This window comes from Cyprinodon tularosa, unplaced genomic scaffold (genome assembly GCF_016077235.1).
Source record: "Cyprinodon tularosa strain WSP-4 unplaced genomic scaffold, ASM1607723v1 ctg739, whole genome shotgun sequence".
In the NCBI taxonomy this organism is placed as follows: Eukaryota; Metazoa; Chordata; class Actinopteri; order Cyprinodontiformes; family Cyprinodontidae; genus Cyprinodon; species Cyprinodon tularosa.
The window spans coordinates 118,680-262,858 of record NW_024039495.1 but is presented as its reverse complement, the minus strand read 5'-3'; the positions used below and the strand labels follow the sequence as shown (position 1 = coordinate 262,858).

Here is a 144,179-nt window from a genome sequence, read left to right as displayed (position 1 = left end):
ACTACTGATACATTTTTGCGGTTGAGAAGTTTTCAGTGTTAATTGGAACCATGTGAGGGGGAAGACTGATGGGAGATGGACTAGAAGCTGAAGAGTCTCGTCCAAAAATTATAGCACATACAAGTGCAGTAATTAGTAAAAGTCTGATACCGGAGAAGTTTTACTTTATTTGGAACAAAAGCCTTGTTTGGTCATGATCTTGGCGCGGGTGGCTGGCTTAATTGCTCATTCCATTCACCTGTCTAACTCTGCCCAGTTGCTCATTACCACTTATCTGATCCACCTGTTTCCAGTTTCTATTTATGCTGCCTGTTTTCCAGCCACCAGTGCCAAATTATTCGAGCCTAGAGAGAGAAATATGTAGCGTACCCAGTATAATTGTTTTGACCACCTGATCCTGACCTGTTTTTGCCCTGGATTACTAAGTTTTGGGTTGCCCCTGCTTTGGTCTGTTTTTGCCTTTCTCCTGTCTTCTGGCTGCTTTTTGCCTGTTAGACGCCATGGGAACTTTCTCCTAACCCCGGCTTGGATTATCCCCTTGGTACTTCTGCATCTCTCTGATCCTCTGGTCTGGTCTCGTTACCTGATCTGGATTCTGCATCTGGACCCTCCTGCTCTTCAGCTTCTGCTGACTGCTCTGCTCTGCTCCTAGAACTCTTGGGCATGTTGTGAAGAAGTAATCTGATTGGCTCCCACTCCGTCCTCCGGGCATGAACTAAACTAAAATCCAACAAGCCAGTCCCAGCTGACGCCTCGCAAACCCAGAGCTTTTCAATTAAGAGACTTTCCTTTGAACTACCTGTTCTGTCTGCCTGAATTCTGAGTCCAATGTCCGAGCCTTGTCATGTTTATTGTACATTCCTCAAACAAATAAATAGTGTTCTTAGTTAGAGTAGAGTTCTTATTGTTATAGACAATGAAATGCTGCTGCTTTTAACATAAAGAATGAGTGATGACAGTTGAGGGAGTGTTTAATACTGTGTTAGTTTTTCAATTAAAAAAGTAATCTAATTAATTTTCACATATTGGTAAGCTGCTACTTTACTTGCAATCCAACACAGTGCATTACTATAACTCGATCAATCAAAGCAACTTTTTATAAGCGCTTCCTCTCTTTGCAGTGGGGAGAGATTTTTACTGCAGAGACGAGCAGAGAGCTGAAATAGAGCCAAAAGTGACACAGACTGGTGGCAGAACTTTTAATATAGCGGGTTCTCAGCTTCCTTGAACACAGACTGAGTGGAGAGACGATGGAGCAGAGTCACTGATTCACTGAGAGCGTTTCTAAAGAAAAGCGCTCCCTGAAATCAAAGGCTAAACATTTCTGTGATTTACTCATAACTTCTAGGAACAAAGACATCATTTGAACACTGACTGACAGCTGCTGCCTTTATCAACACTTGTTCTTTACTTTTTGGCTGTTATACTGACTGTACTTGCATGGTTCATGTTTTGTCTTTCACACAGAAATACAAACATAGAAAAAAGTATTACTGTTTTTTTATATATATTTCAGGAATAGTGGAACTCCTGTTTAATCCTGTTACAAAGCATTTTTAACACCTAGCTGGACCGCTTCGCAGTGCCAGCATGCTTCATGTCTGCCACCATCATTCTGATCCCAAAGAAGCTTCAGGTCACCTCACTCAATGATTACCGGCCTTTTGCACTGACTCCAATCATGATGAAATGCTTCCAAAGGCTGGTTAAAGAACACATCGTCTCCAGTCTGCCGCCAACATTCGACCAGTTCCAGTTTGCCTACCGACGGAACCGCTCCACTGAGGAAACCATCTCTGCTGCTCTCCACCTGAGCTCATGGCACACCTGGAGGAGAAGAACACCCATGTGTGGATACTGTTCCTGGACTTCAGTTCAGCTTTCAACACCATCATCCCACAGCATCTGGAACAGCTGGAATTCAATGCACCCCTCCGCAATTGGCTGCTAGACTTCGTCACAGACAGACCTCAGTCAGTCCGGGTTGGACAGAACACCTCTGATGTCATCAGTCTAAGCACAGGCTCCCCTCAGGGCTGCGTCCTGAGCCCCCTGCTGTTCACCCTGATCACACATGACTGTGTCCCAGGGTTCACCACCAATCATATTGTGAAGTTTGCAGACGACACCACGATGGTGGGCCTCATCAGTGACGACAACGTCCAGAACTACAGAGAGGAGGTGGAGCAGCTGGTTGGCTGGTGCAGATATAACAGCCTGATCCTAAACGTGGAGAAGACGAAAGAGATCATCTTGGACTTCAGCAAAAACCGTCCTAACCACGCTTCACTGGTCATCAACAGCTCAGCTGTAGAGGTGGTCAACAGCACTAAATTCCTGGGGGTGAACATCACAGACAACCTCAACTGGAGTGTAAACCTCACTGATCAAAAGGGCACAGAAGCGCATGTACTTCCTGCGGAGGATGAGGAGAGCCCACCTGCCCCCACCCATCCTCCCCACCTTCTACAGAAGCACCATAGAGAGCGTTCTGACCAGCTGGTTCTGCTGGAGGTTTCTTCCTGTTAAAGGGGAGTTTTTCCTCTTCACTGTCACTCCAACATGCTTAGTCTGAGGGATTGCATTTGAGTCAATGAGTCGATGCAATCAACTGGTTTTCCTTAGATAGAAAACTTTGAATCGATTTGATTGTATGATCTGGTGAACGGTAAAGCGCCTTTAGATGACATGTTTTGTGAATTGGCGCTATAGAAATCAACTGAATCAAATTGAATTAATGTAATATAATGAAAAAAAAAGTGTTGATGCAGGGTGTACTCCGCATTTTGCTCAAAGACTACTGGAAATAGGTACCAGCACCCCATGATGCTGACAGACAAATGCTAAAAGATGGACTGATAGACGGAGAAGAGAATATATTGTGCAAATGGCAGGACTAAAAAAAACAGTACAAATCAGTTTTAGTCTTAACAAAAGAAAACATGCAACAAAGAAGAAAATGAAAAGAATAAATAGAGTGATAAAAGGGAGAGAATGGCCCTCTCACTTTATAATGGAGAAAAAAAACAGAAAAGTCAAAATATTGCTTATTCCAAATGTTCTTTTAACAGGTTTGTAAATGAAGCAAAGTGGTTTGAGAATTTGACGTGAACCACACATCCACACGTGCACGCTGGCTGTTCCCCATCCAATTACATGTTAAACCCTCTTTGCTCTAAGGGCACACACACATGCACATCCTGAACATGCATAGTCTGTGCATGTCCTCTTCTCTCCCATGGGTCTCTGTTAAAATTGACCTTCTCTGCCTTTCATCACAGGAAAATATCACCTTCAAAGAATAATAAGGCCGCCAGACACATTAATTAGAGAGCCTCAATTTAGATACATGTCTGAGAGAGAAAAAAGTGCAGAGAAATGGAAGGTAATGCAAGGCAATGTATAAATATTCAATAAGAAAGCATATCTGCTGTTGTTCTTAATATGTTTCTCAGCAAAAGTCCCCCCTGGATGTGTGAGATCTTTGCTTTACTGTATCCTTGAGAGTTATCCTGTCTTTTGTTGAGTTATTTCAACAGCATTATATGCTAACCACCATCCAGCATGTCAAAAGAGATCCTGTGTTTTAGTCAGCTCAGGCTGTGGCTTCGTTGGTGTTCTGTGTCTCACCAAGTACCAGAAACTCTCACTCCTCAACAGATCTGCTGTCTATCTGCTGTTTTGCATTTAGGATAAAAACAATCTTTGGTCTGTCAACAGTCTCTAACCAGAACTCCACAAGTGGAAAATTTGTTGTTTCACCTGGTATAATTTCATCAAAAATCTTCTTTATAGAACCTCTGGTTAACTGATTATTAATTGTGATAATTATCAACAGATTCATCAATTTGCTAAATAATCGTTAGTTGCAGCCATAATCACATTAAACTTGAGGAATTGGGGAAAAAATAATGAACAAAAATTATAATCAGACTGACTCTATTTGTTTTCATTTGTTTTGAACATTCATCACACCTGATCTGACTTTGTAGAGCTAAAATGTGGGGAATCAGCTGATACCAGTCTGTTCTCTACATCCAGCCTGTTCCTCTTCTTGGTTTGGATCTTTTGATGGCGTCCCATATGTTTGATGGTCTAAAAACATATAAGAAAAACCTACTTTTTGGTTACATAAAGCTTGTTTAATTTTGTCAGTTTGGTCCTCGCAAAGTGGGCTGCTCAGTGACACAGTGGGTATCACTGCTACTTTTCAGCAAGAGGGTACGAGTTCAATCCCTGCTCTTTCTGTATGAAGTTTGCATGTTCTCCCTTAGCGTGTGATGGTTCTCTCTGGGTACTCCTGTTTCCTCCCACAGTCCAAAAACATGACTGTTAGGTTAATTGGCTTCTCTAAATTCTCTTCAGGTGTGAATGTGTGCATGACTGGTTGTTTGTCTCTGTCTGACAGAAAAATGGATGGATGGGTCCTCACAAAGCAAACAGATCCCAGCCCTATTTTATTTTATTACCTGAGAAATAAAATATTTTCATGTACCCCTTGCAATGCACTCGCGGACCACTAGGCGTACGAGTTCCCCCGGGTTGGGTATCATTGCTCTAGTGTAGGGATGTCAAACTGGTTCCAGAAAGGGCCATGAGGCTGCAGGTTTTCTTTCCAACCAAGCAGTAGCACACCAGACTCCAGTCATCTAATTAAGTGAGTTCAATCTGAACACAATGACTTGATGAGATGACTGGAGTCTGGTGTGCTATTGCTTGGTTGGAAAGAAAACCTGCAGCCACACGGCCCTTTCTGGAACCAGTTTGACACCCCTACTCTAGTGGATGAATAAGTAGTGGAATCAAGATTTCACAATGTATTCATGGTCACTAGACGAGCAGATATTACCCAGGATACTGGGCAAGATCTCTCCTCACAGAGCATCATTGGATTCGTTTTGGGTTTCAACAGAGAACAAAGGTGGCACTGGCAAGATGCAAGAAGTCGGAGTCACATGACAAACGGGGAGCAAAAAGTAGTGACAATTTGTCGGAACAATTATTTAATTGAGTTTACTATAAAGTCAACTATATATTCGTACTCTATATGGTGATCGAGATGAACATTTGGACACATAGATTGACTTGCTATAACTGGCTTGTCATAGATGAATAACGATAGTTCAGTGGGTGAAATGGACGTACAGAGAATTTCATACCCCATCAACACTAGCCTGGGTGCCATTCCGAACTTAGCCCCGCCCACAACGTTTGAGTTTGGGAAGTTCGGTCTGGCATTGCTTAATAGTAGCGCGAGTATGCTCGCACAATATCTGGCGGGCCAATGGACAGATGATCAACAGTAACGTAATCAACCACGTCACCAAAGCGCACTTGGGTGACAACAACAATGGCTGCTGCTGGAGAGTTGAGGTGAGTAGATTCTGCTATTAGGTCTGTTCTAGAAGATATCGACAGCAAATTAATTTTAAAAGAGGAACAGAGAAACGCGATCAAGGCTCATCTTCTTATTCTAGGCGTGCAACTGCACGCTTTGATTTTTGTTGACAACAACTATGCGTCGCTTAACATACGTTACGCACTCCGTTGCTCTTATTGGTTGTAGGTCTATCCAATTGAGTGCAGAGGCATTTTTTTTTCCTGGTTCGTTCAAAACACGCCCCATAATCACAGCTCTATGGAGCAGTATCAGACTCTGACTAGAATTGAGTAGGACTACGTCAGGCTACATCAACACCTCCTTTCTCTGCAAATCTCACAATTCTAAACTTCCGAATTCGAACGAAGCCCCGAGTTGACATAAACTCCGAGATGTTTCGTTATTTGCTTCTGGCCTGTACTTTTGTTACACCCTGAAATTTACATACAGCTTTAGTGTCGACTGCTGAGCAGAGAGCCATGAGCCGCCCGTCCTCGGCCGGAAAAAGTCCACTTCAGCAAGCATCTCCCAATGAAGTGTGGAATTATTGATGAAAAGTCCAATACCCAGTGTGAAAAAAAAAAAAAAATTGATTTCTTAAGGGAAAAGACAAACAGCTGGGATCACAGAATGATGTTAACTGAGACAGAAGCTGCCAAGTCATTCACATGTGGCTGCTAAGTGTGAGGAAATATCCTCATTAATATATTAATGAGGATATTTCAGTATACCAGTATACTGGTACTAGTATTATTCTTAACACTTACATTTCTTAAAGTCCTGACAGTTGAAGTTAAATAATATTATAAATAGAAAACTAGGCATTGCAGGACTGTCAGGCTCTATCAATTAGCTGCCATTTTCTTTCTCATGGTTTTGCAGTACTGCCAGCAGATGGCGCTACATCTGTTTGCTTATTGTTCCAAGCGCTGGAATTCTGTTCAGGCTCAAAGAGACCTTATATAAGCACCATCAGGAGGGATGCTTGGAGACTATTACGTTATTTGATGAATGTTAAATAATTTCTGGTATTTTTTTGTAAAGGTATATAAAGGTACTATGCACCTTTAAAAAAATAAAAACATGTAGTGTGAAAAATGTAACTGTAAAAGCTGTTTTTGATGTCTATTTTTGTTGCATTTATACCGATTATTAAAGGTATGATAGATTTATATCAACCGAATTATATCAACTTTTTTCTCCTAGGCTTTAATTTCTTCCTGGTTTATTCCTTTTGTCTAATTTCCAGGTGTGGAACAGAGTAGGTTAATGTATATTTCTTTCTTTTATGTATTATTCATCTAACTATAAATGCTGCATCCCCAGAGGGTTTCCTTTATCTTACCAGCATGAGTTGCTTTTTTTGCATATTTATCTTTTGTTTCATGCCATGGTGCACCTTCACCTTGTTTTCAGTGTAGAAGCCCAGTCATAGTCTCATCCCGTGACTGCTTGAATCAAATTAAAATCCTTGCAGAGTGGATATATTGTAAATACAGAAACCCCATATGTTTCTGATTAGATGTAATTTTTTTCTTTTTGTCAATAAAAAAAGGGTTTAGCGAGTAGATGGAGACTAATCATGTTATATAGACTTGATGTAGCTAAGATTTCCCTGCATGATGCACGTCTGCTTTTCTTTTTTACCCCCCTCTGCTTACTTTTGAGGTGTTAAGATAAATATGGCTTTATGTCTACCCGTGGGCAGAGGTATCCAAGGGAACCACAGAGTCACAAAATAAAGCCCCCTGGAAAGTCTAATTAGTTTGCAAAGATAATTTATGAATCTAAAATAATATTTTTGGTGATTCTAAGGGAAGGGGGAAGGTTTATTTCACACCTTTACTAGGGTTCCAACAAATATTCGCTACACTGAATAACCAGTTGCTGCTTTGAATCTGATTCTTAGGTGGTTCACCCCCAGAGTAACCATCACTGCGTGTGTCTGTGTGTGGATTCCAGGTAGGGGGTAGCATAATGGTTACTAAGGCAACAGAAAATTTCTTTTTTTCTTTGTATTTTTTTTCTCAAAAACAGAGAAGGGAGAATTCATAAACCCTGGATGACCCTCTTCAAACCAGGTGCAACATTTTTTCCATCTCTCTGCTACAGACACAAAAGCGTGAGCCGCACCCACGCTCAAAGTGTCCCTGCCACACACCCATGGGATCACGGATGTTCAGATACAAGATGTGGATCCAGTTATGTGCTTTTGGGTGTCCCCTGATGCCTCCCCACCGATGCCCTGTGTGGTGTGGACCTTTGTCTACCTCTATCAAAGAAATCTGCTGCCAGAAATCATCCTGCTCATGAATTTCATGTTTTTTTCTTCTGCTATGGTGCGGCAGGAGGGAAAGCATGCACCTCAGCTCATATCCATCCAAGGCTGAATTCCTCTTTTCCTGTGACCTGATGTGCTTCTTTTACCCTTTAGGTGCGAAATAACAAGTCAGACTGGTAAAGAGCCATGTGCCTTCAGATTTTATAAAGAAAAAAGGGATTTCTAAAGAAAGTAACAGTTTCACTTCTTTTGGTAGAATTGGAGAAAATTTTGTTAAATCATTGATTCAAGCAAAGAACAACATTTAAAGTAACAAAAAAAAAAAAAGAATCATACCGGTAATTATTCCAACATTATTTTTAATAGCTTTTTTCAAATATGTATTTTTACATTTTGTATTCATGTATTTTCATGTATTACGATTTTTTCAAATGATGTTTTTTTACATAAAGATTGAGTTTTAACAATTGCATTTGTTTTAAATTGAATATATCATTTTAATTGCAATACAATACAAGGTTGTTACAAACATCTATGCAGTAATGTCTCTTCACTTCACAGGAAAGCTCCAAATGTGAAGAGAACCTGATCACAGTAAAGCACAGTAAATCTGAAAACCTGAAAAAAAGAAAAGAAAATACAATAAATTAAATAAAATATACACAAATAAATGATTAAATCTGTATAAAATTGTAAAAGTAAAAGTAAAAGAAATTAAAATTTGAAAAGATTAAATCAGAGAAAACAGCAAAGTAACTCCAGAAACCTTTTTTTGTTGTAGTTTTTGTAATTTATGTGAACAATCCAGACATTTCTTTCTCCACTTTCTCCAGAGAAACCTAAAGTTTTGCATTTAAACAGTCTACAGTTTATCTACAGTCAGGTGCAGAACTAAGTAAGGGAGATGATCTACGATTTTTCAGAGGTTAAACCAACCTGTTAGTGGAAAACTAGGAGAATTTTCTAAATGAAACACTGAAGACAGAGCAGATTTGATTAAGCTTTTAGTTATAAATCAAAACACATATTTAAAATCAATGCTCCATAAATTAAAAATGTATGGTTCTGCATAATATTAGCATTAACTTGGCTGAGCAGCTATTATTAATTATTGCAATTATTGTGAAGACTACTAGACGACTGCAGAGACACAACTTTTCCTTCTCTGTCATTAAACTCCTAAACTAATTCTAAAAAGATCCCAAATTTCCTGGGAACTTAAATTATAGCATATTGATGTTAATGATTAAGTACTGTATTTTTTTGTTAATTTAGGGTTAATAAGTTAACAATATTATATTAGAATATGACTAGTGATGGAAATTCCACTGGAGAGCATCACTGCTGCCACCCTCTGGGTCAGAGGGGAACTATTTGTTCCAGAAGTGGCAAATTATGTCCACAGGAGAACAACCTGGTAGGGATTATTGGTGGAGCTAGAAGGCCCCTCCCCCCCACGGCCACCTTCTCTCTGCTCCTACCAGAGAGTTAAGTATGTTTTAGAATATTTATTTCCAGACTATGTCCGGTACTATCTATGTTTGGAACATGATGTACCTGCAGAGGAAAGTGAGGGGAGCTGACAAGGTCACAGAGGTCATATTATGCAGCAGGAGCAGAGCTCAGGCTGTAAACTTTGTGAACTGCTCCCATCAGGCAGCCGGGATCATAATATCAAAAAAGGAGCTTTTAATTGCTGTACAGCACGTGATGTAACCACAACCTGAATCTAAGCCCTGAAGAGCAGAATCAAAAGGCATTTTGATGCAGAAAATTAAATCTAAGTTCATTTCTTTAAATGAGTACATTTCCCTTGTTTTTTTTACCAGATAAGATTGTTTTAAATATAAGGGTAAGATTCATATTTTAAAAAGAAAAATGTTTATTTTCTTATTTCAGGGGAAAAAATGTCTTTGAAGTGCCAATAAATCCTCATTCTACTGGCAGATCATCTTTTAAATGTCAGGGAGGTTATTTTTTTTTCTATAGCAATATGCTCTTCGTAAAAGAAATTGTGGAATCTAAAGGTTTTTTTTTGTTCATGGAGCTGCAACCGGCCTCTTTTAGAGACTTTATGACACAAAAGTGGACTCCAGAATAAAAGTGAGTTTGACGGCCCTGATGCACAGCTTAGATGTTCAAATGTTGAGGTTAAGATAATCAGCTTGGCCTTGCAGGATTGAGGGGTTCTTCTTTATGTCCTGACAGGTTACGTCTGGACCGCTCACCAGAAAATAAAATAAAAAAATATTTTTTTAAATCACAGCACAGCATAGAAACAACCAGACTCTCATACCTGGAGCTATGCACGTTGTGTGTTTCCACCTTTTATCTATGTCAACTTCATCCAAGAAAAAATCTGTTTGGTTTTACTGCTGCAGATCAGATTTTTATAGCAAGTCATCATCTTTGCTTTTTGATTTTCATAAACTTTCATCACACATTTCAAGGTTAAATTTATGTTATTGCAAAAAAAAAAAAACACACACAGTAAGAGTTTGGCACAAGGCTCGCTCTTTGGATAATAATAAAGAATTTAGAGGCTTCGCTTTCCCAACATTATTTCTACTGCTTTGACATTTTTATTAATAACAAAAAAAGCAAACAAACAAAAGGACAGGGATTCCTCAGGCTGTGATTTGTGTGCGTGTGTCGCTCATGCCCAAACTGATTACCACGTCTGATGGAATTATCATATTTACAATGAGACCTTTGGATTACTGCGCTCAGCCATTGTGCTGCAGATACAGCTGCAGGAACACGGCGAGGATGCAGACCGTAAATGTCAGAGCAAATTTGATGGACAGGCAGGTAAAAGCTGAGATTGATTCCTGACACAATCAAACCAAAGGAGGGGGGATTGTGATCTGATGCATTCCTTTGTATTCTCCCTTTAATCTTCATATGGTAAAAGATCATGATTTTTTTTCTCTTTTACAAGCAACACTTAAAAATCAGTTGCTTGCATCCAATTAGGCCCTACACACGTTAACGAGACAGACGTGCTGAGTAGGAACCTGCAGTTTTAAGCATAAACCCAGAACTTTTTCAGTTGTCTCTTCAGCAGGAAGACTCTGGGAGTATTTAGCAGGCGGCGCTCCGGTTTGGACCTTTTCTTGGCTCCGTGCCTCATGAGTGTAATTTGGATGAGTGCAGCTCGCTTGCCTTTGGGCTCATTAACAACAATATAAACAGTAATTACTGTGATCGCCTAATTAATTCATTTAAAAATGCTGCACGGCATAAAAGGCGAGAGCAAATCACTTCTGGAGATAACGATTTTACGGAATCATTGTTGACACAATTAGCAATTTCATGTTCCAAAATATAGCTGGAATAATTAAAAACTGTTTTTTTGTCCTATTCTTCAAATGTGAATGTTTCTTATTCAGATGATTTTTGTGTTTCTTTTCTTTTCACTGCTGTCTGATCCTGGCTCTGTCAGCATGGAGGCTCTGCAGTCCTGATAAATGTAATCCTCCCCTCTGGACACGCTCTTTTGTTTTTAGGCCATTTCTACGCCCCCCCTCTGATCACAAGGCTTTCCCCTCATAATAAAACTCTCTGCCTCCATTCGGTGGCTTTTTGTTAGACTGGAGAATCATCATCCGGCCCCTCGATTGTCCCCCAACTCAGCCTGCATTATTGTCCGGTTAATTGTGATTAACGGTAATTAAGATTGAGCCGGACAGAAAGTGGATTTTCACTGTGGGACAAAAGGAGCACCGGATGATGAAATCCCCACTTCCCAATTCGTCCACGCCACGCCCTCCTCAGACAAAGATTGACTTGCAGAACATCATTTCAGTGAAAGCCAACAATGAGCAGCAGATCTGCCCTGTGATGATTCCTTCTGATTGTTTAAACATGATGATTAAAATGAACTCATTACCTGATATGGACTTTTTCTTTTCAGCCTTAGATTTTTTATTTTTTATTTTAATCTTTTAGAGTTAATAAAAACATAAGATCATACAGTGATAACTGCATTGATTTATTCAAAGAAAAAAAAGCTTGACAAAAAAAAACACAGCTCTATATGACCATAAATCAAGTATTTTTCTTATTTATTTCCAATAATTATGGAAATATTAGCATTAATATTTACCCTGAAGATGACTGACAGCATGAACTATAGCCGTGATTCCAAAGAATAATAATGCAACAGACTGGAAACCCCCTAAAAATACATACAATTACTTCTCTATACATATTTACATCTAAAGTCAAGTTATTGTATACATTTTTAAAATATTTTAAATGACATAAAATTCTTTATTTACTCATTGTATATGTATTTTAACTATTAAAAGGGACTTATAATTATTTAATTGTTTATATAACAATGTTCTGCTTTATTTAAATCATCTAATTAATTTAATTAATAAGTATTGAATCTACTTATTTTATAGTACAGTTCTTTATTATTTTTTTCCTCCATAAACCTCAAAGATCAAATCACAATGATTATAAAAACATCTTGGTACCCCCATCTGGTGTTTCGCGCCCCCCCCCCTACAGGGTCCAGATCCCTAGTTTGAGAATCCCTGAAGTCTAGGTTAATCATGATTCAATCTAAATCTAAATCTAAATCTAAAGGATTTCAGATGAATGGATGAGAAATAAAGTTCCTGCCAAGTATAAGGCCAGAAAAAATCCCAAAATTATTCCTTAATGTTCCATAAAACCACAGCGGGAGCCATTATCCACAAATTAAGGAAATAAGAAGCAGAAATTAACCTTCTCCAAAGGGAAGAACTGCAGACTACTCTCACCATGAATGGGAAAAATCTGCAAATATTGATTTCATCATATTTTTAAGCAAAACCTTATCAAATTTAGGCCAAAAAATAAAAATAAACTTTCAGTAATATTAAACTAAAACCTAACGTTATACAGAATTTTTATAAATGCAGTGGGCAGAGTGTGTGACAATGCTTTATGTTCAGGGTACGATCCTCTGACCCTTCAACACCCCCATTAGTAATCCTGCAAAATTTATTACCACTTGTGGCATTGCTTCCTGATGATTACCGCTCTGCTCATTAAAAAGCCCGAGCAGATCTATGGACCAATCTGGCTGATGTATGGGGAAACGGGGGAGGCACATCACTGTGGCAACGCACCGATTCATTGATCAAACTAACTGTTACTCTAAAAGATCTGGTTTGATAGCTGATATCTTTTATTTTTTTTCAAGTCATTTTAAAGAGTAGGAAATCTAGAAGTATGCTGACAAAATATTTCCCATGAAAATATATTTATTTACTAAGATTAAATGAGAAACAAAAGACAAATCTGGACAGAGAATGTGGCGGCCATTTTTGTTTCCATTGTTGGAAACATGTTGCAAGTTGAGCTTCAGTTTTTTTCTTCAGGGTTAAAATTTCTAATCCAACCAGACAATATAATATTTACTCTTTAAATCATTTGGTTCACTTCCTGTTAGCAGCATAATCAGGGCCGCAGCCGAAGACAAAACTTGTGTTAAAGTAAAAATGCTATGAATAGCTTGCGAGCTGCATTTAGACAACCTGAAACATTATTTTTTCATATGAAGGAATGTTGATATTTTTAAGTAACTTTTGATATTTAAAACTTTAGAAATTGTTAATAAAAACTACCATCTTGTTTCATGCTGCTATATTCTATATTGTTTTTTTTTTTCATAGCAACACTACAATATTTTACAATAATCATTCTGGCTGAATAAAAGACTTTTATTAAAACCAGTGAAAAACAGACAGAAGAATAGAAGATTTTTTTTTACAGTTTAGAAGAAATAAAAGACAAATCCAACATATTTTTTGTGTATTCCTTTTGGGTTATAAATTTCTGCCTGTTTCTAAAGTAAATTAATAATAATATGAATACTGTTGTAAAGTAATTTTATGTTTTTAAATTAGGCAGATTTTTAAATGTGAAACCAATGTAAAATGTTTTAAAATGATGATTTTGATGAAACTATTTGTTTTGGCTTGCAACTTCTTTAACAATTTTACACAATAAAACAAACGTTACATTTGCAAACAATCAAGTTTGAACAACCTTTTATGCATTACTATTTACAGTAATCCAACGTATAAAATATTAGAGAGAGGTTTTTAAACAAAAAAAAGCTGTAATAATAATTTTATTGTTGCCTCAGATTTGTGCTCTAAGCCCTTTAATTATTTGATGTTCTTTTAAATAAAAGTTTTAACTTGATGCCATTTTGTCACTAAATATTTTCAATATGAATATTCAGATTAACCTTTTTATTTGCTTAAATTTGCTTTATTTTACTGCACAGAATTTGTATATCTTATGTAACTTGAATAACTGGCTGATTTATTTGAATCTGCTCATTTTGTTTTCTATATAAAATACTTCAAATTTCTTTTGGTCTTTTTAATGATTTAATGCTGTATAAATGGAATACATTTTATTACATAAACTGAATGTGGTATACTGTAGCTTCCATATAAACAGCATATTAAAAAGTACCGAAAAAAGAAAAAAAAGTACTGATAAAGAAAAATGGAAAAATATATATCTACTGGCCATAAGTAAATAGTTTCAGGAAGGTAGTGGTGATATATTAAATATCACAGTTAACTTTATTAACTGTGATATTTAAATTTGCTTACATTTCATCTATGTGTGAAACTTCCTTTATAAATTCAAAGAGATCATATTCCTATTTAGGTATTTTGATGCTTGTTAACTCGGTATTAGGAGCCCAAGCTGTTTTCTGTAAAATAATGTTTATCTCTTCTCATGCAAGATAAAGTATCGATTCTCACAGTGGGAATCATTCATCTCTGTCAAACATTTCATAGCGGTATTTACAATAAAAGTAGAAATGCACTTCAAGCTCTAAGGGCAGGTTTACTGTTATTATTAAAAAAATGTGGGCTTCTTATCATCAAGAAATGAGTTCAAACTAATCTTTAAAAATACCAAGTGTGCACAATACACCACCCTTTTATTTGTTTATCTTTTTCTGAAAATAACCTCAGTGGAAATTTATAGCATTGAATATTATCAGATAAAGAAACAGACAGTTTATTATCTGCAGACCTGTTTGCTGTTTGAAAGATGCTACATAAAAAAGGATATAAAGAAGCAAAGATTTTCCTATAGAAAGATGAAATTCAAATAGTGAGTTCTCCTTTTGGTGAATAAATTTAGGAAGATAAATAGTAAAGTTTACACCATACTCTATCGCCACCTGGTGGTAATGGAAGGGCAGGAATCTTTATACAGTTTCAGAATAAAAAATAACAGCTTTTTTTTTTATGAAGGTCAGAATGTTTTGTGCATCTTTGTGTTTCGAAGAAACAGAGAATTTAAACTTCTTCTGATTCCAAAAACTGCCTCAAGTTATTAGGTTTTTTTTCAGGAAAAATGTTGCTTAGAGACACTGAAAATTGGTTTCTGTCAGCAACAAAAATCTCATCTGAGTTTGGTCAATATTAATGTTTTGGCATAAAATGAGAGCAAGGTTATCTTTGCATCGATGGGTCAAATCAGAGCTCCAGGAACTGAAGTGTTTTCTGAAAACCTCTAAGAAGCAGAGCTGCTGCATTCTTCTTTTTATATCCTCAGCATCATGTGGGTCTGCACTAGAAGATAGACAGGTTTCAGAAACAGGGTGGACTTTAAATCACTGAATCTGTTTTGGGGAATTTCACTTGATTTAATTGTTGCAAATTAGTTGTAATTCACACATAGGATCGCTGCTTTTCATGAATGTCTACAGTTTGTTATTGTTTGTTCATCCCTATTAAACCCATTGAATACACAAAATAAAGAAATTGGGCTACTTGCCCACTTGCAAAATAAGTCATTATTATATTGGACCCCTCTTGGACCGCCCTAATTGCGTGTGGCATATAGCCTACTCAACAAATTAAGAAATAAGAACAATCTAGCTGCAGATTTGTTTGCTACACCTGTGCAGGGGTGGAAAGTAACGAATGACATTTACTCACGTTACTGTAATTGAGTACTTTTTATGAGTAATTTGTAATTTTCTGAGTAGTTTTTGAAATATGTAATTTTTACTTTTACCTGAGTAAATTTTAATCTAAGTAGTTTTACTTCGCTACATTTAAAACCCCCTCACGTTACTGAGTAAAAATAAATAAATAAATAAATACTGATGGTGAAAAAATTAAATGCGGCCAGAAATTTAAACCACAGTGTCACGGAACCGACACTTAATCGCCATTAAAAAATAGAAGAAGACTTTTGACTTTTAACAGCATTTTATTTACACAATTCAAACATAATAAACAATTAAAGAAAATCAAGTGTCAGTTAAAAATCACTATTAAAGTAAAACAAGTGTCAGTTAAAATCATTAAATGAGGAGCTTGTTAATAACAGTGGCATCCTGTTGCGTTTTAGTTTGATTTCTGGTATCTTTTGGGCATTTAATTTTGTGTGCATTTTGAAAACTTTAAAATGTAGTTTAAATTTCTTTATTCCTATCATGGTGTCTGTTGGACAGTAGGATTGAAAATAGTTTGCACTTTATGGTACAGGTTGTGACTGTCCTTGTGCTGTGAGGAAGTATGTTCTTTAGCCCAGCTGATTTTTTGCAAGTGAGGATGTCCAATGAAATACGCCTTGAAATCGATTAAAACACCTTATGGTCAATTAGATTCATGACTCATCCTTTTTTGCATTAAATAACTCAAAGTAACTAAGTAACTTTTACTCAAATTACATTTTAAATGAAGTAATTTTGTACTTTTACATGAGTAAAATTTGAGATGGGTAATTTTACTTTTACTCTGAGTAGAATTTAGGCAAAGTAAAGATACTTTTACTCAATTACAATTTTTTAGTACTCTTTCCACCTCTGCACCTGTGTAATATGAAGCCCTCTTAGCATCTCTGGAGACCAGTGGAGCAGTTTAGGTGAACTCGTTCTCGTGTAGAAGGAACCAGTTAAAGTGTCTTTGAGTTTTGTGAAATGATGCATTCATCTGGTGTAGCCAATGCAAAATGGACCCACTATGGATATAAATGGCAGACAACAAGGTCAAGGTAAATGCGTTTTATCCCAGAGGGGTAATTGTTTTGTACAGATAGTGGTCACATAACAATTAAGAAGCCATATTACCAACCCTTACATGATTTACTGATCTGTCCATCCATCTTCAGTCATGGTCAAGGCTGGTTTTTCCTATAAACTACCAGAAAAAGGCAGCGTACACCAAGGAAAGATCCCCAGTTCATCACAGAAACACACATTCACACTCAAGGGCTGTTTAGAGACATAGATGAACATAACAACCATGTTTCTGTACTTTGGAAGTGAACTTAGGGCACCCAGAGAGAACCTGCAGAGGCATGGGGACATGCCACCTCCATGCATAATGACTCTAGCTTAGGAATCAAACACATGATCTTCTTGCTGCAGGGCTAAAGTCCTGCAAACTGCACCATTGTGGCGCCTAGGGTCCATCACCCTCCAGCCACACACTATCCGCCTCACAGCCCTGCTGCCAGTCAAACAGCCCATTAGCTAATTTCAAAACTTTACTGATACTAACTGCATCACAACTACCACAGTTCTATGTATGTAAGTACATAAGATCTCTTATGTGTTTCACATAAGAAAAATTATGATTATTGACTTTTGAAACCTCTCTGTTTTCTTGTTCATAATTTTTTTTCATGTGGAAACCTTACATAAATTCGCTCTAATTATCTACATTTATGCCAATAGAAGTTTCCTTTTTAAATATAATTTCTTTTAAGCTTCCGTCCATCGTGGACAACACCTCCCACCCCTCTGCATCAGACTGTAGAGGAGCTGAGCAGCTCCTTTAGTGAAAGACTTTTACACCCTGTTTGTAAAAAGGAGCGCTTCCGCATTTCATTCATCCCTGCTGCAACCAGACTCTACAATACAACACTACAAGCGCAATAACTCAGCAGTGTATAATGTGCAATTACCATTTGATACCCTGTGCAATAACCTGTTTCTCTATATTTAACACCCAGTGCAATAACTATATATAGATATAAACATCCATCTATATAAATACCCATGTTAACACCCTGTGCAATAACCCTGTATATTAATCCTACTATATATATATATGTATATAAAAAAAAAAAGCTGTCATATGTGGACGCACTGTATATACTGTATATTTCGCACATCTTTCTTCCTTTGGCACCTTCTTCTTCTTCTTCTTCTTTGACTATTTGAGCAAAGATAATGAGTACATTTCTCCACTATGAGATCAATTAGTCATTCAATTAAGAAAAGATACAGGTGCTGGTCATAAAATTAGAATATCATGAAAAAGTAGATTGATTTCAGTAATTCCATTTAAAAAGTGAAACTTGTATATTATATTCATACATTACATACAAACTCATATATTTCAGATGTTTATTTTGTTTAATTTTGATGATTACAAATGACAACAAATGAAAATCTCAAATTCATCATATCAGAAAATTTGAATATTACTGAAGACCAATAAAAACAATGGATTTATAGAAATGTTGGCCAACTGAAAAGTATGAACATGAAAAGTATGAGCATGTACAGCACTCAGTATTTAGTTGGGCCTCCTTTGGCCTGTATTACTGCAGCAATGCGGCGTGGCATGGAGTCGATCAGTCTGTGGCACTGCTCAGGTGTTATGATAGCCCAGGTTGCTCTAATAGTGGCTTTTAGCTCTTCTGAATTGTTGGGTCTGGTGTATTGCATCTTCTTCTTCACAATACCCCATAGATTTTCTATGGGGTTAAGGTCAGGAGAGTTTGCTGGCCAATTAAGAACAGGGATACCATGGTCCTTCAACCAGGTACTGGTAGCTTTGGCACTGTGTGCAGGTGCCAAGTCCTGTTGGAAAATGAAATCTGCATCTCCAAAAAGTTGGTCAGCTGCAGGAAGCATGAAGTGCTCTAAAACTTCCTGGTATGTGGCTGCGTTGACCCTGGACCTCAGAAAACACAATGGACCAACACCAGCAGATGACATGGCACCCCAAACCATCACTGACTGTGGAAACTTTACACTGGACTTCAAGCAACGTGGATGAAGTGCCTCTCTTCTTTTTCTCCAGACTCTGGGACCTTGATTTCCAAAGGAAATGCAAAATTTACTTTCATCAGAGAACATGACTTTGGACCACTCACCAGCAGTCCAGTCCTGTTTCTCTTTAGCCCAGGCAAGACGCTTCTGACGCTGTCTGTGGTTCAAGAGTGGCTTGACACAAGGAATGCGACAGCAGAAACCCATGTCTTTCATACGTCTGTGTGTGGTGGTTCTTGAAGCACTCACTCCAGCTGCAGTCCACTCTTTGTGAATCTCCCCCACATTTTTGAATGGGTTTTGTTTCACAATCCTCTCCAGGGTGCGGTTATCTCTCTTGCTTGTACACTTTTTTCGACCACATCTTTTCCTTCCCTTCGCCTCTCTATTAATGTGCTTGGACACTGAGCTCTGTGAACAGCCAGCCTCTTTAGCGATGACCTTTTGTGTCTTGCCCTCCTTGTGCAAGGTGTCGATGGTCGTCTTTTGGACAACTGTCAAGTCAGCAGTCTTCCCCATGATTGTGTAGCCTATAGAACTAGACTGAAAGACCATTTAAAGGCTTTTGCAGGTGGTTTGAGTTAATTAGCTGATTAGAGTGTGGCACCAGGGGCCATCAATTTTGAACCTTTTCACAATATTCTAATTTTCTGATATGATGAATTTGAGATTTTCATTTGTTGTCATTTGTAATCATCAAAATTAAACTAAATAAACATCTGAAATATATGAGTTTGTATGTAATGTATGAATATAATATACAAGTTTCACTTTTTAAATGGAATTACTGAAATCAATCTACTTTTTCATGATATTCTAATTTTATGACCAGCACCTGTACATTCTGTTATTTAGACTTAACTTCCTTAAATGTCCACTAGATGGGAGTAGAGTCTAACTATAGACAGAAACACCACAGCTAGTATGTGAGGAATGTGAGGAGGTCCCACTCTGGTGTTTTTCGGAATACCAGAGATGATACCTGGACTTTAATTCTGCTTAAAGCATAAAACAACTTAGAATCTGAAGAGAAACTTTCAGCTTTAGTTCCTGCTGATTTTATTCTTAGAAAAGAGGAAATGCTTCAAAAATACACAGCTGTCTGGACCAGATGAGGAATATTTGTTTTTCTAGAAAGTAGAGCATCTTTACCATGCGGAGGATCAGAGTTTAGCAGTCACAGTCAGTGGGAGAAGAGGAACCATTAGTTCACCTACAGGTAGGTCAGCTGTCTAAGCACAGCAGATAGCTGCCTTTATCCCCTTTATTAATGTCACCATGCAACAGAAGATATAAAATAAATAAAGGAGTTTTACTTCCTAAAATGCTGCTGGTCACATTTCATTCCCAGACTTTGTGTTTGTGCAGACTTTAAAGGTCCACAAAGTTAATAAACATCGTTTGTGACCGATCCTGGATGGTCCCTGGATGCTGCTGCACTGTAATAACTGACCCTACTGCTCTCATCAACAGGCCTTATTTACTCTCCATCAACATGAGGGCTGCTCAGTGGAACAGTGGGTAATAGCACTGTTACCTTGCAGCAAGAAGGTTCCAACTTCCATTCGCGGCCCGTTGTCTTTCTGCATGGAGTCTGCATGTTCTCCATGAGCATGCGTGGGTGTTCTCTGGGTACTCCTGCTTCCTCCCACAGTCCACAAACATGACTGTTAGGTTAATTGGCTTCTCTAAATTCTCCTTAGGCGTGAGTGTGTGAATGGTTATTTGTCTCAGTGATGCCCTGCGATGGACCTGTCCATGGTGGACCCGCCTCTCGCCCATAGACAGCTGGAGATAGGCACCAGCAGCCCTCGCTAACCCAGCAGGGATAAGCATGAAAGCAAATGGATAGATGGATTGGATGGATTTATCAACATTAACATTCTTCTTTGCATATTTTAACATTAACCCTGTTAAAATATGCAAAGAAGGAACCTGATCTGAAGGCCATAATTTGTGAAGTTAGGAGTTTACCATGATTCAGGCTGTGTGATTTGATCCCAATCTTTGATTACCTAATGTTTCCACAGCTTGATTGATTGTCTCGCTGTAGCCCATCTGCTTTAAGCTGAGTTCACTGATGCTGTTCTTCATATTTCTGCTGTAATAAATGGTTACTTAAACAGCTGTTATCTCCTTCATTAAAAACCATTCTGCTTATTGTAGAATGATCTCTCACGTAAACATCACATTTAGAAAGTATTTACTGACAGCCTATTCTCTTGTTAGCTTATGGAGATGCCTGCTGGTAAAGTTTGCTATTTTTTCTAATTTTTTTGCTCATAAAAGCTAAATTGATTAAATCACTGCAAATGTATTAGTTTTAGGTATAAATAATGATCTAATGATTATTCCTTGCTGGCCGGACTTTTCCTTTAAATTTCCCCTCACAGCTTTTTCTTCCTAATTCTCTGTAATTGGTTTACATTTCAGAACCTTCATGGCTTCAGTCATTACTTAGATGTTTTTCAGCTGATTTGCTGATCATATTGGCATCCAGCAGGCGTATCTAATAATTAATTTCACAGTATTTTGCAGACATTCATTAATGACCAGCTCTCTCGAGGTCTCGACACCCCGATCTGATGTTGGCTTAAACTTAAAATGCAGTCTCAGTCTGAACTTTGACTAGGCCGTTTCATTTTGCAGCACTGGCATCTTAGTTTCTGTTTCCCAGCAATGTGGAGCAGCTTTGCTGTTGTGTTTGGTATTGTCCATTTGTAGCCCAGTCTCAAGATGACCAGGTGCTGCATTCTCCCTGGGCAACAATGTTTTTAACTCTTGTTGTGAGAAGTTACTGCTGAGAAATTGCATCTAATCATGCTGCTGAGGATTGGACCATATTTTTCTTCTTTTGCCACATCTGTTCCAGGGAAATTTTCAAGAAGTCTTACAAATCTTTCAAATGGCAGATCTGGTTAATGGCAGATCTAAGGACATTGTTGATGTATTGGGTGGTTTTGAACTGGTGAACTGCTGATGCTGATGTGTTTATGATGATGGTAATTAGGGTTGTTTATGGTTTTAAATTGAAAGATACAGATTCCTTATTTTGATTCTGGTTCCTATCGATTCTCGATTCCAATTCTTTAAGAAGACGTTTTATAAAAGTCTCCATGTTATAAATAAGCTCGCTAACCAGATTTCTGTCTGCATGAAATAGTTTTAACTTCTCAAATAAATTAAATTCCTTGAGAAGCTAACTTTGTGTGATCCTTCATAATAGTTATAGTAATTTTCAACCAGTATATAAAAATCAAACCTTTGAACTTCAATATAAAAGTAATGAAATTTACATTTTCACATGGAACTTTATTGCTTAAAACCTATGGAGAGATATTTGTGCCATCGGTTTGAGCGCGCAGGAACCAATCCGAGCGCGCAGTGAGACAACACGCGCGCGCGCAAAACCGGTCTGGCGCGCGCTCAACTCTGAAAAACCCTCTCAACACACTGTTCTCGCGCTCAGTTTCATCTCTGCGCGTGCTCGAATCCGTCTCTGCTCGCGCTCGCTCCACCTGCTCTCTGTCCGCGCTCAACACCAGCTGTGCGCTCGGATGTTTCTCCGCTCGCTCGACTCTCTGCGCTCGCAACTTCAGCAATGTATGTAAATGAACCATACCATCAGCCAATCACACCCAGCTTCTTTTCATCCAATGAAAGCATTCCTTCCTTCTTCTTCTTCTTTTCTATCATGGCGGATCGCAAGCAACTTTAAGGTGTATACCGCCACCTACTGTTCATGAGTGTGTAGCAACATTGTTTTACATCTATTCAATTCTATTTTTTAATTTTGTATTCTGCAGATAACTAAATAATGCTTTCCTTAATCTATAAACATCCTTTATATTTCCTTTATTTCCCAAAAATCCTTTAAGACTCCATTCTTGGCCTGTCATTTCAACTACTCTTCTCAATTTTTCCCTTTCAGGTTCATGTTTTACAGTTCATTAATATGTAAGCATTCGTTCCAAATACTACATCCGGTTAAATGAAAAAAATAAAATAAAATAAATAAAAACACAATCAGGAAAAACAAACAACTCTTACAGTTTCCTAACCATTTGATGGACAGAAGATATTACTATAAAATATCTTGAATTATCTCAAATAAACTTCAGTAAAACAGTTATTAGATCATTGCCTCATCCATCTCTTTTACCTGCTATTGACATGGATTTAAATTTGATGTTTTAAAAGAAAAATAAGGAGGATATTTCAGGTTAGAGTATGGTTCAACAATATATAGATAAAAAATATTATGGATATGTTAATTTTTTTATGGATGCTTCAAAAATATTCCAATATTAGGAATGGTGTTTTGTTTTAGTTTCAGAATTTATTTTTAAATCGGGTAAAAGAATCAGTGATGGAATTCAGCCTACAAAGGAGAAATGTTTTGGATCATATTGGCCTTACAATGGATTGAAGAAATCGTTCCATTAAGAAGTTTAGTTTGCTCTGATTTTAGATCAGCGACCGTTATATTAATTTAAACGCAATTATTCAGACAGCAGACCTGATCTGAAATTTAACAATTATTATTTAGAAGACCTTTTACAGATGGACTCTAAATAAGAGGGTTATTCTTTATTATATATATTAAAAAGAATAATTTGATAAACAGGATTTTTCAGTTGGTGGCGGTAATTGTTGTTTGCCAACCTCCATAAAAAACAACAAAAAGAAGAAACACCCACCACAAAAGCTAAGAGTAAGGCCAATATGATCCAAAACATTATCTACAGTATATACTGTTGAACCATACTTGAACCTGAAATATCCTCCTTATTTTTCTTTTAAAACAGCAAATTTAAATCCATGTCAATAGCAGTAAAAGAGATGGATGAGGCAATGATCTAATAACTGTTTTACTGAAGTTTATTTGAGATAATTCAAGATAGTTTATAGTACTATCTTAGGAATGTTGACAAAATAACTGTAAGAGTTGTTTGATTTTCCTGATTGTGTTTTTATTTATTTATTTTATTTTATTTTTTTCATTTAACCGGATGTAGTATTTGGAACGAATGCTTACATATTAATGAACTGTAAAACATATGAACCTGAAAGGGGAAAATTGAGAAGAGTAGTTGAAATGACAGGCCAAGAATGGAGTCTTAAAGGATTATTGGGAAATAAAGGAAATATAAAGGATATTTATAGATTAAGGAAAGCATTATTTAGTTATCTTCAGAATGCAAAATTAAAAAATAGAATTTAATAGATGTAAAAAAATGTTGCTACACACTCATGAACAGTAGGTGGCGGTATGCACCTTAAAGTTGCTTGCGATCCGCCATGATAGAAAAGAAGAAGAAGAAGGAAGGAATGCTTTCATTGGATGAAAAGAAGCTGGGTGTGATTGGCTGATGGTATGGTTCATTTACATACATTGCTGAAGTTGCGAGCGCAGAGAGTCGAGCGAGCGGAGAAACAGCCGAGCGCACAGCTGGTGTTGAGCGCGGAGAGAGAGCAGGTGGAGCGAGCGCGAGCAGAGACGGATTCGAGCACGCGCAGAGATGAAACTGAGCGCGAGAACAGTGTGTTGAGAGGGTTTTTCAGAGTTGAGCGCGCGCCAGACCGGTTTTGCGCGCGCGCGTGTTGTCTCACTGCGCGCTCGGATTGGTTCCTGCGCGCTCAAACCGATGGCACAAATATCTCTCCATAAAAACCTCATTTCAACACACTGATGCTTTGGGTTATATATTTGTTAAAAGAGAGTTTTCCTCTCCACTGTCACTACTAACATGCTTAGTGTGATTGATTAAGGGATTGCCTTCGAGTCAATGAGTCGATGCAATTAACTGCTGTTCCTTAAATAGAAAACTTTGAATCAATTTGACTGTATGATCTGGTTGAACTGTAAAGGGCCTTGGGATTACATGTGATATGAATTGGTGCTATATTAATAAACTGAATTTAATTTAATTATTTTATATACATTATTTAGTCTGTATTGCGGTACTAAGCTAAGTGAGATGCAGGAAAAAGCAGCTCAGCAGGGAGGCATCCTGCTAGAGTTTAAACTCTCATTGTTGTTTATTGCTTTCGCAGTTCAGCTCAACTAGACATGGGAGTTGTATTGTTTTACTTTAGTGGACAGAGGAATGAGCTGTTTTCATTGTATGGAACAGATGTTTTATTGTATGAAACAGAATCTAAAACTGAAAATGATACATAAGTTGGTCAGGTTTGTATTACTGTGCTTTAAACTATATTCAGAAGTCTGAATAATATTGCTGGCATGCCATTCTTTGCATAATATAATCCCATATCCAGTGTTGTACAGGTAGGCATATTTACTGGTGGCCAGTTTACTAAATGCAGCGGATTAGCAGAACCTAGATACTTTCTCTTTGAGTTTAGAAAATATTAGTAGTTGGCCTCATTTTGTTAAGATGAGTGGAGGTTTGTAGAGGACCAACAAGCACAGAGATTGTTTCTGGCAAATTTAGAATAGAAAATCCCTTTATTGTTCCATAATGGGGAAGTTGTGGGGAAAGAAAAAAGATGTGGTAGGGGATCGACCCCAGAACCTTAGGGGTCATATTTTGTTGCAGTACCACTGCGTTATTAGAGCAGTAATGATGAGGGTGGTGGTAACAGAAGCATAAAACCGATATTCCAAACCAGGGAACACGGAACCAGAACAGAGGGTAGCACAGGATTTCAGGAGGGAACGACAAGAATCCAGCAACGAGTAAATGGAGAAGAGTATATATGGCAGAAAAAACAATGAATGGAGTAACTGATTGGGAGCAGGTGTGGACAGAAGTAACTAGAAGGGAGCAATGGGAAAGGAGTCTACAATAACAAGGGGATAAAACAGGGTTTAATATAGCTAGGAAATAACTTAAATTACGCTTAAGGTAAATGAACCTAATGACAAGGAAGCACAGAATTAATCACATAGTAAAAACTTGAACACAACCAAAAATCCAGATCACCAGATCATAACAGATTCTTCTGCCTCAGCTGTGGAAACTGCAGCTCGTCCTGAGTTACAACTGGCAACATTCATGGCTTTAATCTGAAAGCTTGCAATTACAAAAAAACAGGGCTGAAGCACTTCTTTAGAATAATTGTTATTAATCAATTTTTGAAATATCCGTCAACTAATTTAAACTCATAACTATTAACTAGAGTTTGTCATGGTTTGTTTCTGTTTACGTTTTTCTTTAAAGTTTTCATATGTTTTGTTTCCATTTTGTGTTATTCTAGTTGTTTTTGGTTGTATTGCAGGTCTTAGGTATTTCATGTTTACCTTCTGTTGCCCTCTTGTGTCAGTCTCCTTCCCCATCTCCCTTCTAGATTCTTCTGTCCACACCTGCTCCCAATCTGCTGATTGCCTAGTCTTTGTTCTGTCTCCCATTTATACTCCTCCTCTTCAGTTACTGTTTGCTGGTTCCTTGTGGTTTCTTGGCTCCTCATGTGTGTTTTCCCTGATGTCTCCTGGATTTTGGTTTTTCTGTATTTTGTTTTTGGATTTTTGCTTCTGTTGACACATTTTGGACATTAAATCAGCAAGAAACCACCTCAGATTCCGTCCTCGTCAAACTTCCACACAACCTGACAGAGTACCAGACTGCTTCCCTGAAATCCCATGTCTTCTGTGACCACCCCACTCCATTCCACTCCACTGCGCTCCAGACCGCCTGCGCAAAGGAAAACCCACAGCCTCCGCGGTTCCTCCCGTCTTGCTCTGCTCTGACTTACCTGGAGCTCAAGGAGAGCATGTGCGATATTATATTTATTAAACTCGTTGGGGCAAAACAGCCAGAAATTAACACTTAATTTAATATGACATAATTAAAACTCACCATCTGTATGAATCACATGTTTCTATCCAAACATTACTTCCAGGATGTGGAATCTGGGGGTTAAACACACAGTTTGCTGAAAGACAGATCCACTCACAGCAGCAATAGAGTTATAGCTACAAAAATACATCATGGAAAAATTATTAGACAACTCTTGTTTATAAAAAATAAGGGTTATGCAATCAAGTCAAGTCCAAACTCCTGAGACCCAGGAAACACATTATTTTTAAGTTTATAATGTAAAAAGAAAGTGATCTACTTAGGTAGTAAATAATAAATAAGTGGTTTGTTTTCACAACAAGAACCTATTGTTTTCCATTTCCTTTTCAAACCAACTGTGTTTTGACTCAATTATAGCTTAATTTAAGGTATATTAAATAATTTTTTTCAGATCAATATGCAACATTTATGCATTTATGGGCATCGTCATTTGGATAATGCTAAAGACAGTCTCAATATATATATAAAAAAATACATAATATCCCATTCCTTACTAAGGTTAAATAAAATGCTAATTTTGACACCCCTACCCCAATCATTTATTTTTATGATTAACTAAATTTGTTTGAATTGAATTAAAACTAATTGTAAATTATTTTGTTTGTTATTAAGGAAAGTGTGGAAACAAGTGTGGAAATGATGAGTATATGAATATATTTGTTTAATAAAAAGCGTACCTTTAGTTGTACCACACATAAAAAAGAAAAGGAGAATAAGAGAAAACAAGGCTGTTATAAGAAGTTTCAATAATGCGTTGCATTTAAATGTTCAACTACAGACACGCTGTGTTATGGCGACGTAAACAACACAATGATTTTTGATCATTTTCTTAAAAAAATTATGCAATTATTTATGTGCGTTTTGCTTCCATGTACTACAAAATAAGCTTAATTAGTAGTTAGGTGGCAAAAAATCATCAGAACAGAAGCAATTTGTTGTCTGAGTATCAATACCAATACCATAATACCCTAGTATCAATAATACCATATAGAATACTTGACTAAAATAATGTTGAATAATTGCTAGCTGCTGCCCTAACATGGATGCCAGTTCTGCATGGCTGTAATATATCTGGTATGTTGAATGGTATTTTTCTTCCCTTGATACTGGATTGGTGACTTAGATGCTCTGTCATCTAAAGGATGATGAAAACTGAGAGTCTGTAAAACAAATTAATGGGTAATTCAATTATTTATAACAATCAGTAGTATCAGAATTACATTTTTCTTCAGTCTGCAGTTGAGCCAGACTTTTATTACTCTTCAGAGTACAGTCATAAAAAAAGAATATGACCGCTGTTGGTTTCCTCAATTTCGTGTTGAATTCGTTAGCAGTTGTTTATTAACTGAGTCATTCAAATGTGACACATTGTGGTCTGATGTTTTTTTCCATGACTGTATATGAACAGAGCTTTTTGAATTATTTAATAACCTGATCTTATTATAAAATCTCCAAAACTTCACCCAGACTTGTCTGCCATGTTCGCTGATCTTTACGATATCGTTTTCTCTGTAAATGTTCTCTAAGAAATCATCAAAGAGCAGCTACATTAAAACTCGCAAGCAGCACAGGTGGACTGTTTTTAAGGAAATTACAATTTTTATCACAAATTGTAAGCCTCGCACACACCACTGTGAACTTTACATACGTGTGGGCTGGCCAGCATTAGAGACTCGTAGACTCACTCACTGGTAAATGATCATTTATTAGGGTATTCTGCGTCTGCTCCCCTCGTACCTCTGTGAATACATTCAACCAAGAGCGGCTGGACTGTATTCTCTACGTTCCCAAGATTCTTTGCTTCTGTCTGTACTTAGTGTCTGAACCTGGAAAGACAGCTTTTCAGTACTCTGCCCCCAGTACTCTGCCCCCACAGTATGGAACAATCTTCAGAAAGACTGGAAGTTAAAGGATTTGATTCCAATCGGACATTTCAAACAATTGCTCAAAGGTTTGGAAATTAGATCTATGGTTTGTAACTGTTTTATGAATTTCTAATTATAGATAGATGTAATTGTAAACTGTAATGTAATTTGTAATGTAATCTTCTGTCTTTGCCAGGACTCCCTTGAAAAAGAGATTGTTAATCTCAATGGGACTTTTCCTGGTTAAATAAAGGAATAATAATAAAAGGAAGTGATTTCTGAATGTAGTTGATTGCACCTGGTTTTTATTTCTGTTGGGAGCTGGAGAAATTCCACCTTTCTCCAGCAGAGTCCGCCGTGGATCCTCTGAGGGAGCCTCCTGCACAGCTGCAGCTCATCAAGACCATCAGAGGATCCACTACTTAAGCTGTCTTCAGACCTTGCCTGAACGCCGCAGTGTTGTTCCAGTTGGTCAGCGCTTAAGCCTAGATCCTCAGTGAAACTCTTTGACTTTGAATCCAGCCTGGATTCTAATTATTGTCTCTGTCTTCCAGGAAACCTGTGTCTCCTCTGTGAAAGCTCTGGAAGAGCTAACCTGCCGAGCCGACCCTCAGAGCCAAACCTGAAGAATCTCAGAGAACTTCCAAGTGGCTCTGGACCAAGGTCTGTTCATTATAGACGTGAGACGCTGAAGCAGCAAACGGACTCTGCTGATGAACTCCTCTCCAGACTCAACAGTGACTCTCCCAAGGCTAACCTCAAGAACCCTCAAGGTACAATCAGTGATCCTCTGGAAATCAAACCTCTGTTGGCAACGCTAACTGAACTGTCTCTCACGCAGACTCAGGTGAACCAGTATCCAGGCCCCGAACCAGAACCTGTACATTCTGTGTGCTTGTGCATAATAAACTTGTAAAACTTTCATCCCTGTGTCCGTTAGTGGTGTTCTGCATTCTTGGGTCGCTTTTAGTGAACCCATCATGACAATTTCACTGTATCAGAGGAGGGTGGGGTTCACTAGAAACTGTTTTGTTTTGGTCTGTACCATGAAGTCCCAATGAAATGCCCTGAAGTCTAAAACAAATAAATATAACTTTTATTGATCTTTAACCCATCCCCTTTGGGGAGCGGTTGGCTGCCACTGTGCAGTCCTCAAGGAGCAATTGTGGGAAAGGGTTTCGAACCCACAACCTAATTCCAAGTCCTATGCCCTAACTACTTGGCTGCCGCTCCATCAGCTTGGCCTCTATGCCAAACTGTAAAGGAATGCACTGCAACTATTCTATTAAATTGTGTCAGGGTTTGGTGTTGGTTTGGAGGACCCAAATGCAGAAGCAGGTAGGCAGAGGTGAATTTAGGTGGGTTTAATGATGTTCATAGGAACTGAGGCAGGAATCAAAAATCCAACAGAAAATAACAAACGCACCAGAACCAAGGAGACATCAGGGGAAAACCAAAACTCTAGGTGCCAGGGAGAGATGAGGAAAGCAGACAGACGTTAGACGAGGATCCAGCAAACAGGAACTGAAGAGGGAGGCTTTTAAAGGGGACAGAGACAAAGAGAGGGCTAACGAGAGGATTGAAAACAGGTGAGGGCAGAACAGAAAACAGAGCAAGGGAAAGAGGACACAAGGGGGCAGCAGAGGACAACAAATAGAAAACCAAGAAAACAGGAACTAACAAACCAAGACTGTGACAAATTGGAAACAATCGTTTTGAATCAAAAGCACATAGAGTTATATTAAAATTTATATCAAACCTTTTTCAACTTTTATAGTACAATCATAATGACTTAAACGAACAGTACAACATGTAACTTTTATCTGTAGAGAGTGTATATATATCAAGTGTACAGGCATCAGATTTTTAAAGGTAAGAATGTGATGCTGTTATGTCCATTTGAGAAAAAAATCTTTCAATTTTAAGGATTTAAAACAAAGGGATTTATATAAAACAATCTGAAACATGAAAAGCATACAAAATCCCTCCCTGATTTATACAGGTCTTCTGATTAAATTTAATGCAAGCAGCACTGCAACAGCTGACAGGAACTTTACGACACCATAAACACTATATTGCTATTTGCAGCTCTATGGTTTAGTCCTTTTAGAAAAATGCAGTTAACGATAGTCCTTACATCAGTAAAACAAAAGATGGGCAACAGGAAATCTAATAGTTACCCCTTTTCTTCCACAGGATTTAAGTTGAAAAGTATGTAGCCACGTTATTGCAAACATCATCAGCGAATGTGAGGAACCCTATTAAAGCAGATGGATAATGAGTTTGGAGCTGGGGATGCATCAGGGCTTTTATTGGTGGACATAAACCCAGTAGAGCAACATTCTATGTTGCAAAATGCAGACAAGGTCATATCCGAATGTAGAGATTGACCGATTCTCATGTTGCCCTGTAACCAAAGGGTTGTTGGTTCGAGCTCCGGCTTTCATTATCATTGTGTTCTTAGCACCTGTGTATGGCAACCTCATTTCTCTCAGGTTGTAATGCCGATATTGTTTATTTCTGCCTTTGTTTACATGCCAAAAATAACACCATAATAATAAATGTTATACAACAGTAATTTTAAACCCAAAATATATATTAACAAATTAAGCAAAACATTAACAATTAAAGCAACATTAACAATGAATAGCGAATGGTGGGAGAGGCAAAGGATGCGCCTCTTGTATTCTTAAGGCAAGGCTGTTGAACGCACTGAGAACAGAAACACATGAACATATTTAACCGATGCTCATACAGGAAAAAAAGAACAAAAAAGCTTATATCAACCCCAACTATTGGCCAGCTAATGAATCTGTCTACTCATAGTGAAACCTGACGGTGCACTGCAGCACGTTTATTTTGTACTTATATTTTTATGTATTATATATATATATATATATATATATATATATATATATATATATATTTTATATATATATATATATTTTATATATTTTGAACTGTTCTGCATGGTACAGTTCTGATGAGGCATCTTCTACTGTTTATGTTTAACCAATGAGGTAGCTGCTACTTCATGCACCCCAGTAGCTAATCCAGGGGCTCCTCTTTACTTTTATCTGCGCTGCTACTGTACAACTTCCCACTGACGAAAAGCTGTGATGGATAATAATGGAAGTATTGACAAAGTTGCATCAAATCTGCACTGGTTATTTCTTTTTTTCACATTTTAAAAGATCAGAAAGGATTCGGATTTAAAACCATATATAGAATGGATCAAATCAGAGCTTTGAAAAATTCCAATATTGGCTGAATCTGGGACAGATCTGAGCTTTGACCCTGACTGGGCTGATTTTCTCCCCTCAGAAACATTACATCTGGCTCACATTTGCCTGCAGAGGGACTGGAGGCCTGACCCACTGCTCTTCTCTACTGTCGCCTCTGTTTTTCACAATAAAAGCTCCTTAGCTTACCCTGTCAGTGCTATGATGCCTCAGAGGGGTACGAGCAGCTCTCATTTCCTATATTTGAAGAAACGGACATTGATTCAGAAAAATAACTGGCTGTATTATACTGCATAAGGCTGGTTGCAAAAGTCAGGAAAAGTAAACACGTACAGCCTCAAGCTGAATTAAATGAATAAATGTTTTCTGTTATTTTTTAGTACTGATCAGCAGAATTAACCATATAGCATAAATTAAAGGTTGGTAGAGAGGATCTTTTTCTAAAGCTAATTTTCCTAATCCCACATAGCCTCAGTGTGGGAAATGCTTCCAACATTTATCCTCCAGTTTTCCCAGGATTGTTTGCATTCTTCACTGAAACCAAGGATGCAGCCTTCTGCTCCCACAAAAATATTTGCTAGTCTAATTACAGGCACATTTTTCTATTATTTTGCATGTCAGCCTTGGTTGGCCTGCTTTCTTTTTAATATTTATACAATCGCAAGGAAAAATTCAGGAGGAACAAAATGAACGATGATTTAAACACAGGGCAATTTATTGAAGTTTCAAGAAAACCTTAAAACCTTATCCTACTTTTCTTTTCTACTCAAGTTATAAATGTAACAGGGGGAAGGATGGGAAGTTGGCTTCCAGCGGAGTTCATATTAGGGATTTATAGGAATTTATGACTTACAATATTATTGCTTACTATTATAGTTAAAATGTTTGCTGTAATATTTCCACATTTCCTCATTTCTGTCTTCCTTTCTGTCATCTTAATGTTTCCAACACTCTCTGTCACATTTAGCATTTTTATCGCATCTTATGTGAGCTTTGAGCATCTATTACACAGAGTTTTCATCCAACAGTCTGATTCCAAAAACCTCTTCAATGAACAGCCTGTTGGCCTATTTCTTTGTTTTGAAATGTTCCACCTACTCAGCATCAAGTAGTTACAGATTTAGCTACATTGAAGGTTTTTTTCTATACAGATCTCCTCCAGTCACACTGTTCTCATTTTGTTTTTTTTAATCATTGAATACAAAAAGCCGTTTTTAAAAGATTCAAACCAAGATGAAAAGCATGCTTCCCATCTGTTGCTAAAATAACTTTGATAAACCACCTTTTCTGGTCATACACACATGTCTGACTATTTCCTGCCCTGAATAATACTGACATTGCTGCAAAGAGCCTGACTGACAACATGAAGTTGTTTAAAAGGTCTCCAAAAACAACACATCTTACTGCCATCATTATAAATGCTGGAACAGTGGAAAAGTCATTGACATGCATCTTTGGGGAAAGTAGGTTTGAACAGGGAAAACATTTCATCTTAATGCTTTTGCTATACATATAATATATGCTGATTTTAATCAGGCAATTAGGGTCGAAACAGTGAATCAAATTAAATCAATTGAATATTTAAAAACTCAACTAATTTAGCAATAATTAGTGTACAGACTTTAATTTGCTGAAAGGAAAAACCAGCTTAGAACAGCAATTTAGCCAAAACTCTAAAAACAACTGTTAGCTATTCACTTAAGATGCCAAACCTTGTTTTTGAAATATTTTCTATCCAGAACCCCTGAAACTGCATTGAGCATTGAATTGTTTTTTTGTTTTGCTTATATTTTATGCAGGTCTTGTCCTGAATAGATTCGATTTTGATTCATACAGGTCTGAATCGATTAATTTTGATTCAATTGATCCGTTTTTACAAAAATGAAAGTGGTTCAAATGTTTTTCAAAATTCTCCTGTATTTTATTTTTACTGTCATATTAAGCACAAAGAGCAAACTTGTAAATCAGACAGTTTAAATTCCAGATGTACACAAAACTGTCTCAAAAGTGCAAACTTGTATAGAGCAAAGTACTTGAAGTTAACCTGAACTGCAACATTCCATCAATCCACTTCGCTCGAAAATATTTTCTCTTTTAATGGCCATACTAAACAGAAGGTCAACTGCCAAGTCAAATAATTGTGTATTTTTCATTGCTCAGTAATTTCTCACTAATTGTGAGATTCTTGTGAAGGAAAATGAGTTATTTGGCATGATCTGTGTTCAAGCAGCTCCTTTTTGCAGTGACCGTGTCACCAGCTGTTAGCAGGGGCGGATCTAGAAAAATATTTATGGGGTGGCAAGAGGGGGGCAGGAATTTTTTAGGGGTGGCAACATATGGCATTTGTTTACACTGAATTTAATCACAGTTATCACAGTTTGGTGAGAATAGTATGTACAGTACTAGTGTTTCATGTGAAACAGTTCATATTAATAATACCTCGTACAATGTGATCTCACTTAATAGGAGATAGAAGAATGATAACACTACTTCTAGAGGGGCATTATCACAGGAAAGGTATTAAGGTAAGACACAGGTGCTGAGTCGCAGATGTGTGAGATTGACTGTCAGAGAGGCAGCTTTGCAGCATTTGCTCAAGAAGAAACGATAGAAAGAAAAAGTTTCCCATCAGAGATCTATGGACTGAGCTGCACTAAAGTGAGCAGAACTACACAGTAGAAATAAATGGGTCAAGGCACCCGAACAAGGTACCCGACATCTATGTATTGTTTACTCTGAACACACATTTACCCCATTTGTTCCTCAGTAACTTGACATACAGCAGTTACGGCAACATGAAAGGGACATTTCATGCATGTAAATATGCTGTAGATAGAGCTGTATATGGAGGACCAACTCCGCCATATTTAAAAAAAAATACAGAAATAAATAAATGCTCAATAAATAAATAAGCATACAATTAATTGCCACCAAAAATACAATCAACAAATAAATGTAATTAGAAATTATATTATAATGGCAGGCAGAAATGTAAAAAGGGCAGGCAGAAAGAAATAGCGGCGAAGAAATAACTAGGGTAAAAAAATACAAAGGAAGAATAAAACAGACAAAAATATGATAACATGCACATAAATAAATAAATACTTAAAAATATAAGTAATTAAAAAATGCAGTTGAAGATAATAAATGACAAAAAAATAAATAAGGTAAATATTAAAAAGGCAAAGAAATAAAGAAGCCAATTAAAAGAGTTATATACCTTTATGACTAGCTGTATAATTTATTTTTTTTCTACTTACATTTATTTGTTGTTTGTATTTTTGGTGGCAATTAATTGTATGCTTATTTATTTATTAAGCATTTATTTATTTCTGTATTTATTTTTAAATATGGCAGAGTTGGTCCTCCATACTGCTGTATCAACAAATCAACAAAAAGGCGGGTTCTGTATGTTACATCAAAATCTCCACAAATCTGAAAAGAAGCAACATAAAAATACATTTTGCTTGTGAATAGGTTCATACAGGTCATTTCTGGATAATTTCATACTATATATATCAAAAAGAAACAACAGCACTGCTTCATATTAAGCAAGATTCACACCAGTATCACATTTTTAACTTTACTTTTAACTCTTTTGGTTTTATTAAAGGAAATATCAGATTTTCTCAGGTGCCAAAACAAAATGTAACAGCTCTGTAAAGGTTCACCAGAGAGCAGAACATAAAGCTAACATGACTATAACGGCTGAATGCGGTGATTTCCATGTTGCTCAGCAAAACGCTTCACATAATGTATTTAGATCCAATGCCTTTGTGCGTTTTGATTTGAGTACAACCAAACTTGATCGTCTCTTTTCTGTCATAGTTGACCGTAAATATGTCTTTCTGAGCTTGAAACGTCAGGCCTAACTAACATCATAGTTAGAGAAATAACGTTCTGCAACCTGATTTTTATCATCTCAAAATCAGCATTGCAGCTATGCTAGCAACATTGTGATTTCATTTCTCTATAGATAGTTAATCAGTTTTTACCTGTCTCATCCCGTGTCTCCTCTCCCCATCACCCCTGGCTCCCTCGCTTTACCCCATTCGGTTTTCAAAACAATCAGTCTCAGTCGCTCTCGCGTCATCTCGTGCTGCATTCACTGCAGTCCGACATTGGAAATTAGCGGTCGTAATTCTCAAATGATCCATAATTTATAAGCCTCGCCACCCCTACCGCCAACTGGGGTGGCAGCTGGGGTGGCAAGGCTGTCATTTAGGGTGGCATTTGCCACCCTATGCCACCCCAGTAGATCCACCTATGGCTGTTAGGATCTTTCACCAGATCTTTCACTCCCAGCAGGAGTTTTAGCTTTGTATCATCTGACTTCATCTTCAGCCCTTATTATTGGAAGTTTTAGTCCCTGATCCTTTACTGCTGGTAAATTTCCCTAGGAGAGACTCCAAGGAGCTAGATTTCTTGGGCTTCGTGAGAAGAGTATCCTCAGCTCCTTTATCAGCATCACAGTCATCATTATCTTGCTGTTGAATAGGACAGGGGAAAATAAGCTTGAACACAATTTAATTCTTAAATACAGTAAAGTAACATTCTTTCTAATCCAATCTTTTAACCATCAGTGAACACATTTTTATTAAATAAAACATAAAAAAAATACTTATATCACATGAGGCAGTGGCAGCCTCAGTCTGCAGCCTGGAGAACGTGTCATTTTTCTCTGCAGCAGACAGGAGTGGAAGTGCCTTAAAGCCAGGATCCAGTGCTGACGCAGCATACAAAGTGTCCTTCTGTCCATCACAACTTGCAAAAAAAAAACAACGTAAGAGTATGTGTAAGGGTAAATACATGACAAAATATGAGTCATTGACTGCTATAAAAAAAAATAAATACATAAAGAATACCTTGTTCCTTAAAGTCCCTTACTACAGCGCTTCATCCAGCCTTGTCTTCTATCGATGTGCGGTTCAGACTGATAGCTGGGCTGGACCGCATATATAGCAGAGGGAGCAGGTGAACAAGATCAATGACAATTAGAGAGCAGGGAGGGAATGGCAGGTGAATGAAGTGAGTAATCAGATCAGCTACCGGGGCTGTGATCATGACAGTAGTAAAGTTTGGCTGCAGCTTGGGATGTTTTGATGCTTGAAGCACACACTAGTTACTACCATTCTCCACACACTGGGGAAAATAAAGTAATTTAATTATTCTTTTATAAAATAAGAAATAATGAATACATTTTTATTTTTTTGTATTGGCCAAAATAATGCCGCACCAACAATGAGAATGTGGGACAGACCTTCTCTTGCCCATCTTCAGAATGCCTTCACCGGCTGGAGGTGAACAATACCTCCTTAACGACCAACCCTTAACAATCATAGACAGGTTTCAGGTATTACAGGAGACAATCCCCCCCCCCCCCTTAATGGCAATCCCCCCTTTAACGACCGACCCCTAGAATCATAGACAGGTTCAGATATTACAGGCTAACGATGGAACTAACGACCCATTCATCGGTTACCATTGCATGTTTCCAAGCGATACAAGGCGTTGTCTATATAAGACTCAAACTCACTGCGGATCCAGACATTTGAATTGAGAAAACTTCCTGGAGAGGTGGCCAAACGTCTTCAAATCTTGAAAACCAAGTTCAGTGGATATTTTTTGAATTTTTACGGAATGACTATGACCTGGATGACTGAGAACCTTCATCAGCGTTTGAATCTATTGCTCCACTTTGTTTTTCTTTTTTTGTTTTAAAGTTTTTTTCTGTCTTAAACAATGACTGACCATGTGAGATGTTTGTTTATCATGTGTTTATCTGTATTCATATTATGAGGATGTTGGATCCACAAGTGTTTTTGGAAGCAAACCTACATTTTCCTAATCACTCTGTGTATTGTACAAATGTGTCTCTTCTTTGGGTCCATATGGTTTAGGTCTGAAAGGTTTACAGTTACCCTCTGAGTCTTCTTTTATCACATTAACTTTGAGAATTTCTCTTAGATTTACCACTTCATTCTTTACTGTTCCCATCTGTTGCGCCCATCTGTTGGAATGCAACATTGCTCACTGGCTCTTCAAAATGTCAGCTCTCCTCACCAGCTGGCTATAATAACTCAAATCAGCATGTATAGAGTATGTCTGTCTCCTAGAGCTCAATATTTTCAGGAACTTTTGATGAAAATTTCTAGCCTGGCTTTCATTTTCCATGTATTAGAGATTGTAATGGTGTGTTGTTTATGTAATTCTTTGTTTAAAAAGTTAAGAGGTCCCACTACAGCTGTAATACATCCCCCAAAATGTAATTGTTAAAGTCCTAGGGAGGTCATATTTTAATGTCAAATCATTCTGGCTTAAACATGTATATAAATGTACTCTTTATCTGACTATATTGTCCCAAAACCTAAATCGAATTTTTTTGTTCATAGCATCTTCATTCATATGTAGCAGCTAATATACGCAACGTATATTAGCTGCGACATATCGGTGTGTGTAGGTACCGAGCAGTGCATGTGAGGATAAGAATCAATGGACTCTGTATTAGAGCGCTGTAAAAGGAAGAGTAAAGTTGGTGCAGAGAGGGGGAAAGACACAAAAAGAAAGACACTGGCTGGAGGAGGACGCTGCCAAATGCAGAAAAGTAACAGTTTCATTACAGCGGCAAAGATACTGCGTATTCCAACATTAGAAATTACAGTAGGACAGCGTATCCCAACCTTTTTTGACTTGTGTTCCCCTTTGGGAAATTTTTCGTACCATGAGTTCCACTCTCAGTCAAAAGTATTGATGTTAGTAGTAATAATAATAATAATAATAAATCCAATTTTGTACCGCACTTTTCATTAAGAAAAATCTCAAAGTGCTAGTAGTAGTAGTAGTAGTTAGTAAGGAATCAAAATAAATACAAAATAAAATCCTATTATAAACCTGTATTTATAAAAATTGAGCTTCCCTATAATCACATTTAAACTTGCTGAAATGGGAACAAAAATTATAGTCAGACTGACTTAATTTGTTTTGCTTGTTTTCATTAAGACACTTGAGCTGCTTTGATGAGCTCTGATAGCTCAGTGTGAAAACCAGCTGATCCCAGGCTGTTCTCTACATCCAGCCTGTACCTCTACTTGGTTTGATGTGTGTCAAAGCTGAAGTGGCTCAGGTTATCCTGAGCTATCTCTATAGTTATAGCTGCTATAGGTTTAGACTTTTGGAGGACATAGGGACCCCCATTTCATCATTCTGCTTCATTCTCTCTCTGTTCTCCTATTCTACAGAATCTGTTAGTTTAATCTCTAACGTTCTGCTCTCTCTGCTTTTCCTCAGAGTAGCTTTGCCTCGTCTGCTCCTGTTTGGCTGTGACTCCATCCTGGAAAGAAACATCAGCTGTGCTGCTTCCATCAACACCCTTGTTTATAGATGTTGGAGATCGGCCTGTTTTCCAGTGTGGTCCTGTTTCTCTGACCGTGACTGGCTGGATGTGCTCTCTTCGTCCTCTGGCATGGGAGCTGACTCAGAGCTTGTCTGCCTGGCTGTGTGTTTCCTGGACGGGGCCGCCTTTTACAGCTGCTTTTTGTGTCTCTGCTTCTGTCTCCTTGAACCCCAGTCGGCCGCGGCAGATGGCCGCTCACACTGAGCCTGGTTCTGCTGGAGGTTTCTTCCTGTTCAAATGGAGTTTTTCCTCTCCACTGTCGCTACAAGCATGCTTAGTGTGAGGGATTGTATTTGAGTCAATGAGTCGATGCAATCAACTGGTTTTCCTTAGATAATAAGCTTTGAGTCAATTTGACTGTATGATCTGGTTGAACTGTAAAGTGCCTTGAGATGACGTGTTGTGAATTTGGCGCTATATAAATAAACTGAATTGAATTGAATTGAAGGTGAACTCAAACATACAAGAAAAACTTACTTTTTGATTGATAAAAGATTGTTTATTTTTCAGTTGGGTCCTCAGAAAGCAAAACAGATCCCAGCCCTATTTTAATCTTACTGCCTAAGAAATCATGTCAGTCAGTCAGACTGACTCCTGGCCTGTCTCTGTACAATGGAAAAGATAAGGGTTTTGCATATTTTATTAATCATTCATTGACCTATTACCTGTTTTGTTAAATCTTCTAAAATAAGTTTGAAAATTGTGTTTAAAAAAAAACAAACAAACATTGTTTAGTTATTATTCAGTGCAGGTGGCATAATAATTAAGAAATAGTTTCGTGATAAGACTGACATTACTCCACCTCTGTGACATTGCTTACTCTCCAAGTGAGGTTACCACTGTCCCTCATCATTTGACTTGTATAAGGAAAAGCCAACTTCGGAAGTTGTGGGTATGATGTGGTTTTGACTTATGGTTTGTGCAACCTGCCCTCCGTAGGATTTCAAAGAATAAAATAGACTCAGAAATCACATCCAAGGAGATGTGTAAGAAGGTGTGATATATAATTAAATTTCTGTTATTCCAATAAAAAAAAAATTATGGTGCAGAAATCAGGAGAATAACAATAATTGAAGAAAGAACATCTTCATGATTTACATATGTTCTTGATGAAGGAAATGCATGTTACACATTGTTCATTAACTGATTTCAAGGTTATGTTGTTTTTCCTTCTTTTCAAACTAAATGCTGTCCCACATTCTTGTTGCTGGTGTGGCGTTATTTTGGCTAATACAAAAAATATTTTCTTTTTTCTAATTTTATAAAAGATAATCAAATACGTTTATTTTCCCCAGAGTGTGGAGAATGGTAGTAACTAGTGTGAACTTCTAGCATCCCTAGCTGCTACAGCATGCCCAAAATTTCTACACATACGTATGTTGACGTTTGCCATTATGTTTCAGCGTGTTTCAGCGTGCTCATAACTTATACAAAACTGACCCACAACTTATTCAACATATGCCAGTATTTTTGCCAGATTTTTCGTACATCAGGCATATGTTGTCAAAATCTTCAAGGTGGGACATCAGCTTTAAGTTGTGTTATCTGCAACCAGTGGCTCAATGTCCTTCTAATGTTCGGTCCGAAGCTACATTCATTTTGCACAGTAATGTTTTTCCAAAATGAGAGAGTTGGGGTCGGGACCCCAAGGTTGAAAATAGCTGGTCTAGACTCTATAGTGTTGGGAGCTGGAGAAATTCCACCTTTCTCCAGCAGAGTCCGCCGTGGATCCTCTGTGGGAGCCTCCTGTACAGCTGCAGCTCATCAAGATCATCAGAGGATCCACTACTTAAGCTGTCTTCAGACCTTGCCTCAACGCCGCAGTGTTGTTCCAGTTGGTCAGCGCTTAAGCCTAGATCCTCAGTGTTACTCTATGACTTTTGAATCCAGCTTGGATTCTAACCCTTGTCTCTGTCTTCCAGGAAACCTGTGCCTCCTCTGTGAAAGCTCAGGAAGAGCTAACCTGCCGAGCCGACCCTCAGAGCCAAACCTGAAGAATCACAGAGAACTTCCAAGCAGCTCTGGACTAGAGCTGGGAAACCCTAAACCAAGGTCTGTTCATATTAGACGTGAGACGCTGAAGCAGCAAACAGACTCTGCTGATGAACTCTTCTCCAGATCCAACAGAGACCCTCCCAAAGCTAACCTCAAGAACCCTCAAGGTACAATCAGTAAACTTCAGGAAATCAAACCTCTGTTGGCAACGCTTACTGAACTGTCTCTCACGCAGACTCCGGTGAACCAGTATCCAGGCCCCGAACCCGAACCAGTATATTCTGTGTGCTTATGCATCAATAAACTTGTTAAACTTTCATCCCTGTGTCCGTCAGTGGTGTTCTGCATTCTTGGGTCGCTTTTAGTGAACCCATCATGACAGAACACTGCGGCCAAACTCAAGGCCCAGCAGATCACCTCACCCGTCGACTGGAGGAGCAGGATGCTCAAATTCAAGGACAAACCCAAACGCTCCGTGAGTTATACCGCCTGGTTGACACTCATAACCACATGCTAAGGAGCTGTGCTAATTATCTGAACAGCGCTAATGCTGCACAACAACCATTTCCGGGTCCAGTTCCTCCTCCGAGGTCACCAGCAGTGACGTCATCAGAGTTCCGTCCTAGTCTCCCAGAAAGATTTTCTGGTAACAGAAAGATTGCAAAGGATTTTTATTTCAATGTCGATTGATTTTTCAGAACTCCCCTGGCAGCTTTTCCACGGATTACAAGAAAATAACTTTTATTCTCTCACAGTTAACAGGAAGAGCCTTGGAATGGGCTCAGGCAAAATTCGCCGCTGACGATAGCTTAAACTGCAATTACTCTGATTTCATCTCTGAATTTACCCAGGTATTCAACCAGGAAACTGACCAAACTATAGACTCCAGAGCTCTTTTCAACCTAAAACAGGGAAACTCTTCGGTGGCTGAATTTTCCATTAACTTCCGGGTTAAAGCGGCAGCTTCCGGATGGAACCAAAGCGCTCTAAAGGGAGCCTTTTTCATGGCATTAAATAAGCACATTAAGGATGAGCTTGCAACCCTCGACGAATCAGCTACCCTCGAAGATCTAATTCGCCTCTCCATTAGATTGGATAATAGAATTCGTGCCAGAAACAGTTCAAAGAAGCAGGGTACACTTTCTTCTGCCTCACATAACGTGACTGTTTGTTCTTCCTCTACAGAGCAGCTGCCCATTCAGAGGCCTAAGTCCCAGTCTCTACCGTTGCCTATTCAGGCCTCTCATTCGAGCAAAAGGGATGTCGAACCCATGCAGGTGGGACACACTAGGCTCACTCCAGAGGAGAGGCAAAGGCGTTTTCTAAGCAAACTATGTATCTACTGTGGTGAGAGAGGACACTTCATCGCTTCCTGCCCGGCTAAATCAAAAGCCTGGGCCCGCCAGAAGATCTGAGGAGTCTGGCGGGCCAGATAAACACTAAGAAATCTCCTCGATTGTTACTCCCTGCCACGTTGTTCTGTGCTAATCAAAACCTCTCTTTTTCTGCATTCATCGACTCAGGCTGTGAACGTGACCTAATCGATTCTAACCTCGTCCAGCAACTCCAAATTGAAACCATTCCTCTTACTCAGCCTCTCAGTGTATCCGCTATTGACGGAAAAAGACTCAATCAAGTTACCCATCAAACTCAGCCCCTCGAGCTACTTCTGTCAGGTAACCACCGAGAGACTATAACATTTTTTGTTTTTCCCTCTGCATGTTCCCCGCTGGTGCTCGGTTTCGAATGGTTGGAGAAGCATAATCCTCACATTAACTGGACTGAACGTCACCTGGAATCATGGTCCATCTCATGCCATGAAACATGCCTTCGTTCTGCTGCCCCCTTGGTGGGGTCTCCTAGAGGTGGGGGGGAGATGGACTCTCCTGACCTTTCTTCAGTTCCTTCTGAGTACCATGACCTAGCCCCTGTCTTCAGTAAGGTCAGTGCGACGTCCCTACCTCCACACAGACCATACGATTGCACCATTGAACTTTTACCTGGTGCTCCTCTACCCAGCAGCAGATTGTATAATATTTCCAAGCCTGAAAGAGAAACCATGGAAAAATACATCAACGAATCATTAGCTGCTGGAATAATCCGTCCATCTTCCTCTCCATTGGGCGCCGGGTTCTTCTTCGTGGGGAAGAAGGATGGTTCCCTGAAACCTTGTATTGATTATCGAGGTTTGAATCAGATTATAGTTAAGAACAAATACCCACTTCCTCTCCTTGCCTCTGCGTTTGAACCTGTACAGGGAGCTACGGTGTTTTCTAAACTGGATTTAAGAAACGCTTATCATCTCCTTAGGATCCGTGAAGGGGACGAATGGAAAACAGCCTTCAAAACACCCTTGGGCCAATTCGAATACCTAGTAATGCCTTTTGGTCTAAATAACGCTCCAGCCTGCTTCCAGGCCCTCGTAAATGATGTTCTCAGAGACTTTCTCAATGTATTTGTTTTCGTGTACATTGACGACATTCTCATTTACTCCAAGAACCTCGTTGAACACAAGAAACATGTCTGCCTTGTTTTGCAGAGACTGCTGGAGAACAAGCTGTTCGTGAAAGCCGAGAAGTGCGAATTTCATCAACCTTCAGTCACCTTTTTGGGGTTTGTGCTCGAGGGCGGCCAGGTAAAACCATCTGAGGACAAGATTAAGGCAGTATTAGACTGGCCAGTTCCAGAGAACCGCAAACAGCTACAAAGGTTTTTAGGTTTTGCTAACTTCTATCGTCGGTTTATCAGAAACTACAGCCAGACCGCCCTTCCATTAACTTCTCTGACCTCTGTCAAACGCATTTTTCAGTGGACTCCTGAGGCTCAAGCAGCATTTGATAAATTAAAATCCTTGTTTTCCAGAGCACCTGTGCTTATGCAACCTGACCCAGCGAAGCAGTTTATTCTTGAGGTGGATGCTTCAGATTCTGGTGTTGGAGCAGTCCTATCCCAGAGACTAGATTCAGATCAAAAGATACACCCTTGTGCTTTCTTCTCCCGTAGACTTTCTTCTGCAGAACAAAATTACGATGTGGGTGACCGAGAGCTTCTGGCCATTAAACTGGCGTTGGAAGAATGGAGACATTGGCTGGAAGGAGCTGAGCATCCGGTTCTTGTATGGACTGACCACAAGAACCTGGCTTACATCCAGTCAACCAAACAGGCTAATCCTCGCCAATCCAGGTGGTCAATTTTCTTCTCTCGGTTCAATCTCATCATCTCCTACAGACCCGGATCCAAAAATGTCAAGCCCGATTCTCTCTCTCGTCTCTACTCCGTCGATCATCCCGAGACACCTGAACCTGTTCTTCCGGCTTCCTGCACAGTGGGGGTGGTCAACTGGGAAATAACTGACCTCATCAACTCAGCCCTGGCCACTGAACCCGATCCAGGTAACAGTCCCACTAACCGAACCTATGTTCCATCTTCCGTCAGGTCCCGTCTCATCCATTGGATGCACGCCGCCAAGTTCACTGCTCATCCAGGAGTCAGCAGAACTGTAGCCCTCATCTCAAGACGCTTCTGGTGGCCCACTCTCCATAGGGACGTCAAGGAGTATGTGTTGGCTTGCCCCACATGTGCCCGTAACAAAGCCTCACACCAACCCCCTTCTGGCCTGCTCCAGCCGCTTCCTGTTCCCTCGCGTCCTTGGTCCCATATAGCCATTGATTTTGTCACCGGTCTCTGTCTCTCGAGGTATGTCCACCATATTCACCATTGTGACCGTTTCTCGAAGTCCTGCCATCTTATTCCCCTTAGAAAACTTCCCACGGCCTTCCAGACAGCCCAGCTCCTTATCAAGCATGTTTTCCGGCTACACGGCATTCCCCAAGAGATCCTCTCGGACAGAGGCCCTCAGTTCATTTCCCAGGTGTGGAAGATTTTCTGTTCTGCCCTCGGCTGCAAACCCTCTCTCACCTCTGGTTACCACCCCCAATCTAATGGTCAGACTGAGAGAATGAACCAGCAGTTGGAATCAACCCTTCGCTGCCTCCCGTGGACTGGAGCCAATTTCTCCCTTGGATAGAATACGCACACAACTCCCTCAGATCTGCATCCACCGGACAATCCCCGTTCCAGGTTAGTCTCGGCTATCAACCACCTCTTTTCCCCGCAGACGAGAGAGAGATTTCGGTCCAGTCCGTAAACCAACACATCCGCCGTTGCCTAAGAATCTGGAAAGAAACCATCGCCACCCTCAACCGGTCAACAGAGTCCAGTAAACGCTTCGCCGACGCCAGGAGACGCCCCGCCCCCGAGTACACTGAGGGCCAGGAGGTATGGCTGTCCACTCGAGACATTCCCCTCAAGGGGATGTCTCGAAAGCTCTCTCCTAGGTTCATCGGGCCCTACAAGATCACTCGAGTCATCAACCCCTCAGCCGTCCGTCTCCAACTACCTCAGTCCCTCCGAATCCACCCTACCTTCCACGTGTCCGAAGTCAAGCCTGTCTCTTCGAGCCCTCTGTGCCCACCGTCCGACTCCCCACCACCCGCCCTGGAGGTCGATGGTCATCCGGCCTTCACTGTCCGTCGCATTGTGGACTCCCGTCGACGAGGTCGCGGATGGCAGTACCTCGTCGACTGGGAGGGCTACGGACCGGAGGATCGCCAGTGGGTTCCGGGCTCGTACATCCTCGATCCTGCCCTTATCGAGGAGTACGAGCGTTCCTGCCCATCAACCTCTTCCGGACCGCCAAGGGGCGGTCGTTGAGGGGGGGGGGTACTGTTGGGAGCTGGAGAAATTCCACCTTTCTCCAGCAGAGGCCGCCGTGGATCCTCTGTGGGAGCCTCCTGCACAGCTGCAGCTCATCAAGATCATCAGAGGATCCACTACTTAAGCTGTCTTCAGACCTTGCCTCAACGCCGCAGTGTTGTTCCAGTTGGTCAGCGCTTAAGCCTAGATCCTCAGTGAAACTCTATGACTTTTGAATCCAGCTTGGATTCTAACCCTTGTCTCTGTCTTCCAGGAAACCTGTGCCTCCTCTGTGAAAGCTCAGGAAGAGCTAACCTGCCGAGCCGACCCTCAGAGCCAAACCTGAAGAATCACAGAGAACTTCCAAGCAGCTCTGGACTAGAGCTGGGAAACCCTAAACCAAGGTCTGTTCATATTAGACGTGAGACGCTGAAGCAGCAAACGGACTCTGCTGATGAACTCTTCTCCAGATCCAACAGAGACCCTCCCAAAGCTAACCTCAAGAACCCTCAAGGTACAATCAGTAAACTTCAGGAAATCAAACCTCTGTTGGCAACGCTAACTGAACTGTCTCTCACGCAGACTCCAGTGAACCAGTATCCAGGCCCCGAACCCGAACCAGTATATTCTGTGTGCTTATGCATCAATAAACTTGTTAAACTTTCATCCCTGTGTCCGTCAGTGGTGTTCTGCATTCTTGGGTCGCTTTTAGTGAACCCATCATGACGTATAGTAGCATGAAAACCAACAGGTTTGCCGTTGACATCATTTCTCTTTCCTGGGTTCCTCGCGCACAATGGTGGATTGACACTGCAGCGCGGTGAGAGAGGGACTCTAGCTTTTTGTTTTGACGGTCAACAACCCTGCAGACACAAAGGACCTCAGTTTTAAGACACTCAAACTGAGCAAGCTTTGTTTTGGGCTCAGACATTCTGTCAGCAGGAAAGCTGACCAACTATGGCAGGAGTGATCTGTGAGCGGCGCGCAGTTTGATCTAGTAACACTCCAAAATCAGTACAAGACTGGCCAAGGAGAAGTGTTGCAAGTAGAGTCCTGGACGAACACTGGAACCGCTGATAGGACCAAGGACGGCTGGTATTCAAAGACTGAAGAGAGCAGGTTTGACATAAAAGTAGAACTGGAGCTCACAACATGAAGGAACAATGTCTGAGTGATGAGCTGGTAGAAGGAATGTCTATATAAAACCAAACCTCTGTGGTCACCGACCATGACCTGACACATTAATTAAGCTGGCAGAAAATATATATGGTGGATTTGCTTTCAGTCATTTGTAAAAAGGAAAAATTAAAAACAAGTTAAATGTTCTCTCTTATTTTTTTTTTGTTATTCAGTACTTTCTGTTTGTATATCACATAAAATCCAGCTAAAATACATAAAAAATGAGGGGGGTATTTTGACTGAATAAGAAACAGTTAAAATAGCATACATATATATGCAAAAATTTATATTGTTGCTAATTTAAAATATACTAACCCCTTGACTTAAGCTGGTAAGTAAACAGTGATCCTTTCAATTCAATGTCTCTATCCGGATGTCCAGTCTTGCTAGAATGCAATAAAGGAGAGTGAAGATGAGACATTCTTGTAATTAAAGTTCTATAAGGGTGAATATAAGGAGCAGGACCCAAACCACAACAGCCAACATTTCTACATGTAGGAGTTCGCTGGAGCAAAAATGGAAAGAAAAGCGACACGTTTTAGCCTCAGACTGGTTTTCTGGAGCAGATAAGCGAATGAGCAGGCAAGCGCGTCTTGTCCAAACACCCACACCGCCTGGGCTGGTGTCCAGAGAGATGATAAAGACATTGTTACGTCTTTCTCAGTTTGCTTCTCACTGTATTATGCTGTTTAAGGGTGCATTTAAGGCTGAAAGCCGTAAAGATTCCTTCCCACCGACAATTTCTATATGGAAACCGGACCTTCGTCATCACTTTACAAGAGCAGAGTCAGATAGTTTTTCTAGAGGCCATGCATTGTTGATTTTGAAATTGACTCAAACAGGTTTGTTAACTGGCAATGACAGAGTTCACATCCCAATGGTCAGCCTTTATTCCCATCATTAATTGGAAATATCTCAGAGACTTAATGCATGAGTCAGACACTTTGACACATAAATATCGTGTCTGACAATGTTGATTATGAAACCTCCTGTCTAACAGCTGCATATGCTGGCAGAAGTGATTTGCTTTGTGGTCAGCAATTTGTTTTTCATTTTCATAAAGTCCGCCACTTCTATGTCTACTTTCCATATGTTCCACACAGCAACCTTAAATGATCAGTGACGGGACAGCATTTGTCGACCAAATAGGTTTACACATTGAAGAAATAGAAAGTAATCATCAGGGGCAAAGCTTCATAACAGTAGATTTCTATCAGTTTGGTCTTTGCTTGAAGACTTCAAACAATTGAATTGTATATTTCTTCTGCTGAACAGAGACTCTGTGCAGTTTCTTTATTTTTTAGACTTATTTATTTGAACAATTACTAAGTGATTACTCAGTTCATGTAACATAACTAATGGTGCTTCATATAATGCATTAATCATATACAGACAATGGAATATTTTTTTTAATATTTGCTCAGTCTCTTTTTAAATGATGTAATTTTGCAGCTCTTGCACCTGATTCCTCAGCTCTAGCTTACCTCCAATATGCACAGCACTTGTTGCCATGGTTCCAGTGAAAGCCTGTGGTTTCCCTGGTGTGACATTTTGTTCAAAGACAACATGGGATCTCCAAACTCTGTGCTTGTCAGTACTGTGATAAACCACCCAGTGCATTTATTTGCTTTATGTCTCTCTCTCTTCCCTAAGCTCAGACTGAAGCCATATGTCTCCACAGAGGATCATGCAGCTTCTTAAGAGGCTTTTAGTAACTTGTAAAACAACACGCTGTAATTTTTACAAAAACTGAAATGGATTAAATCATGAAGTGGTGGAAGGGCCACTGTGGATGGCTGGTTTTGTCTGACTTAAATGGCTTTGTGATGATGTAATGGCATTAAGTAGAAAGTCTGGAAAACAAAGCTGGCTTCCATCATGGATTTTTAGATCTAATTTTAGTTCATGTGTAGCACTCTCCTTTTTTCCTCTGTGTAATTTGTTGTGAAGCAAAACGTTGCGTTCCATATATGGTCATTAGATGGGCCAGTCCTGAAGCATTAATGTTTGTTTTAGTCATAAATGTTGTGTGAAATATGGTGAAGCATAGGACAGACAGTTGGTGGTGTCGACATAGTGTTTTTATTTGAGCTTCTGTTTTTTACTCACAGGCCCATGAATAGGTAGCTTACCTAAATCAGATCTTATAGGATCCATGGATTAAAGCAGTTTTTATAGTGTTTTTCTTCTACATGCTTGGTGGCTTTTTTGTAGATCAAGGATAGCAAGACTAGGAATATTTTTTTTTATTATTAGTAATCAAACAAATCTACCATTTCCTATCAGCTTGTGCAGTATTAGTACAAAGAACTCTTCAAAGGATGAAGTCTGACTTCATAGGCAACATAGGCACATAGTTTTCATGTGTGTATAGAGAATAGAACTACTCATATGAGGGTTCTTTTTTTTTTGTATAAGCCCTTTTCATCTAATTCTATCTTCAAATATATTGCAACCAAGATACGTTATCACCAATACATATAAAAATACTTACAATACCTCCAACAAGTATTCACAGCTCTTGCTTTTCCCACACTGTTATGTTCCAACCTCATTTATTATTAGTTTTCCTCTTTTGAGATCAATAAAGTTTTTTATTCTCTTTCATAAATATGTGTCATGATCTTGGCGCTGATGATTCGTTTTTTTTTTACTTTAATCGTTGCACCAAAATCATGACCGCTTGTTTCTGTTTTTTTCATATTTTGGCTGATATATACTGGATATCGGTTTCTACAGCTCCCAATATCGATATTGGCCTTCAAAATCCCATATCGGTCAGGTCTGAATTAAATTTATTATTTTTTCTTTTTGTTTATTGGGAATTTATCTAGGTATTTCAGTATTCATTTTAATCATATCAGAGTTGGTTCTCCATTTGTAGGAAGCTCTAAATGATTTAACCGCAAAGTTTACTGCTGCAAACAGTGAGACACTGATGATGATGTTCTCACACTGCTTTTAGATCACAACTAACTTCTTTTTCACTGTTCTGCCTTTTTTTTTTCTTCAATTTAGAGAGACTTGCTTCATCAGGGCCAAAACGTGCTGACGCAACCCGTATCACTGTGTACAATTTTTTTTACACCCCAAGTAATTCCTCATTGATAAATGCTCTGAACGAGTTCATCTGGTTCCTGATCATGTCAGGCTGTGGTCATGAAAGACCTTCTGTAGTGGTCAGTCTTGCACCAGACATGGAGAAGTCTTTGACTTCTGTTTGTGTTCAACATTTTTTTGAAGAGGATAAAACTCCCCTTTAACTGCAACAAACCTCCTCACAGGCTCCGTGTGAGCAGCCTTCTGCTGAGACTGGCTTAGGAGAGAAGCAGAGATAGAAACGGAACATAGAAGCACTGATCTCTAAATCAGACATGTAAATCCCTTACCTTTCTGTAAAATTTGCCATTTTGAAACACCCAAATTGGCCACCCACAAATTTTCCAGAGTCCGATGGGAATCCTATTGCAGAACTTTCTTTGATCGCCGTTGAGGTAATGCAATCAATTCAATCTGGTCTGCTTAAGTAGAGAAACATCTAAACTGCAGGGGTGTCAAACTGGTTCCAGAAAGGGCTGTGTGGCTGCAGGTTTTCTTTCCAACCAAGCAATAGCACACCAGACTCCATTCATCTCATCAAGGGAGTCCAATCAGAACATGATGACTCGATGAGATGACTGGAGTCCGGTATGCTATTGCTTGGTTTGAAAGAAAACCTGCAGCCACACGGCCCTTTCTGGAACCTGTTTGACACCTGTGATATAAAGCATGAAGGATAGTGGGCACTGAGCACCAGGGTTAACATACCCTAACTGTACTACATGCATAATAAATATTACATTTTTTTATTTCACATATAAACCTAGAAGAAAGGGTGCATAGACTTTCTTTAACTAGTTATCTCTCACACAATTGCTCTATTTCTATTTTAGTCAGTAAGATGTTAATGTTTCTTTGCATATTCATGATGTTTTTCTCTATTTTCATTTATATTTTAACATTTTAGTTAAATCTTTTTACTGTAGATCAAGTTCTGAGTTTTAATGGCACTGGGAATTCATGTAGACTCTGTGTAATGTGAATTATCAGGCAATTCAAAAGCCAGAGTTAAAATCAGTGCTAATTATTTAGATACCTTTTATTCAACAAACAGAGAGCACTATAGGTGTTGCAGTGACCAGAGTTCCCTCGCAAGTTTTATTATCATAATGCCAGTAAAAACAACCATACTATAATAGGTGTGAATAATAGTGTAGCTATTGTTAAATACTTAAAATAAAAAAACGAAAATGAGGGAAATTATGAAATTATGAGAATTAGTCTGAAGATGAAGAATTTCTGTGCCTTTGAAGTAGGGGTGGGCAATATGGCAAAAATATATCTAGCTAGTTATAGCTGGAATAATGAAACAATTGACACAATTATGACATTAACACTCGATTCTCGTAAGCTGCTTTAGCAACAATGTGTATCTTTAGCCACTAGGGGTGCTAGACTCCCCTGAAAGCAACTGTTAGAAGAGCAGCTAGCATTGTCATAAGCAGGACAAATGGACCCAGTATTCAAGGTGGGTCAGACAATGGCAAGTTTCAAAACGCTTAATGACAGAAATAATTAAAACAGAATGGGACGTCAGCTGCTGAGGATAAGCTCTTTCAATCCACTGGCCTCTGGGGACGGGAACATCAACCAGGGACTAGAACTAACGAAACAAACAGTAATAACTGATTTGAAAACATAACATGAAAAAACTAAGAATACACAAACTAAGATTACACAAATAAACAAAGAATACTAGAATAATGATCTGGCCCTGAGAGCTAGGGTGAACCGTAAATATACAGTATGTATATATATATATATATATAGCAGAGGGAGCAGGTGAACAAGATAAATGATCATTAGAGAGCAGGGAGGAAATGGCAGGTGAATGAAATGCATAATCAGATAAACTACCGGGGCTGCAATCATGATAACCATAGAGTGTTGACACATGACGAGATGTATACATTAACCTGTAAAATCATTTAATATCTATCAAAATAAGCTAAAGAGTTGTAGTCTTGCTTAGAGCTGCTTTACTGGGTTTTGTACTTTTTATTTTGCAATGTTAATCAGGGATAGAGATGTTGCAGAAAAAAAATAAAGCAGCAGAAAAGTGTAAGGTCTGCTGTTCGGAGCCTTGTGGTGGCTTCTTTGAATGTCGGATGCTGTGAATTGTCACTGCTCCATTGACCCTGGTCATTGTTTATTTAAGAGACTGCATTGAGTCAGATGATTTCAATATTTTCCCAGGCTTCCACATCCCTCTAAACATAAGCTTTTACACAGTCAGACATGCTCACAATACAGAAACAAATATGTCTTTGTGTATATGTCTGTTTATGTTTTCAAACATTAAAAGAGATAAATGGCTTGGCCATCCTTTGCTCTTTGACATATGTTCTCTCTTAGCCATAACTCCACACACAGGCATGTAAGAATCTTAGAGCAGCTTCTTCTTTTCCACAGGATGAAACAAGAGCAGACTGACTCTCACTATGATGTTAGCACAACCTCTGGAGTTTCTTTTGAGCTTTTTTAGGTGTATTTTTTTTTCAAGCTTTTATTTGTTATTACATTGTCACAAGTACAGAGCGCTGAAATTAACTCTTTGCATTTAACCCATCCCCTTGGGGAGCAGTGGGCTGCCATTGTGTGGCGCCATGAGAGCTGTGTGGGGTTAAGGGTCTTTTGCTCAAGGACTCAGAGTGGCAGTCTTGGAGTGGAGTTTGAACTCAGAACCTCCGGATTCCAAGCACAATGCCTTAACTCCTTAAAGGTATAGTCAACGTTTTGCCAGAAATCTATATAAGAAGCAGCTAAGTAGCCTTTAGATTGACTGAGCATGTGCGAGACCACCTTACCTGCTCTTCTGCCATTGCAGGACAGAATCTCCAAATTACACTCTGGCCCTTTTTCTGTCTTCTTAGGCCTTCTCACAAACTTGTTCACTTCTAACAAGTAATTTTCAAAGTACAGTATATGGTGAGAGAAGTGGAAATATATCAAATGGCTTAAAATACAACATACTAACATAAATGAGAGAATGTCACAAACGCATCTTTCCCACTGAAAACATCGTGTTAAGGAACATTTTTCAAACATGACTCGATCCGCTAACATTTTACTATCTTCCCACTGGCAAAAAAAAGCTGGGTGTAACCCTCGATGGCGAGCTCTGTGTCCTCTGTCCACCAAGTAAAGGGGCTTTACTCAGAGGAGCTCCAGTTTTATAAATACAGGTTTATAAAAGGATTTTATATTGTATTTACTTTAATTCCTTACTAACTTCCAGCAACATTCTTATGTTGTCCTTTTATTTGGGATGGAAAGCATAAATTATTAAAAATTAATTAATTTAATCAAAAGATGAAGTAAAACAGTCTTTATTTCAGTTAAGGGTACTCCTGATACGAAAAATTGCCCGAACGGGTCAAAAAAGGTTGGGAACCACTGATCTATAGGACCTACTCTAATTTCTATGGTTGGGATATACAGTATAACTTTACCACTGTAATTGCAAAAATACTAAAATAATAAAGATTTTCATAATAAGTAGTGCCAAGGTTAGAATTAAACATAGTCACATCATGTCATATCATACCTTAATGGCAAATCATCATACTGGGGAATAGTAATGAACCCCAACTTACAGTAAACCCAAGGTTGGAATACTTCTGTCTCCTTGAACCCCAGTCGACCTCAGCAGATGGCCGATCTGGTGAACTGTAAAGGGCCTTGAGATGACATGTGTTGTGAATTGGCGCTATAGAAATAAACTGAATTTGATTTAATTGAATACCCCAACTTTCATGTTTTAGCTGGGATACGTAACTGCAAGTCAGCAACAGACAGAAAAATTCAACAATCACTTAATAGAATAATGCTGCAGTGCAAATAAAGGCAGTATTAGAAAAGCCAGGGGTTGAATAAAACTGTTACTTTTCTGCATTTGGCTGCTTCCTCCTACAGCGCCTTTCTTTTTTTGTCTATCTCCCTCTCTGCAGAGTCTTTCCTCTTCCTTTTACCACGTTCGAAGACCGAATCCATTGCTTCTTATCCTCACTTGCACCACTCGGTACCTACAAACACCACAGCAGCCAGCTCTAGACACACATCACACACCCTTCCCTCCATACGCTGCTGTCTGTTTGGTTGATACGGACTGTTGGAGCGGGTGTTAATTGAAAAAAAACAGTCATCTTTTCCTCCACACATGCTACTGGCCTAAGTGGCCTGGCCTGTCTCTCTGATAGGTGCGCTGTCACTGCACCGGCAGACTTTAAAAAAATGTCTAAAAAGAGAATCCCAGGGCCATGCTTCAGGAGTACTCCCAGTTCTCCCTATGGCCACTCCAGATATGTTTGGAAGGCTTGAGTTTTCTCCAGAATTTAGCAGCATAGCAGAAAAAAAGGGAAAGGGGGTTCCTTTGTTCCACATGCCAAACATCAGGGGAGCTTCCCTCCTTCAATTTCTTCAGGCAGATTTTTCATTTGATACAATTAGATCCTTTTTTGTACAATTTAACTTAGTAAAAAGCACAAACACTTTAAATATACTCTATACTTGTTTATTTGATCAATTTTATTAACACTAGATTATGATACCAGTAGAAGACTGTAAACAGCAGTGCCAGAGCTGCAATGAGTTCATCGTAGGTGTGTGACTGATCTGATCGACAGATTCTATTAACAGAAATAGAGGGCCCCAAAATCCAACTTGCTTAAGCCCCCATGGAGGCATGGGCTGATTATACATCTGCCATATATAGACTATACTTAGATTGTCAAAAATATTGATACTCAGAAAAATGTCAAGGCTGTATCTGGATATAATACTCTTTGGCTATGGTATCAGTACTAAAAACAATGGATGTTAACATATTTTGCACTTTCTTTTGTCATCACATTCCCACAAGTACAGAGCTCTATGCCCTGACCACTAGGCCACACTCACCCTAGTTAATTGCACTCTGTTTTTAACTAGCATGTGTAATTCTGCTAAAATATGCATTTTCTATGTCTAGATTAGGGTAAAAAATATATCTTATGGAGTTGATTCAGTCTTTTTTTACCCAAATGGTAAACGGCATGGAGAATCGAACATTTTCATGGGGATCAAAATGGAGTTTGAAATATTAGTATCATCTCAACCCCAACCTATACCACACTGGAATTATTTTTCAAGCTCAAAAAAAGGTTGTATGTCCTAACAGAAAGGTCTAAAAAAACTAAAAGCAGCTGCTGTGATCTGCAGCTACATCTGTCCTTCAATGTAGTCTTAAACACACGGGGACAATGACTATTTCTGTGGGAACATTATTGATGCAGGTGTGGGAGTGTGTTTGTGAGCGTTTGCTGGCTCTATATTTGTACCTTTTTCCTTGCTTATGTGTGCATGGTGGGCAACACAGAGCAGGGGACCATAGAGTGACTCATAGGCGAGGCGATGATGCATCTCTTTCTGTTCCTAATTTTCAACCTGCTGCTCTCTGATAAGACTGAGACTGAGACTGTGGTCTCTGGTTAATCCTCTCGCTGCATCCAGCCACCTGTCACACAGCAATAAAGAAAAGAAAAAGCAGATCAGTCATCAGTCTTGTCCTTTGCTTTCTGTTTAAAGTTAGTGAATTAGTGGGGATCAAGGGCGTAGGTTTGATTTCAACTTTGGTAGGGACACTATTCTTCAGTTTCATTGGTCCTTTGCAAAAATATGCATGCTCTTTTTTATGCTTAATGTGAGCTTCAGGGCTCATTTTGTTTAAAGAGAACAGCAGCATTTCTTGCTACATTAATACAAATCTTATAAGCACTACATGCACTAGATGCTGTTTATCAATATTTAAAGCATCACTGGCTCTGATGAATGTGGAATTAGGACTTTTTCCACTTTGAAAAGGATTGCATTTAAATTTACATGCGACTAAGACTGTCTGTTTAACCAAATATAGTCTATAATATGTGGATTTATACTGTGTTTTCTTCTGAAGATAAAGAATTGTGCAGAGGTAAACAGAGGTAAACCCCACTCTTATTTTTTTTTATCTAAAATGCTCTCTCTGGATCATGCAAAATAATACATTCAAGGGACAGCAAATAAATGTATTGTATTTACATGTGCACTGGAACTAGAAGAGGAACTGACACTTAGCATTTAAAATATTAATATTAGAAGTTGTAGTACATCTGGGCTGTAGGTACTCTAGCTAATTTCATGTATTTTATCTATGGCTGAAACAATTAATCATATTAACAAATTATTTAAATAATCGTGAACTATGTAATTGATTAATCGTTAACTGGAATATAGGGCCACTAAAATGTGCCTTTAGCCGACAGAGCGACCCACTTAGAGCAGGAATTATACCAAGACTGTAAAAAATATGTAAACATTTTGCATTTAAGAAGTAAAAAAAAAAAGTTTTTGTCTGTCAATATTCTCCATCCAGAACTCCTCCAAAGGAAACTTTTAAACGTTTCTGTTTTACCTGGTTTCATTTCATAAAAGATCTTCTTTCAGGAGCCTTTGGCTATCTGATTAAAAGATAAAATAAAAGAAATCCTAACGTTGTTAACTTACATTTCTCAAGTTCCACAAATCAAAAAACTCTCTCCTGCTTCTTTACAGAACTCCAATCAGAAGCTTTTGCCTGTTTTAGCGTAGATAATAAGTTTTTTTAATTCGGACTAGTTTCGTAGCCCAATATTAATTTATTTTAGCGTCTTTTTTTTCCGTGCTCCAAGCACCGGCCCGCGCGCACATACAGACTAGAAAACATGCAATCAGAAAGAGAGAAGGCGGAACTTAAGGCAGAATAATCAGAGAGTTAAACCGCGCAGCACAGTTGATTCGCTGCTATTTGAAAGGGACAGGAAAGAGTAGGCAGATGCATCTACCAGGCAGAGAAGCTGCGAGAGGAAAAGAAGCGGCTGCTGTATAGTAAATTATAAACATGTTGTTCACATCCACTTACTGGTAAGGACAAACAGGTCCGTCCAAAATTTTGGTAGGGACATGTCCCTATGGTCCCTATGCAAACCTACGCCCATGGTGGGGATGGATGGGGTGTGGTTGAATAACTCTTAGAACAGTTTGCAGCTTATAAGACCTAACCTTTTTTTTTACATTTTTATATGTCTTTTCCAATATCCTCTTTCACCAAAGCCTAGCTTATTAACTATTTATGGGATACATCAAACTGTTATGTAAATGATAATCCTCAATTGACCCTGGATTCACTTAAAAGGCTGCATGTATCTGCATGTAATGTAATTTTTTAACATGGTTGCCAGGAGCTCGGTTGCATTATTTGTTTTTTCTTTCAGACTTAAAATTAAGTTTCTGTAACCAGATATCATAACATGAGCTCATTGTTAGGATGGCATGCTTTTTCTCTGGGAGAGTACAATAAACCTGTCAGTATATACAGCCAGATAAATGACATTGATTAATGTAAATTGCAGAAAGGGGTATGAAGAAGTAAAACTTATTTTCATAGCCCACTGGCCTATTAATTGCCCCTAAATTAACTTAAAGTAGTAAAAACTTTCCTGATAAACTTGTTTTTTATTCTCTATTCGCACACACAAAAAATAAATATATATACTGTATAAAAAATATATATACTGTATATATATATATATATATATAAAAGAAACTACTTACTAGTAGGAGTTACTATGCAGTTACTTTATATGCTCCAAAATACCAAAGAATTATGATAATGTTCCTTTAATCAGAACTTTGAATACAGCAAGAAGTTCAGTCATGAAATATAAGATGTTTCCTATGAATTTATTAAGTAATTAAAAGCCCTTTATATCTGAAAACATTTTATATTAATATGCACCATTTGCAATATACCTATGTGAATGGATTCTGTTTTTTGTTCATAATAAAATAAGGGTAAAATAAGGTAGATGTTTTAGGACTGACTGCAGATTGACTTTAACTAACTATAAAATAGGAATGAAGAAGAAAAATTAATTATGGCTCCTTAGCTGATCGGCATCAGGTATGCCTCTATCTCAGCTCCCTGCTCTGCCTACAGGAAAAATATCTCCTCGCAGCAGAGAGCACTTATAAAACGTTGCTTTGATTTTTTAAGTTGTTGTAGCGTAATGCTGCCAATATGCGAAAAGGAGTGTTAATTACCCTTTTAAAGGAAAAGTCTGGTCAGCAAGAAATGATCAATGGATCATTATCTATATCTAAAACTAATACATTTGCAGTGATTTAATGAATTTATCGTTAATCAGTAAAAAAAAAAAAATTAAATCATATATTTTTCATCACGATCACAGAGTCTGGGAGCGGTCATTTTTGCCCAAATATAGTAACGACTCGCTCCTGACATCTTCCGGCAGTGCGGTAAGCCTAGCGCCATTCTCCCCGCTTTACAAGCGAAATCAATGGGAACTACTAGACACATCTGCAATCAACAACAATTATTGAAGATTTCCAGAGGACTTCACCATTGGAATTCACCAGAGCTATAGTTAAACTGACAATGCACATGTGCCAGGCAGTTGGAAGTTGGAATAAATCGTGTAAAAGTAAAAAAAATAATAATTTTATTTCACCCTTCCAAAAAAACACGTAATATGTAGCCAACATTTGGAAGAAGAATGTTTTTAAAGATGACTAGGATAATAGCGCATTGTGACAAACACCAGATACAGCACTGGGACTTGATCAAAAGCCGATACCGCACCGTGACGTCACAAACCAGTAGGTGGCAGTAGTGTTCTTTAACAAACATGGATGCCTCCAGTAAAGCACATTCAAATGAAACTTAATCTTAATTAAAACACTTGTCATTTATTGAACAGTATAGAATAATTTCATATTTAAAGTACTTTCAGAAGGTTGAATTCTGAATGACAAACTAATGCAGTTTCTAACATTACGCCACACCACTACTTTCAACACAGCTGCAGTGCAAAACATCTCATCTTCGCTTTGAATCTGTGTCCTGAGGTGAAGCATCAACTCAGTGAAGATGGTACAGATCTATAGAGCAGAGTTAAATGGAAACAATTTACTTCCGCTGGTCTTTGTAACTGCTGCCAATAACTAAATTCAAATGGATTTTTTTTTTTGCAGTTAAGTGGGATATATATAAGTACTAATATCAAGCTAAAAGCCTTCTGGCCTTTCACTCTTCTGGCTATATTTTTGTGAGGTTACATCAGCGGAAGAGCGACTCATCTTTGCAATTTCTAATAGAAAGATTTTGTTAAAGAGGCTTTAGTTCCTTTGCTTAGAGCTGCTTTTTCTCATCATCCTGGCTAAGTCTATTCATAATAGTATCCAAAATTCAGTTCTTACCCCAAACTTCTGTCAACCTGGAGCGTCTGCTGTTTTAGCAAACAGTTTTTATTTAGAAGTCTGCATGCTGTTGAAACTTGCTACATTACACAATACCGTAGAGCTCCAAGATGCTGACGTCACTCGTGTTGGCATTCAGAGCGGTACGTTGGATTAGCCTGTTCAGCGAGGAGCATCAGCTCTCCCACCACATGCACTGCTGTTACATAACACACCAGGAGGAGATTTGTCTACTCATCCCAGAGATTTGTGAATTTAACCTCTTCCACTGATGAAAGCTGGGAGATCAGCTGAGTTCAACCTGCTGTTTGGGACGCTGCCTCCAGCTGTCGTAGGATAAAGCAGAGCGCAGTCACACCGTTCCCTTTTGGCTTGAGGCTGTGATATATTTGCAGCCATATGGTATGGGGAAGCTGAAGAAGTTCCTGGGCTATCAGCCAATTTCTCTGTGAATTTCTGGCTTCATCTCTTGTGTTTTACACAGAAGTGCCACAATTTTATTGTGCAACACCACTTTCTTATTTGCTTCTCTTTTTCTGTGTGATGACAGATTATCTGCTCCACCAGTTCCTCCTAAAGACGAAGAACTTTTCAGAATGTTAGAATTGAAGGAGAAGATTTTCCTGCTTTTTAAATAGGCTTCAATTAAGAATTTTCCAATTCTGAATTTATTCTCCTCTTATTCCTAAAGATTGATTCATATAATAGTAATAACTAATAATTTGTATAATTACACAGTTGTGTAATCCATGAAAATAATTGATTCTAAATCTTGAGAATCTGAGCTGAATCTATTCCTACAATTTCCTACCAGTCCTATATCCATGCAAATATATTAAGTTACACATGTCTTTGTCTTTGTATTTAGATTAGTGGTGGGATGCAATTAAAATGTTTAAACAAGTTTATTCATTAATCAATCGCAATTAATCATATTTTATTAATAAATAGTCAAAATAAACCACCCTTTCAATAATAAAAACTTTTTTCTGCTCAATTATCAAATAAAAATTTTTATGAGCACAGCAGAAAATATATTTATTGTTTTTAATCCAATGTTTTAGGTTATTTAACATGGGTGCATTTAATCTGCCTGAATTAGAAGATTAGTTGTATTTTTTAACCTTTTTTTTTCAAGTCTTTAAAATTCCACAAATGTATATAATATTTCCTAACAGATTATTTCATTTTAAGCACAGTTAAACATTGAATCTACATTCAATGGCCAGCATTAGGTCCAGGTAAAACTTGTTCAGCGTGATGTGACGGTTTTGGGATCAAAGCTCTCAGGTGTAGGTCTGTCGTTTACCAACATGCAGAAAACGGTGCTGTAATACTTTCTACGACCCAAAGTAAATTATGACTACAGATGTAAACAAATCCACTTTCGATTAATTATCAATTAATGGTTAATTAGATTTGAAATTGTTCCATCAGATTGGTTGATAATGTGAGCTTAGAAGGAAGTTCCTTATGTGTTGTAGTTTGTCCACTAGAGGGCGCTAACTCGTAAGTGGAGATAAAATCCTAACGTTAAGATCTAAACAGCGCCCAGTTGGCTATGCTTCATGGAGGAGCTGCTCAACTTCTCTCATGCGTTTGGAAGAGAAGTGGAGGACTTTATGCAAAACATTAATAACGTGATAGAAAAGACATGCTAGCAACATGAACAGTGATGTACTTATGTATGTTAATGCACTTCATGGAGGCAAGTTTTAACATTCCCCTGAGAGCAACCGACCACTAGTTTAAAGACACTGCTAACAGCACAAAGTATCTCCCAGCTCTGGTTGGATTACAACTACCAGCCACCTCAGTGAAATGATAATTAGTCAGACTCTTTTAATGATACATCTCCAACTCTGTACTTTGGAAATCATAAACATTTCACATAATTTTATATTATGTTCCTGTTTCTTTACATGTCTAAACATGTCTAGTTAATCATGTCTAAGGGAACGTTTTTACACATTCAGTATTTAATACAGCTGACACAATACATTCAAAAATATTCTTCCTATTAAAAGGGAGTTTTTCCTCTCCACTGTCGCTACAAGCATGCTTAGTGTAAGGGATTGCCTTTGAGTCAATGAGTCGATGCAATCAACTGGTTTTCCTTAGATAGAAAACTTTGAATCACTTTGATTGTATGATCTGGTTGACTTGTAAAGTGCCTTGAGATGACGTGTTGTGAATTGGAGCTATAGAAATAAACTCAATTGAAACTGAATTAATGATTTACTAGGTTTTTGGGGGTTTTTTTGTTGTAAAAAATATTTTGCACATCTTGTTAATTAAAAACCTTTTTGATACAAAAGGAAAAAAAAAATTTTAAATATCATTTTAATTGAACTTTTATTTGATTGATAAGATCAATCAAATAAGATAAATCAAGTTTATATTAATTCATGAATGTGTAACCTGCATCCCTTATTGTGTTTCACAGGAGTGCTTTAAGGGGTTTGCCATGACTTGTCACAGAATGTGCTGCGACACCTCGGCTGTATTTACACTGATAACAAAGTTTACCATTTTCAACCTCCTAAAAATGAAATGTAAAGCATTATTTGGTTCCAGATAGCTTCAACTGGCACATTTTTTTTAAATAAAATTATAGAAATGTATGTTTTTTCTTCTTTTCCTCTGTCTGTTCTGCTGGCTTTTTTCTTCATTTGTCATTGGCTACCTTGGAAAAAATATCAATGCTTTGTTCTTCCAAGCAGTCAGAGGATGATTAACCAAATTAACCATCAAGTTATTTATATTGTTACTCTCAAGCATCCACTGTTTCAAGGTGAGTGACATGTTTGCATAACCTAGCCTGACATTGAGTGCTTTAAAGGGTCATTGCTGCAGTGTTTGGGAGCCAGTTGGGTCAGTTTATTTGCTGTGGGACACATATGTGGCGTTTGATAGCTTTGGCGCTCAAACAGCAGAACTTTTCAACACTTTTAAAAGTTCTGTGGAAGCCTGACTTATGCTGAGATCAAAGTTTATGATTTTTTTGCATCCTAATCCTTGAAATCCAGATGTAGGGTGTATAATCCTGGTCTTTCTTCTGCAACGTTAACTTTGTTATTATTATCTTACTGTTCTTACTGTTCTTTATACTCCTTTCTCTAGTTTTAGTAACACTGCAAACAGAAGTAGAGTTATTTAGGTTTCAAACACTAAGCCATTGTGTATCTGTTGTTTTTCTTAGTATCAAAAAGAAGAACTTCCTATGGGTTTCGCCTTGGAAGGAGAAGTTGTTTGCACTTCCGCTCTTGCGGTTGCTTCCTGAGGGTTTTGAGGAAGGAATTCCCTCTTGCGCCTGTTACCCACCCCACATCCTAGCACACAGAAACACTTAAACACCCGTTAGACAGCGTAGAAGTGCTTGTCATCTGATTTGGGTCTTTTGGTTCAAAATTTTTGTGTTTTTCTTTTATTATCAGTCTAGGAGAGCTGCTATCCGTCACCCTTTCTCCGTTTAAAATAGATAATGGTGAATACATGTCATTTAAAATGATTGCGTCACAAATTCAATCTATTTAGATGTCAGTGTTTTACTTTGAGACACACCAGGTTATGTTAAATATGTGAATTTGTTTTTTTTAAGCTTTCATAACATCAATTTAGATTTGATCCAATTTGCCTTAAAGGAGTAAAGTTAGAGGTATTTCATTTTAGCATTTATGATGTGAAATGGTTTCTTTATCGAGGGCGGAGAAATCAGTCACTCTTAGATAGTGGCTTTCATTTTTAAAACGGGGAAAAATATCATCTTGACTATATATATATTGCAACATTATCTTTATCACAATATAAGCAACATCTATATTAATTCAATTCAGTTCAGTTTATTTATATAGCGCCAGTTCACTACACAAATCATCTCCAGACTTTGCAGTTCACCAGATCATAGAGTCAAATTTATTTAAAGTTTTCTATCTAAGGAAAATTGCATCGACTCATTGACTTGAAGGCAATCCCTCACACTACAGTAAGCATGCTTGTAGCGATAGTGGAGAGGAAAAACTCCCTTTTAGCAGGAAGGAACGTTACAGCAGAACCAGGCTCAGAGTGAGCGGTCACCTCCTGAGGCTGACTGGGGTTCAAGGAGACAGAAGCAGAGATACAAAAAGCAGCTGTAAAAGGCGGCCCCGTCCAGGAAACACACAGCCAGGCAGACAAGCTCCGGGCCAACTCCCATGTCAGAGGAAGAAGAGAGCACATCCAGCCAGTCGCAGTCACAGAAACAGGACTACACTGAAAAACAGGCCAATCTCCAACATCTATAAACAAAGGTGTTGACAGCAGCAGTACAGCTGATATTTCTCTCCAGGATGGAGTCACAGCCAAACAGGAACAGACCAGACGAAGCTACTATGAGCAAAAAGAGAGCAGAACGTTAGAGATTGAACTAACAAATTCTGTAGAGTTGGAGAATAGAGATAGAATGAAGCAGAAAATGAAATAGGGGTCCCTATGTCCTCCAGCAGTCTAAGCCTATAGCAGCATAACTATAGAGATAGCTCAAGATAACCTGAGCCACTCTAACTATAAGCTTTATTAAAAAGGAAAGTTTTAAACCTAAACTTAAAAATAGACAGGGTGTCTACCTCACACACTAAAACTGGTTGTTGGTTACACAGGAGAGGAGTGTGTCAAAATCATCAACCGGCATGTATTACAATACAATATTACAAAGAAAACTTAGATTAAATTATATGATTAAGTTAGCATGTCCTTTAGCTGTTTACTGATCCAAGTGGCTTGCAGTGCTTTTGTAATTTCAGTTCATTATAATACCCAGAAGGGATATTAATTAGCAGCACACATCATAAAATCACAATCACTCAACAACAGTAGCTACTCACTTACAGTACAAATTTCAATAGTTTCAATAAATGTTATTTATCCAAAACACATTACAGACTCTCAGATACCTTCTGCTCACATGTGGATATTTGCCCAGGGTATGTTCAAGACACTTTAGAGGTTTGATGGGCAAACATCCCAGCTTAGTTTCCAGCTACTGCAGGAAGACCAGCACACCTACTCACAGCACTGGTTCCATCTGCCTGAGGTGTCGCACCACACATGCCGATGGAAACAGTTCACCCAGCTGGTAAAGATAAGAATGTGTGAGATAATGATTAAGATTTAAAAATCTCAACACCCCCTTGCAGTCTATGGCTGTAGTTGAGGATCTCTGCCACCTGAGCAGCAGTAATGGCGCCATCCTCCACCCTAAAATTGAATTACCAAAACAGCCAAACCCATCTGTTGAATTTGTGTTTGAAATTAAATCCACCAATCAGCTCAGTAGAAAAAAAAGGTCCAGTCATAATTCTTGCTTGCATGCACACACAATTTAGGGCTTCAAAGTAAGATTTAGTTTTTTTCTCTTCACCCATAAGCAGACCTGAACAAAAAGTACTCATGCAATGTATTTTGTACTAATGCCACTCTTATTTTCAAAGACATTTTTGTTTTAAAAAGTTGTATTTTAGTCTCTTGCTTTCTCATTTGAACCAGCTTGAGCTTGTATCTCTCACACATCTGCGGAAGTTAGTTCAGATGAACCCATCAGATTCCTGCTGTAATCTTACTACCCGGCATATTGTGAAAGATGTTTTTCACTTAATAGCAGCATTGTCAAAAGTGTGATTGCTGAGGATTTAAAGCATGAACCTGCTCTTTTAAGGTTTTTTAAATGATATATCTACTGCTACTGATGTTGGTAATTATGTTGTCATTGGGCTTTTGTACCTTACCTTTGACACAGTGAATAATGGGCACTCTGCTGGTACAAGTGTAGCCTTGGAGTGGTTCTGGTTTTACCTGAATTACCTACATTTTTATGTTTACATAGCATTGAAAACTTGGTTTTTAGGGTCTTATCAACATCTATTATTGGACAGTCAGTCCAACAAAACACATTCCAGTTTTCAACAACTATTTCTGGACTAAATCAAGACTATGATGGACCAACCAGATTTAGCCTAAAAAGCAATGTCCAAATGACGTCTGGTGTTTGGGGGGAATCCATCCAACTGGTGGTTGTGACAGGCTTTATGTCTTTTGGCTCTTTGTTTCCATATATACCACCATCATGTGTGTGAAATTAGATGGCAACCTTTAATTTGACACTCAAGTCGGCTCTGTAGTAAAAATGGCAGCCAAACTGAGCCAAATTCAAGCCAGTTGTATCTAGAAAGGATTTTAATAAGATTGATGATGCCTCAGACAGGCTGCCATCTTTTGTTTTCCTGTTGTTAGAGTTTAACTTTTGCCTTTTCAGTCTTTACCTTTGCAGCATTGCTAGTGCACCACCCACTGGCATGCTTTTTATTATTGAAGCTCATATTACAGCTCCTCCCGCTTCAGGTGGTTTCATCTTAACGCTTAAGATTTTTCTGCACACCTTATTCAGAAATGTGTGAATGTACACACCAAAATCAAATGTGTTAAAATTCCAGGGTTGGTGTTGTACCTTAAACATCTACTAGTCTAATTCAGCTATGAAAAAGATGGTGTGCTTGCATAGTTTCTGCAGAGATTCTGTGTTAATCCTCGGAGTTTAATTCAAGAAACTCTTAAAAATCTATTGAATCTAAAATAATCAGTTAGTAGAGTTCCTCCAAGAATGCTAACCTATCCGTGAACTGGTATATCTTAAACATATTTGCTAACAACAACATAGATGATACACGGTTTGAAGCTCATCTTATTCGTATCTTTTGGTGACATCCCTGACTTCAAGTGTTGGTGGTGTTCAGAGGGCCTGTTAGCACTGTCACAGTCTTGGTTCTGTTATGTTTTATTTTGAGTATTCAGTTTAACTTTGCTCCATGTTTTCTAGTTTTTTTGGTTTAATTCTTATTTTGTTGTGTTTTCTGGTTATATTTCAGTTCTCAGGTTTTTATTTGTTGCTCTCTGTTGCCCTCTTGTGTTTCTATCCTTTTTCACTATCTCCTTAGACTGCTCTCTTCACACCTGCTCCCAATCTGCTCGCTAGTCCTCTCTTTGTTCAGTTAGCCATAAAGACTCTCCTTGTGCAGTTCCTCAGTGCTGGTTCTTCGTCTAACTTCCTCTAACTCCGTCTTAATGTGTCTTCCTCATTGTTATGGTTTTCCCCTGAAGTCTCCATTGTTTCTGGTTTGTTTTACTTTTTAATGTTTGATTTTTGGATTTTTGGATTCCTGCCTCAGTTGTCTGTTGACCTTTCATTAAATCTACAAGAAACTCACCTCTGCCCCCCTGCTTCTGCATTTGGGTCCTCAAACCAAAACTAAATCTTGACAAGCACCTGTTTGTGCAAGCTTGCCCCTGGGCAGCTGTGATGATAATGTAGCACACAGCATTAAAATACTTACCACTATTATGTTTATGACACTCAGTTATATTTGTCCATAAATCCTGACAAGGCTTAAAATAGAGGTCTTAGTATTCAAGGCAGACAGACAGTCAGATATCTCAAAAGTGTTTATTTAAAAATTTAAAGTAACAGCAACTAGGTCAAAGACATGAACCTCTGCAGGAGGAAAACAGATTAGTGACCATGTTAATCTGACAGAGGATGATTATAAACGTGAGTCACCAACCAGTACCTATAGTTCAGTCTGTGCCCTGAGAACAAGGTTGATTCCAGTCTGTTGACTCCCAACAACATGGGGTGAACGCCGCCCAGAGAGTCCCAGATGTTGAAGCCCCGGAGGATGGAAAACATGCAGGAGATCAGATTCAGGCAGAAGAATCTGATAATCCAGAGGACGAAGCCAAAGCCAGTGTCAAGGACGTGCTCAATATTCAGAACTAGGAGATCAGAAGTCCAAAGAGGTTCCAAAGAGAAATCCAGAACGGTGTCAGGAATCAATTGCAAGTTCAGTTAACAGATAGAATCCAGCAGGAGTCCGAAGACGGGTCCGGCAAACAGATTAGAAGGGACCAGGAAGGCTCAGTGGTTGAGAGGCAGAAACAGGTCAGGATTTTCTTTCCAATCAAGCAATAGCACACCAGACTCCAATCATCTAGTCATCATGTTGAGATTGGACTCACTTGATTAGATGACTGGAGTCTGGTGTGCTATCGCTTGGTTGGGAAGGAAACCTGCCGCCACATTCTATAAATCTGAGTATATTTAAATTTCTTCAACAACCTATATAGATTACATCTATATAGTTTATTTCAGGGCTGGAGTGATTAATCAAATTAATTGTGATTAATTGATTATTGAAATAGTGGTCAAGTAATTTAGTAATGGATTAATTGTTAATTGGAGCATTGGGACTCTAAAATGCCTTTAGCTGACCCAATTAGAGCAATCATTACACCAAAATTGTTAAGAAATATTTAAACATTTTGCGTTTAACAAAAAATATAATAATTTGTCCATTAATATGCTATACCTGGTTTAAATTCTGTAAAAAATCTTTTTTTATTCTATTATTAAGTGATTACTCGAAAAATTGAAACTTAAACTGATATCCTGCCTGAGCATCATTTTCCTTTCTTTGATTGTCTAGCTCTACTTTGCACCTCTTTGTAACACCATCTTTCTTTTTTGTGTCTGCGAGGCCTTTATAATCGCGTTTATTGCAGCTGCAGGCGTAATTAATGACTTTTCCTTGCGCTCTATCAATTTTCTCCTCTACTGTGTCTCTTCTCCCTGAGACCCGAGCAAACATACCCTTACTCTCCACAGTCCAGTGGGGAATTGTTTTCTCTGAGCTGGTCTAAACCCCCCGCTGCCCACCCTGGGCCTCACTTTGTCCCATTCAACAGGCCAACAGATGCTGCTGAATTGAATGGAAGCAGACGAAGGCTGTTCATGTTGGTTGCTTTAATGCGTGGAGGATGGGATAAGGAGGGGGTTTGGCCATGTTTTCCCACAACTGTGCATACTTCAGTGTCACAAAGAAACCGTGGCTCAGACCGATTAAAAACAAAGCAGAAGCCCGGGTTAGCTCAGGTCGCAATCTTGGATTGAAATGTCTGAATCCCTCCATTGATGTTGACACATTTTTACAAGAAATACTCTGGAACTAGGAGGATCTAGTGTTTGTGTCCCTGATCTTGTGATTGAGCTAAATATTTGTCCATCTTCGCTGCGCTGGATCGAGAGGCCTAATAACTGTGTCTGTTTCTCTAAATAAATCTTCGCCTGTATTTGAGATAACCTGTTGAAATCATTAAGGCACCGGGTGCCTGTTGCCACAGCAACACGGGCTTCTCCTTTTCTTTCTTTTCTCTCTCTCTCTACTTTTAAAACACCCTCCTAACACACATCAACTCAAACACACACATTCACATACTAGAGCGAGGTCATGTGACTGTGCTGACGTCAGCCTGGGGAGGCAGGCTGAGAAACGACTCAGTTTGAGGGCTTTGAATAAACCTCCAGCTCAGTCCAGGAGTCTGTCAGATACCGTTAGCTCTGCTACGGTCGCCTATTCGCTCCTTCTTCTCTCCCCCTCGGGTGTGCTGTCCCCCTCCCTCCTCCTATTATCATTGTTTTGTCTCTTGCTCCTCCTGCTGCTGTTACTGCAAACTTAGTCTAGAGTGAAATTCCTGTATGATGGACTGCTGAGCAGCTTTTTGTTATCTACAAAGTGAGGTAAGATCCCATAATTTGTCCTTACATGTGAATTATCTGCCTGTGGGCTTTCAGGCAGAAAGCTGGATAAGAAAGGTTTCATTCTTTGTGTCTGTCACATACTTCTGTTGAAGGGAAGTTGTGAATTGTGAAACTCCTTTTTTTATCTTCTCATTGTCTGACTAAACCTGGCACTAGAGTAACTGCAAATATGTTGTGTGATGTCTGTTGGGGGAGTGGGGGCTTTTAAGGGAGACCCCTGGTAGAGCCAGTAGACTTCTTTCTAAGCAAACATAGCTGCATGTGTTTTCAACCCCCCCCAACAGGAAGTAAGTGCAGCACAGAGGAGAGGAGGAAGGAGAGAGAGAACATAATAAGGACTGTGCGGGTGTCGTGATGTTTAGCGCCACATGGCTTTTCCTCCCCGGGCGTTGCTAATGTTAGAGGCAGCAGTGTGGGCTGGGAGCTGCTGGCTCTGACTGCCAGAGACACGGAGGCAGCGACGGAGGGGGGCGGGGGCAGAGCAGCTGCCACCTGCCCTCTGATGTGGTGGGAAAGCCTCAGAAACATGCATTCCGTTATCTCATGCTATCCTTCTTGGCTTTCTTTATTTTTTTTGTTTTTTGTTTAATATAAAAGATGGTTGTCATAATACTGAAATTTCAAACTCGATATCGATACCCAGGAAAATATTCTCAATACTCAAAACCATTGGCATAAAAGTGAAAAATAACTAAAGGCATCAAAATATATTCATTAACAATGTTTCTCAATAGAATCATAGATGCTAGTTGAAGTAAATGTGAAAATAAATGACAAATAAAATGGCCAATTATAACACATCTAACTGTCATGATCTTGGCACTGATGACTGGCTTAATTGCTTATTCCATTCACCTGTCTAACCCTGCCTGGTTTGTAATCACTGCTCATCCGATCCACCTGCTCCTGCATCCATTTAAGGGGCTTGCATCCAGTTATCAGTTCCAGATTTTCTTGATCTCTCTAGCCAATGGTGAGAGGGTTTTTAGAGTTCCAAGGTGTTCCTGATTTGTTGATCCTGACCTGTTCTGCCTCTCAACCACTGAGCCTGCCTGTTCCCATCTGAACGTTTCGCCTGAACTGTCTTTGGACTCCTGGATCTTTGAAGCTGTCTCTTTCTGTTCTGACCTGTTTGCCTGACCTATCTGCGGACTCCTGTTTGCTCTCTGGGGCTGCAACGCCTGGGACATTTTGGGCGGCGCCCACTGCATCTTGTTTGCAGACCACTGCACTGGAAAAAATCGTAATCTAGATAAGTCATTTTTTTCTTAAAATAAGTGCATTTGTTCTTGGATTGAGGAGTTAAAGGATACATTTTGCCAATGGAACAAGACAGCAACATTTAAAATAAAAAAATACAATTGCATTTTCTTTTTTCAAGTGCATTTTATCTTATTTTCTTATTTTAAGAGTAAAAATACTCATTCCACTGGCAAACTATCTTATACACCAACTCAAATTAAGGGTAAATACACTTCATTTAAGACATTTTTACTTATTTCTAGATTGTTTTTACAGTGTGACTGGATCCTGCCTTATTCTCTGTGCATGAACTGAACTTGTAAATCGGGTTAGTGACTCACATGTTCATAGTCATTCTCCATCAGATTATCGTGGTCACTAACCTGTGTTTCTCTCCTGCAGTTTCCTCCCTTAGATGCCCTAGCCACTGCAGATCTGCAGCGGTTTTGTAATAAACGCTTTTTGAATAATCCCACTGTCTCTCTTGCCTTGAATACTGGTTCTTCTGTTCTGAATCGTGACACTAACAATATTTTAAGGTTGCTTGAGGATCGACACTCATAATAATGTGTAATTGTATTAATTCTAAAGATGTTAGTCATCAATACTAAAGAAGTGTTGTTTAAATATTTTTGCTATTGGTAATTTTAGCTTTATGGATTAATTATTTTATGCATTTATTTAACTTGCAGCTGAGATGCTGTTGCGAAATCATGTTCCATGGTGAGATTGAAAAAGGGGAGTTTTTCCAAGTTAAATTCTACCTTTATTTTATTTTCATATTTTATATAAGTGCTTTCAAAAATGATATAGAGTATCAAATATTGGCGTGAATATTAATATTAGGTTTGAAATGCTAGCATCGTGGCAGCCTAGTTTATTGTTTTATTCTACTAATGTGCAAATAGTCCAGATATATAAACCAATTTGTAACACGTCTTTAGTATCGACATTTGAGTATCGATACTTTTTGGAGTATTGATACACTATATTGCCAAAAGTATTTGCTCACCCATCCAAATTATTGGAATCAGGTGTTCCAATCACTTCCATGGCCACAGGTGTATAAATTCAAGCACCTAGGCATGCAGACTGTTTTTACAAACATTTGTGAAAGAATGGGTCGCTCTCAGGAGCTCAGTGAATTCCAGCGTGGAACTGTGATAGGATGCCACCTGTGCAACAAATCCAGTCGTGAAATTTCCTCGCTCCTAAATATTCCACAGTCAACTGTCAGCTGTATTATAAGAAAATGGAAGTGTTTGGGAACGACAGCAACTCAGCCACGAAGTGGTAGGCCACGTAAACTGACGGAGCGGGGTCAGCGGATGCTGATGCGCATAGTGCGAAGAGGTCGCCAACTTTCTGCAGAGTCAATCACTACAGACCTCCAAACTTCATGTGGCCTTCAGATTAGCTCAAGAACAGTGCGCAGAGAGCTTCATGGAATGGGTTTCCATGGTCGAGCAGCTGCATCCAAGCCATACATCACCAAGTGCAATGCAAAGCGTCGGATGCGGTGGTGTAAAGCACGCCGCCACTGGACTCTAGAGCAGTGGAGACGCGTTCTCTGGAGTGACGAATCGCGCTTCTCCATCTGGCAATCTGATGGACGGGTCTGGGTTTGGCGGTTGCCAGGAGAACGGTACTTGTCTGACTGCATTGTGCCAAGTGTAAAGTTTGTTGGAGGGGGGATTATGGTGTGGGGTTGTTTTTCAGGAGCTGGGCTTGGCCCCTTAGTTCCAGTGAAAGGAACTCTGAATGCTTCAGCATCCCAAGACATTTTGGACAATTCCATGCTCCCAACTTTGTGGGAACAGTTTGGAGCTGGCCCCTTCCTCTTCCAACATGACTGTGCACCAGTGCACAAAGCAAGGTCCATAAAGACATGGATGACAGAGTCTGGTGTGGATGAACTTGACTGGCCTGCACAGAGTCCTGACCTCAACCCGATAGAACACCTTTGGGATGAATTAGAGCGGAGACTGAGAGCCAGCCCTTCTCGTCCAACATCAGTGTGCAACCTCACAAATGCGCTTCTGGAAGAATGGTCAAAAATTCCCATAAACACACTCCTAAACCTTGTGGACAGCCTTCCCAGAAGAGTTGAAGCTGTTCTAGCTGCAAAGGGTGGACCGACGTCATATTGAACCCTATGGATTAGGAACGGGATGTCACTTAAGCTCATATGTGAGTCAAGGCAGGTGAGCAAATACTTTTGGCAATATAGTGTATTTTTGACCACCCGAGCAGTTTGACGAGAACTTTTCTACCTTCAGCTTTCTCGTTCCGTCCTAAAAACCATTTATCACGCAGTGCATGAAGAAGCATTTAGATTTAAAAAAATGAAAAAATGTTGGAAGTGTCTTTGATTAATCCAAACGTATTGGAGCACAAAACATTGCTACGTTGCAATTCGCTGCTTGTCTTTGCACACTGAACGCCCCAGTCAGCAGGCCTTTTACTTGCTTTAAGACAAATTCAGTTGTTTGATTATCTTTTACCCAATAATACTTTGAACACAGCCTCCAAATGAAAATCTAGCTTTAATATTCTACACAGTAACGTTCCATTATTTCACACTTTCTTTATGCCATAGCATACCAGCTTTATTTAAACACAGTAGGGCCAAAGTCCTGTTACTAAAGCAAAAACACATTGCCTGTTTTTTACTGATAGACATTTCTGATTTAAACTACAGCATGGACAATGCTACAAAATGGTACATTTCTGCTATAAAATAACAACAGTCATAAACATTTTATACATTGTTGAAATTTTCAATTTATATTCCCTTCATGTATTTTTAACAGAAGTATAAATGTATTATTTGCTCCTATATTTAGCCTTAATTGACTGAAAGGAGAGGACAGTTTGTTTAACTTTCTTTGTTACGTCTTCTCTTCTGTTCCTTTGCTGGGAGACGGATCCTCATCTGCTCCTGCGCTCAGCAGGGCCTCAGTCCTCTTACTTAATGATGTGGAGATCTGCCAGTGGCATGTAACAGCTCTCTGTGACAGAATCTAAAGTCTTAAAGCTGCAGATATCTGCCAGCCCATCTAATTAAATGTCCACTGCTGCTCAGAAGATAAAGACTCAAATTAGCATTTGTTGATTGCATGGGGATTTATGGCTTGGATTTGGGAAAAATGTCATGGTGACATAATACCTTACATGGTGCATTTGTCAGTAAAAAGCATCAGATTAGATAACGATCAGGCAAAACGTTGTGGTAAAGGAATAGTTTTAGCTTTAGGGAAAAGGTTTCACGTGCAGTTTTGCAAAGAAACCAGAGTATTTGAAGGTATGACTTTAACCATGCGCTGATTGGTTTCACTTCAGCGTGAATATATATAATGAAGTCTGTGTAGATGAGAAAATGCAGAGCTGTGGAACTACTGTAGAATCTGGAGTTTTTTCGCCTTTATGTCACACAAAAAATAAGTTTTTATAATGCTCTGAAGCAGCTTGTCTGACCACGTTTACAATGAAAATGTTGTGTGTGAGTAGCTATTGACTTTACAGCAATCCCTTCTCCTGAGAAAGCACGCAGCAGCAATGGAAAAAAGGACTTGACGTCAACAAGGTTTTACTTCCTGCTAAAACTGGGGGTTGGCAGGTCAGTGCAGACATAAGAAACACCGGATCAGTTATAGTCGGGTTATAGTCACGCTGTTTCAATTAATACATGATGTTAAAATACATTGTACAAAATGTATAACATCTTAATTTGCTTTTCATGACTTGATCTCTAAATATGAATTTGACATACAGGAGTTATACAGCGTGAAATAAATGGTAGAGAATAATAGTGACTAGTATTAGTTTGAAACATATTAGGCTTTGCATTGCATGATGGATTAAAGAGATGCCCGAGTGAGAATCACCTGCTGGAGTCTGGTGAGCTATTGCTTGGTTGGAAAGAAAACCTGCAGCCGCATGGCCCTTTCTGGAACCACTTTGACACCTCTGGTGAATTTCAATGGTGAAGTCCTCAGGAAATCTTCAATAATTGTTGTTGATTGCAGATGTGTCTAGTAGTTCCCACTGATTTTCAGTGGTGTCAAAAGTACACACATTTGTTACTTAAGTAGAAGTATAGATACTGCAGCTTAAAAACACTCTGGTAAAAGTAGAAGTATCAACTTGACCTTATTACTCAAGTAAAAGTGAAAAAGTATGTGCTCCAAAAACTACTGAAAGTATAAAAGTATAAAGTAAAGTAATTTTTCGTCTATTTCAAAAAATTCTTTGAGATAGGGCCAAGGATGAGGGAGGTCTTGTTGATCTCCGTCTCCCGATTCGCTCTCTTCTTGCAGACATTTCAACATCTTTTTCTGAATCCGACATTGTAGCATGGCATAGACAATTCACGTTTACAGTTTGAAGAACACCTGCTTGCTTCTGATGATTTCCTTTAACTAACCAATGAGTCTTTGTGTTATATGACTCATCCAATCACACTAGTTTTCACTAGATGTGGATGGAGCCAATGATCTGCATTGGATGGCGCACATGACGTGAAATATATATTTAGAAACATTAAACCACGGGTAACTAATAAAGAATCAGTGGGGTCCGAATAAAGAAAATCAACCAGTAAATGTCAGGAGACATTTTTAATGATCTGTTACTTTAAACAGAATTTAACACTGAAATAAAATGACGTATTTATGCATTCATTTTACATTGAATAAAAAAAAAGATGAAAAAATAAAAATAGAAATTGCCAAATATTGCATCCTGTTCTATCTGAGAGGAGTTTACACTTGTATGACTGTATTCCTGTATATCCATCACTAGTTAAAAGACAAGATTCAGCAAATGCAAATTGTGCCCTGTAAAACAATGACAGCGCAATTGTCGCTGTACGATCCGAAGCCTCATTTGAAACAGGCTTTTGAAAAACTTTGATAATTTGCTGCTGTAGTATTATAGATTTTTTAGAATAAAAAGCTAGCAGATGTGAATAATCAAAAAATAACAGAAATACAATTACAGTATAGTAGGGTGACCAAACGTCCGTATTTCCCGGGACATATCCGTATTTCACGTCCTGTCCCGGGCGTCCCGGGTTTTTTTTATAAAGTGAGGAAATGTCCTGATTTCACTGCGCACGACGCTCCGTGTGACGTAATCCCTGAGCCGAGTCAGTGCGGGCAGCCCTGTTCTTAATCAGAGGCTCTTGCTCTGATCGAAAACCTAGGACGCATCCTCCAAGGACGCGGTCCACCTAGACTGGATCCTTCGAAGTCCTTGAAAATAAGGAGGCCGGAAGAGTTTTGGGTGTAAATTCGAACAGGTCCTCCCTTCGTCGGGTTTTACCGCTGTATGCTCTGTTGCTTAGCAACCGTGAAAGTTGACACACAAAGCAGGAAAAGAATGAATACCAAGGTTTTCAAAACTGTTTCTTTCTTTATTTATTTTTTAAAAAGTTAAAGTGAACAAAGACTACACTCACAAGAATCCAGAGTGGAATAAAGGTTTCAACCACCGGGAGCAGGAACAAATAAAATCAAATGTAATGATAGAAACCTTAGTCAGTTAAATAACCTGCTGCTGTCATTCTGCACATCTCCGATGTTGCTGCTATTTTCAAATATCCATTACTGTAAAAATGTCCATAGCTGCATATTGGTTATTTATTCTCCAGTTTTATATTGTTAAAACACTTTACAGAATTGCATTTTTTATATTTTAACTCTTCCCTATTATGTTATTCTGATACATTTTTCTAAGGTCCTCATTTGTGTGACCATTTTCAATAATCTTTCTGCTGCTGTAAATCTGCCCATTGTGGGACAATAAAGGGATTTTCTATTCTATTCTATAAAAGGATTAGAAATATATAAGTAAATCTAAACAATGTATCTACAAAATATATCTGCAAGATCTCTAATTCAACAACAAAAAATACTTAGTTAAGCATATTGTGCAAAACAACAATAAAAAAATTAAACTCCTGTCAGATTTATAGTTCCCACTCCGCAGATGTATTAGAATCTGTCCTTAAATTACAGCCAAACCCATTTACACAGTAATAGATAAAAACCTTCAGATAAACCAAACATTACCGCCTCATATCTGACTCAATAACCATTAAAACAACTATTTTTCATTCATTTCAGACGGAACTATTCACAGAGTTGTATTATATTAAACCGAACTTCCAATTTTCACCACAGTTGTGCGCCAAGTAACATTTCCTCTGATCACGGAGCTAAACCCAATGATGAGACATTTGTTCTTTCAATCAACCCCCAACCCCCCCGCTCCAAGGTGTCCTGGTTTTCCCAAATGAAAATATGGTCACCCTACAGTATAGAGCATTCAGTATTATAAGAAAGCCCACACTGTTTCTGAATAAATACATTATTTTATGAGTTCTGTTCTGTTTTTGTCTCTTTCCTTGTAAGTCTGAAATGTCCCATGCTCCTGAATGCACCATAGCTGTCTGACGCTCGCGAATGCATCACACTGGTCTGTGTAGATGCGCGTTTGATTTTCAGCTGAAGACAATGCTTTGCAGTTTTAAAACCCACGTCGGCTAATCACTGTTTATTGTTGTGTGTGAATAACAAGAGACTACAACAAATACATCAGCTTTACCTCAGACAAAATCTTTGGATTTAATGTTGTTCATAACATCGCAGTCCGCTAATCCGTGACCTGTGCTTTAAACCGAAGCCAAGAGTAACGAGTAACGTTTGTTTTAAAAATGTAAGGAATAGAAAGTAATGATACTTGTGTGAAAATGTAATGAGTAGAAGTCAAAAGTAGGAGGAAAAATAAGTAATGGAGTAAAGTATAGATACCTAAAAAGTGTACTTAAGTACAGTAACGAAGTATTTGTACTTCGTTACTTGACACCTGTGCTGATTTAGCTTGTAAAGCGGGGAGAATGGCGCTAGGCTTACCGCACCGTGACGTCACTGCTGGAAGATGTCAGGAGTGAGGTGTTACTATATTTGGGCAAAAATGGCCGCTCCCGGACTCAGTGATCGTGACTTATTCCTTGAACTGTGGATTCAGTCATATCTTTTAAAAAGTTTGTTGAACTCTAGTGGTGAAAAGTACTGTTGAGAAATGTTGCAACGCGAACGGACTAAATATTGAAAAATTTATTTATTTTCTTACCTCTGCTGTACTCCAATTCAGGTGACTGATAAAAAAATAAAAATATAAAAAATAATTATAAAAAAAAAGCTTTAGCGAACAACTTTTGGGTTTAGGCAGTATTGATAGAAGTTATTTGTCGAACTTCTGTCAATGCTTCTGGTTTTCCAAATCGACTCTCAAGTAATTATGACCTGGATTTTGTGCCTAGAGCATCCCGTTCACTTGTGTACAAAGCTCTGGGTGTGAGTTTTAAAAGACGAGAGGTTCTGTATGTTTCTTATATCATAATAAAAAACTTAAATTGAACTGGACCAGGGCTGGACCAGACCTAGCAGACCTCTGAAACATCCTGTTCAGTGCTGAGGGGTGTCTCTGGTAACGCTGATGGAAAGTTAACTTGAAGGCAGTTTATGTAACGGTTGATTTATGACCACAGACAGAAAGAAATAGAAAGAAGGAGTCGAAGTGGGAAATATACTCAGAGAAATGAGAAGAGGCAGGCACCTGTGGAGGAAGTCAGGCTTTTTTTCCCCTTGCTCTATTCTTCTCTCTATTACTCTGTTATCTGCTGCTAGGTAACTAAAGCCCAAAAAGCAATTTAAAAAATCCAAAGACCTCTTTTTATTTAGTCAAGTATTTGGTGACAAAAACTTTATCTGCTGATAAATGAAAGCTTAAAGAGCCTAGAGTATATAGTTTTCCTAGTTTCAACAGTGTTATTCCTTAATCATGCCTAAAGTGGAATTTCGCTTAATCATTACATGCCTAAACAATCCCCCTGTGCAGGAAAAGAGTTACCATCGCTGCTCTGCATAGAATAGTGATTACTCACCAACTTTGACCAGGCCACACTTTATTATCATTTTGCATATACATAGTATATAAAAAAATAGAATTTCGTTACATACAGCTCCCCGCCGGTGAATGAACAGCAGCTTAGCAGTGAAAATGAACATTTTCATTTATAAAACGAGCTGTGATCAAAATGTAAACAGTGTAGGAGATCCTTTCTGCTTAAAGTTTAGACAAAGAGACTCTTTTAGCAGCTTATTTACACCGCATCAGCATCAACACTTTTTCTAGCAGAACTCTAGGTCCTAAAGGGCAGCAGCTTCAACGGCAACAAGGCCTCAGAAACTGCATCTTCCAAACGGGGTGTACCGAAACAAAACTCTCACAGCGCTCCACCTGGGTGATTAATAAAGTAACCATTGAACCATTGAAATGTGAGTGTTTGGGTGCGAGAGGTGTCTGACTCTGTTTAGCTAAAGAAGACCCTAATCACCAGATGTGGGAAGATGCTGATGTTGCAGCGGCTTTAGGGTGATGTCATGAAATGACTCCTCTGTAGTGTCAAACTAAACATTTCATCACATTTGCCTATTTATGGCTCAGGAAGCCATTAAAAAGCATTGTATAGAAACTTTGAATCAGATAAAAATCTTCTTTTGTCGTGTTGGAAAAGGTCTGAATGCCATTCCATGGGATGCAGAACTTTAATACCCCCATTTTTATAAGGGAAAATGATTAAAAACCTGGAAACGCATTGCAGATGTAATGGTGTCCTGTTGCAGATCCAGTCTTTTCTCCTCATGTATTCAGAAGATTATCATTTATTCTTTCCCAAATCACTACAGATATGTCATGTAGGTCTTTAAATGAGGAAATGATACACATACTGTGGAACATCGTGTCCCATCACATGTTTGATGTGACCATTTTGCTTTTGATTTTGTGTGTATGGTTCTGAATATTTGGTTCTGTTTGTATTTGGCTGGGTTGTGCAGACTCACATATTTTTCCAAATTTCAGGAACGACATTTTGGACAAATGTTCTGTGAGTACACAGTGGCTTTTGGAAAATAAAACAAAAGGTTATCATATTATTCAACTACATCCTGAGGTGTATACAACCCCCCCCCCCCCCCACCCCCCACCCCCCCCCACCCCCCCGCCCCCCCAAAAAAAGTTGCTCCAGGTCAAGTTTGCCGCAATTAGTGGAAGTCAAAATCCAGCTTCATTAACTTCTGTTTAGGCCCCAGAAACGGTAGAAGTTATGGTACTGTAGGGTAGGTACAGTACGCTAACAAAGTCTTAAATCCACTGACCTTAGTTTTAGGTTTCTTTACCGTTTTCTCAGTCTCTGCATATTATATAGTGTCATAGTAATCCTCTTAGATTAATGCTATGTTATTTTTGTTATTAATCATATAAAAATAATGATTAATTGGGTGTTTTTCTGTTCTATGTAGCTTAAATTGAACATGGAAGCATGGAATTGAACATCTCTCTCTCTCTCTCTGTGATTACTTTTCTGAAGTGGATCTGACATTTTCCAGCACTTTGTCTGTACTCAGTTTTAGAGGTGGAAACAGAACTGGCCAGGACACTTAAGAGACAATTATCCTCCTCTGTTGAGGTGTCGTGTTTTGATTCTGTGGTTCACCGGGTGAAGTGTGCTTACTCACTGACTGTCAAAGCACCACCTCGCTGGATGCCTCTGTCACGTTTGCTGCAGAGGATTCTCTTCTGATTACAAGAGAGAACAAAAAGGGGAGATTTTTCTCATGCTTTTTATTCAAAGCCTCATCAGACATTAGAAAACGATCACCTCATCTCATTTTTAATGATTAGTGATTAAAGCAGAACATGTCAGCCTGTCTGACTTAAACATTGCTTCCAGTATTAACCTGACTGCAGGAGAAGGCTTTCAGAGAAAGTCTTTTTAGAAAGGAAAGGAAATAAAGAGTCACATTAAGCAACAGCAGAGTCTTTAATTTGAGGACATATCTAAAATTGAGAGGTTTATGATGCTTTTTGAGTTATTTTTTATTTTTTTACAATCAGTTCTCAGATAAGTATCTCACATGTTAATCAGGAAGAACAGCTGGTCTTCCATTTTCAGGGATTAAAGTCTGGATTTCTAGCTCAGAGCGGTTGCCTGTGGGTAAAAAACAATCATTGGAAAATAAATTTATGGTAAATAAATAAAAAAAGACAATTGAAATCCCTCTTGCGCTTGTCAGCCAATGGTAGCAAAGGAGCATTCTGAAACTAACAGTTTTAACCACTCAAAAGAAGAAGGGGGCGGGTCTTAAGAAAGTGAGTACCTCCTCCTCTCGTTTCTTGCTCTTGCGCCGTTAACGGCTCCATTCAACAGAGAGATGTGATAAAAGTCAAAAAATAAATACATGAAACTTTGTGTTTGGAGAGAAGGATGACAGAGAGAATGGAATTGCATGGAGTGGGCAGAATGCAGTCCATGAACTCTGGTGAAGATGTCACCACCATAGATAAAGGTCTCAAAAATTGGCGCTGGGCATGGCTGGAGGAGACAGGGCGAGATGGCGAGCCATTTAGCAGCTGGTGCAGGAAGTTCGGTGAACCAGGTGCTTGCCTCTGCACGCTGTGCTCCACGAAGCTTATTTTACGCATCCAGCCGCAAAAAGGTGCTACACAAAAATTAGTTAGACCCTGGTCATCAAGCTGCTGTTTGTGCAGTCCCGCACACTACACGTTTGCTGGGAGCTACAGCAACAGCTGATGTACCAGTGTCAATAACTGACCATGTATGCAAGTTAAAAACAAGGGTTTGTGCTTTCCTCGCCGTACACAACGCTTAGCAGCTACACTGCAAAAACGATCTGAAATTAAGTAAAAATGTCTTAAATTAAGTGTATTTACCCTTAATTTGAGCAGGTAAATAAGATAGTTTGCCAATGGAATGAGTATTTTTACACTTAAAATAAGTTAATTAGATAACATGCACTTGAAATAAGACAATGCAATTGATTTTTCTTATTTCAAATGTAAATTGTCTTGTTCCATTGGCAAAGTGTCTCATTTATCTCCTCAATTCAGGATAAAACGCACTTATTTTAAGAAAAAATGACTTATTTAGATTTACATTTTTTGCAGTGTAAACTGGATATCAAAAGAAATGTGGTACAAGCAAGTGTTAGATATGGATGCACTTTTGCCATCTTCTGCCCTTTTTTGGTATTGGATGATCGTACACCCACCTGGCATGGCTTGAAAATACACACATACACTCGCACGCATATATATATATATATATATATATATATATATATATATATATATATATATATATATATATATATATATATATATATATATATATATAAATTTCTTGCCTGTGTCGAAAAAGTTCAGGCTCAGAATTTTGTTTGCTTTAATTCCTACATTTTCTTTGTTTTTTCTTCTTTCTTTAATATTGTGAAGTCTTATAGGTGTTTCTTTTTCCATAAAAGGTGCCACATAAGGTTGTAGTTTAAAAAACAAAAAAAAGACGAGCCCACATTGAAGCATCCATGCATTGGTTTGAGAAAGCTATGGGAAACAGATGTTCTATTTTTAGTGTCAGGGAGGAATTCACACACGCTGTTAGGTCAAACTTTGCTTCCAAAGAACTATATAATATTTCTTGTCGGCTTTACTAATGCTTTTGTATATTTACAATTTTCCAATCCTTAAACTGTGACTCACAATTATTCCGACTCAAGAATCTAGTTGTTTTGAGAGGTGGCTTCCTGTCTTTGTTGGTGCATGTAGCTTTATACTCAACTTTCACTCTGGGAAGTCTGCAAAATAAAGATTAAACTAGTGATTATGGCATGGAGTAGATATCTGGACTTGATTAAAAACCATGACACAAAGCCTCGTTCTGCAAAGTTAGACTTAGTTTTAGTAAACACAATCCCTCTTCTTCTGATTCTGTTTCCATTAGACTTCAAATCTAAGCAGAAAAAAATAAATAACAGAGAGAAAAAGGTAAACTATGTCAAAGCTGCCAGTCTTGAGACACACTGAGGATCATCTTATTGTAGATTTAATGTCTAATATTCATTTCGTCATGTTCTGAAATTGCTGCATGGTTTTACTTCTTGTAGCAAATGTCAATTATTAAACAATATGGCCTGTTTCATCATACCTGGAAAGAAAAGATGTATGATGTGTTTCCATGGTAACTGACTTTTATCTTTCTCTTAACTCCAGGAATCAGTGTTTTGAAGGAATCCTTTCCTGTCAGCTTTATTCAGATACATCTGAAAAGATTAGTGGTTTTTCACTTAAATCAGTTTACATCGAAACCAAAAACAATCTTAAGTTAAACTGTTGTTTTTTTGTTTTGTTTTTATTAGGGTTATAAAATATTTTACTGTATGCGCTGTGAAACCTAACTTTGTCTCTTAAAATAGATCTAAGAAGCTTGTTGTAAATCTTTCCATAAAGGCTGGTGTGATAGCACGATCTCACCATCACCCAATGATGGATGTTAGATACAAACCACTTAGAATTCCTCTGTGCTTGCAGACGTCTTTGGCAAGAAGGATGCATACCTTTGACAAATCTTAGAGGCCAAAAGAGTCGGGTCCCTAAACTATACTTCAGCAACTTTCACTAAATATAAGCATTAAAAAGAAAAGTAAAAAAATACGATATCGTTTGCTACATTGAAGATAACATGTCAGAGTAGCAGCTTTTTACAACACAGATAGAGATCATATAAGCCCTCTGGATAGGGATGTCTTTTCAGGGTGGCTTGACTAATGCTGTGTTAGGATTTGGGCTCGCTGTTTATAATCCATGTGCGCTTTTTGGATGAGTAGAAACTCTTAAAAAGCCGGATTTTAACACAGGTTCTTCAACTGTTGATCACTGTTGTTTGACATCAGTGCACAACAGGACATTCAGCAGGAGATAATTAGCTCTTAACTAATCACCAGGAAATTTTACTTCCCACACTGGGAGGCACTGTGGTGTAAAAGGAGGTTTTCTCTGCCTCTTATTCAGAAAGACTCATTTTACTTTACAGTAGCAGCCATTCAAAAGTTCCCCACTTTCCTTGATGGGCCCTTGGCTGGTCCCTTACAATTCCTTTTTAAACATCAATATTTGCACTAAAAAATAGTGGCTGGGAGTTGGAGGGAAGTGGGCTGCCATTCGGCTGGCGTTTGACTGGGAAGGGTCATTTTGAATGTCTGCTACTGTATTTAATCCAAAAGGGAAATAAATGTTGTGCGTAATTTTCCTTTTTTTCAATAAGTTGTTTTAGATGTTGATATTTGTAGGCAGGAAGGCTCTTCTGTAGAGGTCTGTCTTTCACAAATAGGGTTGCCAACCGTCCCTTGAAAAACTGAATCGTTCCGTATTTAGAAATATTACTGTGAGAGTAAAAAAATAGGTAAAAACTAATTAAACTTGTTCTCGGGCCCTGTCCTGCATTGTGACTAGTGTTGTGCGCCGATGCCATTTTTTGGCCCCGATACCGATACCCGATACCTGGCTGTGCAGTATCGGCCGATACATATACCATAATAATGTAAAATAATTTCCATCATGGCTTTTTCAAGCTGCTGCCTACCTTTGTGAAGCAGGAAAAAATCTAATACAAAGGGAATCCAGTAGAACTTTTTATTACCTACCTGGAATGGGTGACAATAGTTGAATAAACTTATGGCTCTCAAAATGGTATCGGTGCCCTATTTGTTGGTACTCACCGATACCGATACCACCATTTTAGGGCAGTATCGGGGCCCCGTCCGATACTGGTATCGGTATCAGTGCAACACTAGTTGTGACCAATGAGCTAACAACATATATGTAACGATCCAGCATACCCTCATCCCGTTGGTCGATCCAATTGTTGTTCACAGAGAAGATAGAGGGAGACAACAGAGCAGTATGGGGGACAAACAGAGTAATTTAAATGCTGCCGCTGGTTTTGGGGGCGGAGAACTCTGCTGCTGCAAGAGCACAGAGGAAATACAAGAGGAAAAAGCAGGCTATCGCCACATCATGTGGCATTGAGCTAATTATTTTTTTTTCTGTTTTACAACTGTAGCCAACAGTCATTGCATTTAGGGCACAAATATGTTTACAAATTTGCACAAGTTTTCTGTTGCACCAAAAATGCACACTATTTATGAATTTTTTAATATTAATTTTTATGGTTTGAAGTTAAGCAGGACAGGCTTATGTTTAAGATACTGATTTTATTCAGCAAAGTTTGTTATTTTGTATATTTCACTTACAAATATGCATCTAATTCATCACAGATTTGAGTCAAATAGTTAAAAAATAATAATTTCACACACAAAGGAGGGCTAAAAAAAGATCACCATGCCAGGTAAAGGCAATCAGGTCAGCTGGCACGAACATGAGGCACATGAGGTTTCAGGGACTTGGCAACCCTATTCACAAAAGTAACTGTAGTCAGTTTGGTAATCCCCACCGTCACAGTGAAAAACAGCTCCTGTTCATCATCCTTCAAAGCATAAAGCTAATTTTAAAACATCAGTTTCTGAAAACCAAATGAACCAGGCAGGAAGTCAGACATGAGAGGAATGAAGCAGATCCGGTACATTTCAAATTAAGAGGTATTGCATGGACGGATGTTACATGCATAGAGTGTGAATTTCTGCACAAAAACCCTGCAGAAATGCAACCCAGGATAAACAAATCTCTATAAAACACAGGACAGTTGACCTTAAAGACCTTAAAGGGAGCAAACAAAGGGAGGCCAAAGGATGGTTGGACCTGCCAGTACTCAGGTGCCGTCGAGACAAAGCAGATTTCTTCTTGGTCTGATAGGAACTAAACGAAGTGCCCTCAACACTGGCAACATCTGAAACCTCCCACCAGGGTGGACGTTCGAGCCGCCCCACATGGGCACCCCTTTCCGCATACCGGGCCATAAACTATTGGGTTTAGACATCACAGTTTGTTGACAATTCTGCAACAGACTTTGGTGTTGCAACTGTTTCAGATTAATGCGTCAGAGGCTATTCAATTGATTGTGGATTTTGCACTTTTCCAAACCCCCCTTTTAATTGGCTCGTTGTGGACGTAGCCCCATGATTCTGCAGAAGAGGTCAAAGTTGAAAGTAATCCTTCAGACACAGTTAAAATGGCTTTATAACAATTAAGGTCCATATTATCTGAGATCAAAAAGCAATGACCACTTTAGTTGTGTGATCTTATAGCAAATATCTTATAGCAAATTAGCTTCCAAAATGGCTGCCAATGTTATTTTATTTTTAGCCGTCAGCTGTTTGGTTTGATGTTCTTTGAGAGATTTACTTATGAAACACACAGTTGTGACTCAATTTAAAATACTTTTATTGACCCTAAAAGAAACTCGAACTTTCAGCATGTAGCATGTAGCATGTGCTGATGGCTGCAGGCAGGAAGGATCTTCTGTAGGATAATACTTTAAATGTATTCATATAAGAATGTTTGGATTTTTAAACGTCGTCTGGTTATTATGTATGACTCAACAAGATTTGATTATGCTTACGTATTAATAAAGATGATTAATTCTTGAAATTCTTAGAGAAATGTGTGTAAGACAGTTAAAGTACAGGGAGTGTTTTTTGCTCTCAAAGAGCAGAGTGATATAACTCTGCCTTGAACTTAATAATAAAGAAAACTTTTTGAAGATTTTTTTTCTTCTCAACAAGAAATGACAGAATCTCTGTGCTTTTTGCTGCCTAGCGGCGAATGCTGGTTAAAGTGACCTTTAGCTGGACGTCTGCGGTCTGAAGAGTGCTCTGGTCTGTCTGTGTAACTTTTTACCAGCTTTTCAAAGGTCTTCAACCATCATTATAATATACTGGACAATCAAAATGATAATGTAGGGCTTTATACCTAGATTATTTAAGTGGGAATCTTTTGTTTTTTTTTGCAATAACAACTTCATCCTTGCAATATCATGCATTCCACCAGGAACCGTTTAGACTGCTATTAATGATGTTTGGTTAAATGTTTTTGATGCAGCATAAACATATTGAGAAAGAAGACATAATGGGGTCAGTTTGGTAAGAAAATTCAATTAAGCAGACATTACATAGGAAGAACTTCTCAAAATGTTTGCTATCAACACATAATTAGGAAGAAAATAACTCGTCCCAGACTAAGTGCAAATTATATCTTTGTTCTAATACTGTGCTGCCCAAAGGTTTCTCCAAAGTTTCAAGCAATAGAGCAGATAAAGTCGGACCATATTTGTATATATAGATATTTTTTATTAAGGCTCTTAAGGTTTTAAGCAGTTACATATCTGTTAAGTATTCAACATTTCATATATTTTCCAAGACTCATCTTTGGTCCAAACATCTTTTGTTTTTTAAGTAGAAAATCAAACCAGATATATTTAAATAAAGTAGATATCCTTTGTTTGATGATGAGACCTATAATACTATAATATTAGCTTATCTTAAAGTCGTAGGGAAGTCATATTTAAATGTCAAATCATTCTGGCTTAAACATGTATATAAATGTACTCTTTATCAGACCATATTGTGCTTAAATTTAGGAAATTTATATATATAAAAAAAAATCCTGTCTTAAAATCTGTGTTGTTTTTATTTGTTATTTTATGCAGGCCATTTAGTTACACGTCAGTCTGAACACCTAAATTCGGCCAATCATATGTCAACGTTCATCGGTCAATCAAATTTTTTCAATCATAGCATCTTGATTCATATGTTGCAGCTAATATACGCAATGGTTGAAATAAGAAATAAGAATCATGTCCTTTCCCATTGAGTTCCGTCCCAGTGTTCACGGGGATGGACGTCTGTGTCTTCAGCAGGCGTAGAGCTAACAGAACTGGCAGCGTTGCGAGGCAAGGGCTCAAACATGTACGGCTGTAAGCCTTCTACACCAAACCAAGCTTCTGCCGCCCTGGCGTCCTCTTCCACAACATCTTCATCCCCGCTTTCCTCCTCTAAATAAAAAATGTATAATGGAGGAGACTCATCCACAAACTCCGACACTAAACTCTCCTCCTCTTGCATGTTTCCTCTGTCCATAGTGTTCCTTGACAGTGTCGTTTCTAAGTCACCAATTTAGTGCTACTTGGTCCCAATGGAATTTCCCATTGGAACCTACTAGCACTAAGTTGCTAACTGGTTAGCAAGATGATTCCATTACACCGGCCACAATCAAACTTTCTTGCGAATCTTCCACAACAACAACCCCGCCCCTTTTATAAGCAACCAATCACATTCACTTTATTCACTCAGGTGAATTTCAAACTGCAACGGTTGGAACAGCCGCTTCCCTACGACTATAACACTGTAGTGCCTCCATTGTATATCATATCAGATACATGAGCTTTTGTGACCTTATATTACAAGTGTGATATATTTATTCCTTAAAAAACTAGTGAATTGAAAATGTGTGTCTAATTGCACAGAAATGCCTGGTGTATCAAAAAGGATACAATATGAAAATCCTGGGCACACATTGATATTACTTTTGTTTTATTTTGGTAAAGTGTTCGGTGAAGACTAAAGTTTCGAAAAAGTAAAAGTTTTCTGATGACGGTTTTATTAGTTAGGCTTTACACCATTGATAACATATTAATAATAATTTGATCTTTTTGACAAATTGGTACATAATAATGGTGCTTTTTATGTGTTACATCTCTGTCTCAGCATTAGAAAAGTATTTACTCATTGACATCTTTATTTTCAAATGTTAAGACCTATTAAAAGGCACAGGAACAGGTTCACGTGTAAATGTGTCAGACTGTCAGGCAAAGCTTCATTCAAGCAGGAGAAGGAGGAGGAAGAAGGAGGATGGAGAAAATAATGTTGACAAAGGATGAAGTAAGTATATCTCTTGGGATATTATCTATATCTAAAAACATGACAAAAACAGGAAGCACCCTTTATGTTTAGGAGAATTTAAGCATTTACAAGAAAACTTTAACGTTTAAAAGACACAGAAATATTAAAAACTGACAAAAGAAAACATTGTTGTTGAATTTTAGTCCAATTTTCCTGAACTAGAGAAACAGCTGTGATGATGTGAAAGAGCAGCAGTCCGGGCCGATGTCATCATCTTTACTCGTAGCATGAAACAGCTGCTGAAACTTAACAGAAACATCCATTTTCCACATTGTTTCCACCTCGGCTGTGTATTTAGTTTTGTCTGTCAGACATTGAGAAAAGCCTTTGGCAGCTAAATCTGATCCCAGACATTCGGCAGAAGCTTCCTCTCTAAACCGATCGTTTTGCTAAAAACTTACATAAAGTTGCCTTGGACAGTAAATATTAATAGAATGAGAAAGTGCTGTACATCTGCTGTTCACTGATGTGATGACACCATTGGCACCAAATCTGAGCATTTTTACTTGATTGTAGCAGCAAGTTCCTCAGACATGTACACCTTTGTTATGCAGTAAATAAATACTCATGCTTCTCCAGGGGGCCAGACTCTGTGTCACACAATGCTTAGGGCTTCCTCACACAACATTTCCTGATCTCTCTTTTTAGAAGTAACGCACTGAGCTCCAGTCCGGACTGCATTGTTTGAATTGTTTTTTCTTTAAACAGAAAAATCAGTCAGAGCGTAGTGCCATAAAGTGAGCAGCAGCGGCCATCTTATTCTATCTTTAGAGATAATTATATTTACATGAAACTGTGGCAGGATGTTTCTAACTTAGCACGACACAGGAAATTGCTCCCAACGGTTTACTGGTCAGAGTAACCATTTGACCAGTTTACTCAGTCCATTCTGACCACTGACCTTCATTCTGATGTCACTAATCTTCTTTTAGTTTTTTTTTTCCCATGATGTTATTTCCTGTTTCTATATTTTTCCCTGACCACAGGAAACACAAGCTTGTCGCTAACCCCAGAGGCATTTATCAATCAGAAATATCTCGAAGCTGCTTGGTCTCATTTTCTCTTTCCGTTCCTCCCTTTTTTCTTAGTGCTCATCTCTTGTTGTGTTAGACTCTTACATGTGAAATTGCACACCATTGTTCTACCGGGCAGATCCGCTCCAGCTGTTCTTATATTTGCTCATCAAAAACTTTATCAGGGTTAATTTAACTTTGCAAGCTTTCACAACTATCTCTCTTCCCTTTTTAAGGGTATATTTTATATCACTTTTCTATGAAAGCTGGCTGATCAACATAAGTCATGAGTTTCAGTGGTAAATGTGGCTTACAGTTAATATATAAGATCTTAAATCGGCCATGTTATTTAGCTAGTTGTTTTTTACTAAATAAAATGCTTTCTGAATAAATGGCCCTTTTGACCCATTATATATTTTCTCTGTTTAACACTGGTCTGTTAATAAATATAAAGGTTTCGTATAGCTACCGTAATAACAATAAGTATCAGGAGGTACTAATTCAGACATTTTTGTGTATTACGGGTTATGGAAAAGGTTAAATGTCTCTTCAGTAATCTTTGACTCTTCTATGTAATTAAAGATAAAAAAAAAACACAAAAAAAACTGCTCAACCAATTGAATGTGTATATAATGTATTTAGACTTGTTAGCAAGGGTTTCATGAAACTCCAATCAGTCTACAGTGCTTTTATTTTGACAGTATGGATTTATTCTTATTCATTTTCCTGTTTGTTCAGTGTGATCAGTGTATACAGTAAATAATTGGGTGTTAAAATGTCAAAGTGAACATATTTTACTCTAAATAGAGTATTTACAAATATACTGAGTGTAAATATGCTCAATTGTTGGAGTTAGTCATTGATAAATTTGACAGCCATGCAGTATAACTTTTACTCTATATGGTGTGTCAGTTACCCCCCAGTCTCTGAGAGGTCTTCTGGATTTGGACACTAAAAGGAGTAAATTTAACCCTGAAAAGGTTGCTCTGGCTATAGAGTCAATTTAACATTACTTTGTAGTGGGACACAATGTTATCTGAAACAGAGTTATATTCAACTCTGTAGGTGTTTAAGTAACACTTGGTCGTTAACGACCCTAACCAGGTTTTTGGTCGTATCACTTTTCAGACACCTTACATTACAAGTTGGTTACTGCATGAAAATGTTCTGCCTTCTTCAACTGTTTGCACAACGTGCAAAAACAATTTTCAGTTTTAAGAAGTACTTAGTAAACACTATCAGGACAAACATTTGGTGTATGCTGCTTTATTACACCAGGCCATTGAAATGGTGGAAAGAAAAAAGCATATATAGAGAGTATTGGCAACTTCCGCACAAGTTAAATGTCTTTCAAATTATTTTATTAACTTGGTACCTAAGCACCAGGAGCAGTCTCAAGTTGTCTTATCCAGCCGCATGCTGTAATGAATGAACCGCTACATTTTAGTCTGTGGCCTGTGATCATATGCTTTCCATCTCCATTATGAGAACAATTCTTATTATGAGATTAGCATGGGAAGCACTCTGTCAGCATTATGGCAAACCATTACCTTTTGATGTTGTAGTGATGGATATTGACATGTCCCAAATTAGCATGTCCTTTGACAAGTCAGCTCCAATCTGATCCCTCTCCCGTTCTGAGATTATGTCCATAGAGAGTATCTGAAGAGGTAACAAGACTCTTCCCAATTATGGAAATATATTGTTCCTGACCGGTTGAGCTACTTCACACATTTCTCACATTAAAGAAAGTCAAGATTCAACTGGGAGCTATTCACCAGTTAAGCACACATAAAAAGTCTAATTGAAATGTATAGAAATATGCTTAACATTTTAAGACAGCTTCTTCAACCACTTTGCATATAAAGACTCACTCAAATATCTAATGGCCAAATGTTATAGGTGATGAGACTATTTAATAGAGACCCATCATAATGCATTCAATCAACATAGCATTTGCAACTAACAGTCTAGGAAGCAACAGGAAATGATGCATGATCAATTGCAGTTATTTAAAAGATCATTTGAAACTGGTTAAAATAAATGAATTTAAGAACACCTAGAGCAGTACAGTACAGATGGTGAATGGAGTGTCTCTAAACAGCACAATCATTGGAATATCCAAGCAGCAGGCATCATTCCAATGTTCTTTGTATGGAGCTTTTCTCCAAACAGGTTTGGTTGGTTTAGTCCTCTAATGGCTGGCAGACAGAGCTCCCCACCAGGGTAACACACACAGGAGACAAACAAAGAAGACCCCATCTCTGGGGCATCCAAGGGTCACATTCTGCCAAAGAGGAAGTTGCATAAATGTTCAGTGAAAGCATGCAGTTAGGACTGGTTCTAATAAAACTTCTATTTCAGAAAATGTCATAGGAAACAAAAACTGCTACTTCAAGAATGTCTGGACAAAAAGTAATTCAAAATAATATTCAGATAAGTGGGGAAAGGAATCATGTTAACTTTGGCAGGGCCTCATAGTGCAGCAGGGGGGGGGGGGGGGGGGTCAGGCCCTTGTCTGGGGTTTTGCATGGCGATGTCCTGCCAATGGTCCCTTATAGTGAATGTGGTCAGAAACCAGCCTGCCTGCATTCGTTTAGGTAGGACTGGTTGTATTCAAGTGGCTGATTGGGAAATACATTTACCTTCGTCCAAAGTACAAACTGTCAAGAGCCACTATAGTAGTTTGCCTGTTTCGGGTTGTTTGTTAAGCCATTGATGCTTCTTCGCTTCTCCTATCTGTGAAAGACATCGAAATAAGAACACAAGTCAAGTCCTGAGCTTCCACCTTAGTATTTGCTTTCTGCAGCTCATGCGGAGCAAATAGATTTCAAGCTGGATGGTGTGGTTTGTTTCTTCAAAGGAACCCTGTGTAAGTTCTGACACAAGTATTAGCTTAATTTGAAATCAATTAAATTATTATGATCAATGTACAGCACTTGGAGTGCATCAATACTATGTGTTGGAAGCTCTTTCCAAAAACTTGCCTGTGTAACTTGAGAGGGTTGAATCTGTCACTGAATAAGTCATGACCCTTAAACCCCTTAAGCTCCCCTTAAATACCAGAGCTAACTAAGCTAAAATGTGTTGTGAGACAACAAATGATCAGATGTATTCTCTGATTTATCATTTAATCTAGAATACAGTAATTCCATGCTGTTTCATTTTGCAGTAGTCCAGGGTAACCTGTTGGCTTTAAGGGCACTAAAGGGCTGGTTATTCTCCTGCAGAAGTGTGTCACAGTGAACGTGTTGCAGGTATGATGCAGACATTTTAGATTTATACTCATATTACTCATAGTGCGTGGTCTGCACTATGTTTATTCCACCCCACAACCCAAGAGGGACAATCGCGAACTAGCTGTGGGTCGAGGCGGTGAGGAAATGGGGGCAAGTTTGTCCAACCACGGAGGGACATGAGGGGGAAAAAGAGCAGGGATCCAGGTGGAAAAAGGGTCCCTGCACCTCGCTCTTCTAGCTGGTTCAACTTCTTGAGTCGTTTTCCGCAAGCGCGGTCATATAAACTAAACAAGCCGGTATGGTACCAAACAGGAAATACGCATAAGTAGAGCGGATGTAGACCAATCAGAGGTCTCCTGTCTGCGCTCACCTACAATTTTGGAGAGGTGCAACAGAGTGTCTGCGGAGGGGGCAGGGACGTCTCTGCATTATATGCGACACCTACGCAGACGTTTAGTTTCTAAGTATAAATCAGCCTTAAGCCTAGAATTCACAGGTCTAGTGCCCCTAGTGGCTAAAAGTTACACAGGGTTGCTTTACGTAGACCTCAGCTCCTCAGGTTCATATTATGTATTTTGAAAATTCTACTTTATGAATCTGTTGGTGCCTCTCGCCCATTGACTGCTGGAGATAGGCACCAGCATCCCTCGCGACCCCACTCGGGACAAGCATGTAAAGAAAATGGATGGATGAATGGAATCTGTTGGTTGCTCAGTGGCGCAGTTGCAGCAAGAAGGTTCTGGGTTCGATTCCCGGCCTGGGGTCTTTCTGCATGGAGTTTGCATGTTCTCCCTGAGCATGCATGGGTTCTCTCCAGGTACTCTGGCTTCCTCCCACAGTCCAAAAACATGACTGTTAGGTTGATTGGCTTCTCTAAATTGTCCTTAAGTGTGAGTGTGTGCATGAATGGTTGTTTGTCCTGTGTGTCTCTGTGTTGCCCTGCGATGGACTGGCGACCTGTCCAGCACCCCTCGCGACCCCACTCGGGACAAGCGTGTAAGAAAATGGATGGATGGATATAATCTGTTGGTCAGTTTTGAAGCAAAACTGCCAAACTATATAAAAAACAAGTCTCTCTTGTAAATAAGACATTAAGTCTCAAGAGATATACCTGTGAAGATTCTCAGTCATCCAGGTCATGGCAGAGCTTGAAAGCTTAGGCAACTGGCTGTAAAGTTTTCTCATCCAAGAGGCTTCATCAGGTCTAACTAGTGGTAGGGAGCACTGAGATTAATATACTGAGATTGAGAGATGGTTTTCCAGGTTCCTTAACCTCTCTTTCAAACCATCAGTCTTCCTTGGCCAGAATATGGACATTGTTGTCCACAAATGAGTGTCCTTTAGCTTTCAGGTGTAGGTGAAGTCCTGTCCTGAGGAGTTGGCCCTCCTGTGTTGAGCCATGTGCCTGTGTAGCGGTTGCTTAATCTCTCCAATCCACAGTCTGCGCACTCTTCACTACTCTGAACGGTGTAAATCACGTTGTCGGCCTTGTTTCTGGGTGTCTTACCTTTGGGCTGAACCAGTTTTTGTCTCTGGATGTTGCTGGGTTTAAAGCGCACAGGGATCAAGTGCTGTTTAAAAATCCTACTGAGTTTTTTTAGACTCCAGCAACAGTCTCAAGAGATCTTCCTGTCTAAATAAATGATTTAAGAAATATTTTTACATACACAGGCTTTTTGTGTTGAGTTGCCTCCCAGGAATAAGACAGGAGTTATTAGAGATTTGGTTTATTTGGTTTCATGTTTTAATTTCTGCTCCCCTGTTCAATCTGTGTTCTACTCGTTTCAACTTCACTTTCTTTCCTTCCCTCACAGCAGCTCACAGTTGTAATCTACCACCTCACTGTTCAGTTACCAGCTCTCCAGCTTGTATGTGTTTCAGTTTGTCAGCTTTCGCTCACTTCATCCTGTTGTTCACACCAGTGTTTTTTTCCCTTCGATCTTAAGGTTCTTTACTATCTTGGATCTCCCAAAACTTTAGATTCTAAATCATCTTTTTTTAGGTGAATTATTACATTTTAAGTTCCCGCCTTCTCCTTTCACTTCACTCTGGTTTGTCACCATCACACGGCAAACAAACGAACTGAGACAACTTCATCAAGCCATCTCAATATAGCTTAATTGTTTGTTAAAGGAGTTTCTCTGCTCCTTTAAACAAAACAGTCCTGAATAAATTGTGATGTAGACTATTTGTTATTTACTTAAAAAATAATTTCTTATTAAACAGTGTGAAAAAGCACCGGCTGAAATATGAGCACTAATCATCTTGCGAGGTTGGTGTTTCACCTTATAATATGCCGCCATGTTAGAAAGTACAGACTTTGTAAACTTGTAACATTTTTACCCTTATTTCCAAATATAAAAATGTTTCTATACAGGCAATTGACACATTATGCTTTATTCTCAATGCAAACTTATTTTACATGAAATAGATAGAATGTAATACACACCATTGACCAATGCAGGTTTTGTATGGCTGATGCTCATCTCAAATATACGCTGTTGATTATTTTGGGCTGATTCTTGAAGCTAATAAAATAGTTTCTCTTTCTCCGTTTAGATAAAAGACTAACCAAATGAATAAAAATTGTTGCACAAGTCTAAAGAGGAAACATTTATAGACAGAATATCAACATTGGATAGGAAGTGGAGGGAACTGGCTGCTGAATTCACTAATGAATCAGTAAACATGTGCACGACTCAAGAAAAAAATATATATCGACCAGCTGATACTCTGGATAGTTATTCCTGTTTTTTGCTTCCATCTGTATTGTTTAATATGTGCACGCCTTGGCCGATTTTTCCTTTTGTACATGGAGAAAGGAAAATAAATACTGGTTTCAAGAATGGGCCCCAAAATATCGGAAGCACATGACTTAGATGGACTTAGACAACTTTTATTGTCATTTTTTATACACAGTGTATACAAAATTAAATTTCGTTTAGTATGGCTTTTCAGACTGTAAATGAACATTTCCATTCCATAAAGTGCTGCAGTGATCAAATGTAAACAGTGTGCAAAAAAAAAACAACTAACTGATATGGACGTTCAGAGCATTAAATATATATGGTGCAGTGTTTTTGGTTTGGTGTTCGGTGTGATGCAGACTCTGTGACATGATTTAGAGATTTTTTTTCATCAATTCAGCAGTCTGATGGCAGTGGGGAAGAAACTGTTGCAGAATCTTCTGGACCTGCATCAGATGCTGCAAAGTCTCTTCCCAGAGGACAGCAGGGAGAACAGTCCATGGTGGGGGTGTGAGGGGTCATTGAAAATGTTACGGGCTCTGGACACGCAGTGCTGGGATAAAATGTCTTTAATGGAGGGAAGAGGAGCCCCGATAATCCTCTCTGCTGTTCTCACCAGTCTTCTTACCTTAATCCAGTCTGAGGCGCTGCAGCCTCCACACCACACAGTGAGACAGCTGGTCAGAACGCTCTCTATGGTGCTTCTGTAGAAGGTGGGGAGGATGGGTGGGGGCAGGGGGGCTCTCCTCATCCTCCGCAGGAAGTAGAAGTGATTTTCTGCTTTTCATTTGCGATTGGTTAGATTGATGTCATAATAATCAATATAAGCATCAGTCTTTAGAAAAAAAAACTGTATCAGTCTATCTGCTGGAAGAATTGGGCTTGTCAATAACTGACAGGTAATAAAGTGAACCAAAACTAAAATGAACTCACTACAAATGGAACCATGAGAAAAAAATAAGAGACTCCTTCTTCATACATTAACTTTAGTTTTCAACATTCACATCTTTAAAAACATTCAAGGAAGATTCACAAATCTTCAGTAAAACCAATCAAGCCTGTAGCAACTTTTTCCCATTACTGCTGATTTGCAGGAGAAATGACTAAATAATGACCAATATGTCGAAATATTTGATTGAACTAAAAACAGGTAAGAGCACCAGATACAAATGATAAAAAGAATGGAGCCTTCTTTCATACCTCATCACATTTGCTTTACAGATACTTTTTGTAAATGTTTTCAAAAAGGAAATAAAAAAAATCTGCCCAGTATTTAGCTTTGATTATTTTTCTTGTTCATGATGCATCCTGCATCTTAAATAGGAGATAAATATAGATTGCAATCAGCCTTGTCAGGCACATATGCTCTCTTTCTGTGAAGCTCGGCTCAGATAAGCTTGTGTTCAAACTTGGCAGAGTTTCTGCACAGAGTTGATGTATGGCTTCCTCCTAGTGTAATACAGTTTCATGTTACATTTGCAAATGTAGCGGCAGGCTTTGTGCTGCAATCATTTCTCTTTTCTCCTAGCCCTGCCTTGTTGTAGGGATGGATTGACAGAGATGGCATGATAAGTCTTTCTTGCAGTCATGCATGATGATTTTGAATATGTTTGTTGTGATTTTATGCGCTGCGATGCCTGCAGACATCCTGGATCTTTCCTTCATGCTCTGCTGATGAAACTTTCTCTTTTATAGTCAGTTCATTTTTTAGGTTAATTTTGATTCTCTGACAAATTTTTAAGGTACATATTTTCAGGGTGAGCCTACTTGAGAAATCCTGCAGCACCTTCCTTTCCACATGCTCTATAGATAAAATTATTAGGACATTTTTCTTAAAAATCATTTATTTTTCTTAGCTGAGGTTGTTTTATTAATGATTTCAAAACAAGTGAGAGATTTAGGACATTTGTTCTTCAGCTCTAATGTTGCTCATCCTTCCAAACCGAAATGAATAATTAAAGCTGTTCTTTAATATCTCTCGGGAATGCACAGATATTTCAAGATCTTCCTCTAAAGATTAAATGTACTTAAAGCTAAAGTCAATTATGAAATGAACTACAAAGAACTTTGTCACCCAGTTTTCTCAGTAGCTCACTTTTGTTCTCCTGAATCAATAAGCACTTCATGTGGTTGCCTTTTCCACCTCCTTCTATCAAGTCTGTTACTATAGCAACCTAATGACGGCTAAGGGGGCCATTTAAAACTGTAAGGGCTGAAAATACCCACTGTGGGCAGCATCAAGCAAACCAACCAGCAAGCTGCAACAATTGATGTGACATGAGTTCAAACACTGTCTGCGTCAGGTTCGCTGGTAATTTGAAGGAAACAAACTCAAATGTCACATGCAGTTTTTATTCTAAGAGGATCGCCTGTGAGTGTAAAGAGGGGAGGATCAAAGGTTCAGATGCTGTGAAATTCGGGTTTTAGTCCAACTCATTCAAACTCGCCTATCCCCTTTTCTTTCAGTGTGTGTCTATCTTCTATCAGGCCACCGTCTGTCTCCATCGCCCCCCTTCTAAGTTTTGATGGGAGGAGTCTCTTTTATTGAGATTGTCTCATTAAAAGCTGAGCCCATACTGCATGTATATCTAGGAGAGAAACAGGCTATAATCAAAGTTAACGGTAGCAGCCCAGCTAATGCCTCTGTCCGGACAGTGTCGCCGTTAAACAGAACTCCATCCCATAGCAGGCTACTATAATGAGAAGAAGCAGAGAAAACATATTCAGTTAAATGAAAACAAATATTTTTATATATGCATTGTGTGCCTTTCTTACAAGATACAAATCACACAAAACTGTAGCTTATACACTTGCTGACTAGGGGATCTAAATGTTTCAGAAGGTTTTATTTTTACCCAACATAACATCAAACTGACAGACAAATCAAAGTGGAAAGTAGCCGACTAGAGACAAAAAATTATAATAAGCAGATCAACTGAATGACTGATTCAAAGGTACAGCCCACCAAGCAAAAATTAGTTGAAAGGGCATTGAAAAGACGAAACGATTTACGTCCAAATGACGTCAACATTTGATTGAAAGGCAAAAGGTGAAAAGCTATCATTTTCAGATTGTTGAAAAGACGTGGGAGGCTGGGTTTGCTGCGTCTTGTCATGGTCAGATTATCAGATAAAAGTGGGGGGAAAATCTGATTGGCCAAACACAGACCAATTTTCAACAACTATTTATGGACTAAATCAAGACTATGACAGACCGACCAGATTTAGCCTAAAAACTGTCTACATGATGTCTGGTGTTTGGTGGGTGACTTCAATAAAGGAGAGTAACGTTTATCTTCTCCAGTGTGCTAACCTAAACAAATGCAAACCTGATAATAATATGATTGGTCGCAAAAATGGAGATGGAACCGCTTTTATACCAGTGGCAGAGCGAATGACAGCAGCATTCAATTCAATTCAGATTATTTCTATAGCGCCCATTCACAACAAATGTTGTCTCAAAGCACTTTACAGTTCACCTGATCATACAATCAAATTAATTCAAAGTTTTCTATACAAGGAAAACCAGTTGACTGCATTGACTCGAAGGCAATCCCTCACACTAAGCATACTTATAGCGACAGTGGAGAAGAAAAACTCCCTTTTAACAGGAAGATACCTCCAGCAGCACCAGGCTCAGTGTGAGCGGCCATCTTGTGAGGCCGACTGGGGTTCAAGGAGACAGAAGCAGAGATACAGAAAGAAGCAGAGTTACAAAAAGCAGCTGTAAAAGGCGGCCCCGTCCAGGAAACACACAGCCAGGCAGACGAGCTCCAAGCCAGCTCCCATGTCAGAGGATGAAGAGAGCACATCCAGCCAGTCACAGTCAGAGAAACTGGACTTAACTGAAAAACAGGCCAATCTCCAACATCTATAAACAAAGGTGTTGATGGCAGCAGCACAGCTGATATTTCTCTCCAGGATGGCATCATAGCCAAACAGGAACAGATGAGTCAAAGCTACTATGAGAAAAAACTGAGAGAGCAGAACGTTAGAGATTGAATTGCAGAGTGGCTTCATTACTGAGGATGTTACTCCAAACACTGTTAGCACCTAGCATAATGCAGAGGTCAGGGTTTAAAACCTGCAGAGGCCGACTGGGGTTCAAGGAGACAGATGATACAAAAGGCAACTGTAAAAGGCGGGAAACACACAGCCAGGCAGACGAGCTCCGAGCCAGCTCCCATGTCAGAGGATGAAGAGAGCACATCCAGCCAGTCACAGTCAGGGAAACAGGACTACACTGGAAAACAGGCTGGTAGTTGTTCTCAGAATACTAACACTGTATGCAAAAAAACAGCATCCACATGTCGTTTTCCAGATCTAACAACATCTATATCGGGGCTCTTGAAGACTGTGCAAACTAAGCACCAACACTTTGACTTCCCCAGCACTTTTAATACAATTCAGTGCAGCTTTTATTATGAAAGTCCCAGAAGCAACACTGATGACACGCCTCCAGTCTGCAACTTTAGTCTGCCGGTCTTTAAAGAAATTAAGCTCGGAAACAAAGGATTCTTCAAGGGGACATGTGTGCAGTGCTTTGTCAAAAACATGAATACATGAAATGCAGTTTAAACAAATTAGGAAAAAAACTTCTAAGCTGAATATGCAAAGAATTCAGACATCGGTCAGGTACCTCTGTAGAGATCGAACATGTCTTCACAGATTATGATGACTTTGAATTAATGCTTGAAAACAGAAGGTTAGCATCTGATTGCACCTCTACTGTTTGAACGGCTGCTCAGATATCTGCCAATAAAAAGAACCATAAAGATAAGGAGGCATGTAATAACTGCCTCCTAGTTGTTTTGGCATCATTCCACCTCACTGAGTGACCAAAAGCATTTAAACGACAAAAAGATTATCATCACAGCATACATTTACTAGTTCAGTTTAAAAATCAGGACTTGTCTGAAATTCTAGTAAGTTTTCTAAATCACGGATCTCTGGAACCATGTGGATCTTGTTACGTGGTTCAACAGCAAAATTTTGTATTAATAACTTAAGTAATGGAAAAAAATCAACAGTGATTGTGATTAACATGCGCCCCCTCTAAACTGCCAACACCTAAATCAAAATATCTTCGTGCATCATCATATCATCCCCAAAATACCACAAATGCATACAAATACACAACCACATTCAATTACAGGCTAAATTATAAGTCATTAGCATAAAAAATGGACTATTCTTTTTTTGGTACGTCTAGGTATTCTTTAAGAGTGATCAAAATGAAAGTAAGCTGTTCAAAATGCATCCATTAATCCATTTTCCGTCATTCTTATCGCTGATGGGTTGGCGAGGGGTGCTGGTGCTTATCTCCAGCTGTCTATGGGTGATAGGCGGGGTCCACCATGGACAGTTCGCCAGTCCATTGCAGGGCAAAAGGACAAACAGCCATTCACACACACTCAGAACCAAGGAGAATTTAGAGAAGCTAGTTAAAATATGTGGGAGGGAGCCAGTGTACCCAGAGAGAACCTACACATTTTCAGGGAGAACATGCAAACTCCATGCAGAGAGACCCCGGCCGGGGAATCGAAGCCCGAATCTTCTTGCTGCAAGGCAACGTTGATACCCACTGTCCCACTGAGCAGCCCTGTTTAGAATGGAGGCGCATAAATCTCGTTTTAAATTGCCTCCTGGGTTTTGCAACTTAGTGACAGAAATTGTAGGAATCAAAACAGTTATTTGCATCGTTATGTTTCTGATCCCTGATCTAGGTTCTTCTATATTACACACATTAATTTACAATTATATTTGTACACATGGGAATGACTACTTCATGTTTTACTATTCAGTCCTCATACAATTCACAGCGTTGGAGATGGCATCACATTGGTTTCTTCATTTGAAGTCTTAAAACTATTATTGTTTCTCTGATATTCCATATGCATTGGGGTTTTAAACCTTTTTGATTTTTGCAGCTTTAGATCTATGTACTGAGTATTTTAATGCAATCTTTTTAAAGGATGACGAAAAAGGGGAAGGCAATGGAAATTTGAGGCGGTTCCTGTTTAGATGGAAGTTCCTCTCTGTGACTCATTTATTTGAAGGAGACTGGGATCAGTCTTTTAAACACATCCTGTCTGTATGTGATATCAGCGTTTGTATTTGATCTTCTCAGTGAGCGATTCAGCAAACAGGACACATTATATATGACTGGCTGCTTCACCTTAGCTCCTTCTTTTTAATGGTTTCGTTTTTATAACAGTGGATCACAACTGTTTACTTGTTGCTCACCTTAGATTCCTGCGCCCACAGCTGCCCACACACAAGCATGCATGCACGCACTGTGCTGTCCTTTTATATTTAAAGTTGTGCACGGTTGTGCCTCTGCCTTCATTCCAATGTGTGTGCTGAGCTCTCAGCCAGAAAGCTTATCAATGGCTGTGAGACTTTGCCAAGGGTTGCTATGGTAACTGCAGAGAAAATCGCTTCAAAAGAAAGAGACGGCCATGTGTAGGCTGAATTAAATCAGAGGATAGAGTATGGGAGATGTAAGCAGGAGTGCAAGTAAATGATGAGGCATTTATGAATGGCACAGAGGGGGAAAAAGGCAAAAAGATTTTCCGCATCTGCGGCGAAGGAACCTGGGAAAACAAAGACACGATAAAAGAAAACAAGCAACTTTATGAGATGAACATAATGTTTTTGAAGTAATGTCTCTTAATTGTAAGTCTTCATTCTTTATGATCATTTCCTGTTAGTTTACCAAACCCATCTCACTAAAATCGAAGAGCTTTGTCACTGTCAGCCTTTCATCTTCGAGAGAGACCCCTGGGCTTTACGTAAAACCGGACGGCCTCTACAGAGAGGAAGTGACCAAGAAATATCTGCAGAAACACGGGTGTGTGTCTCTTCTAACCTCAGTGACTCTCTGGGATATAAGGTAGGTAGTAGCAACATTTACTCAGTTAGTTTAGTGGTATAACATTTAGAAAGAAAAATAATTTTCACCAGTGGTCTAGTTGATGGTGTGAGTAGATGGTGTTGGTTTTTTTTGTTGTTTTTTTGGAAGCAGGCCCAGCCTAATTAATATGTTATGGTTGTTACATGTCAGGTACGTTGGTCATTTACCTTGACCAAGGCACCTTACAGTAGAACTGCAGTTCCTGGACTGGCATGGTTCTCACTGCCCCTACATAGTTAGGGACAAATGCAGAGGACCCACTTAGGTCATCTTCATAGTCATGTTAGGCCACGTCTTTGATTGTATTTATTTTGCTCAGGCTGCTCGTAAGCCCACAGCCCGCCAAATGTTAAAAGTGCAATAATATTGCCTTTAAGGGCAGATTAGACTTCTGCAACCGCACACATCAAATGTCACTTGGGTGTGGTCGCGAACCAGTTTTGCTGGTATGCTTCTGCGCCGTCGGTCTGGAATTTCTAGGGACACACAGCAGTTTCCCGCCAAAGAGCAAGCAGTGCCTATTCAAGAACTCGCAAGAACTTCTGCGGATAGTCATGAGAATTTTGGCAGTGCCTGCGGGTATTATTTATCTTCCAAAACAACAATGGCATGTCTGCAAGATATCACGGTCACGAAGATGGATCTAGAGTTGCTAGACATAGAAGAGGAACAGGTTTTGTTAATGGAGTTGGCAAAAAGCCTGATTAACCTTTCATGGTAGTTGTCCACTGTAGTTGTTCCTCGGTTTTTAAAAGTGGTGCGCCCCGGCATCGGATCGAGAAGAACCACCACACAGACAGCCGGAAAGGCATACCAAGGACCAGTCACACCTGCTTTTTGTCTGCGCATTTCCGCTTGAGTTCTGCGTGGGTTTGCGACCGTACGAAACGTAGTCAGAATTTTTTTGAGGTGCACAACGACGGTTGCAGAACCTCTGCGTGGGGGGCATGGTCGCGAACAGAGACAGATTTGACGGTTACAGAGGCTATGCATCAGAAGCATAAATTGACCTGTTAATATATAGTCGAAATTTTGCAGATTCAGTAATAAAATGTCTCAGGGGATGGTCATTTAAGAAGCGGCATGAGTTATAAGATTTTTTTAAGAATGGGGATGACTTCCCCCCTCAACTCGAGTACTGCTTTTCACATAAGTAATAATCTTGTGAAAGCATCCAGCTACTGCAAGTAACTATTGCTATGGATAAAAATACAGTAGATATTGTCTGTGGAAGTTCTTTATCCTGTCCTTACGTATACATTACCTACTGTAAAAACTAGTTTGATCATTTTACGTTGAAAAAGTGTTTTTTCTTCTCAAATGGATTATCTGTATTTAATGAATATATTTTTTGTTTTTATTTTAAAATTTGAAATACCAACAATTGCACATAACTGTGTGTCTGATTACATTACTACCTTCACCAAGGTGGTTATGCTTTTAGAGTCTGTCTGTCTGTGTACAGGAGAACTGTGAAAGTTACGGAAGGATTTTAACAATATTTTTATCACAGGTATCCTTCATGCTAAAGAATAATCCATTATATATTGTTGATGATTCAGATCATAATCTGGATACAAGAATCTTTTTAAATGATTCTCTAACATTGCGAGATAGGAATATTTGGCGGAACAAGCAGTTCCCCACTAGAACCAGAGGGTGGCAGCAGTGACTATATACAGCGTCAGCATCGGATTCAAAAAGTCCCGAGGTATTTCACCGAAGAAAAGGGAACGTTGGTGTTTTGTTAGCAGGATAATTGAAAACTTATGAACATATTTTATGGACGTTTTTATCAGAGGTGCCAAGGAACAATTCACTTAATTTAGTAATGATCCAGATCAGCTACAGATTTAAGTCACAATATGGGGCAGAATTTGCTGCTTGGTGGAAGTCTGCACTTCTTTTCTGGTTTCAAAAATTTTATTGACTTTTCTGAACCAACAATTACTGTTTACTTTATTAATCATTTCACCATTTGAGTCATTTCTTGGATGACTGACCTTATGAAGACATTATGCTTAGTCTGGTTAATTTGCTCCACAGGATTTAGTAACAACTAAATAATAATTTTCCTTTCTCAACATTATAAAAACTCGCTATAAATCACACGACATTTGAACGGAAACCTGGATTTTGGCCGGTAACTTTCACTTCTCCTCCAGGGTGTGTGGGAACAGTTCTTCTATTGTCCGTCATTTCTCAGAAATCTTAAAAGTTATGCATGCATGTTGAAATTATTTACAATTATAAGATAATTAAACAATAGTCAGAGTTTAGAAATTATATTAAGGACCAATAAAAGCAGTCCAGTTGCAAAAAATAAAACATGATGCTGCCACCCCTGTACCGAACAACTACAATTCCAATCCATTTAAACAGACTGTTTTAAATATAGTTAAAACACCCATCTCAGTTAAATCAGACTGCAGAAAATGACTCCAGGCTTGTTGGTCAGATTGTATTTTTGAACCTTGATTTATGTCCTTTTAAATTGTAAATAGGAAACTGATTCTTCAGTAAGCTGACCTGCTTTTAGAAGACAGAAAAGAGGATTTAGCTCATATTGAAAGAGCTTTTGAAAGCTTGCTGGTAATGTCTGAGGAGCAGTGATTCCAAGACGCCATCGGTGGCGTCAGCAGTGACAGACACAGAAAAGTGTCCTGTCACTAAGCGTTGCCAACACGTTTTTAGTCTCTTAGATACAGCAGACTTCCAGCACACCCACCCTGACATCACAACCGCTAACCAGTGGCGCACAGACACAACAGGTCGTTCTAACTAACCATCCTATCCGGTTGTTAGTGGTACAGTGACAGCTCAGTCTCCTGATGTTTTCATACTGACGGCTCAAATAATGTCTGCACAGTAAAAAGTGCACAGATGGAAATTATGCAACCGGCTTGTTTTTCCATTGATAAATGCACTTCAAACAAACCTGAAATATCTTGTTTTTTCTTTATTTAAAATAATAAACAAGATATTTGAAATTTCTGTACTCCACACTCCACTAGTCAGTGGCGATGATGAACAGACTTAACGGTTTTTTTATTATGTCTCTTTAATAACTGAAAGAGCAAATAAACCAAAGTTAGCTTTAAACCATTCACCATTTTTGTTTGTAAAGTGTAGGAAATTGCTTTTTTTATTGCAAGTTATTTCTGAAACAAGCCACATTAGTTGTTTTTGTTTTTTTAAGACAGATTGGACGGCCAAGCAAAGTAAAAGGACCAACAATGAAATGATTGTCTGGCTTCTTTATGTATAAATATTTTAAAATTTTATGTATGTGCTTTATGTATAAATTATTAAGTTTTACCTTCCAAACTATTCTGAGCAATTTCCTGATTTTCCTTATCAATGACTTTTCATTTGAACAAAGTAGATTTCTGTTTTACTTAATTTGTTGAGTACTTTATACACCTCTGTGCAAAGACGACTGCAGAGGCGTCAGATAAAGTGGATCATTACAGTTCACTATCACCCTGGGTCTGTGATAATGGGCCTGTAGTTGTGTCTGTGCTACTGTTCTTGCCTCAGAGTGGGGAGCATTATTCTGATTTCACCATCAAATTAAAGGAATGTCTGTCTGTGTGTCTGTTAGCTGTGTGGAATCACTATATACTGTCAGGTGGGAAATCTCATAGATACAGAGCTTGGCAGCAAGCTCAAATGTTACCACTGCGGGAGCAGCATCTTAAATCTCAGTCAGCATGGTGATTAGCCCATCCATCCATTTTCCATCACCCTTATCCAAAGCGGGGTCACAAGCGGTGCTGGTGCCAATCTCCAGCTGTCTACGGGCAAGAGGCGAGGTACACCCTGGACGGGCAACACAGAGACAAACAACCATTCACACACTCACACCTAAGGAGAATTTAGAGAAGCCAGTTAACCTAACAGTCATGTTTTTGGACTGTGGGAGGAAGCCAGAGTACCCAGAGAGAAACCACACATGCACAGGGAGAACATGCAAACTTAATGCAGAAAGACACCGGGCCAGGAATGGAACCTGGAACCTTCTTGCCGCAAGGCGGTAGTGCTACCCCCACTGCGCCACTGAGCAGGTCCTCGGGCTTCATGTTTATGACATCAAAAAGACATTATAGGATATATACTCCTTTTGATAACTTTTTGTAAAATCAGATGAAAATCAACAATTATCAATTTAAACACACCTCAGATTATCTAAAAAAAATTGTAAAAAAAAAAAAATATATATATATATATATATATATCTTCACAAGCTCTGCTTGTTTTTGCTTAGTTTGTGGGGGTTTGTGCTTTATTTCTATAGCAGAGGCATGATTCAACATGGTCAGTGAGTCATTCCTAACAGTTCCACATCTGTCTGATTCGCCACGTGAGTGTAAAGAAATTGCTTATCCTTACAACTCTGTCTGATCCATCAGGACAACCATAAAAGCAGCAGTTGCCATTTAAGTGAAGTACCTGAACGTTGTAACGCTGCAATCCATTGCCTTAAATTACTTTACTTCTTACGACCCTTCCGAATTTTTTTTCTGTGTGATCAAACATCTGAGAGCAAGCACTAAACCTTTCTGTGAGTCTAAAGAAAGATCGCCTTGTATAGAATAAAAAAAAAAAAAACCTGAAACCTGCTCACCACAAATGCAAACTGGTTTAGAACAAGCAGAGCAAATCACACAGAGGAGTGTTTTCATCACAGATACAGATAGATGATACAGATAGATGACAGATAAATGTGACTAATAAATGTGTTTATTTCTACATATTCTAAAACTCGACAGGAAAAACCTAAAAGGGATTTTTGCATCAGGAAGATGCCACAGTTTGTGGTCCCTAAGGAGTAAAGTGTCTTAACAGCAAATGGCTCAATCAATATTTTATCAAATATTTTTCTTACTCTGCTTTTGGTTTGATTTATAGAGTTTATTTTGTTACAATATTTTTGCAAGTATAAGAAGATGATTGGGAATGGAAGTTCGAAAAATATGGATTCCAGAAAGGAAAAAAAAACATGATTAAATAAAAAAAAGAAGTAGGTTTGAGAGTAACTGAGTGACATCATTCTGAGTTCAGGTAGAGGCTCTTCCTTGGCCTCTCATTGGCTGAACCTTCCTTTGACCTGTGTGTTGCTCTGTTATCATCGACTCAATCTCACAAAGTAAATTACAGCTATTTTCTTTGTGAACTTATATAGAGCCACTGAAGCAAAGGCGTGTGAATGAGAACATCAGTTCACTCATTTTCATTTCAAATGGTTTCTAGGTGAAACGCTGTGGTTTATTGGTCAGAGGTGCCTCATTTCCTGATGCTATGCTATACATTTAGAAGGCCCACATATCTTAAGCAGATCTATGGACAAAAAAAAGGTTAGTTATGAAATGTGTGTTAATTTTTACTACTAAAACACTGAATTGCTCAAAATAATACATCGTTTTTTCAATATTGAAGCATGAAAACTTCATACAGAAGGATACAAAAAAGTGAGAACAGCCACTTTATGATCAGGCACTTCCTGTTTGTTTTAGCCGACAAAAAGAAAGTCTCATGCCTCGTATCGCTCTCTGTCGCTAGTTTCTGTGGGATTGGCTCATTTGATACTAAAACTCTCTTTAGTTTAAAGGTAGAGACTTCTTAGCGAGTTTTGCTTCTTGAGATGTTTTATGTCTTTAATATTCAGATAATGCTGTATTTTCTCTGCTCTCCAGCTGTAATTACTTGACACCAGAGAGTCAATCCATCCCTCTTGTTTCGTTTCCTTGAAAGTGTTGCAGTGTTGCTTTATTTTAATACAAACGGTTGGAAGTTGTGTTTTCAGTGTGAAAATTCAAACCAAATATTGTGTTTCTCACTCAGCAAGAATTAATGAATTGAGTCTAAACTATTTAAATGGGAATTATAAAGCTTCACCTGCAGGGCAAACACTATTACTGGAGGGGTAGAAACTGATTGTCAGGAATTCATGAAACTTGAGGTCATGTTTTAAATACATCTTTTTGTCCAACATTGGATTATAACTTAAGTATTAAGAAATTTCATAGGGTTATTGAGGAGTATAAGAGTATACAGATCTGCTTTCCATGAAAACTTTGGTGTTTATAAAAATTCTATTCAATTTATTTCTATAGCACCATTTCACAACACATGTCGTCTCAGGGCACTTTACAGTTCAACCAGATCATCCAGTCAGATTGATTTAAAGTTTTCTATCAAAGGAAAACCAGTGGATTTCATTGACTCATTGATTCAAAGGCAATCCCTCTCACTAAGCATGCTTGTAGCGACAGTGGAGAGGAAAAACTCCCTTTGAACAGGAAGAAACCTCCAGCAGAACCAGACTCAGTGTTAGCGGCCATCAACTGAGGCCGACTGGGGTTCAAGAACGCAGAAGCAGACAAGAGGATTTTTTTAGCATGGTGAAAGTATCAGTGATGTGTTTTTATAGTTGGTTCATAGCTCATCCGGTTCATGGAAAGCATATAGTCTTTGTACCTCGTGGTTCAACACTTTTACCTGGATGTATGAAATCAGATTTCTGCCACACAAATTATCATAAGAGCAGTTTTATTCAAAACACAGATAAACTATGAGAATGTTCTATTCATGGTGCATGCTCCTCCTCTGAGCTCTCAGCTTGCTATTTATGCTCCTGTAGATCCTGTCCAGCCGACATGTGGACCTGTTTCTGTCCTCTCATGTCAACTTTTGTCAGTTTGAGGGAGGAACCTGTTACCACCCAATATGTACTGGAAGCATGATCTACACCAGTGAGTCCCACCTGGGGATACTCGTACCCCTAGTGGTCAATGGGTGCATTGCAAGTGGTCAGCGGTGTCTAAAGTTCACACATTTGTTACTTAAGTAGAAGTATAGATACTGTAGTTTAAAAACACTCTGGTAAAAGTTGAAGTATCAACTTGACCTCTTTACTCAAGTAAAAGTGAAAAAGGATGTGCTCCAAAAACTACCTAAAGTATAAAAGTATAAAGTAACCTTTAAAAAAAAGCCAGATGCAACTATATGAATTGAAAGCTCAATTTTTCGACTATTTTCGAATAATTCTCTGAGATAGATCCAAGGATGAGGGAGGTCTTGTTGGTCTCCGTCTCCCGATACGCTCTCGCCTGTGTCCGACCTTTCAGACATTTCAACATCTTTTTCTGAATCCGACATTGTAGCATGGCATAGACAGTTCATGTTTGCAGTTTGAAGAACACCTGCTTGCCCCTGATGATTTCCTTTAGCTAACCAATGAGTGTTTACATTATACGACTCATCCAATTACACTAGTTTTCACTAGATGTGGATGGCGCCAATGATCTGCATTGGATGGAGCACATGACATGAAATAAATATTTATAAACATTAAACTGAAGCCAAGAGTAACGTGTAACATTTGTTTTAAAAATGTAAGGAATAGAAAGTACAGATGTGTGAAAATGTAATGAGTAGAAGTCAGAAGTAGGAAGGAAACTAACTAATGGAGTATAGATACCTAAAAAGTGTACTTAAGTACAGTAACGAAGTATTTGTACTTACTTACTTGACACCTCTGCAAAGGGTACATGAAAATATTTCATTTCTTAGGTAGTAAAATAAAATAGGGCTTGAATGTATTTTCTCTGTGAGGACCCATTTAAAAAATTTGACAAACTTTTTTCAACAAAAAGTAAGTTTTTCTTATATATTTGAGTTCACCTTCAGCTTTGACACACATTAAAACCCAGCAGAGGAACAGACTGGATGTAGAGCAGAGCCTGGGATCAGCTGGTTTTTACACTCAGCTGTCAGCTTAGCAAAGCAGCTCAGGTGTCTCCATAAAAACACAGTAATACTAATTAAGTCAGTCCCACCATAACATTTGTTCTGTATTTTGTTCCCAATCCATCAAGTTTAAATGTATCTATAACTGAGTTACTCAGAGGAGCTCCAGTTTTATAAATACAGGTTTATAATATGATTTTATTTCGTATTTATTTATTCCTTACTAACTTCCAGGCAACAAATTTGTGTTAATTTTTTATCCAAGATGCAAAGCATAAAATGCTTTAGAATACATACTCCAGTTAAAAGATTGAGTACAATAGTTTTTTATTTTATAATCAGTTGTTGTACATTTTACTTTTGCAATAACCAAAGGGGTACACAAGTCAAAAAAGGAATTCATTCCAGTCGGATCAAATGTGAATAAATGTACCTAATTTCCTTCATTAAACTACTAAAGTAAAGCTATATTAAACTACACCGCACAAAATATAAAGTAGTTTTGCTGAAAGACTAGATGTGTTTACATTCTCTCTTTCATCATTGGTCATCATTGGATGTGCTCAGAGCTGTTTGGCAAAATACGATCGAATGTTTATTTGTATTTTACTTGTGTCATTCTTTACATTATCCACTATATACTGCACAAGTACAACTAAATGAAAACTGAAAACCAAAATTATTTACAAATCAAAAATGGACTGACAGAAGTAGGGGAGAGAAAGACAATTTATACAACAGAAAGGATGTAAACTCAGTTATTTCATCAGCAAAGTAGTTAATACCGGTAACATTTTACACAATCTACTCGTGTATGTTTTTGGTGATTTGTGATATCTGTAAGTAATTTTTTATTTTTTTTCATATAGTGCAATCAATTGATTAATTGATTGATTTTATTAATCTCACAGCGGCGAAATTTAATCATTACATCGGCTCAATAGTCAAAGAAGAAGGTGCAAAAGAAAGAAAAAGGTGCATGGGATATATACAGTATATACAGTGCGTCCAAATATGAAAGATTTTTTTATACTTAGATTATTAAACAGGGTTATTGCACAGGGAATTTGCATGTGTAATTATATAGATGGATATTTATATATATATATATATATATATATATATATATATATATATATATATATATATATATATATATATATATATATATATATATATATATATATATATATATATATAAACAGGTTATTGCGCAGACTATCAAATATTAATTGCACATTATACATTGCTGAGTTATTGCGGTTGTAGTGTTGCATTGTGGATACTGGTTGCAGCAGGGATGAATGACCTGTGGTAGCACTCCTTTTTACCAACAAGGTGTAAAAGTCTTTCACTGAAGGAGCTGCTCAGCTCCTCTACAGTCTGGTGCAGATGGTGAGAGGTGTTGTCCATGATGGATGGAAGCTTGGTCCAGAGTGCAGCCTTGGACAGAAACGGTGTTTCTTACCAGGTTGTTCAGTCTCTTTCTGTCCCGCTCTACGCTGCCAGGGGCCCAGCAAACGACAGAGTAGAAGACGGCTGATGCTACCTCAGAGTCTTAGAAGGTTTTAAGCAAGGGCCTGCTTGATGTATTTCAGTTTGCTCATAGGCCAACAAGCTGACTGTACAGATATATGATACCATGATGACAGAGCTAATCGCAGAACAAGGGCTGCCTATGATTGGCTGCTTTTAAGGAAATGTTTTCACATAATTAGCCGACCACTCTGAACCCTCACACAGAATTATATTGGAGTTTCCAGATAGTTAATCCAACCTAAATATGGCAAATCAATGGTAAATACGTGATGTCAGTGTGACATAGCCTTACGCAGATAGCAGAGCACTAAGCGTCCCATAGTTTTGGTCCTAATAGTCATGCTCTATTTAGAACAAGACTTCATCAAATATATCTTCCAATCTTTTTCTTTACATGAATTTTATAAAATACATATGTCAAAATTCACTGTTTGAGAAACATGTGAAGTTTGAAATCAACCGCTTCTTTCCTCTGTGTCTCCCAGCAGCGAGCTGAGTGCCCGACAGGACAAACGAGACATGGGGAAGCAGAACAGCAAGCTGCGTCCTGAGGTGATGCAAGACCTGCTGGAGAGCACCGACTTCACTGAGCATGAGATCCAGGAGTGGTATAAGGGCTTTCTGAGGGACTGCCCCAGCGGGAACCTCTCCATGGAGGAGTTCAAGAAGATTTACGGCAACTTCTTTCCATACGGAGATGCTTCCAAGTTTGCTGAGCACGTCTTTCGCACTTTCGATGCTAATGGTGATGGGACAATAGATTTTAGGGAGTTTATAATCGCTTTAAGTGTGACATCACGTGGCAAGCTGGAGCAGAAGCTGAAATGGGCCTTCAGTATGTACGACCTGGACGGGAATGGGTACATCAGTAAATCTGAGATGCTGGAGATTGTGCAGGTCAGTGTCTCTGTGGAAAACAACACACACACACACACACACATAGCATTGTTAACCAGTTTATAATGTTTAGGGGACACATACACACACACACACACAGCGTTGTAGCCAGAACATTTTTATAGGGGTGGCCAGGCAGGGACTAATCCACAGAATGGTGTCCGAAAGCAGACAGGCTCCAGATCATCACAGACATTCTACACTTTTCCAACAGGAAAATGAACAAACACATCATCAGTATTTTCCAAATAAAGACTAGCTAGATTTTATGAAAGCCTTTACTAATAAATAAATGTGTTAATTTACAATTACATGTTGTCTAAATACAGGGTATAGTAAACAATCAGCTTTAAGTTGTGGTAGTAGCATAAATCTATTGTAATTTCTTGCCTGCATTTCTGGGCTAAAATTTCCACTATACTTTAATCCATAATTATTGTGCATAATATAAATACTTACATATACCAATACCTACATTATATGGAATAAGTTGTTTTTTTCATTTCTAATTGCATTAAAGACTCTTAGATTACTTCAAATTCTCATAGCCTTTCTCCTTTCCCATAAAACAAAAAAACTTTTTCTAAAAAGAGTATGAATTCAATATTTACCATCTTAGATGTTACTATATTGATTTGAGTCACAAATTATTGTAATTTTGGTGTCGGTTTATTGAAACAATTAAAATATCAAATTTGTTAGAGCACTCCGCTTTAAAATATTACTCTTTGTGAATTATGTCCACATGGGATCGCCTGGTAGTGGTGGCCATAGGGGTGACCAATGATTGGCTATGGGTGGCCACCCTCTTCTATAGCTCTGCCCCTGCACACACACATATATAATAAACACAACTTTGGTTGGGACCAGAACTGTTAGCCAACATTGCTGCAGCCTAAGTTTGACTCGTTCAGCTAGTATTTTAAGAACAGGATATACAGCTCAGCCCCCGGAAAGAGACAGGAAGTTCTTAAAGACATGGAGCAGGATGGGAGTCTTCCTGCCACATGGCTTCTGAAAGATAACTCAGTAAGTCTGTATATGTCTTCCAGTGGAGGAGGGACTGGATGGATGGATGGATGGATGGATGGATGGATGGATGGATGGATGGATGGATGGATGGATGGATGGATGGATGGATGGATGGATGGATGGATGGATGGATGGATGGATGGATGGATGGATGGATGGATGGATGGATGGATGGATGGATGGATAGGAAATACAGTTTTTATTATTTTAACATGCTATACTGTTGTGTAGTTGAAACAAGAAATGAAAGGACATATTTGTGACACTCTTTTGAATTTCTAACATTTCTTTGATGTTCTTCAGTCTTTTATATCAATCAAAAGCTTAAAAAATACCCATAAAGTTCAATTCAACTCAATTTATGTATATACAGTGATCCCTCATTTGGCGTTACATTCCCAAAAGACTTATTTACAATTATTATTAAAATCTTGTTCAGGCTCACATCTCCCTTCCTCAATGATCGCAAGAGGAGGTCTCACCGTGCAGATAAACATTTTTAAGTCCAAAACATTTCTTACATTTTTCAAACCAGCCCTTGCTAGCATTAAATGTGCTTGGTAATGCATGAACAGCACTTTTTGATGACCCGGTATTTACATCCTCCTACTCTTCCCTGTCATGACTGTCATCGCTCTCAGTTTGATACAGTGTTCTAGCTTTAGTGCAGATGACATTCATACCAGCGTAATGTTCTTTTTTCTGCTTTTATTAGTCCAGAAAACGCAAATGCAGATTCCATCTTTGCCATGGTCTTGTTGCGGACAGTTGCAACCCTTTTCGCATCTTTATTAATTAAAACTTATACCTGCTGCCATCCTTATTCCATTATTCAATTATTTTCTTCCTTCTTTATGGAACGAACGTAAGATTCATTAATTCCGTAATGGTGACCTACAGCTGCATAGCTTCTAACCTTCTTTTGCATGGTCTGAAGTTTTTCTGCAATCCTTAGAATTTTCTTCAGCCTTTTGGACCCATCTGCAAGTGCCTTGGTCGGTGCAGAACGTTTTGTCGACATTATGGTTTTTACAAACTTAAATCTGACAAGACTTAGACAAACTTTGTCATTTTGTATTTAAAAAACCATGGTGAAAAAATGTGCATTGATATGATCAGTTTGAGGCAAACAGACCATATATGACGAGCTGTTTTATGTACATGTATATGTATATTAAACCGTAACGTTACTGACACATTATTGGTAGAAAAGATGCATGGAGACTGTTCAGCCAATCAGAATGTAGGACACGATGCCCAATGCCAATCTGTGAAAGGTGAACCGCATTATAGCGTAACTGTAGCGCCAATTCACCACTCGTCATCTCCAGGCTCTTTACAGAGACAATTCAACCAGATCATACAGTCAGATTGGTTCAAAGTTTTCTAGATTTGTTTTTAAATGGCACTACCTTTTTTAATCCAACATCCACTATCCAGCCTTGAAAGATTAAAGCAATATCCAGCCTTAGTAATTCTTTTTCCAAAAACCTGGTTTGGGAAGATATAAACTTAACTAGTTTTTAATGTGAATGACAGCTTAAAAAATAACGAAAAAGCCCAAATTAATATGACATTCCTGCTGATAATGAGTGCATGTAAGCTTGTGTGCGGATGAGTAGATTAGGTTATTAGATTATAGGAGGATTGTTCCTGAATGGTCTATGACCCTGATATTCAATTAGATCAAATTTTCTAACATTACACCACCTGAGAAGTAAACGGAAAGCTTTAATTAGCAGTTCTACTGTAAAGACTTCAACATTCTGCTTACTTTCCTGTTGTGTTTTTAAATGTTTGCAAAGACAAAACCACAAAGACTCAGACTGACTCAGAGGCTTTGTGCCAGACTTAGTCACTCAAAGGTCAAATAACAATGATTTTTTTTAACAAGTAGTGATCAGTCCAGTAACACCGATGCCTCTGTGCATGCGTCGAGCCCGTAGAGCAAAGCACTGTATCTGTGCACGAGTCATTTCAAGAAAGTCATGTTAGACTGAAACACTAAACTGTATAAAAAGCATCTCTCTGCAGGATGCAACTGCTACAAAAAAATGTCTCATCTTTTTTCTGTTTATAATTGAAATTATCAAGAATTTTGCAGCAGCCTAAAAGGAATAGGAACGTTTCAGGCGTTGCGTTTTTATTTTAATTTTCAGCCTTTTCCTCTTAGTTATCACTCAAATTATCTGAATTAAAGTTACTTTCAAATTAACTCTTAGTTTATTTACATTTTTTTACTCAACATATTATTAAAAAAAAATATGAGTATCAATGCAGTTTGGCTTCAAGATGCCTCATTAACCTATCACTATCAACAAGGGGGCGAGGTTGCTTGAGGACCCAAATGCAGAGATAAGTTCTTCTAAGTTTAATGAAGCAAAATCCAAATAAAAAATACAAGAACCAAAAACATCAGCAAACGTCAGGGAAAAACTCACGTGGGGAGCCAGAGATAAAGAAGCAACCTAATAAAAAGGAACCAGCACTGAGTGACTGCAGAGGTGGAGTATATAAGGGGAACAGAACAAAGGATGGACTAATGAGCTGAATAAGGAGCAGGTGTGAATGGAACTAACTAGAAGGAAGCCAAGGGGAAAGGAAACAAGCACAAGGGGGCAGCAGAGAGTAACTAAAGACTGCTTGAATATAAATAAACCAAAGGTCAACGAAACAGAATAACTGAAATGTAAAAACTCAGAGTCCAAAAACGGGAGAACCATAACAGCTTTAGGATTTGCTATTTATGCAATTAACTAGCAAAAGTTCCTCTCTTGGTCCAGTTGTAACTCACATGGAGGAGCTTGGGTCTGTTTACTTCCTGGATAAAGTGGATAACTTTAGTTAGAGCGCAGGAGCTTTAGATTTCTCCTTTAATCTTAGGAGAGCAAATTGATCTTCCTTTGTACGGATGCAAATTCCTCTCAATTTTCTAATTAATGTGGATTCATAAAATGCTTCATTATCAAAATAAACATTCATTTTACAACTTTAAAATACAATTTAAAAAGAAATAATCTAAACTGCTTTTTCATTTGGTACATATCCAGCTGTAAATTTAGTTCATAACACTAGTTATCTATATATATATTCATCTATTAGTAAGATTCTGTTTATAATGGTATTCATCTCTATACTTATTCAGTAGAAACCCATGTCCTGTATTTATGGAACCATTATTTATCCTGCACTTGCTGCTATTGCACTTCTGGTTAGACCTAAACTGCATTTCGTTGCCTTGTACCTGTACCTGTGTAATGACAATAAAGTTGTAATCTAATCTAAAAAAAAATGTCCTTCCTCAAGATCGATCAGCTTGTAAATTAATCTGCATCTATCAATCTACATTTCCATCAATAAAAATAAAATAACATTTTGTCCTTGATTTTCAAAATATCCCATCCAGGGCTCGATGTTAACCATCGCCCGATCGCCTGGGGCAAGTAGTTTTTGTTGTTGGGAGAGTACAAATTTCATTACATTTGCCTGCCGGGCAAGTGCAATGATTGCAAAAAAAATTATTTATCACTCAAAATTACTTTAAAATCACCGACATTCAATGAAAACGACCCAGAAGTTGCCGGCGCCATTTTTTTGTTATGTACACATTCTCGTGTGATTTGAAAAAGCCGGGTGATTTTCCGCCAGATGGCTTGATTTTTGTCCACCTAGCGGTAATTTTGATGTAGTTACCAAAACAACAAACGGCTGCATTTATTTTGTCAGGGAAAACTAATCCTGAGTCAGTTAAAAGTCAGGGAATTCTGAAATTACGTAAGACTGTGGAAACCCTGTATAAAATAACTATGTATAATGATTCTCTAGAAAAGTCACATTATATTAATAGTATTATCTTGTATAAACATACTGTGACTCTAAAATAAAAGTTATTCATTTGTGACAATGACTTCCGTCTTGTGATTTATCTTAAGTATTTTAACTGCCAAGTTTTTTTTTTAGATTTTAAACATTAGAATTTATATTTTTCCAAGCACACAACAGTTTAAAGCAAAGTTTAGTTTGAAAAGAATGTGCAGGAAGGATTGAAAAGCATGTTAACACGGTAATGTAGGCTTGAGTTCATTATCTGACGCATGCAGATACACACCAGGAACGTGTAAAAAAATACTGAATGACAAAAAACATTTAAAAAACAAACATGTTTCATTGATATATATACAAAAATGTATTTTAGGAACTATATTTATCGAACATTATACAGGGCAAGTAAAAATTGTTTCTGGGCAAATGAAATGTGAAAGTCACTTGCCCAAAGGGCAAGGGGTAAAAATCCTTGACGTCAACCCCTGCTATCTAATAGTGACCAGGATTCATTTTAATATGTCAAAGTTGAAAGTTATATTAACAGAAACGTTTTTTCATTTTAAAGTCACAGCTTTATTTTTTACTCATTAATAGAAATACCTGAGTTTTCATTTTCTTCTCGCTCTGGTCATTTTGATATTTTATTATATCGAATAAGAAAATACTTTTTTAAAACTTTATTTTGAAATATATCCCAGGAATAAAATGTGTACATACATTTTTGAAATGTCAGCTTGGTTCAATAAAATGAAGTGCCAGAATTACTTTTCTTTATTTTAAAGTCAAATCTGCATTTTCTAACTTATACATAAAATTAGCAAAATATAATCCAATCTACATTTTATATATAGATATATATATATTAATATCCCTTCATATTTCATTTTTTAAACTTTCAAAAACTGAAACTTATGAAAAATGTAAACAAGTATAATTTGAAATTATCAATTTATTAACAGAATTTTTGATCATGTTTTTATCCAACAAATAAATACAAATAACAAGATAGTTCCTCATCCTAGATAACTGCTAGTTTCATAAAAGTCCTGATATTCTATCAATGCCATTAAAATGATGGTTACATTATTTTATAACATTTCAGAAGATCCTGCCGCTATAAAACACTTTTATCTAAATATACTGAGGGCTTTTAGCACTAAATGGAGTATTCACACCTCTGATCATTTTCTGCTTTCTGAAATTTTCCACTTGTGTGAAAACATGTGAAAAACCTCCAACCTATTTAAGCTCTGAGTTGGTCACTGCTTTGGTCTGAGGTCTAGGGTAGTTTACACGTTAGTCGCTCCTCCCCACAGTTGCTTCACTTAAACAAACTGAATATAATAAAGCAAGTATTGCTCTACTATAAGACTTATGCATCTGTAATTTCATAGAAATATCACTATTCAGTGGGGGGGTCGGGGTCGACCGTGTTGGCATAGTGGGTTAGAGCAGACTGTTGTGTTCTGAGAAGGTTGTAAGTAGGCCGGGTTCGATCCCCACAGCCTCCACTCTGGCTTCCTGAGCAAAACCGAAACTGCTCCCCTGGCAGCGCACGATGGCAGCCCACTGCTCCCCAAGGGAATGGGTTAAAATGCAGACAATGGATTTCCCCATTGTGGGACAATAAAGGGATTTTCATTACATAATAATGTCTATATACTATGTGTATGTATATATATATATATATATGTGTGTGTAAATTTATTTAAAATGCACAATAAAAGGTTACTTTTCTATCTTAGAAAATACTGATTTGTTAAAAGTATTCTATTTTATCAATAGGTGCAGCCCTTCTGTTGTCCAGCTGTCAGCTTTAGGAGCTGTGGCGATGGCTTCCAGCTTCCTGCAACATTATAGTAAAATTATTCTTTATCACGTCTGGAAAAAGAGAAAGACCTTAGTTCCCAGGAAAAAGTCCCTGCAACTAAAACACCTCTGAAGTATGTTCGGCATTAAAAATCACCTGGTTTGAAGGAATTTTTTTTACCAGTTATTGATTGAAATTCCAAAATCATCTCTACAAAAACATGCCTTTCAGATGTTACTCTCTGTGGCCAGTAATATCAGCTACAGCCGCATGACTGCTGCCACTTTTCAAAATGTTTCACCCAAAGGACCCCTTCATCCTTCCCTCTGTTGTGTTTCTGTTTCATTATACCCTCGCCTCCATTTGCCAGTGGCTGAGAATTGCAGCTTTCTCTGACTGGCTAATGCTCTCTCCTGCAGAGTGTGTGTAAACGCCGCTGATGCTCATAATTAGCCTTGCTGTGGGAGTAATTGAATGGGACAGATCAGAGCCAGGATGGCTCTTCTTCAGACAATGGCGAAAAATTGGAGCATAATATAAAACTGCCTGATCCACTCATCAGCATGTTAAGATCTACCTCAGTCCTGAAAGACTGTTGATAGAAAAGCAGATGGGCTGAAGATAATTGTTCTTCATACTGGTCATCTGATGAGACAGAAGAAACTACAGAATTTAACAACACTTTATTTACACAATTCAGAAGAAGAACAGGAAGAAATAGAGGAGAACTTTCAGATTTAGTTACCATAGGAAACATGTTGATATTTGGTGTGAGGATGAGCTTTAAGACTCTACTGTTTAAGCTCTTTAATCAGTGCTTAATAATCAAGAATCTCAAATGTCAACATTCAGTTCCATTCAGTTTATTTCTATAGCTTCAATTCAAACACGTCATCTCAAGGCACTTTACAAATCACCAGATCATGAAGTCAGATTGATTTAAAGTTTTCTATGTAAGGAAAACCAGTTGATTGCATCAACGCTTTGACTCGAAGGCAATCCCTCAGAATAAGCATGCTTATAGCGACAGTGGAGAGGAAAAACTCCCTTTTAACAGAAGGAAACCTCCAGCAGAACCAGGCTCAGTGTGAGCGGCCATCTGCTGAGGCCGACTGGGGTTCAAGGAGACAGAAGCAGAGATACAGAAAGCAGCTGTAAAAGGCAGCCGCTTCCAGGAAACACACAGCCAGGCAGACAAGCTCCGGGCCAGCTCCCATGTCAGAGGATGAAGAGAGGACATCCAGCCAGTCACAGTCAGAGAAACAGGACTACACTGGAAAACAGGCTGATCTCCAATATCTATAAACAACTGTGTGGATGGCAGCAGCACAGCTGATATTTATCTCCAGGATGGAGTCACAGCCAAACAGGAACAGACCAGATGAAGCTACTATGAGAAAAAGCAGAGAGAGCAGAACGTTAGAGATTGAACTAACAGATTCTGCAGAGTAGCTTCATTAGCAACCAACATAACTCAGAGGTCAAGGTTTAAAACCTGCTTTGAAAAGAGATTTCTGGGTTAATTTTATTTATGTCTATCAGTCTATCAGTAAATGGATGGCTAGACACATGTAAAAAGAAAACCATTTCTATTCTGCTTTATAACTATGCATCACTGTGTAGGTCAAATACAAAATAAGATGTGGCTGGATCATAGCGAGTCACAGGAAGATGCGTTTCAGGGTTCTCGGGTGTAATGAGACAGCGTGAGTATCAACTTTACAAAAATACTCCATCACATCATCCTTTGCGGGTATGGTGTGAAAAGCCTTTTCTTAGTCTGACTGTGCTAGTTGTCTGAAAAGGAAGGCTATATAAACACAGAGTGTTTCACTGTTTCTGTGGTTTTGTTTAAAGAAAAAGCCTGAATGATTAGAGGAACATAAGCCTTTCTTTTCGCCGTGGAAACAGATCCAGATTAGAAAAAAATTCCACCTTCTAACTTTGAGGATTCCCCGTTTGTCTCTCCGCCATATTGTGTTTTTAAAAATTATTTTGTTTTAAAGTTAACGAGATGAGGATTGTGTGGCAAAAAAATTCCCTTCATTGACACGATCAATGTTATCTTTATACCACAAATTTAACAGGAACGTTTTAGGGTTTTCACCTCTTGAATTTGTGGCACAGGGGCCTCGCTTGGCACCATAAATAATTCAGCAGGTGTTCGTTTGCTGTGTTGCAGAAAGAAGGTGTGAATTCTGCCCTGTGCTCTTCCTGCATGGGGTTCTCTCTGATTCTCTCCCACAGTTCAGAAACTCACATTTAATCTCAGAATCCTCCTTTTGGGCTGAGTATCCGTGATTGGATCCCTCACAGGCAGAAGCTGTGGGGTGGCCCATGGCTACACCTCTGACTTTCTGTATTTTAGCAAATTCCAGAGGTGCAGCCCATAGGCTCATAGGCTCAGCAGTGGGTGGCGCTGTTGCCTTGCAGCGAAAAGGTTCTGGGGTCTTTCTGCATGGAGTTTGCATGTTCTCCATGTGCATGCATGGGTTCTCTCTGGGTACTCTGGCTTCCTCCCGCAGTCAAAAACATAACTCGCTTCTATTCATTCTCCTTATGTGTGATTGTGTTTGTGCATTGGGTACCCCGCCTCTCACCCATAGATTGCTGGAGATACGCACCACAACCCTAACAAGGACTGTCAAATAGAGGAAAACTCATCATCCATACACTTTAATTCTACTGTTTCTTTCCTGAGTTTTATGTCTCTCTGTGGCTACATGCCTGACTGAAATGAAATAGTGACTAAAAGGCTCCTGGATGTTTGCTGGATCAGAGACAGATCTAAAACCTGCAGGGCGGATGTCCCCATGGTCAGAGTGAAGATCCACTGGTCTGCTGTACTCCAACCTGAGCTGATCTCCATATACTGATTACATGACCTCAGCAGGGCTGTTAGAGGCCTATGGTGAACGCAGCTTTAGGGTTGGGAAACAAAAAAAAATTCTCCACTTTTACCAGTTTACCAGTTAATTAAAAAATGTATGTTGGATGCATTTTTTTCTTTTGTTTAAATGAAAAACGATGTGGTCCTGTTAAGCCGGGCATGCACTGTGCAGCTCAAACCTTGTGACGAAAACGTTCACTGCTCATGATTTATGTTCTCACACTGCGTCCCAATGCTCCGGTGCAAACCCTATGACGGCCGACTGAATTTCAGACATGTTTGATTTTCTCCAGACCTCACCATTGCTGGTCGGGAGGTGGTCGTGAGAGACTGATCGTTTCCCCCTGTACACTAAACGACGCACAAATCAGGCTGAAAGTCGGACCGATCGAAAAATTCTCACACGACTGGAGAATCGTCCCGAAAATGGCAAAAAATCATACAGTGTACGCCACACTTTGCTAAGACCATTTCACTTCTTTTAACAAATGAGGGATTCAGAAATGTGATTTCATTCTAGTGTGCTCTTCCAGTGAAGCTGGCGTACGAAATCAGTATGAAGGATTTCGGATAATACCATTAAGGCCTGATATTAAGTGTCACTGACGATTGTCCCTCAGCTCCTTGACCTGCCTGTTCAGCCATCCTCCTCCTGTGTAATCGGCAGCATAATCAACATCTTCATGAAGCTCCGGCTGCTCTATAATATCCAATCAGCCCTCCTGTGTTTGCATGTCACCCCCCATTCCGCTCAAACCCACCTTCTTATTAGAAACAGAGAGAGTGGGCTGGGATTTCACTGTTTACTGCCAGACAGCCTGCCATGCAACACAGAACAGGGGAGACAACACGGGTAAATAGTCTGTCAGGGAGTGTGTGTGTGTGTGAGCATGTTTATCTCCATCCATGTCTACCTCTAGTCACTGAGCAGCGAAGCACAACAAGCTGGATAATTCACACTGGAATGAAGTCTGTATGAACTGGTGCGGCGCAATACCAGTCTACCCTTCACTCTGACTGATGAGAGATGACAGGTTGAGTATGGTGAAGAATTAACCGTTTATGGATTATTCCTTTAACCGGCGTTAACCTCCAGTTAGTGGGTTTGCATTGCTCTGGTTTTTGATTTGCTTTGAGGATGTTAAAAATGGCTTCTTGTTAGCAGACGCCTCCAGTGTTTCACTCCTAAAACATTTTTTGGCGATTAACAGACAAAGACAACTTTCTCATGTTTGTATGTCCTTTTTTATAATTAACTTTAGTAATTTTCAACATTTGATTTGCTTACTGCCTATGTAAATATTTCACTATGTATATATTTAGTGTTATAAATGAATTATTTTTAATATAGTTTTTTTTTTTATTATTACCTCCGGCTTAGAACCTCGACTTTCTTTTCTGTGGGAGCAAAGTTTCAAGGCAAGGCTAATTTATTTGTATAGCACAATTCAGTACAAAGACAATGCAAAGTGCTTTCCATAATTAAAATACAGGAAGATAAAACAGAATCAAAGCAAGCAGGAAAAAATAAAAAATTAATAAAATAAAATAAAAAATGCAGAAACAAAAAAGAATATTAAAAACAGTTGGACTAAAGAAAATATGTTTTAGTTGAACTGTTTAACTAGAACGGTCGAAGGCAATCCTAAACAAATGTGTTTTTAGTCTTGATTTAAAGGAACTCAGGCTTTTGTCACTTTTACAGTTTTCTGGAATTTTGTTCCAGATAAGTGGAGCATAGGAACTAAATGCTGCTTCTCCATGTTTAGTTCTGGTTCTAGGCATGCAGAACCAGAATTAAAAGTCTTTCCCTACTTCTCTGATTTCTCTGGTCATCTATGCTGTGCTGATGAGGTTTTGAAAGAGTTGTACTCTTAGTAAGTGAGGGGGCAGATAATCACTGCTCTGCATGAAACAACAATGGCCACTCAGCGTTGGGGGCATAGGGGGAATTGCATGAATCAATCAAAACACCTCTTTAGCCATGATTTTGATGCAAGACAAACATAACATAGTTAAAGGCTTAAAAAGATTGATGTTGTATTTATGCAGTAAAAAAATTTCTATTTTTATATAACTTCGTAAATATATGATTCATTTAACCCAAAAACATTGTAACTCTACATGTGTCAGGAATTTCTGAGAATCTCAGAAGGATTTTACCAAAACACAACATACGGGCGAATATCAAACCCAACAACACTCAGAAATAAACTGGTTCATCCCTAACCTCTTAACATCCACCTCATTTTGGGAAATCCTCGCCTATTTTGCATACCCAAATGGAAATAACTTAGGAACTGGAAGCCCAAATTACATGTATGATACATTATTTGAAAGATACAGTAACAGTGTCTAGTTTGGTGAGTAAAACACAGCCCAAGCAGCATCAGTTCAAACATCACTCAAAGTTGTTTTCTGTTCTCGAAAATAATAGTTTTTTTTTTTTTTTTTGATGAATTTTTAATGAAGACATGCTTGCTTGTTGTGGCTGCTTTGTCATGTTTACATTTTGACATGATGCTATATCTGCATTAATTGTGCTTTAGTTCTCGCTGTGTCCATAAAAGGAACAATCAGTGCCAACAACATGACACAACAATCCAGAAGAACAATTTGAATCTGACTTGGACTGTGTGCAGGAGGATGGACCTCCATGCTGCTTAAATAAATCAGCGCTCCACCTAGAGTTTGATCTGGTGGAAGCCAACAGAACTGACTTGTCCAAACATCTTCAACTGAGTGAAAGTCCAGTTGCCTTCCAATTTAAGCCTTTTTGTGCTTGTTGCGAACTGAATGACTGACATTTCACACAGGCACATTCATTAAATTAATTCATAAATGTTTATCTGTAAATAAATGTTTTAATTATTCTGGATATTCTGGAAAGCTTCAAGAAAATCCTCAGATTGTTCTGGCATTAGATTGAAAACACTAAACGGTCTCTTTTAAACTGCTGGGTGAAGTTTGTTAATTTGCAGAAATTTAAATTTAATTTATTTTATTGTAACATTTTCTAGATATGAATTAGATTTAACAAATGACTCAAAAATGTAAAAGTCTTGTGGACATTTCCTGTTTTTCGGCTCGTTATTTTAAGGAATGGTCTAATTTTTTTTATTTATCAGACAGGAGTGTAAACATGTGGTCTAAATATACATTTTCTCTCCACTCAGTTTATTATCCACTTTAACTTATACAGAAAAAGATGGGAATTTTTTTAATTTTTCCGCATTTCATTAAAGCCAACATAACACGTAAAGCTCCTGTTAAGAGGATTGTAGAATGAAACATTTACAAGTACAACAATCCTCAGATGCACCTAAACAGGTTTGAACTGGTATAAACAGCAGAACAGGTTTAAAATATTCAGTTAGCAGCACAATTCCCTCTAAATGCGTTCAGCTCAACTTGTGTCTTTTCCTTCAGGCGATATATAAGATGGTGTCCTCCGTGATGAAGATGCCTGAGGACGAGTCAACGCCTGAGAAGAGGACAGAGAAGATCTTCAGGCAGATGGACACCAACAGGGACGGTCAGTGCGTCTCACACACTGTTTGTTTTTCTTTAGGCTCTTGGTTTGCGATCCAGTTATTAATTGATTTCTCAAAAAAAACCTGATTTATCAATAATAAACAATCATAGATGTCGGATGCAAGCGGCTGAAATTAGTTTTCTCCATAGTGTGTCTGGGCTCTCCCTTAGAGACAGGGTGAGGAGCTCAGTCATCCGGGGAGGACTCAGAGTAGAGCCGCTGCTCCTCAACATTGAGAGGAGCCAGTTGAGGTGGCTCAGGCATCTGGTTAGGATGCCTCCTGGACGTCTCCCTGGTGAGGTGTTCCAGGCACGTCCCACCAGGAGGAGGCTCCGGGGGAGACCCAGGACACGCTGGAGGGACTCTGCTGGCCTGGGAGCGCTTTCGGATTCCCCCAGAGAAGCTGGCCCAAGTGGCTGGGGAGAGGGACGTCTGGGCCTCCCTACTGAAGCTGCTACCCCCGTGACCCGACCCCCGGATAAGAGGAAGAGGATGGATGGATGGATGGATGGATGGATGGATGGATGGATGGATGGATGGATGGATGGATGGATGGATGGATGGATGGATGGATGGATGGATGGATGGATGGAAATAACTATAGTTGAAGCCGTAATTTCTATTGTTGACATACTTTACGTTATGGCTGGTTACATCCATCCATCCATCCATCCATTTTCTTCCGTTTTATCTGGGGCCGGGTCGCAGAGGCAGCATTCTAAGCAGAGATGCCAAGACTTCCAGATCCACACACACCTCCTCCAGCTGCTCTGGGGGGACCCAGAGGCGACATCAGGCCAGCTCGTAGTCCCTCCAGCGTGTCCTGGGCCTTCCATGACGCCTCCTCCCAATAGGACATGCCTGGAACACCTCCCGAGGGAGGCGACTAGGAAGCACCTGTAACAGATGCTCGAGCCGCCTCAGCAGGCTCCTTTCGATGTGGAGGAGCAACGGCTCTACTCCGAGCTCCTCTCGGGTAACTGAGCCCCTCACCCGATCTTGAAGGGTGCGCCTAGCCACGATGTGAAGGAAACTCATTTCGTCCTCTTTCTGTCATTACCCAGATCAAATGACCATAGATGAGGGTGGGAACGTAGATTGATCAGTAAATCGAGAGCTTTTCCCCCCCGACTCAGCTCCCTCTTCATCACGACAGTCTGATTAAGCGACCGCATCGCTGCCGACGCTGCACCGATCCGTCTATCGATCTCATGCTTACTACTTAATATAAACATTTCTTTTTAATACACGGACATGAGCGAAAATAAAAAAAAGAGTACATTTCTGAATTGTTTATCTTAAACTTACCATGCTTACAGCACCAGAGTAGGTTTGTTTATATACAATAGAGCCAGTTCACAACACATTTAAAGTAAAAATCCGATCAGATCATTTAGTCAAATTGGTTAAATTTTTTATATCTGAATAAAACCAGCTGATTGCATCCAGTTATTGACTTTGTAGGATTCGCTTCTCTTGGATGAGAACGAACAGCAGCCATTTGCTTCTAGTAGTTGTAGTGTAGTTGACTCTATCGTCATCATTAACTTTATTCGTAAAGCTCTGTAAAACAGCTAAATGCTGAAAACAAATTGCCAATCATATCTTAGAATAATAAAACACAACAAAATAATAAAATGCAGCACAAAGGTACTAATAAGGCAATAATAATTATTTGTTTCAGCTAAACAAACAAGGTCATAACAACTAAGTCCTGCCAATGTTAAAAGCCAGTAAATACAAGTAAGTGTTGAGCCAAGTTTTAGAGTTGGCAGCGAAGGAGCCTCTTTCATGTGCAGCTGGAGGATATTCCCAAAAAGAGAAGCATTGATGGTCGGAGGCTGTCATCCCTCTGAGTTTCCTTTTAAACCATTCCAAAGGCATTGCGCTTGGAATCCAGAGGGTCTAAGTTCAAGCCCCACTCCCACAGACTGTCACTCTGGGTCCCTGAGCAAAGACCCTTAACCCCACACTGCTCCCCGGGCGCCGCACAATGGAAGCCCACTGCTCCCGAAGGGGATGGGTTAAATGCAGAGAGTTCATTTCAATGCTCTTTGACATCTCTTTGATGTACTTTAATGACAATAAAACGCTGAGAAACCTCGGAACCGACAGGAGCTGCTGTTCTGCTGCCCTGATGGACCGAGGAGGTAAGTAGGGGTTAAGAAGCTCAGAGAGGTAAGATGAGGCAAGGTCATTTAAGCACTTAAAAAAGAAGGGTAAGAATTTTAAAATTGACTCTAAATGCACAGGCAGCCAGTGGAGAAAAGCAAGGACAGGACTGAAGTGGTCATATTTAGGAGTACGAGTTAAAAGACGAGGAGCTACATTTGTGAAGACAGCAAAGACTGGCGCACGCCAACATAGAGTCTGTTACAGTAATCCAACCAAGATGAAATAAAAACAGGAGATAACTGTTTCAATGGCTGCCTTGAGAGAAAAAGGTTTTAGTTTTGCTAATCGTCTTAACTGATAAAAATAAGATCTGACAACCACTCCAATTTGGTGTCCATATTTAAAATCACTGTCCACTTTAAACCCATATTTGTGACTTTTGATATAAAATATGGTGTCAGCGGTCTTGGGTCTAAAGCAGTGGAGTCACAGGGGGGGTTTGGTCCCAACATTATAACCACAGTTTTCTTCTTATTCAAATGTAAAAAGTTAAGGGCCAGCCAGGCTTTATTGTCATTCAAACACATCAATAAACACTAAAGAACCATCTCCCTGCTTTAGGGGCAAATAGATTTAGCAGTCATCAGCATAAAAATGAAAATCAATCCTATGTCTTCTCAGTATAAAACAAAGAACAAAGAATAGGGCAGGGTCTCTAAAATCAGGCCTTGTGCGACTCATAGGACGCAATAGATTATTTAGCGTTGCCAATTTTGCCACATAAAGGTCAGTCAGATATAATTTAAACCAATTAAGAGTAACATGCTGAATCCCTTCTAACTGATCTAGGCGTGCAGCCGTTAGGTCAAGCATAACTAAAGTCATATAGATGCCAGAGTCACATGCCATGTTCTACAGCAATCCTTCTCTCCGAGCATCCATCCAGTGACAGTGGAGAGGAAAATGTCCTTTTAACAGAAAGAAATCCAGTAGACGGAAGTAAAACACTAGCTCCATAGGTGGGCATGTCTAGGAAACAGATCGCCAGTTTTCATGGCAACAAGAATGAAAGAGAGCACATACACTTAGTCAATAAAAGCTGAGCCAATAGCTATGTTAAGGAGAGAAAAAGGACCAAGTTCTGAAAAAAAAAGTTCAACTCCATCGTCTATATTCGGAGGGTCTGCTGGTGACCAGCTGATGTTTCTCTTCAGGGTGGTGTCACAGCCTAACAGGAATATACCAGTTAGGAGTTGAGCTAATAAATAGTAAAGAATTGGATAGAGTGAAATGGAATGAAGCAGAAAGAAGAGAAGTTGTCCCTATGTCTTCCAGAATCTTAAGCCTATAGCAGTTTTAATACTTTTTTCAGCATAAAAACTGTTTATTTTCAAATAACATAACATGCTGAAACTGCTATCCAGCTCATCCCTGCAAGTTCATCAGTTCATCTCCATGCGTTTAGGAGCCTTTTTAATGTCAACAGTATTCTTGAGAAAAGACTGCCTTAGCAGGACAGCTAACTTTTGAAAAATAATCCAAACAGCAACTGGACTGAAAATTAGTAAACAGTAGCCAGAGTGAAGGACTTTCACATATTTATTTCAGCGCTATAAGGAGGACTACAAGGAAGAAAGCTCAGATCAGTGTTATATTTGGTGGCAGTGACCCGTCGAACCATATGGACCTCATATGTATCAGTGAGCTTACTGACTAAACGCTTTGTTTAGCGACAGTAGTGTTACTAAACCATAAACAGAGAGCTAGCATTAAGGAAACAACATGTTTTTCTATAAGAAAACAAGCAGAAGTAAAGCAGTTAATGTCTGACTTTAAACGTTGATTGTTTTCTAAAAAGTAGCTAATTTAAAAAGCAGTGATAGTTGTAGAATCTATCAAACAACGTGAAAATTAGGATAAAAAAAACAATAATTCAAAGACTGAAATTTAGGAAAGACAGCTGTCTCTGTTTACGTGTTTTTTTTCCCCTCATGACGCGCCATGGGCCTCCTTGATTATATAATGACTCTGTAATTAACTCAGGAATATGAAAAGGATTCACTAGAATTTAAAATGGAATCAAAAGAAATACTTGAGGAAATATGAATGGGGGGGCAAGAAGGGAATGAAATAGAAATATTAAATATTTAATGATTCAGGGGACAAATATATGTTTCAAATGACAAAGAAAAGACAGTTTTATGATAATAAAAGCATGTGGGGCTTTTTTTTCAAGATATATTGTTAGGTTTATACTTTCAGCCATCTTAATGTTTTGATCCTGAAGCTTCTGTTTAAAAGATGAAATAAAAAGGATCTAGAAGAGTCCAAGAATTATTCAGCTGAAATCAAGCAGGAAGTGGAAAATACTTCAGTCCGAGATTAGATCTCTTTCCGTTTACATTGTTCTGACAGTGTTTAGAACTGACGGAGGAACTGGGACAGATGAGGGACTCTATGCAAACCTGCTTAATGTGCTTTAATCATCAGAATGAGAGGAGTGAAGCTGGTTATACGGCTGTAGTAGAAACAGTAGTTACTGAGCAGTGTGAGAGGGAGGAACCAGAACCAGAACCAGAGGAAAACCAGGAGAGAGAGAGAGAGAGAGAGAGAGAGAGACAACAGGAAAGGAAACAACTGATGTTTATTTTGAGGAGGAAGATTTTAGGGAAGAAGTGAAGAAGTTGGTTTTAGGCAGATTAAAAACACCTAAACACTGCCACCTGGTGGAAATACACTGGAAAAATGGTCTAGAAATAAGTAAACATTTCTTAAATTAAGTGTATCCTTAATTTGAGTAAGTAAATGAGATAGTTTGCCAATGGAATGAGTATTTTTACTCTTAAAATAAGATATTTGATAACATGCACTTGAAATAACACAATGCAATTGTGTTTTCTTATTTTAAATGTAAATTGTCTTGTTCCATTGGCAAAATGTCTCTTTTACCTCCTCAATCCAAGAACAAATGCACTAAAAAGACTTATCTAGATTTTGATTTTTTTTCCAGTGTAATGGACCAATAAGAAAGCAGGGTTAAGAGGTTATATATAATCCAGAAAAAATAAAACCATGTCAATAAAAAGTCCTGAAGAATTTAAGCTTTAACAGCTTTCATGTATTTATATTTACAGAGAAATAAAAATAACAATTTTGGTCTCATTTTGTTATACAGCTGGGTGTGTCTCTCTGTTCTCGGTTCCATCCCAGAAAGAAGTTTAAAAAATGGGATCCAATAGATTAAGCTGCAGGACATTATTGGGCTTCCCTCTGATACTGGAGCAGATGACAACAGATATTATAGCTAGTTCTTTATTTTTCAGGGTTTTTACAGCTCGTGTTTGGAGTAGGCTGACAGGAAGGAGATATGAGAGATATGTGGCAAAGGACCAAAGGTCAAATTCGAACCCAAGTCAAGGCTAAGGCCTCCGCACATGGGTTGTGTGCGCTAACCACTGCACAACCAAAGCATGCTCGTTATTACAGCTAGTTCTGAGCATTAATTAAAGCCAAACCCACTCTTCAAAAGTTTTCTTCCTTTGTGTCTCTCAACCATGTTTATTCTTAAAAATCCAAATGCTAAATGATGTGGTTTCTGCTCGTTTGTGTGCACAGGTAAGCTGTCTCTGGAGGAGTTCATCAAAGGAGCCAAAAGCGACCCCTCCATCGTCCGCCTGCTGCAGTGCGACCCCAGCAGCGCCGGCCAGTTCTAAACCCGAGGCGGTGCCACAATCTGTAAGCTTTTTTTTTTTTTAAAGGTTTTGTTGTGATTAGAGGAGAGGTGATGATGACGAGCAGGAACACATTATCGGTTCAGAGCTGCAGCGCTGATGTAACCGAGGAGGGCAGAGGTCCAGCCTCACTAACGGCTATTTTCTCCCACGAGGGGAACCTGTTCAGTGGCTGTGGGAGGGGTCATCCACACCAGGCTGTAGGAGATGATGCTGGAAACGTGCAGCGCAAGTTAACAAAGTCCTAAAATGACATAGAAAACCTTCTATGATTTTTTTTTATTGGATTAAAAGCCTTTAAGTTTGAGCTTCTAAAAATAAGTGATCTTTTTAAAAGAAATTTATATCGTTGCTTGAAAAAGATCGAGCAATTCTGAGAGGAGAGGGGAGCTCTCTGTTTCCTCCTATCATCCATTCCTTTGTCATTTCAGATTTAAGTGGGGACATTTTTAAAAAGACAGATTGTTCAATTCAATTTCAATTCAGTTTATTTATATAGCACCAAATTCAAAACACATGTCATCTCAAGGCACTTTAAAGTTCAACCAGATCATACAGTCAAATTGATACAAAGTTTTCTATCTAAGGAAAACCAGTTGATTGCATCGACTCATTGACTCAAATACAATCCCTCCCACTAAGCATGCTTGTAGCGACAGTGGAGAGGAAAAACTCCCTTTTAACAGGAAGATACCTCCAGCAGAACCAGCCTCAGTGTGAGCGGCCCTCTGCTGAGGCCGACTGGGGTTCAAGGAGACAGAAGCAGAGATACAAAAAGCAGCTGTAAAAGGCGGCCCCGTCCAGGAAACACACAGCCAGGCAGACGAGCTCCAAGGCAGCTCCCATGCCAGAGGACGAAGAGAGCACATCCAGCCAGTCACGGTCAGAGAAACAGGACCACACTGGAAAACAGGCCGATCTCCAGCATCTATAAACAAGGGTGTTGATGGAAGCAGCACAGCTGATATTTCTTTCCAGGATGGTGTCAAAGCCAAACAGGAACAGACGAGGCAAAGCTACTCTGGGGAAAAGCAGAGAGAGCTGGAAAAAAATCAAAATCTAAATTAGGCATTTTTTCTTGAACTGAGGAGGTAAAACAAACACTTTGCCAATGGAACAAGACAATTTACACTTAAAATAAGAAAACACAATCGCATTGTCTAATTTTAAGTGCATGTTATCTAATTATCTTATTTTAAGACTAAGAATACTCATTCCATTGGCAAACTATCTCATTTACCTACCCAAATTAAGTATAAATACACTTAATTTAATACAATTTAACTTATTTCTAGCTCGTTTTTCCAGTGTGTTTTTTTGTTAAGATTAGGTTTTCTTTATCCCTCCTCTGTATGACACACCATTATCGCGCTGCTGACTTATCAATGAAGGATTTTACTCCTGTTTGAATGGGTTTGCTTTTTATGCAGCTCCTTTTTAAATATCAGCTTCTGTAACCCACTTTACTGCCTTTTTAGGGTCAGATATCACCTTCTATTCAGTCAGAATGAAGTGAGTTTTCTCTAACAGAGAGAGGAAAAGTGCTCTGACCTCAATATGAGTCAGTGGATTCCCAGCCGCAGTTTTCAACAACAGAGATTAATGGAGGAGCAGGTTTCCCTGAACTCCCCCATGATGCCTGCTCACACTGACAGAATCAACCTGATGCTGCACCCCCTCACCATGGACTGTTCTCCCTGCTGCCCTCTGGGTAGAGGCTTTGCAGCATTCGATGCAGGTCCAGCAGATTCCAAAACAGCTTCTTACCCACCGCCATCAGACAGCTGAATGTTCAAAAACTAAAAAAAATAAATAAAAAAGCTGAATGTTGAAAAATCATATAAATCATATCACAGTCTCTAGATCAAACTGACCATATCAATCCGTTTTTTTTTTTTGTTTTTTTGACCATGTTTTTTTTCTAACAATGTTTACTTTTGACCACTGCTGCACTTTAAAGTCATAGGGAAGTCATATTTAAATGTCAAATCCTTCTGGCTTAAACCACTCTGGGTCCCTGAGCAAGACCCTTAACCCCACACTGCTCCCCGGGCGCCGGCGCCGCACAATGGCAGCCCACTGCTCTCCAAGGGAATGGGTTAAATGCAGAGAATTGATTTCGCTCTGGGATTATTAAAGTATGTTAAAAAAATAAATAAAAAATTTACTCAGTACATATCAGACACGATATTGTTCCAAAATTTAGAAAATGTCTATTTAAATAAAAATCCTGTCTTAAAATCTGTGGGGTTTTTTCATTATCTTATGCAGGCCAGTTATTTATACGTCAACCTGAACACCTAAATTCGGCCAATCATATATCAACAGTCATCTGTCAATCAAATTTTTTCGGTAATAGCATCTTCGCAGCTAATATATGCAACGGTTGAAATCAGAATCATTTCCTTTCCCATTGAGTTCCGTCCCAGTGTTCACGGGGATGGACGTCTGTGTCTTCAGCAGGTGTAGAGCTAACAGAACTGGCAGCGTTGCGATGCAAGGGCTCAAACATGTAAGGCTGGAAGCCTTCTACACCAAACCAAGCTTCTGCCGCCCTGGCGTCCTCTTCCACAACATCTTCGTCCCCGCTTTCCTCCTATAAATAAAAAATGGATGACAGAGGAGACTCATCCACAACCTCCAACACAAAACTCTCCTCCTCTTGCATGTTTCCTCTGTCCATAGCGTTCCTTGACAGTGTTGTTTCTAAGTCACCAATTTAGTGCTACTTGGTCACAATGGAATTTCCCATTGGGAACCTACTAGCACTAAGTTGCTAACTGGTTAGCAAGATGCTTCTGAGACACCGGCCAAAACCAAACTTGCTTGCGAACCTTATTTAGCTGTACTAAATAAAATTACATTTTGTATACACTGTGTACAAAATGACAGTAAAGTTTATTTAAGTCTAAGTCTGCACATCGACTGGAGGCTGGGGAGGACATCCTGTCCCTCTGACTCACACACTCACACCTACATACAGTTAGAAGGATTTCCTTCACTGTGTTGTAAAGGAAAGCTCTGAGTTTACACCTTGAAGCTTTTTCTCTCCATTTTTTTTCCTGAGAAATAAAATTTCATACATATACTTCATAATGTATATGTATTAAATAACCATCGAACATGACAACAGATTTTGGCAGAAATTGTAATCTTACTCAGATCAGAGAAGTTGCTTAGAGTTACAGAAAGGAGCTGCTTACCATCCGGGCTCACATCTAGTTTAAGTGGCCACGATTCACACTTAAAGAAGCATTTTATACAACTCGAACTGACACATCATCACATCGTTACATCATACATCATACATCATACATACATCTATACAGGAGGAGATATCCATGGTTCCAGCCTTATGAAAATATTGCACTGTTTTTAGATCAAGGACAGCGCTCTCATTCCATTCCCAAATCTTTGCCACGGACAAAATGAAGATGACCTTTTATCCTGACAGAGGAAGTGTTCTAATTAGATAAACTACTTGGGGAAAACATTAGTTCCAGCAGTTATTATAAGGGTTTAACAGACCCACCCATCATCAATTAAAATAATCCTAAGGGTGTATAAAATGTTTACATTAATTAAACTATTTTGGTTTTAGTCACATTTGATTGAAATCTCAGATTTCAGGAAACAATACAAGATTTTTATTATTTAACAAATGTTGATCGTAAAGTGTGTTGTTGGTTTATCCTCAGCCTGTTTACTGTTATTCCTAAAATAATCCAGTGGAAACGATCACCTTAAATTCCGTAAAAGTTTAAAAAAAAAAAAGAAAAAACAATCCACTGGACTTGGTTTCCAAGGTTTGAAGACGTTTCGCTTCCTCTCCAGGAAGCTTTCTCAATTCATTCAAGCTGGAGGGCAAGCGAAACGTCTTCAAACCTTGGAAACCAAGTCCAGTGGATTGTTGTTTTTTTCTACTTTTACGGAATGACTATGAACTGGATGACTGATAATCTCTATCAGCATAGATCATCTTGAATGGGTTCAGTATGAATCCAGCTGTTCTCTGAAGGCCTTTAGAGATTTATACCTTTTTCAGCGCTCTAACTGTGGGACAATAACACATGACGGTTAAAGAGTGAAGTAAAGTGCAGAGCAGCAGGCAGGTCAGGGTCAGATGAAAACCAGGATCCAAAGCAGGGCTGCTTTAGGAAGTGAGAGGAAGATGGTGCAACTGCAAACCTACCAGGACAAAACTGTCCACCTAAATGAAAGGGGAAATAATCAGAGAAGCAGTCTCGGTATCCATGGTTACTCTGGAGGAGCTGCAGAGCTGTCAACAATAAATCTAAATATGTTCTGATGATACTTGTTTGTCAGCCTAAAATAGCTTTTAAGGAAGAATTTTATAGCTTTTTTTTTTAAGCCTAAGTTACATTATTGAATTATTTTATGCTTGATGAAATGTTCTATTCTTTTATTACATGTTTTCATTTGCTATAAGCAGAAAGTCATCATACCTAACAAAAATAAAAGTCTATAGGCCTTTTTCAAGAATTTATTGTTAAAAAACTTATTGTTAAATCAAATTTTGCAGAGCTAGAATCAATCAGTGAGAGATTCACTGATTGATCAGAAGTTAGAGGAGAGTTTGATTCACATTGCAGCTAATTCAACATGGAGGAAACATCATTTCAGCTGAGTTTGACTTTCTTTTAACATTTCAGTCAATTTCAGGGAGATTTCCCCTGCCTCATCTGTCAGAAACTGAAAAATAAAATATAAACAAAAATAGTTTGACTTTTTGACTAATATAAAAAAGAGTCAATTTAAATTATGTTAACCTGAGAAATCTGTGATCATCAGTTCCACATGTTCAATGGAACATGGAATATATGAACAAAATGACAGAACATGTGTGGAAAATGTGATGAGTATAATAGAATAGATTAGAATAGAATAGAATAGAATAGAATAGAATAGAATAGAATAGAATAGAATAGAATAGAATAGAATAGAATAGAATAGAATAGGAAATCCCTTTATAGTCCCACAATGGGGAAATTCTGGTTACAGCAGCAAAAAGGTTTTAGTAAAAATGGTCACACAAATGTGAACCTTAGAAAAGTTTAAAAAAATAACATAATGAATGAAATAGTTAATAGTAAAATAGTGAATAGTGAAAAGTTTAAAAAAATAAACAAAATACTGTACTGTTAAGTGTTTTAACCATATAAAACTGTGCATCTGGAGGACAAAATAATCAATATACGGCTATAGACATTTCTACAGTAATGGATATTTGAAAATTGCAGCAACATCAGAGATGTTCAAAATGACAGCAGCATGTTATTTAACTGACTAAGCCAGAAACTGTGCAAAATCTGCATGAATGTAACAACTTATTGAAGTTGTTGGGAACAGTGGTGGTTATAGAGTCTTCCAGTTGCTGGGAGGAAGGATCTGTGATAACGCTCCATGGTGCATTCAGGGTGCAGCAGTCTGTCCCTAAAGGAGCTCTCCAGTTCAGCAACAGCTTCATGCATGGGGAGGGAGACATTATCCAACAAAGATGTTCATTTATTTAGGATCCTTTTGTTTTCCACCTCCTGCACTGAGTGCAGAGGGCATCCAATCACAGAGCTGGCCTTCCTGATCAGCTGATCCAGCCACTTTCTCTCATCTATAGATAAGCCACTGCTCCAACAGACAGCTCCATAAAAAATGGCTGATGCCACAACAGAGTCATCATCATCATCCTCATGGATTAGGATGATGATGATGAGGAAGAGGACGACGATGATGGTGGTGACAATGATGAGGATGAGGATGATGATGATGACGGTTATAATAAGGATGATGGTGATGATGATGAGGATAATGACAATAATGATGATTGTGGTCATGATCATGATGATGATGATGGTGATGATGATGTTAAACGTAGAATAACTCTCTGAACGTTTTCTCCACAGTTCTTCTTTAGGTGACTCTACTTGCCTAATTCTCCACCGTGGAGCCGACTGATGATTAAGAAGGACAAGATAAAGATGAAGAAGAAGCAAGGCCTTCAACCCATACTGAGGACTTTTTGGAGATGGAGCCTAAATCTTCATCAATACCCCCATTGTTCCCCCTCCCCCACACTAAACACCTGTGTGTTTAACTGCCTCCCCCCCCACTCCCCCACCCTGTAGGCCTGTTAGGGTGCAAAGAAGGTTGACCGTAGGTTGTGTATATATGCAGTGTAAACTGGAGTCTCTGTATCGGTGTCTTCGCTTGGCGTTCTGTTCTCCCCGCTCTTCCAGTTAGGCCCACGACAGAAGGCAGAGATCCAGCACGCGCTGCAGGTGAGCTCATCCAATCTGCAGATTGGACCTCAGCTCACAACCAGAACTGCTTCCACTTCCTTCTTATCGACAGCAAGATGCTTCTCTGATAACTCGATAGACTTTGTTTCATGTACCGCGCTGGAACCGCCACATCACCACGCTTACGCTCCCTGATTCCTATTTTAGATTTTTTGATGAGCATCCCCCCCCCCTCCTTCTGGTTCCTTTTGTTTTGTTGTGTATTTTGGCATACAGGAAGTAGGAGTGCAGCAACAGGAAAACCCATGTCGCTTTTCCCGGCGGTTGAGCACAGTGTAGATATTTTAAACGTGTTGAGGAAATTCCATGTAGTCCAGAACAAAGTTGTGCTGAAATAATAATAATAATGAAAATAATAATAATAGAAATGTTTATTTAAATGTTGCAGATATCAAGCATGCAGACCAGAATCTTTTATTTGACTAAGTGAGGTGCACGGAAACAACAAAACCCCAACTCCCCCTCGAATGCTCTCTTTTAACGTGTTTAATGAAATGCTGCATGTAGCCGTTGGGTACACAGGCCTGAATAATATCAACACGTTTGCATGTGACTTAGACGCATGTGTGTTTTTACTATAAGTCCTTAGATAGTCAAACTGGTTGGTCCAAACATCAGTGTGTGTCGGCGTCCCGCCAGCAGGAGGGTTCACTCGGCTTTACAGGATCGCTTTTTCACTCCAACACAGAGAGAGGAGGAGAGACACGTGCAGAACCCGCCTGAACCCGGGATCCACCTGAAGCCTCCGCCCCGAGCATCCAGAAGCTTTGAATGTTCACATAGTCCAGAAGAAGAAAAGACCAACAGAGAACCCGAACTATACCACGACGAATCGCTTTTACTGTTTTTTTTTTTTTATAAATGTACACTGATAAACTTTTCTTATAAAAGGATTGAAAAAGAGACAAACATGTCGGGTATAATATTTTTTGTTGAATACAAATTAGCAAATTGTGCCAAATGAAAACAAAAAACAGTATTGTATGAATTTATACTGTGCAATTGTTATATGTTGAACAAACTGTTTGTAGTTGTTGAATTTTGTAGGTTTTGTATGGTATCCTGTATTTTAGTGATGGCCGTTTTTGACACACAGGAACCTCTTTTGGATTTGTTCTTTTTTCTTTGGTCAATTGAAAGGTATAGATTAAATCTATGGTATACAGTGTGCACATATGCATGTGGTCTGTGTTTAATTGGGTACTATAGGATTAAACACTTTCTCCTATGTAAGATGAAATTCCAGAGGAAAATAACTAACAGGTGAAAAGTCCAAAGACAGCTGTTGTTCATTTCTGGACATTTTCCACCTTTTATGTGAAATGCACAACTCAATTTAATTTATTTTGGCTTGACTTTGCAGAATTCGCTCCAGTGTGAGCAGGTAGAGACATTAGATATTGTTTTGCTTTGTGTCGTTGACTCTACAGCAATCCCTCACACCAAGCATGCATGCAGCAACAGTGGAGAGGAAAAACTCCACTTTAGCAGAAAGAAACCTGCAGCAGAACCCAGCTGAGTGTGAGCGGCCTTCTGATGAGGCCGACTGGGGTTCAAGGAGACAGAAGCAGAGATACAAAACAAATAGAAGCACTGATCTATAATTCTTTCAGTAAACTAGCTCTACAGGTGTCTCTGAAACAGACAAGCTATGAGTCTGTTTTCATGTCAAAGGGATGAAAGAGAGCAGGTAGAGTTAGTCGCAGTAAACAATGAACCTAAAGTAAAAAAAACAAGCAGAAACCTTTTAGGGAAGAAAATTTTAAAAACCTCAGAGAACTTCAATATATCAGGAGTTGAACTTTATTTAAATCTTGACCAAAGCACCAGTTCCAGCTGAAGAAAGACAGCCCCTAAGCATGATGCAGCCACCTCCGTGCTTTACTGTGCGTATGGTGTTCTTTTGGCCATGAGCAAGGTTCTTTTTGTACCATATTCAGGTTTTGGGACTTTTGTCAAAGTTTAACCAGTCCAGTATACTTCTGTGACAATTCCAGAGTGTTTTTGCCTAAATTATTATTTGTTTTTGTAAAAGGACTTAACTGATATCCATTCATGAGGAATAAATGACACTGCAGTGAAAGACTGTACACTTCACTGAAATTTCTGCAACTTTTTCCCACTGAAATACCTTTAAATAAGTATGTGGGGATTTAACGAGTACAAAAACAAATAACACAATAAAATAAGTAATTTCTACATTAGTTGTCCATCAGCATTAAAGGGACGTCCAGTTTTTGATAAAGCTTATGGTATATCTAATGCCTTTATCATTCTCTATACCTTTTCCTCACTTTGATAGGAGACACCGAATCTCAGGAAAAATCTCTTAGAACAGCTTTTGGTTAATTAGTGATATTTTAGGTGGCAGCGGTTGTGTCTTCACTGCTGTTTAAAATTAGATTCAATCTGCTTATTAATGTCCAAAACCACATCCTCTTTTATAAGAGAATGTATGTGTTTTTTAAACCTGATTGAGGTTTGGTTTCCTCTCTAAAATATCTTAGATTGTCTTCCAGTTGAGTTGTTTGTTTTATTGATTGTATTAAAGGTGGAAATAATAATAGCTCTGAAGTTATTAAACTGTGGTCATTTTTGCACTTTATCAGAACATTAAAAGTGTGCTATTGATGTTAAATATTTACAGTAGCAGCCATTTAAAATGGTCCTTCCCAGTCAAACGCCAGCCCACTTCCAGTAACTGGAGCGACCCCCTCCTTCTCCTGGGCGTGCACATTGTTTTACTCTGACTCCACCCTTTCACTGAATTACAGGGTCTGACCAGGAGATTAAGCTTCTCTTTAGATCTTAATGTTCTCAAATATTGACAGAAAGAATATTTTGGTACAAACATTGATGTTTAAAGGAATGGAAGGAATCTTAGGGGACCATCCAAGGGCCCATCAAGGAAAGTGAAGATGCAATCATACACCTGCTGCAACACACCCACTGTCATATGGACAAGGCGGTCAGCAATGTGAGGATCATGCTCTTTGATTACTCCAGCAAATTTAACACAATTCAGACTTACTTTGTAAGCAACTTCAGTAGACTCTGGTGGATGCATCAGCAACTGCCTGGATCAAAGATTACCTGACAAACAAACCACAGTTTGTTAGACTGAAGGGTCAGCTGTCTAATTAAGTAATCAGCAGCAAAGGAGCAGCGAAGGAGCACCTCAGGGGACGGTACTCTCTCCATCCCTTTTTAATCCATACATCCATCTGACTTCTGGTACCAGACAGAGTCCTTTCATCTGCAGAAATATTGGGATGACTGCAGACATTGGGTGGTTTAAAGATGAACAAGAAGCTGAGTACAGAGAGTTGGTGAACCACTGTGTGGCATGGTGGGAAAACATTCATCTGATCCTGAATAGGAATAATCATCTCAAAATGATTTTAAAAGACTCTTCAAAGGCTTGTCCACATCCACCAATGGCAGGAGAATCTTCCTGCCTACAGCTACAGCTAAAGCAGCCCATCAAAAGAACCACTATAATTTGAGTTGTTAGATTGAATATACCACTGCAATTAATAAATAATTCCTTAACTGAAAATCTACCATCCGTCTATCTGTCCGTTCACAGTCTTTTATCTGACATCAGACCAGTGGGGTAACAGATTCTAGAGAGAAAACCAGCCTTCATGGCGAACTCTACAGCATTTCCAGGACTTTAAAGAAACAAGAGGATCCTAATCCTAATCTCTACCTCCTCTTCTCCATCCCTTTATTGTGGCGTCACTCAGGCTTCTATCCTGCACCTTTACTTTTGGCACTTTATATTCTCCCTCTATGTTAAGTTTTCACTTTAAGAACTCACAGATTTTACTCCAATGTCTTAGAGACATCAAGGTTTGGTTTTCTCAAAACTTCTTTAATTAATGAAAACAAAACAGAACTTGAGTGTTTTGCTGAATAATCTGTGTTAAAGAACATGTTCCTCCTTTAGCCGCTAACCTTGGATTTATTGACCTGGAATTAAAATCCAAAAGCAAATGACTTTCAGCAATGCTGTGCTGAAAGTCATCTTTTATCATTTCCGTCTCTTATCCAAATTCTTTCATTTAGGATCCTCCATACATATTTACTTTATTTATTTATTTTACAACAGAGGATATTGGATTCATTGTAAAATGTGTGTTTTCTTAATTTATGCAGCATTGTGGAACTTTGCATGTTATTTAAATGTGCTATAAATATAAAGTAAATTAGATTGGATTGAGACACGTGGCCTAAATAATCCCACTGTTCCATTTATGGGATTTTTTTAAAGAGATAAATTAATTTGTCTCATTCAAACGAAAGAGGCAACACTTTCAAAACTTTAAGACTTCCCAGTTTCCTGCACATGCAAAAAACGAGTTTTAATTTAGCACTGGAACCAAGCATGCACAAAGTGAACATAGGTGGACTTTAAATATTTTGATGAAATCAGAGCAGCTCTTCTTTCACTGTTTGAGGTTGGCCAAGAAGAAAAAAAGATTATGGAAAAAGCACAAAAGCGCATGTACTTCCTGCGGAGGATGATAAGAGCCCCCCTGCCCCCTCCGATCCTCCCCACCTTCTACAGAAGCACCATAGAGAGCGTTCTGACCAGCTGTCTCACTGTGTGCTGTGAAGGCTGCAGCACCTCAGACTGGAAAAGGGGGGGGGGGGGGGGGGAGTGTGGGCAACAGCACAGAGGATCATCAGGGCTCCTCTTCCCTCCATAAAAAAATTTCATCCCAACACTGCGTGTCCCGAGCCCGTAACATCATAACTGACCCCCCCACCATGGACTGTTCTCCCTGCTGCCCTCTCGGAAGAGACTTCGAAGCATCCGATGCAGGTCCAGCAGATTCAATTCAGTACAGGTTATTTGTATAGTGCCAATTCACAACACATATCATCTCAAGACACTTCACAGTTCACCAGATCTTACAGTCAAAGTTTTCTATCTAAGGAAAACCAGTTGATTGCATCAACTCATTGTCTTGAATGCAATCCCTCACAATAAGCATGCTTATAGCAACAGTGGAGAGGAAAAACTCCCTTTTAACAGGAAGAAACCTCCAGCAGACCCAGGCTCAGTGTGAGCGGCCATCTGCTGAGGCTGACTGGGGTTCAAGGAGACAGAAGCAGCGTTACAAAAAACTGACAACTGACAATCTCCGAGCCAACTCCCATGTCAGAGGATGAAGAAAACGCATCCAGCCAGTCACAGTCAGAGAAACAGGACTACACTGAAAAACAGGCTAATCTCGAACATCTATAAACAAAGGTGCTGATGGCAGCAGCATAGCTGATATTTCTCTCCAGGGTGGAGTCACAGCCAAACAAGACGAAGCAAAGCTACCAGAGAAAAGCAGAGAGAGCATAATGTAGGAGAATAGAGATAGAATGAAGCAGAATAATGAAATAGGGCTTCCTATGTCCTCCAAAAGTCTAAGCCTATAGCAGCATAGCTATAGAGATAGCCTAGGATAACCTGAGTCACCCTAACTATAACCTTTATCAAAAAGGAAAGATTTAAGCCTACCCTTTTTTCACTTATTCCTGTAACCCAACAGACCAAAGGTTTGGTTAATGCAAAACCCTGAAATAAAACAAGCCCAGGTTTCTTTTTTTATTGATGGATGAAGCATCTGGTTTCAATTGTAGGCATTTGCCCACGTTTATGTTTACCCTTTTTTTCATATAACTAAAAAAAAAAAAACATCCTTGGAAGGTTTTCCACAGGTTTAAGGAAAATTTCTTTTTCATCAAAAAGCACATTTTTGTGCTTTTTTCTCACTGTTGGACTAGAGGGACAGGCTTGTAGTCTGAGCTTCATTTCATTTCAAATGTTTTCTGTCGGGTTCGATCAAGATTCTGAAGGCCAGCTGAAGTTCTTCTGATCTTAACTCAGCTTTATGGTTCTTGCTTTGACTAGTGTGCAGTCATTCTGCTTTCCATCTTTATTGCCCCCCTTTGCAGAATCTGTTAGTTTAATCTCTAAAATTATGCTCTCTCATCTGTTCCTGTTTGGCTGCGATACCATCGTGGAGAGAAATATTGTTTAATACATGTTGGAAATCAGCCTGCTTTTCAATATAGTCCTGTTTCTCTGACTGTGACTGGCTGGATATGCTCTCTTCATCCTCTGACATGGGAGTTGGCTTGGAGCTCATCTACCTGGCTGTGTGTTTCCTGGACGAATGTGCAGCTGTTTGACAGTTGCTTTTTGTGTCTCTCAAGCATGCTTAGTATAAGGGATTGCCTTTGGGTCAATGAGTCGATGTAATCAACTGGTTTTCCTTAGAAAACTTTAAATCAATCTGACTGAATGATCTGTTGAACTGTAAAAGGCCTCGAGATGACATGTGCTGTGAATTGGTGATTTAGAAATAAACTGAATGAAAACTGAAATTATTTTAGGACTTGTAGGGTCTTTCTAAAAACAGTTTATTTACTCTTTGGGGAGGGAAAAAGTCTAAGATACAGTATATGTTGACCCATTGAGAGCCGTTCAACAGTATCACACCCTCCGAAAAAAAACTTTACACTTAATTCAGTGCAGTCAGACAGTGGAGGTTTGTTTTGCTACAGAACACACCAACTGCTTTAGACTCTTGGTGCTTAACACTTAGTTTCTTTATCCTGGTTCCTAGGGCCCATTAGGTGTTGGATTTGATGCCCTTTAGCACGCAGTTATTTTTAAAATTTCCTGAACATTTGTAGTAATCCTTACTTTGTGTCTAAAACTATGTTTGTCTCCTTTCTCTGGTTTAAACAGGATTACTACACCAGTTTTTGTGTTGGTTTCCCCAGTAGCTCTGGGGAGGAGTATAAACAAATGTCCCCTTGTCTCTATTGAGAATCTAGCTACTGATGTGATTTTTATTTTAATCTACATATAACCTATCAGCTCAAACACAT

The 144,179-nt window shown here is 38.7% G+C and overlaps 1 protein-coding gene across 2 annotated transcripts; it reads left to right on the top strand.

Annotated features, from left to right (window-relative positions):
- Positions 1-68,634: 68,634 nt before the first annotated feature.
- Positions 68,635-138,455, top strand: LOC119773009 (neurocalcin-delta A). 2 transcript variants are annotated; one of them, XM_038269785.1, is made up of 5 exons: positions 68,635-68,879; positions 111,613-112,024; positions 125,011-125,116; positions 130,847-130,966; positions 136,884-138,455. In XM_038269785.1, exons 2-4 carry the CDS (start codon positions 111,647-111,649, stop codon positions 130,942-130,944), a joined length of 582 nt encoding a protein of 193 aa, XP_038125713.1. In that variant the 5' UTR covers positions 68,635-68,879; positions 111,613-111,646; the 3' UTR covers positions 130,945-130,966; positions 136,884-138,455. The 2 variants fall into 2 exon arrangements, with proteins under 2 accessions (XP_038125713.1, XP_038125714.1); XM_038269786.1 differs by having other exon boundaries at positions 68,779-68,879; positions 111,616-112,024.
- The last annotated feature ends 5,724 nt before the right edge of the window (positions 138,456-144,179 follow it).

What these genes read in the sequence shown, in the direction of transcription:
- LOC119773009 (XM_038269785.1), top strand. Translation starts at nt 111,647, where the DNA reads ATGGGGAAGCAGAACAGCAAGCTGCGTCCTGAGGTGATGCAAGACCTG. An exon ending in AGATGCTGGAGATTGTGCAG is followed by an intron (nt 112,025 to 125,010) that starts GTCAGTGTCTCT and finishes CTTTTCCTTCAG; the next exon opens with GCGATATATAAGATGGTGTC. An exon ending in GATGGACACCAACAGGGACG is followed by an intron (nt 125,117 to 130,846) that starts GTCAGTGCGTCT and finishes TTGTGTGCACAG; the next exon opens with GTAAGCTGTCTCTGGAGGAG.